Source organism: Rasamsonia emersonii, assembly GCF_000968595.1.
Source record: "Rasamsonia emersonii CBS 393.64 chromosome Unknown ctg1118621760009, whole genome shotgun sequence".
Classification (NCBI taxonomy): Eukaryota; Fungi; Ascomycota; class Eurotiomycetes; order Eurotiales; family Trichocomaceae; genus Rasamsonia; species Rasamsonia emersonii.
Window position 1 is genome coordinate 1 of NW_013563278.1, and position 118,345 is coordinate 118,345.

At 49.5% G+C, this 118,345-nt stretch overlaps 41 protein-coding genes across 41 annotated transcripts; 17 read left to right on the plus strand and 24 right to left on the minus strand.

Annotated features, from left to right (window-relative positions):
- Positions 1-18: 18 nt before the first annotated feature.
- On the plus strand, positions 19-588 carry T310_1955 (uncharacterized protein; the record flags this gene model as incomplete). The annotated part of the gene is made up of 1 exon (XM_013475131.1): positions 19-588. A coding segment is annotated over one exon (570 nt), but the record flags the coding sequence as incomplete, so codon positions are not given.
- A 144-nt stretch (positions 589-732) lies between these two features.
- On the minus strand, positions 733-1,686 carry T310_1956 (3-oxoacyl-[acyl-carrier-protein] reductase; the record flags this gene model as incomplete). The annotated part of the gene is made up of 2 exons (XM_013475132.1): positions 733-1,571; positions 1,623-1,686. The coding sequence occupies 2 exons, from the start codon at positions 1,684-1,686 to the stop codon at positions 733-735; spliced, it is 903 nt and encodes a 300-aa protein (XP_013330586.1).
- A 1,132-nt stretch (positions 1,687-2,818) lies between these two features.
- Positions 2,819-3,594, plus strand: T310_1957 (uncharacterized protein; the record flags this gene model as incomplete). The annotated part of the gene is made up of 2 exons (XM_013475133.1): positions 2,819-2,857; positions 3,019-3,594. 2 exons carry the CDS (start codon positions 2,819-2,821, stop codon positions 3,592-3,594), a joined length of 615 nt encoding a protein of 204 aa, XP_013330587.1.
- Positions 3,595-3,872: 278 nt separating this feature from the next.
- On the minus strand, positions 3,873-5,612 carry T310_1958 (Multicopper oxidase, type 3; the record flags this gene model as incomplete). Its single annotated transcript, XM_013475134.1, has 1 exon — positions 3,873-5,612. One exon carries the CDS (start codon positions 5,610-5,612, stop codon positions 3,873-3,875), a length of 1,740 nt encoding a protein of 579 aa, XP_013330588.1.
- A 1,171-nt stretch (positions 5,613-6,783) lies between these two features.
- Positions 6,784-8,219, plus strand: T310_1959 (uncharacterized protein; the record flags this gene model as incomplete). Its single annotated transcript, XM_013475135.1, has 7 exons — positions 6,784-6,934; positions 6,986-7,042; positions 7,107-7,467; positions 7,711-7,758; positions 7,961-7,998; positions 8,081-8,103; positions 8,169-8,219. The coding sequence occupies 7 exons, from the start codon at positions 6,784-6,786 to the stop codon at positions 8,217-8,219; spliced, it is 729 nt and encodes a 242-aa protein (XP_013330589.1).
- A 783-nt stretch (positions 8,220-9,002) lies between these two features.
- T310_1960 (uncharacterized protein) lies at positions 9,003-9,434 on the minus strand (the record flags this gene model as incomplete). The annotated part of the gene is made up of 2 exons (XM_013475136.1): positions 9,003-9,164; positions 9,225-9,434. The coding sequence occupies 2 exons, from the start codon at positions 9,432-9,434 to the stop codon at positions 9,003-9,005; spliced, it is 372 nt and encodes a 123-aa protein (XP_013330590.1).
- Positions 9,435-10,851: 1,417 nt separating this feature from the next.
- On the plus strand, positions 10,852-12,737 carry T310_1961 (C2H2 transcription factor; the record flags this gene model as incomplete). The annotated part of the gene is made up of 5 exons (XM_013475137.1): positions 10,852-12,070; positions 12,131-12,387; positions 12,436-12,463; positions 12,512-12,574; positions 12,631-12,737. The coding sequence occupies 5 exons, from the start codon at positions 10,852-10,854 to the stop codon at positions 12,735-12,737; spliced, it is 1,674 nt and encodes a 557-aa protein (XP_013330591.1).
- A 522-nt stretch (positions 12,738-13,259) lies between these two features.
- On the minus strand, positions 13,260-17,075 carry T310_1962 (RNA helicase; the record flags this gene model as incomplete). The annotated part of the gene is made up of 3 exons (XM_013475138.1): positions 13,260-13,534; positions 13,596-15,291; positions 15,363-17,075. The coding sequence occupies 3 exons, from the start codon at positions 17,073-17,075 to the stop codon at positions 13,260-13,262; spliced, it is 3,684 nt and encodes a 1,227-aa protein (XP_013330592.1).
- A 781-nt stretch (positions 17,076-17,856) lies between these two features.
- Positions 17,857-19,861, minus strand: T310_1963 (Alpha-N-arabinofuranosidase; the record flags this gene model as incomplete). Its single annotated transcript, XM_013475139.1, has 7 exons — positions 17,857-18,758; positions 18,811-18,910; positions 18,970-19,058; positions 19,120-19,134; positions 19,199-19,311; positions 19,484-19,678; positions 19,755-19,861. 7 exons carry the CDS (start codon positions 19,859-19,861, stop codon positions 17,857-17,859), a joined length of 1,521 nt encoding a protein of 506 aa, XP_013330593.1.
- A 789-nt stretch (positions 19,862-20,650) lies between these two features.
- Positions 20,651-22,695, plus strand: T310_1964 (MFS sugar transporter; the record flags this gene model as incomplete). Its single annotated transcript, XM_013475140.1, has 7 exons — positions 20,651-20,677; positions 20,753-20,937; positions 21,002-21,193; positions 21,257-21,301; positions 21,382-21,580; positions 21,670-21,926; positions 22,032-22,695. The coding sequence occupies 7 exons, from the start codon at positions 20,651-20,653 to the stop codon at positions 22,693-22,695; spliced, it is 1,569 nt and encodes a 522-aa protein (XP_013330594.1).
- Positions 22,696-23,149: 454 nt separating this feature from the next.
- Positions 23,150-24,084, minus strand: T310_1965 (uncharacterized protein; the record flags this gene model as incomplete). Its single annotated transcript, XM_013475141.1, has 2 exons — positions 23,150-23,799; positions 23,919-24,084. 2 exons carry the CDS (start codon positions 24,082-24,084, stop codon positions 23,150-23,152), a joined length of 816 nt encoding a protein of 271 aa, XP_013330595.1.
- Positions 24,085-25,020: 936 nt separating this feature from the next.
- On the plus strand, positions 25,021-27,961 carry T310_1966 (uncharacterized protein; the record flags this gene model as incomplete). The annotated part of the gene is made up of 5 exons (XM_013475142.1): positions 25,021-25,043; positions 25,110-25,238; positions 25,295-25,543; positions 25,611-26,052; positions 26,396-27,961. The coding sequence occupies 5 exons, from the start codon at positions 25,021-25,023 to the stop codon at positions 27,959-27,961; spliced, it is 2,409 nt and encodes an 802-aa protein (XP_013330596.1).
- Positions 27,962-28,668: 707 nt separating this feature from the next.
- On the plus strand, positions 28,669-29,993 carry T310_1967 (Casein kinase 2 beta' regulatory subunit Ckb2; the record flags this gene model as incomplete). The annotated part of the gene is made up of 3 exons (XM_013475143.1): positions 28,669-28,725; positions 28,998-29,420; positions 29,496-29,993. 3 exons carry the CDS (start codon positions 28,669-28,671, stop codon positions 29,991-29,993), a joined length of 978 nt encoding a protein of 325 aa, XP_013330597.1.
- A 554-nt stretch (positions 29,994-30,547) lies between these two features.
- T310_1968 (uncharacterized protein) lies at positions 30,548-31,550 on the minus strand (the record flags this gene model as incomplete). Its single annotated transcript, XM_013475144.1, has 2 exons — positions 30,548-31,346; positions 31,414-31,550. 2 exons carry the CDS (start codon positions 31,548-31,550, stop codon positions 30,548-30,550), a joined length of 936 nt encoding a protein of 311 aa, XP_013330598.1.
- Positions 31,551-32,340: 790 nt separating this feature from the next.
- On the plus strand, positions 32,341-35,493 carry T310_1969 (Eukaryotic translation initiation factor 3 subunit EifCh; the record flags this gene model as incomplete). The annotated part of the gene is made up of 8 exons (XM_013475145.1): positions 32,341-32,348; positions 32,401-32,440; positions 32,523-32,992; positions 33,052-33,627; positions 33,736-33,820; positions 33,966-34,265; positions 34,415-34,604; positions 34,667-35,493. The coding sequence occupies 8 exons, from the start codon at positions 32,341-32,343 to the stop codon at positions 35,491-35,493; spliced, it is 2,496 nt and encodes an 831-aa protein (XP_013330599.1).
- Positions 35,494-36,034: 541 nt separating this feature from the next.
- On the minus strand, positions 36,035-37,845 carry T310_1970 (BTB/POZ domain-containing protein; the record flags this gene model as incomplete). The annotated part of the gene is made up of 11 exons (XM_013475146.1): positions 36,035-36,062; positions 36,097-36,135; positions 36,175-36,186; positions 36,229-36,266; positions 36,394-36,852; positions 36,927-37,056; positions 37,155-37,203; positions 37,273-37,501; positions 37,591-37,619; positions 37,681-37,722; positions 37,752-37,845. The coding sequence occupies 11 exons, from the start codon at positions 37,843-37,845 to the stop codon at positions 36,035-36,037; spliced, it is 1,149 nt and encodes a 382-aa protein (XP_013330600.1).
- A 547-nt stretch (positions 37,846-38,392) lies between these two features.
- On the minus strand, positions 38,393-44,290 carry T310_1971 (uncharacterized protein; the record flags this gene model as incomplete). Its single annotated transcript, XM_013475147.1, has 3 exons — positions 38,393-43,027; positions 43,083-43,871; positions 44,090-44,290. 3 exons carry the CDS (start codon positions 44,288-44,290, stop codon positions 38,393-38,395), a joined length of 5,625 nt encoding a protein of 1,874 aa, XP_013330601.1.
- Positions 44,291-47,613: 3,323 nt separating this feature from the next.
- Positions 47,614-49,092, plus strand: T310_1972 (uncharacterized protein; the record flags this gene model as incomplete). Its single annotated transcript, XM_013475148.1, has 4 exons — positions 47,614-47,765; positions 48,114-48,354; positions 48,404-48,507; positions 48,870-49,092. 4 exons carry the CDS (start codon positions 47,614-47,616, stop codon positions 49,090-49,092), a joined length of 720 nt encoding a protein of 239 aa, XP_013330602.1.
- Positions 49,093-51,120: 2,028 nt separating this feature from the next.
- Positions 51,121-52,794, minus strand: T310_1973 (uncharacterized protein; the record flags this gene model as incomplete). The annotated part of the gene is made up of 7 exons (XM_013475149.1): positions 51,121-51,154; positions 51,223-51,253; positions 51,322-51,502; positions 51,690-51,729; positions 51,999-52,549; positions 52,616-52,656; positions 52,767-52,794. The coding sequence occupies 7 exons, from the start codon at positions 52,792-52,794 to the stop codon at positions 51,121-51,123; spliced, it is 906 nt and encodes a 301-aa protein (XP_013330603.1).
- Positions 52,795-53,903: 1,109 nt separating this feature from the next.
- On the minus strand, positions 53,904-54,700 carry T310_1974 (uncharacterized protein; the record flags this gene model as incomplete). The annotated part of the gene is made up of 2 exons (XM_013475150.1): positions 53,904-54,412; positions 54,484-54,700. The coding sequence occupies 2 exons, from the start codon at positions 54,698-54,700 to the stop codon at positions 53,904-53,906; spliced, it is 726 nt and encodes a 241-aa protein (XP_013330604.1).
- A 1,346-nt stretch (positions 54,701-56,046) lies between these two features.
- Positions 56,047-57,626, minus strand: T310_1975 (uncharacterized protein; the record flags this gene model as incomplete). Its single annotated transcript, XM_013475151.1, has 5 exons — positions 56,047-56,748; positions 56,781-56,907; positions 56,961-57,077; positions 57,408-57,491; positions 57,544-57,626. The coding sequence occupies 5 exons, from the start codon at positions 57,624-57,626 to the stop codon at positions 56,047-56,049; spliced, it is 1,113 nt and encodes a 370-aa protein (XP_013330605.1).
- A 922-nt stretch (positions 57,627-58,548) lies between these two features.
- Positions 58,549-59,912, minus strand: T310_1976 (uncharacterized protein; the record flags this gene model as incomplete). Its single annotated transcript, XM_013475152.1, has 7 exons — positions 58,549-58,987; positions 59,062-59,182; positions 59,222-59,286; positions 59,334-59,437; positions 59,514-59,584; positions 59,647-59,683; positions 59,745-59,912. 7 exons carry the CDS (start codon positions 59,910-59,912, stop codon positions 58,549-58,551), a joined length of 1,005 nt encoding a protein of 334 aa, XP_013330606.1.
- Positions 59,913-61,125: 1,213 nt separating this feature from the next.
- Positions 61,126-63,060, plus strand: T310_1977 (Aryl-alcohol dehydrogenase; the record flags this gene model as incomplete). The annotated part of the gene is made up of 2 exons (XM_013475153.1): positions 61,126-61,377; positions 61,441-63,060. The coding sequence occupies 2 exons, from the start codon at positions 61,126-61,128 to the stop codon at positions 63,058-63,060; spliced, it is 1,872 nt and encodes a 623-aa protein (XP_013330607.1).
- Positions 63,061-64,350: 1,290 nt separating this feature from the next.
- Positions 64,351-64,834, plus strand: T310_1978 (uncharacterized protein; the record flags this gene model as incomplete). Its single annotated transcript, XM_013475154.1, has 2 exons — positions 64,351-64,397; positions 64,561-64,834. The coding sequence occupies 2 exons, from the start codon at positions 64,351-64,353 to the stop codon at positions 64,832-64,834; spliced, it is 321 nt and encodes a 106-aa protein (XP_013330608.1).
- Positions 64,835-68,665: 3,831 nt separating this feature from the next.
- Positions 68,666-69,058, plus strand: T310_1979 (uncharacterized protein; the record flags this gene model as incomplete). Its single annotated transcript, XM_013475155.1, has 2 exons — positions 68,666-68,952; positions 69,010-69,058. The coding sequence occupies 2 exons, from the start codon at positions 68,666-68,668 to the stop codon at positions 69,056-69,058; spliced, it is 336 nt and encodes a 111-aa protein (XP_013330609.1).
- Positions 69,059-69,749: 691 nt separating this feature from the next.
- Positions 69,750-70,810, minus strand: T310_1980 (uncharacterized protein; the record flags this gene model as incomplete). Its single annotated transcript, XM_013475156.1, has 3 exons — positions 69,750-70,201; positions 70,270-70,507; positions 70,592-70,810. 3 exons carry the CDS (start codon positions 70,808-70,810, stop codon positions 69,750-69,752), a joined length of 909 nt encoding a protein of 302 aa, XP_013330610.1.
- Positions 70,811-71,207: 397 nt separating this feature from the next.
- Positions 71,208-73,002, minus strand: T310_1981 (uncharacterized protein; the record flags this gene model as incomplete). Its single annotated transcript, XM_013475157.1, has 5 exons — positions 71,208-71,366; positions 71,427-71,710; positions 71,885-72,493; positions 72,549-72,769; positions 72,827-73,002. The coding sequence occupies 5 exons, from the start codon at positions 73,000-73,002 to the stop codon at positions 71,208-71,210; spliced, it is 1,449 nt and encodes a 482-aa protein (XP_013330611.1).
- Positions 73,003-74,523: 1,521 nt separating this feature from the next.
- On the minus strand, positions 74,524-76,133 carry T310_1982 (HMG box protein; the record flags this gene model as incomplete). The annotated part of the gene is made up of 5 exons (XM_013475158.1): positions 74,524-74,570; positions 74,625-74,697; positions 74,860-74,920; positions 75,134-75,549; positions 75,600-76,133. The coding sequence occupies 5 exons, from the start codon at positions 76,131-76,133 to the stop codon at positions 74,524-74,526; spliced, it is 1,131 nt and encodes a 376-aa protein (XP_013330612.1).
- Positions 76,134-77,074: 941 nt separating this feature from the next.
- Positions 77,075-78,375, minus strand: T310_1983 (uncharacterized protein; the record flags this gene model as incomplete). Its single annotated transcript, XM_013475159.1, has 5 exons — positions 77,075-77,623; positions 77,694-77,963; positions 78,028-78,070; positions 78,141-78,199; positions 78,268-78,375. The coding sequence occupies 5 exons, from the start codon at positions 78,373-78,375 to the stop codon at positions 77,075-77,077; spliced, it is 1,029 nt and encodes a 342-aa protein (XP_013330613.1).
- A 1,360-nt stretch (positions 78,376-79,735) lies between these two features.
- On the minus strand, positions 79,736-81,022 carry T310_1984 (Phytanoyl-CoA dioxygenase family protein; the record flags this gene model as incomplete). The annotated part of the gene is made up of 3 exons (XM_013475160.1): positions 79,736-79,858; positions 79,904-80,037; positions 80,215-81,022. The coding sequence occupies 3 exons, from the start codon at positions 81,020-81,022 to the stop codon at positions 79,736-79,738; spliced, it is 1,065 nt and encodes a 354-aa protein (XP_013330614.1).
- Positions 81,023-85,315: 4,293 nt separating this feature from the next.
- On the minus strand, positions 85,316-87,866 carry T310_1985 (uncharacterized protein; the record flags this gene model as incomplete). The annotated part of the gene is made up of 9 exons (XM_013475161.1): positions 85,316-86,079; positions 86,172-86,356; positions 86,569-86,789; positions 86,881-86,908; positions 87,010-87,129; positions 87,188-87,270; positions 87,366-87,490; positions 87,642-87,740; positions 87,803-87,866. 9 exons carry the CDS (start codon positions 87,864-87,866, stop codon positions 85,316-85,318), a joined length of 1,689 nt encoding a protein of 562 aa, XP_013330615.1.
- Positions 87,867-88,694: 828 nt separating this feature from the next.
- T310_1986 (NADH-ubiquinone oxidoreductase subunit B) lies at positions 88,695-89,122 on the plus strand (the record flags this gene model as incomplete). Its single annotated transcript, XM_013475162.1, has 3 exons — positions 88,695-88,701; positions 88,738-88,947; positions 89,001-89,122. The coding sequence occupies 3 exons, from the start codon at positions 88,695-88,697 to the stop codon at positions 89,120-89,122; spliced, it is 339 nt and encodes a 112-aa protein (XP_013330616.1).
- A 1,793-nt stretch (positions 89,123-90,915) lies between these two features.
- T310_1987 (uncharacterized protein) lies at positions 90,916-91,683 on the plus strand (the record flags this gene model as incomplete). Its single annotated transcript, XM_013475163.1, has 1 exon — positions 90,916-91,683. One exon carries the CDS (start codon positions 90,916-90,918, stop codon positions 91,681-91,683), a length of 768 nt encoding a protein of 255 aa, XP_013330617.1.
- A 682-nt stretch (positions 91,684-92,365) lies between these two features.
- Positions 92,366-96,293, minus strand: T310_1988 (VPS9 domain protein; the record flags this gene model as incomplete). The annotated part of the gene is made up of 3 exons (XM_013475164.1): positions 92,366-95,919; positions 95,980-96,229; positions 96,270-96,293. 3 exons carry the CDS (start codon positions 96,291-96,293, stop codon positions 92,366-92,368), a joined length of 3,828 nt encoding a protein of 1,275 aa, XP_013330618.1.
- A 691-nt stretch (positions 96,294-96,984) lies between these two features.
- Positions 96,985-97,698, minus strand: T310_1989 (37S ribosomal protein S11; the record flags this gene model as incomplete). The annotated part of the gene is made up of 1 exon (XM_013475165.1): positions 96,985-97,698. The coding sequence occupies one exon, from the start codon at positions 97,696-97,698 to the stop codon at positions 96,985-96,987; it is 714 nt and encodes a 237-aa protein (XP_013330619.1).
- A 532-nt stretch (positions 97,699-98,230) lies between these two features.
- On the plus strand, positions 98,231-99,716 carry T310_1990 (uncharacterized protein; the record flags this gene model as incomplete). Its single annotated transcript, XM_013475166.1, has 2 exons — positions 98,231-98,988; positions 99,041-99,716. 2 exons carry the CDS (start codon positions 98,231-98,233, stop codon positions 99,714-99,716), a joined length of 1,434 nt encoding a protein of 477 aa, XP_013330620.1.
- Positions 99,717-100,679: 963 nt separating this feature from the next.
- T310_1991 (Hsc70 cochaperone (SGT)) lies at positions 100,680-101,644 on the minus strand (the record flags this gene model as incomplete). The annotated part of the gene is made up of 2 exons (XM_013475167.1): positions 100,680-100,722; positions 100,794-101,644. 2 exons carry the CDS (start codon positions 101,642-101,644, stop codon positions 100,680-100,682), a joined length of 894 nt encoding a protein of 297 aa, XP_013330621.1.
- Positions 101,645-102,257: 613 nt separating this feature from the next.
- T310_1992 (DUF1339 domain protein) lies at positions 102,258-105,755 on the plus strand (the record flags this gene model as incomplete). The annotated part of the gene is made up of 5 exons (XM_013475168.1): positions 102,258-102,521; positions 102,575-103,900; positions 104,033-104,300; positions 104,351-104,820; positions 104,886-105,755. The coding sequence occupies 5 exons, from the start codon at positions 102,258-102,260 to the stop codon at positions 105,753-105,755; spliced, it is 3,198 nt and encodes a 1,065-aa protein (XP_013330622.1).
- Positions 105,756-108,628: 2,873 nt separating this feature from the next.
- T310_1993 (uncharacterized protein) lies at positions 108,629-109,228 on the plus strand (the record flags this gene model as incomplete). The annotated part of the gene is made up of 1 exon (XM_013475169.1): positions 108,629-109,228. One exon carries the CDS (start codon positions 108,629-108,631, stop codon positions 109,226-109,228), a length of 600 nt encoding a protein of 199 aa, XP_013330623.1.
- A 1,166-nt stretch (positions 109,229-110,394) lies between these two features.
- T310_1994 (Glycerol uptake facilitator) lies at positions 110,395-113,337 on the minus strand (the record flags this gene model as incomplete). Its single annotated transcript, XM_013475170.1, has 10 exons — positions 110,395-110,654; positions 110,717-110,924; positions 110,983-111,023; positions 111,501-111,552; positions 112,019-112,399; positions 112,461-112,488; positions 112,543-112,729; positions 112,782-112,813; positions 112,875-113,063; positions 113,141-113,337. 10 exons carry the CDS (start codon positions 113,335-113,337, stop codon positions 110,395-110,397), a joined length of 1,575 nt encoding a protein of 524 aa, XP_013330624.1.
- Positions 113,338-115,810: 2,473 nt separating this feature from the next.
- T310_1995 (uncharacterized protein) lies at positions 115,811-116,438 on the minus strand (the record flags this gene model as incomplete). The annotated part of the gene is made up of 2 exons (XM_013475171.1): positions 115,811-116,231; positions 116,290-116,438. The coding sequence occupies 2 exons, from the start codon at positions 116,436-116,438 to the stop codon at positions 115,811-115,813; spliced, it is 570 nt and encodes a 189-aa protein (XP_013330625.1).
- Positions 116,439-118,345: the final 1,907 nt, after the last annotated feature.

The following is a 118,345-nucleotide window of genomic DNA, read 5'->3' on the forward strand; positions in this document are numbered from 1 at the left end:
TCTTCAATTCGTACAGCAGCCCTGAGTGAAAGAAACATCCAGAGTGGGTTCAGAGCTACTGGATTAGTTCCATATGATCCAGAGCAGGTTCTTTCACGTCTCAACACCCAGATGTGTACACCAACCCCCCCAGGAACCTCTCATAGTTCCCAATCCTCTTGGGTCACGGCCACACCACATAATATACGCCAAGTGGAGCTCCAGGCTGAGAAGGTCAAGGGATATATGCAGCAGTGCATGCAGGGTCCATCCAGTCCGACCAATCGAGCTCTGAATCAGTTGATCAAGGGATGTTGTATGGCCATGCACAGTGCTGCCATTCTGGCAGCAGAAAACAGGGCACTGAAGGCTGCAAATGAGAAGCAAAAGAGAAAGCAAGAGAGGCGCCGTACATATATAGGACAGGAAGATGCTTTAACTATTGAAGAAGGGATAGATCGTGTACGAAGAGCTAATGAAGAGGAGAGTAGGGTGGTTGAGGTTACTGAGGAAAGACCACAAAAACGTGCTGCACGTCAGTGCAGTATATGTGGAACAGTTGGGCATACTGCCCGTACATGCTCCCAGCGTACAAGAAATAGTTCTTAATGTAATTAGATGATTTCTCTATATAGTTGTGGTGAAATTTGACTGTGAAGCTGTATGATGGTGGGGAAGTGTCCGACTAGGCCATTTGTCCGACTAGGTTATAGATCACGTTATTACTAACAAAATAAACAAAATTCATGCAGTCTATACAGTGAACTTCATCCCCCCGTTGGCATTAACCACGCTCCCCGTACACCACGCCGCATCGGGCGTGCACAGCATTGCCACGACGCCAGCAATCTCGCTGGTAAACGCTGGTCGACGACCACCCATCTTCTCGTAAATCAGGCGAACCTTCTCCTCGTCCACGCCGGCCAGGTCCTTGCCCTCCGGGTCGACCTTGCTCAGCGGCGTGTTGTCCTGCCAGCCCTGCATGTCTTTCCAGAACTGCTCGCCGGTCAAGAAGTACATGTCGCCGATGACGGGGCCCGGGTTGACGGCGTTGACGGTGGCGCGGTCGGCCAGCTCGCGCGACCAGGTGCGCGTCATGGCCTCGATGGCAGCCTTGGTGCCGCCGTACACGGACTGGCCGACGAAGCCCAGGCTGGACGACACGCTGGAGATGTTGACGATGCGGCCGGAGCGGTCGGTGGGCAGGTAGGGCACACAGGCCTGGGTGAGCAGCAGCGGGGCGAGCACGTTGATGTTGTAGTGCCAGTGGAAGTAGTCGGGCGTGATGGGGCCCTTGACGGGGTCGTTGAGCCGGCGGTCCTGCGAGACGCCGGCGTTGTTGATCAGGATGTCGATGCGGAGGGTGTGCGTGTCAGGGTTCGTGAAGTGCTCTTTGGCCGCAGACAGGATGGTGGCGGTGCCGCGCTCGGGGTCGGCCAGGTCAGCCTGGACGACTGCACATCGAACCGAGTGTTCTGTCGACAGCGAGGCAGCGAGCTCTTCGGTGCGGGCACGCGACGAGTCGGACGTGTAGTTGAGCAGCAACGAGCAGCCTTTGCTGGCCAGGTTGCGGGCGATGGCCTCGCCGATGCCTGAGCAGTTAGCACAGTACCTAGATACTGACGGGAGAGCAGACAGCATACCCCGTGATGCTCCCGTGACGATGCCAAACTTGCCCTCCAGGGGGCGAGCCTGCGAAGACGCCATGATCTAGTAATGCAGAAACGAAATAATACTGAAAGAAAGGGAAAGAAAATCAATCAATCAATCGTTGAACCTGGCAGTTGTCAACAATCGAGTTATATAAAAGGCAGAGAGAGAAATACCCCGCACAAGAAATTTATCTCCTTATAAATTGAATCTACTCAATACAGGAAAAGAATCTGTCTGACAAGAATGAACAGTCGGCTAATAAACAACATCAAAGAAAAACAAACAAACTTTTCGTCTTTTTTAACTCAACAACGATCAATCAATCCATTTCAATACGACCCCTCACGTGGCCAGACTCTGGTAATAATGCCGGAGAGTTCCCCGACGCGGGGCATCAACTAAACAATTAACCTAGAATTATCTGCCATTGAATCTACCTATCTAGATAAAGTATTTAACCGACATGGAGATTGGCTAAAAATTGCAAAGTTCCGGCGGGGTGGAAGATGCGTAGCCTTTCTGGGTTAGTGCGGGGATTTACAGATATAAATAAATAGGCACACGTGATGGTTCACGTGATGCTTTATTGTATTGCCTAATACGGAATACTCTATGGTTTTTGGCAATGACCTCTTGCAAGGCAGATGTTTAGTATGTATATCAGCTTATTGTTATAGATTATAATATACGAGTTTCTTACTGAGCAGTAAAATCAATTAGGTGATAGTTAGTCCAGTCCAATGCTGTACCAGAACATTTGGGGAGGAATATACGCGCCTGTTCAATATCTTACGAGCATATTCTATTTCTATATAGCATCTCCGTGAGAATCTCCTCTTCCTTCATTCTTACTCTGATTACTACAATTTAATTGATCGATCAATCTTACTGAGCTGTAATAGAGTCTTTCAGCATTGGCGTATATCCTTCTCGTTTATTGCATCATGTGTCAGTCAGTGTTCGATATATCATTCCATACCATACTCAGGTACATACATGCCATCTTTCCTTCTATGCCCTATAATATGCATACAGTAATTAACTAACTACATCGTATGCGGCTCCTGGAGATTGACACAAAATTCGACATGAATCAATCAATGACTCTTCAAACTCAATATGACTGCAAATATGACTAACAAAGTGCATTATAAGAAGCTGTCCAGCAAGAAGGGATTCATTCGCAATGCTTTATTTCTTCCTTCATCTACATAACCCTGAAAAGGTCAGACAAAGATCAAGCAAGTCTGAAAATACTTGTTCTTGTGCGCTGCTCTCTACATAATATAATCTGCAAGTGGGATATAAATCAGTTATCCAACTGTCGCCTTCTATTGTTGACCTATTTATCATTCAACCACCTACCTTTCTTATATCTGCCCTTAGTCACATCAAGCAAACTACCTAGTTCACAAGATGCCGGGCCCGAACGAGGATAATGACACCAATAATGAAAGAACTCTCCGGAGCGTTTGGATGACCGTCGAGTTTTATAACAATAGACCGATAACTTTGCGAGGAAACCAATTGATCATTGAGCTCTGGGTCAGGCCACGGGGCAAGTATAACTATGCAATCGAACGACAAACAGTGGCAGTTATTCTTAGAGCGAGGGACACCGCTGACCCTGCAGTCCGATTGGAAGCCGCTCGCAATAGTCCTGCGATTCTGGAATCAAGTGGATACTGCCGCGTTGTCTGCAATGGCACTGGTTTTGTCCCGGGGAGAACATATTCATTTACTGGTCAGGTGAACCAGCGGCTTGGTAACCCATCTGTATACTGGTCGTCGGATTTTGGCATACCCCTGGGGGATCGCATGGTCCAGGAGAGAGGCAGTGCAAACGAAGAGTCTGATGGTACCAGCGATGAAGAAGAACAGGGCGCGTCTTCCAATGGCAATGCTACCGGATGGACTAATGGTGTCAGCAATGGAAGTGGCAATGCGGACAGTGATGCTTAACCATTCCAGCGGGATGGTGAGCTACCCTATCCTAGCTATCATTGCATAGGTAGGACAGGTATGTCGGCGTATATGTCTGTTTTTTTCCTTCTGGCCTTGAGTGACCTTCTTCAATTCATGTATGAGTATGTCTGGCATCCGTATACCTTCTTTCTTTCTTGGATTGAGTGCTTTTCATTATCGTGTTGGAGTATACAAAAGTTGTGTGCTATATGATTTTAATATACGCTAGGGTTTAGCCTTCCTCGATAATACACCCTTGTAGGCTGCTTAGGCCGCTAGATACCATCATCATACTCGTTTTGCACCGTGCCCTCCACCTTCGCATACGACTCCCACGCCGCGCAGTTTTCCTGCAGAAAGTCATAGTCGATCAGACTTCGCGCCACATCGTACTGCTCGATGAACTGGATGGCCAGCCCCATCTCCGTATGCCATCCGATATGGCAATGCATCAGCCACGCCCCAGGGTTGTCCGTCTTGAAGGCGACCACCAAGTAACCCGATGCAGGGAGCACGGCAGTGTCTCGTCGCGGCGGATTCGTTAGGCTGACCAGATCCGTCGCCGGGTCGTAGGTGCCCGTGCCCTGGGCCAGGATGTAGAAATCGTGGCCGTGCAGATGCACCGGGTGCGGCACCGCGATGGTCGTCGTGATCACCACGTACGCCCACTCGCCCGCCGTCGGCAGCTGGATCACGCCGCTCGTGTTGGAGAAGGACGTCGCGTTGTTGTAGATCTGCAGCAGCGTCGGGTTGGCCCAGTCCACCGACATCGACGTGTCGTTCATGTACCACAGGAACACGTTCGCCGCCGCCTGCTGGATCGTCACCGGCTCGCTCTCGTTCCAGTAGTAGTCCCCCGCGTCCAGCGCCAGGTACGGCACCAGATTGCTCAGGTCCTCGTCGTCGCAGCTGTCCGTGTACGCGTATCCGGTCGTTGTCGGCGTCGAGGGCGAGTCGCCGTAGTACACGATGCCCTTGATGTTGTCCGTGCTGTCGTTCTCCGAACAGGCAGCCTGGGGGATGGCGCGCATCCAGAAATTCTCCGCCACAGATTCCTTGTCTGCCGTGACGATGATGTCGTAGCGTTGACCTGGCGTCGTTAGCAAGAGAACTGATTGACGGTAATAAAGCTGCTTACCCATCGCAATGTTAAGAACGGTCGTATTATACGGCTCAATTGGAACAAAGTCATTGGCAATGACCGTGAGAGTGTGATTGTCAATGGAGAACTTGAAATGCGTGTCAATAGCGCCATTGACCAGTCTGAAGCGATACGAGGTGCCCGCCGTGAAGGAGGTGTTGAAGCGATGTCCCGTCTGGGCGGTGGAATTGTCCTCGCCGTAGACATTGGTGCCATTGATGAGGCCATTGTCCAGGGTGGCCGGGCCGTTGGCCAGGACCGAGTCGTACAGCTCGTCGACCGTGGCATGGCTCCAGTCGGTGAGGAACAGGACGCCCTTGTCCTCGTCGTAGTTGGCCGTCGCGGGCCCGTTGATGATGATCCCTCCCATGACGCCCTCCCAGGCCTGCAGGCCGATGTGCGAGTGATACCACGACGAGCCGTACTGCGTCGCTCGCCACGTGTAGGTGATGGTCTCGCCCGGGGCGGTGGGACACTGCGTGATAGACGTCACGCCGTCCATCTGGTTAGTATAGTTCTGGCGGATGCCGTGGAAATGGATGCTGGTGCCGTTCCCAGCCGCGGTGAGATTGTTCGTGACATGCACGACGACCGTGTCGCCCCAGTCGGCCTCGATGGTCGGGCCTGGAATGGTCCCGTTCACCGTGTAGGCGATTCGCTCGAAGCCATCGGGGGCAATGGTCACCTCTTGCAGGGTGAAGTAGTATTCTCGCGTGACGCCCGTGTCGGGCACGACGTCGTAGTAGTTGGTGCTGATGCTGTAGTCGCACCAGGTTGATCTGTCGCTGGCAGTATTTCCTGAACAGGCCTGTCTGGTCGACAGAGGGCTGCCTGTGGCGAGGATGGCGAGGCCGAGTCCAGACAAGAGTTTCATAGTAATATATCAACGAAAGTAGTGTATATAAAGAGAGTGTTTAAAGCAGTCTCCTATAGGTATGAACGAGCGTAAGGTCAATGACATGAAATGAATGTCTTGCTTAATCGAGCATCTCAATCAAGGACCATCACTCTTATATACAAGCCATAAGCAGTATTTACGATGATACCGTGCCTGCTAGAATACTCCATGGGAGTCGATATCTCCGCATGGTGATAGCCACGCAATCAACGTACGTCGACAAAACTCTTGGCTTAACATCCTTATTATTAAATGGTCAGCCATTAAATCTTAATCTATAGTATTATCGCAAGGGTCGACAATAGAAACGCGTATACTATCTATAAGAAACGCCGTGATAATACGATCAGGGGTAGAAAACCATTTACTTTCCGCACAGCTAAGAGAGACGATGATATATCCCAGCTTTTTTGTATCTGAAGAAACGAAACAAATCAACACGAAACAGGAACGACAAGGGAGATTTCCTTGGCTGAAACGTTTCTTATCCTCCGACCCGGAGGAACTGGTATATTCAACTGCTATATTCGCCGAGGTAGATCGTTTCTCCGATCTAAGTGGATGTACTGTACCTGTCAAAGTAAGAACTTTCTTACGCCGCCTGCATGAATGCTGGAATGAATGTATCTATCGAACAGGGTCTGCGTGTCGAAGGCTGAGCATCTTCGTCAGCTTATAGATCCGAAAAATATAGCGGTGTCAACGTCAGCAAAGCGTCAGCCATGGGCGCATGAACAAGAAAGGTCTAGATCTGGGAAGAGGAAAAACTTCTAATATTGGCATGTTTCTGTCAAGTGATCTATCAAGTGATCTATGCGAGATGCGTTCTAGGGCTCGGGAGAATGTTTCACAGTCCCGCTCTCCTGCAGGAACAGAACGAAATCTGCCACGCGTTCCTGATGATAACCTTGCAGAAAAGGTCGTGGAGTGACGTGTCGTCAAAGAAAGGCATTAAAATAACGTTAATGCTCTTCTGCGTTGCAAGGAGTTAAAGGATAACGTTTCCTGCGGAGAGTCAATCCAAGTCCTGGATAGATAAGGACCAACATTCGCTTGTCGACGAAACCAGCATTGTCATTGCCATTGCCATTGCCATTCATTCATTCATTCATTTAATTCATTACAACAGTCATTTTCGTTTGACAAAATGCCTTCAAGACTGGAGTTTCTCTTCTTTCTCTCTGCAGGGGTTTTCATCGCCCTCTTCCCTGCCCTTCCTCACGCAGCGTCGAGCACCTTCAACATCTATGCTTACGGTGGTTCTGCCATGGGAGGCTTGCCTCTTCTCTACTACGAGGGTAAGTATTAGAGAACTTTTCTCGCTCCGTATCCAGCTGACTGAAGACCAGGATACGCCTATGTGAACAATGCGACATCTGCCAACTCGTCTTTCACGAGCATCTACTGTAAGATCTATCCCCCCGTTCGCAAAAAAAATCACCAAACTAAGTCAGAAATAAAAAAATATAGTCACTGAAAGCCCAGATTCCCCCACCACATGGATCGCCCACCCCAACACGACTGCCTCGTCCAATGCGAATGCGAATTTCACAAACCAAGCACTGGCCATCCCCCGCGCGGGATCCTCCACCAAACAAATAGGCTTCGTGTCCGGAAATTCGTCAGCAGCAAACAACGAGACCGTTCCCGAGTTCCATCTCTACGGCGAGACCGTATTCGTGGTGAACAGCACGTCTGGCGAGTGGGAGACGCGCTTCTATGCGGGGGAGACGGATAGCGAGGGGGTGTGGATGTTGTTGTGGGGTGCTGATGAGGAGGAGGAAGAGGGCGTGTTCCCGGTGTCGTTGAGGACGATGCCGCCGTCGAACTAGTAGGTAACTGACCTGCGGCTGTTGCTGTTTCAGAAAATCTAGGTAGCCTCCACTGCTAAGGAGGAGATGGAGATGTCTGTGTTTTAGCTGTCAAGCAATTGAATAGTCTCCAAATTCGCATAAATGTTACACCAAGGCATTCAAAGTCTGGACATGTTAATACAGGGTATATACATGTAGTCAGCATTAAAGTAGAATAATACTAGTTCTTAATTAAAGCACTTAATGATATCTAATATTAGCACCGTGAGCCTCATCCAGAAATCCTCCCGTCAGACTACGTCCTACTAGTGAGTATTAACCCTAAAAAAGAGAGGGAGAGCCCTGCCCGCCAAGCCTTGCCACGCGTCATTATCTTATCTGCATTTATCTATTTCTTCTTCTGGCAATGCAAGACTGGTCTAGAACGTATTCCGCATGGGGTACCAATCATTACTGTCGAAAAAAATTCGAGACAGTAAGATAGTATGTGTGTTTTTGATTGAAGGATAGCCCCTCCTCCCCTGGTAAGGCTAATGTACTGTGCATAGGTGAGAATGAAATCTATACTATATCCTGGGGCAGAAGAACTGTCTGACCAACCGACTACCTGACTCGCTGACAGGATATTAGAAAAGATTGAATCTAAAGTTATTGTATGTACCGTTCTCTACATACAAAGTGGCAGTGGTGGCAGTGGATAAAGTGCTATAATTCGTAGGTACCTACCTACCAAGGTGACAATGACCAATTCTTCTGTAAAATAGTGTGAATTACATCTATCTCAGCTCCAACTATACAGTATCCGCTTGAGTACAGTACGGCGTACATTCCCCCCGTTTATGCAGTGACATGCGTAAGCAGTGCGGTTAAGTAGGTTTGTTCTGTTTCAGACTGGGACATACAAACTAAGCCACCATTGTTTTCTTTTCTTTTCTTTTTTTTTCCTTCGTTTTTTTCGGTTCCCTTTTTTTTTTATTTTGGTCTTGCAGGTTCCTGCCTATCTACCTGGCCAGAAAAAAAAAAGCAACGAGTATTACCCCTTAGGTGCCGGGTTAGATTTATTCCACTTGCTGTGCTTGAGAAAAAGAAAAAAAAACGATGATAGAATTATTAAATGATATGACACACTTGGACCTGTTGGATAAGATAATGACCTCTGGATAATGGCAGGCACCATGTCTACTTCAGGCACCTAGGTGGCAAAAATGTATCCTTAAAAGGTCAATCATTTCAGTTCATGTCAGTGTATGTACAACTGATGGCAATTCAAGAATCATCTCATATCATAATTTTTAGCACGCGTAGGTATATTGTCAGTTCTTGGTAGTGCAATTCAAGCCGTAAGTGCAGTAGCAATAGGATAGACCAGCAATGTCAATCTCATAACCAACTCCAACCATGCAATGAAAAGAAAGAAAACGTCAAAGTGTAATCGTAGAATTCCATCGTAAGTTCATCAAGACCAAGGTATGTGTTTTCCTGTCTGCATCAGGCAGAATATTCGATATCCTGCCCTATCTCATCAGACAGCTCGATCTAGACAGTGCTGCCGTCAATCCCACCGTCTGGCTTGTTCCGCGCGGTCAGCATCCCGCGCCGCCCTCTCCGCCTTGCTGGCCTCGTTCAAGGTCTGCGCGTGGGTCTGCGCCTTCTGCGCGGCCAGCTGGCTGCTCAACTTGCCGCGATTCGAGGCTTGCAAGGCTTCCGCTCGTTTCTGCATAGCAAGACATGTCAGACCCGGATCGAGCGCGATATTCTTTCACTGTCGACTTACCTGTGCAGCCTCTGCGGCTTTGGTGCGGGCATCGCTGCCATCGCCCGAGGGCGCGCCACCGCCGAGCGTCCTCCCGGGGCCTTTGGCGGCGACGTTTTTGGGGACGGGGGCACGAGCAGGACCCTGCTCAGTCGGCGCGGACGATCCGAGGACGCGACCAGGCTGGGAGAAGGGGTCTTGGTTGGCCGATTTCGAGCAGATGTTTCCCATTGTCGGACGTTATATGCGGAGTGTGTGATGGAGAATCAAGCCATGTGCGGGGAACAAGACAAGAGACGTGCCAGCACGGGTAGTATGGGTCGTAGAAATGCAGTGGCAAGTAGATCTGCCGACTCCCCCACACCCGGTGTCGTCCACAGCTTGCTGCCTGGTACTTCTGCCTGGTAGGCTGGTGCTTGGATGCAGGGAACGGGGTCGGTCGATGGTTGGGGTTGATGGCACAGCCGCGGAGTCGGCACGTGGCGTGGTCCGGAGACGCTGCCAACGCCCCGCCACGGCTGCAAGAGGATAATAATGTCGACGACCCGCCAGATTGTGAATTTACGAGACAACAATGGGATTCTGAATACTTGTGAACAGGCTCAATGGGCCTGTCTGCCACTTTTGTTCATTTTTCTCTCAGTCCGATGTGGATTGACCGTGCAGGACGTCTGTTGCATACAGTGCTTCCCACCTAACAGACATCAACGCGGAGTATGGTATGTGCTGTTGTTGCAGCTATTCTCTCGACTCAGCCATTGCTAATAGCCATGCTAATAAGACTTCTATTCAGCAAACATCGTCGATGACCTAGGCCAACTGCTTGTCTCGTTCACGCCTACAACAATTGCGTTGGTACCTATGGCTGCCGGCACAATTGCTGCAATTCGAGGCATCTAACCCGACTAGGAAAGCCAACAGATGTCTACAGGCTACTGGAGCAACTGGCCATAGGCTGAGGCGGTGGGAGACCCCTCATATGGATCGTCGAGCATCGAGCTAGCCGGCGATCCGGAGCGAGCTAATCGATAGCATCCGCCAGGGGAGCGTGCGGGCCAGCTCGCCCTTGCCGCGCCCGCCACACCGCCGGGCAGATCCAGCGCGAGATCGTGCGAAGAAATTACTATGTCTTCGAAGTCTGCAGACGAGCGAGGCAGAGCCCTGGCAGGCGCTGGGCGATGACCGGGCTGTGACGCTCCTGCTGACGATGGAATCCCGGCGCGCCTGCCTGTTGCGGGCTTACGATTGGGCGAGCGGCCATTCGCCGCCGAGGGAAGGTGCAGATGACGGCTAACCACCAAGGTCCCCATCCTGATCGTGCCTGCCCTCTGCGCTCCTCCTCCACGCCGCGCCTGCCTCGCGGGCAGGATCCCCCTCTGCTGCTGTGCGTTTTATCTGCTGCCTCCATGTCTGTGCCCGTCGACTGCTTCTGGCTGCCGCTGTCGATCCTTCCGTTCTCCCGCCTGGCGCACGTCCGTCGGTGACGCCTGCGCCTGGTAAGCGTACCTTGTGGCCATCACTGCGTGCTGCCGGGCTGACGTCGTCGTTTCTCGTAGAAATCCGCCTCGTCCGTGTCCGTCGTATCGTCCCGCCGAAGGAATCATACTGGGAACCACGGCGTTCCCACCAGAGGGCGTTCTTGCCCTTCATGTCTCTGCCAGAGCTGGGCGAGTTCTGCCTGGACTGCCATTGGGAGGCCTTGGATGCTACTCCAGCGAGAATGTCGATGCTCCCGCCGGGTGCCGTCGCCCCCGACCAATGGGCCTGCCATCGTGACGAGCACAGCACCAGCTGTGGCATCGACGACTCCTGCTGCAAGGTCGACAATTGCTCGCTGAACTGCTCCTCCGTCTGCGATGGCTTCGTCGACTGCGACAACTCCACCGTCTGCTCCGAGTCGCACTGCGACGACGTCAACTGCGGGAACACGGGGCCCATCTGCTTCGACAAGAACTGCTTCGGCGACTCCCAGAGCGTCGACCACAGCATTGCCGATTTTCTGGCCCAGGATGCCTCCCTGACGTGGGACCCCTCGGCATTCCTGCCGCCCACATCGGGGGAACAAAGCCAGAATCCTCAGTCCAGTGAAGCCGAGACGCAATTGCCCAAGGGTTCCGGGGACGAACAAACCCCCGACGCACAGCTGGCCTTTTCTCAGCCTTCTCACAGTCACGCATGTCATGGTTTCTCTAAAGACAACGTCGGGCTCTGGAGCCCTGCCTACTCCAGCCAGACGGATCTGACTAACGTGGATATGTATGACATGCTTGGAGCCTCCTCCGGTGTGCCTAATGTTCAACAGGGACAGCCGAATGGCGGCAACTTTGAGAAGCTGCCTTGCTTCGTAGGCAACGGTGCCCCCTCGTGCTCGGATGCTGGGTATCAGCATCTCGGCTGCTATCTCAGAAACTCGGGCGATACCGGCCTGCAGCAATTCTCTCGTGCGCAGTCGCAAGCCCGGGTCCACCGTCATCTCCACAGCCACTCTCATCACCGAGTCTCCCACTACGCACGGCATTCCCGGTGCAGCGACAGTTCTCATCTCCTGTCGAGTCCTGTCGAAACTCCCCCGCCGCTAGATGGCGGGACATCTTCGATTTTGACGAGCCCCACGACAGCGTTGGCCGACGACGATGAGTCGCACGTGTGCCGATGGACGTTGGATCGGGCTGGGACGAAATCGGTCTGTGGGGCTTTCTTTGCGGATGCCAGTGCTCTGCAACAACACCTGGTCACGGAGCACATCGATCCTGTTGATGGAGCGAAGGGTTACGGGTATTACTGTCGGTGGGAAGGCTGTCACCGGCCGGACGAGCCGTTCTCTCAAAAGTCCAAGCTGCAGGGACACTTTTTAACCCACAGTAACTGTATGCCTTTATTGTCTGAGTGTGGGCCAGCCATCGCTGACTGTTTCTGACAGACAAAAGCTTTAAATGCTCCGTGTGCGGGAAGTTGTTTGCAAGACAGGCGACTCTCGAGCGACATGAGCGAAGCCATCGCGGCGAAAAGCCCTACAAATGCCAAGAGTGTGGGAAAGCGTTTACCGACAGCAGCGAGCTCAGTATGTGTACTGTCGATTGTGGTGTTGGCCAGGCTAACAGCAGCAGAAACGCATACCCGTACCCATACGGGTGAGAAGCCGTTCAAATGTACCTTTCCGGGGTGCAACTTTCAGACGGGTGATGTAAGTGCTGCTCTTGATTCTTATTATCATCTACTAACACTATGATAGTCATCCAATATGTCGAGTCACAAATTAAGTATGTATCTCTGGTCTGGTATTTCTTTCTCTCTACTGACCGGAATAGCACATGGCGAACGCAAGCACAAATGTAATTTTCCTGGTTGTTCCAAAAGTTTTACTCGTCCTGGTAAGTCAGACTCTCTTCCATCAATCGCTTCGCGCCTGTAGTAACTGTACTTTTAGACCAGCTCAAACGCCACCAAAAGACCACCCACAAACTCGACACCCCGGCAGTGTCAACCCCAGCCATCGATCGATCTCCTTTTCCATCCGTAGCAGCTACATCGTAATCACAGCGGTGGCAGGCGCAACAGGGAAATAGGCAGGCGTGAAGGCGAATTGCTTGCTCTTTTTTTTTTTTCTATCTACCTATCTACACGAGCCATCGTTCACCATTCGTCTCTTGCTATTGCCCACGAGAACGAGCAGGAAACACGACATATACCCGGATTGATTGGTATAGCGATTGGGTTTTTCTTTTCTTTTCCTTTTCAATCTGGATGTCTAGAGGAATGTAATATAGAGGAAATAAATAAATGAATGGATAAGAGGAAGAAAGAGCTACAAAGCAAAAAAAAACTTTCCTATCTGAAAACGTTCTAATTAGCCAACATATACAAAAGAAATCTCAAATATATATACATGCACTGTCCTTGCTAAAGCAAACTAAAGCTGAATATTCGAACTACGAATAGAACAGAGAACAGAGACAAAAATTCTCATCTCATCTCATCTCATCTCATCTCATCTTGCATGAGCTATTTATTTATTTATTTATTCATTATTCAAGAGATTAATTATTTTAATAATGATTAGACAACATTGTATCTCCCGCTTGCAGGCAGGCGGGCCTCGCTATCCGCCGCCGCGAGGGTGGCCTCCTTCAACAGCCGCATGAGCTCCTGCATTGCCTTGGTGACCACCAGCTCCGTGTCGCCTTCAACAAGAATGTACAGCTTGGGGTTGTCGCCTGGGCCAGGCTCCTTGCCAGGAGGATAGTAGCTGCCTTTTGTTGTGATCGATGTACCCGTGGCTTCCAGGATCTTGGCCACATTTGTGCGGTTGGTGACGGCCCAACGTGCTTTTTCTGTATGACAACACTGTTAGTAAATGCGTAATAATAGAAATGGACAAAGAAGGAAACTTACGAGGAAAGTCGTTGATTTCCAACGTCGCATGGAATGCTCCCGCATCTGGTCCCTTGTTGTCGATGGGAGCTCCCGACCTCATCACGCCGGCTCGGTTCAACCGTGCATGGATATCCGCCACCGCTGAACCGACCTTGTCCAGAGGATCGTTCGAGTTCGACGGCCGCGGTCCCGGTCTCTCCGTCTTGTGCACCGTGATCTTGCCATCCAGGTTCGGCACGTTGGGTACCCCAGATGGCTGCACGGCAGAGGCCGCCTTGGCGAAGATGTCTTCTCCCTTGTTGTCGACCTTCTCTTGCTCCTCCTCATCGCCTTCCTCGCCCGTCCGGTACGTCTTGCGCTCCCGGTTCCGTGCAGCGTCACGCTCCTGATCCAGCCGCTCCAGTCCTTTGCCGCCAAAGCCTGATCCGCCCGCCTTCTCTTTACCGGCCTTCACCTTCTCCATGAAGGAGTCGACCATTTTCTGCACGGGCTCCGGAACCGGCTGGCCGCTCTGCTTGAGCGCCTTAGCAATATCAACTGAATATCGCTCCTGCTCCTCCGTCAAGAACGTAACCGCCGTGCCCTTATTTCCAGCACGTCCGGTTCGTCCTGCGCGATGGACGTAATCCTCCAGATGGTTGGGAGCGTCATAGTTCACAACGAGCTTGAGCTGTTTCACATCGAGTCCACGAGCGGCGACCGAAGTTGCAATCAAGACCGGGAAGACACCTGCCTTGAAATCATCGATAGTCGAGTCTCGATCGACTTGGTCCTTGCCTCCGTGGATCGACATGCAAGGATAGCCCTTGCGCATCAGCTCACGAAGAAGACTGTCAGCGGCTTCTTGGCGGTCAACAAAGATCAGAGTCCGCGCGTCCTCATTCGCTTCATCCGAGTAGAAATTGCCCAGCAATTCCAGCAGGCGCACGAACTTGGTGTCTTCGTTTCTCACCTCGACAATCTGCGTGATCTCGGGCGCGACCACACTCTTACCGCCGACGATGATTTCCACGGGTTTGGTCAGGGTCTTGCGCGCCAGAGCTTCCATGTTGCGAGGAAACGTCGCTGAGAAGAGGACTGTCTGGCGCGTCGGTCGGATGTTCGCCATGATCTTCATGACTTGGGGCTCAAATCCCATGTCAAACATCCGATCTGCCTCATCAAGTACCACATAGGTCACTCTCCGCAGGTTTGTCACTCTGCCTGCATTTGCAGCCAGGAGATCGATCATCCGTCCGGGCGTGCAGACGATGATCTCTGCTCCGCGTTTCAACTCGGCAATCTGATCCTTGATTGGAGCACCGCCATACGCACACACGGCTCGAAGACCCAGCGCCTTCAGGAATGGCTTGCAGTCCTTGTGGATCTGCGTCGCCAGTTCTCGAGTCGGCGTCATGATCAAGCCGATAGGACCTTCCATGTTCTCCAAAGGCCTCTGGTCTTTGATATGTCGGAACATGGGAAGAAGGAAGGCAATGGTCTTTCCGGACCCAGTTTTGGCGACGCCTATCACGTCTCTGCCAGACATGATTGCAGGAAGCGCCTGGGACTGGATGGCGGTTGGTTTTTCATAACCAAGTTTGCGGATTACATCCATTATTTGCACACCTAATCCGCACTGCGACCACTTGAGAATCGGTTTGGGGACATCGAGTCCACGGACTTTGATGCCGTCGAGCTCGAGTCTCAGATTCGCGACCTCTTCCTCTGTCATCTCAGCAAGATCAGCAGGCTCGGTATAGAAGTTTTGCGGAAGGGTTCATAATCTATCTTGGAGTGATCAACGGTGGGGATATCCTTCTTCTTCTTCTTATTCGCAAGCGCGAGGAAGTCCTCGGCGTCGCCCTCGCCAACGGCACTCATGTCCATGTCATCTTCATCACCAAAGATAGCCTCGGGCTGCTGCTGTTTGGATTTCGAGAACTTCGTGCCATTGGTCCTCTGGGCGGAAGCAGTGTCCGTTAATCCGGACATAAAAGCATCAAGAGGGTCGATCTCCTCTTCGCCTGCTTGTTGCCCAGCAGCAGCACTGTCCTGTTGCGGTGCTTCGGCCATGGCAACGTCGCCATTGGCTTCGGCACTTAGCGCGGCCTGTTGGCTTTGCAGGCGTTCTTCTCGCTTCTCCGCCGCCGCACGAGCAGCAGCAGCATTTTCTTCCTCTGTGCCGCCATCCTGCATGTCGATGTCCGATTCTTCGTCTTCAACCGTCCCGTCAGCCGCGGCGTCTTTCGCATCGTCAAGTGGAGGCGTCGGAAGTCGTTCAAGCTTCCTTTGCGTAGACTCTTCCTCGCCAAAGCCCAAGGTCCGCTGCGTAGAAGGTTTATCGGTATCGGCAGCAGCCTTGGAACCTAATCCAAAGCTGCCGACATTACCGCGCGCTTTCAACGGAGCAGCTGGATCATAAGCGTTAGCCAACGAACTGGCTAGAAAGTCTGCAGGGCCTATTGACTCACCAAAAGACTTGCTCTCCACGGCTGAGACATTGTTAGCATTTGGTGCTCCATTGGATTTAGCAGAATCAGGGACCGCAACGTCCTTGCCCAGTGGAGACGGCCCTGTCGAGGTGGCAGTGGCCTTCTTCGCAATTGCTTTCGGGTCGAATTTCCCAGCATTTTCAGCCGGAGTAGCTTCCTGTGAAGGAGGAGCCGTGGCTTTGGTCGAAGCAACAGCGGGCGACAGCCTAGATCTCTTGTCTATTTCCTCCAAGATGTTCCGTGCGCCGCCGGACGCAGCGAGTTCACGTTGTTTGCGTTCCCGCTCCGCTGCCTGTTTCTGCTTCCAGGCCTCCAATTTGGCCAGTCGTTCCGCCTTCTTCTCTTCGTCTGTCTGGGCCGCAGGCGTTGGCGCTGATACCTTCGAAGCCTGCGCAGCAACGTCAGTCATGGTGTGAGAGGCAAAATCGGTCAAACCCCTGTTACGCACCTCTCGGGACCTGGAGTCCGACTCTCTTGGGGAAGCACGGTCTCTGCTGTCATCCCGTCTATACTTGTGCCTCGAGTCAGTAGAATCGTCTCTCCGCCTCCGAGCCCGGTCGCGGGAGTCATCTCGCCTGCTTCGATAGTCTCTGTCACGACTCCTGTCTCTAGAGCGACTTCTCCGTCGATAGTCATCCCGGTCTCTGGAGCGGGAGCGGCGACGATCCCGAGAACGGTCCCGCCTGCTCGGTCTGTAGATGTCGTCGTCACGGTAGTCATCGCGATCGCGCCTGTCTAGCGATCGATCGCGTCTCCTGTAAGAATCCCGGTCTCGGTCACGATCTCGGTCGCGATCACGGTATCGCCTCTGCAGCAGCGAGGGTTTTGTGAGCGATAATGCGTCGTGGATCATCGGCCCACGGCGTTGTGCACCTACCTCTGCCGGACTGCGTGATCGACGGTAACTCCTCCCATCATCATGCCTGCTCCTCTCGTAGCGGTCTTCATCTCTCCGGCTCCGTTTGGACGAAGAATAGGTGCTGCCTACAGGTGATGGTGAGCGAGTATCCCCGTGGCGAGCCATTGTTGCAGGCCAACTAGGTAGTGAGATGTGAGTATTACTTCCGGAGAGAGTCCAGCAGTGAGCACGCGAGATGGAATGGTATATCTAGCGCAAGCTAATTCATGTCCATCGAGGCGTCAGAGGAAACCTGATCAAGCCAGTTCCCTCAACTGTGTCTGTCTGTAATACTGGCAGCGAAGAGTCGATAGTGACGGCGGTAGTGGTGGTGTCGGCACATAAAGTGCTTCGATGCTCGTCGGGTGGCGAACGATAGAAAGCCGGGTCGAAACTTCCAATGCCCGATGTCATGTCACGTGACAAAATTCAGACGCTAAACCTAAACTGGAAATACTATTTCACAGTTCTATTTCGCTTCCTATACGGCCTCTCATTTTTGCCATAGCATACTTGTGTAACATCTTCTCGTTTTTCTAAGGACTGGACTATTAAGAAGATAGGAATGAATGCAGGTTGGCAATATGTATTTTATGCATAATTGGAGAGTAGTGAGAACATGTGATTCCTTGTGTTGTAGTGCATGTTTGTCTTTTTCGTTGCATTCTTTGTTTCTTTTAGTTTCTTTTTACTAGGTACCTACTTCACAGGTAGATGTTACTTCTTGAGGAAAAAAAAATCATCGACTTCTAGGCCTAGCAATATATGACCTGGTTGAAAAGAGAATATAATTCTATGTTTGACCCCTGTATGCCGGTCTGCAGCATTCTATCCATCATAACCCCTCAATATAGACATATCTATCAGATAAAAAGTCTCAAAAATCTAATCTCTAAACATGCAGTTCTCACTCTGCCTTCCATCTCAGCAGCGTCAGAGAATGCTTCGGGAACACATAACTGCCTTTGCCGTCCCATGTACTCTCCTGAACTCCCACCTCTTGCTTCCCCTTCATGTTAGTAGCAGACACATCGGCTCCGGTGACCGTGTAGACAGTGACAGGACCTCCACTGACGCCCTTGACGTTGGTCTTAAAGTCCTTAGTTTCATGGATGTTGACGACAACTACGTTGACAAAGCCATCGTCACCCAAGGCCGCGCTGACGTCCAGCCAGGGAGTGTCCTTGACGCCGCGCAGCCACGCGGGTGAGGTTTCGCCCTCGTAGGCGCCACAGGAAACATGCGCACCGATGGTCCAGCCCCGCATGAATCGGGAGAAAAGCCACAGCGGCCACCACGTCGTTTGCTTCACAATGCCGTCTCTGGTCGTCATGAGCGGCGAAATGACATTGACGCTTTGCGCGATGCACGCCATTCCCAGGTCCTTGCTCTTCCGGACGAACACGTTGAGGAAAACTCCCACCGCCAACGCGTCGGACAGGGTGTAGCTCTCCTCGGCTCCCTTGCTGCCCTCGGCACGCACGGGATCCCAGACGTTCCACTCGTCAAAGCAGATCGTCGGGCGCGGCTCATCCGGGGATATCCCGTTTTCGATCCGAGCCAGGTCGATCAGGGAGGATGTAATCTCAATCGCACGCTCCGCAGCCAAGGGTGCGGTGGCGTTTGGCAAATGCTTGGACGACGCCGTGTACATGTGAATGCTGTGCATGTCAATAAGGGGAACCGGGTTGCTGTTTAGAGTAGCCTTTGTTGGCTGCAGACAGTGTTTGAGGGTGTAGTAGTCCCACGATGCAGTGCCGTCCTGACCGCAAAGAATGAGAATTATATTCGGATCGAGCAGCTTGAGAGCTGTACGTATGTTAGAGGTATAGATAAATAGATATATAAATTGTCAACGTACCTTTGGCCCATTGATACGCCTTGTGAGCATAGGCTTCCTTGGTCATTTGTTCAATTTGCCACGGACCCCATGTCTCGTTACCCAGAGCCCAGTATTTAACCTGAAACTCTGGTATTAGTATTTAAAAAACAGAATGTCCAATCAGTGACTGGATCGTACATTGTAGGGCTTCTCCCGACCATTCTTCCTCCGCAGGTTGGCATAGTAGGTATTTCCCGTCCCATTGCAGTACTCGACCCATGCCATTGCTGAGAAGTGTCAACATCATCTTGTGCTGGCATTATAGGACAGGAATTGAAGGATGCTCACCTTCATCAAGAGTGCCTAAATCAATCCAATTAGTTTGTTTGTTCTCAGGTACAAGGGTCAGGATATCGGCACGCCGCACCTGTTCCAAAGTTCAAGCAGAGGTACGGCTCCGCGCCGAGCATCTCACACCATTTTAAGAACTCATCAGTGCCGAACTGATTGGTCTCAGTCCCCAGCCAGGCGAGCTCCGGTCTGTTCAAATTGTTTCCCTTTGTTAGCATGACAGGTGCCGCGTATGGTAAAAAAATTATATGGAAACCAGCTAAAGTCTCTCAAATAGTTCATGGTATTAAAACAGAACCATGGTAAAACACAGACAGTCAAACGAAAGAAATGAAATCCAAGAGAAGAAGTCATTGAATACCTCGCGGGTCGTTGATCCTTCGGGCCAACACCGTCTAACCAGTGATACGTGGCGGTAAAGTTTCCGCCGGGATAGCGAACCACAGGGATATTGAGCTCCTTCAGAGCCTCCAGAACATCCTTTCGAAAGCCATTCTCGTCCGACAGAGGATTTCCGGGATCATATATGCCTCCGTAGATGCATCGTCCCATATGCCTGGTAACGAAAGCTATCAGTCAGCAGGGTCTCACTAGCGAACTAAAACCGGTAGACACGTCTGTCGGCTCCCTACTCTGTGAACCCCGAGTAGATGTTGGGGTTGATTTTGGACAGACGCCTGGACGCATGGACAGAGATGGTGGGCGTCTCCTCGTCGCTGAGCTTGGTGAATGTCGTCATCTTTGCCGAACAGGACGTTTGCCGATTAGAGCACTCAAAGATCTTGTTACATCATCCAGAAAAGAACCGCTGCGCGCTTGGAGAATGGATTGATATATGATCGCAACTCGGTATTTTTCCCAAAACGTCAGCGAAGCACGAGACTGAGGCGTCTCTTCTTAGAGCTCTGTTGTCGGCCCCATGGCGGTCAGAACTTTGGTTGCAGTTTAGAATTAAACTCATGGAGAAGCGCAGCCGAGTGAAGTGACCGCTCCGCAGGACAATTTCCTGGATTCAATTGGCGGCATTTCTCGAGACAGGGGCGATTATTCCATGAATCAGGACAGTCTGGGGTATCGCTGGGGCCAACGCATTGGCTCTCCACATCGTCCGCAATCTGCCCCGCCTCCGGAGTTCTGTTTACTGCATGCGTCAATCCGGTAAATCTCCGGCGGACAAGTCGCACCGCGACGATCAATTGCTGCAGTTGTGTGGACTATCTATCCGTTATCTGCAGAATACGGAGAATTCTGGGGTACGGAGTAGTATGAACGCCAAACCCGACCGGGGCTTTGGGGAAAAAGAACGTGCCACGCGATTTCCCCACACAGTTAGGGAGAGGTCTAGAAAGGACCTTGAATTGCAAGATGGACCGGAGAAGGACTCTTCCTGTCTTATATAGTAGGAACTCAAATAGTCTCTTCCACGCCCCTTCGTGAAGGGCTTGGTACAGTCGTCTCTCACGCTGAGTGGTACGGTTGGTGGCTTCAATTTACAGTCGCAAGATCGCAGGTCTCATTAGTTCGAACCATGCCTCTCCCTCCAAAGTGGTACCAGGTAAGTTGTCTGAAGATAGCTTCTAGTCCCAACAAAGAGTATGAACTGACAGAACGCTGGAACAGTTTCTGATAGGCACCTTTGCCTCCCTCGGGTCATTCCTCTTTGGATGTACGTTATTTTCTGTCCCTGTACATGCGCAAAACCGGATTTTGGACATGTACTAATGCGAAGACTTGGGTAGATGATTTGGGTGTCATTGCAGAAGTGATTGCCTGTCAGTCCTTTTCGGCCAAATTCGCCGCAAATGATACACAAAGGTAGGTGGCACGAGAAACCAAGAATTGTTCCATGCAACGAGTTGGCTGATCATCTCGATTCTAGTGGACTTGTGGTGTCGATGTTCACCACAGGTGCCTTTTTTGGAGCCGCCTTAGCTGGACCGGCTGGTGACTATCTGGGCCGACGACGGACGATCTCCCTCGGGTGCCTTATATTCTGTCTGGGAGGAGGCCTGCAGACCGGAGCACAGACCCTTGCGTATCTGTATAGTGGTAGATTCTTTGCCGGATTTGCGTGAGTTACCACGTGAGAAGGGCGAGAACTGAAGGCACAGAGTCTAACCAACTGATATCGCAGTGCTGGAATTCTCACAATGATTATCCCGCCCTACCAAGCCGAATTGTAAGTACCGAGCTTCCAAAATAAGCAGTCACATTTCTAGGTATGTCATAAAAGGCAGCGTCCCGCTGACTTTGATTCAGGTGCCACCCCAGCATCCGAGGACGGGTGACTGCGCTGCAGCAGTTTATGCTAGGAGTTGGCTCGCTGTGTGCCGCCTGGATCAGCTACGGCACCTACATTGGCTTCGACCCGACCAACAGCGCTCAGTGGCGGGTATCGCTGGGGATTCAGATCATTCCAGCAGTTTTCCTGGGTCTCCTGATTTTGTTGTTCCCCGAGGTAAAGCATGTCCCCAGGACCAAGCTTAGCTTCGGTCGAGATGAGGTGAAATCTTTCAAACAGTTCGGGTACTGACAGTGGATATCCAGTCTCCCCGTTGGCTGATCGATCATGGCCGTGAAGCAGAGGGCCTCCGGGTTCTTGCGAAGCTGCACACTCATGGAGACGAAAATGATCCTTGGGTTCGAGCCGAATTCAATCAGATCCAAGAAAGTATCACGTACGAGCATGAGCACGAGGCCAAGTCCTACACCGAATTGTTCACTTCTTGGCCGGCATTCCGGCGGCTTTTCCTATGCTGCGCCCTGCAGGCATCAGTCCAGCTGACCGGCGTGTCTGCTATCCAGTAAGAGCCCGACTCCCAGAAGCTCTTTAGAACGGAGCGAAAGAGAGGGCACACGATGCCGCGTTCGGAGAATCAACGAAGCTAATTCTTCCACCCATCGCACAGGTATTACTCTGTCGAGATCTTTAATCAAATTGGCATCAAGGGCGACGACACGCTTCGATATCAGGCCATCAACACCGTGATTGCCTTAGTGGGAGAGTTCTGCTGCATGATGCTCATCGATCGTTTCGGCCGCCGGTGGCCTCTCATCATCGGCAATCTGGGTAACATGGTCACCTTCATCATCGCATGTATCCTGTTGGCGCTGTTCCCGCCAGAGGCCAACAATACTGGAGCCCACTGGGGTTTTATTATCATGACTTGGCTGTACAACTTCTCCTTCTCCGCCACGTGCGGACCTCTTTCATGGATCATTCCTGCCGAAGTGTTTGACACGCGGACTCGCGCCAAGGGCGTCTCCATCGCCACCATGACTTCATTTGCGTTCAACACCATGATCGGCCAGGTGACACCGATCGCCATGACCAATGTCCGGTATCGATATTACTTCCTATTCATCATCTGTAATTTCACCAACGCATTGTTTTTCTGGCTGTTCCTCCCGGAGACGTCCAAATTGCCCCTCGAGGAGATGAACTACCTCTTTTCCAACGCGCCATGGGTGGTCGTCGGACTCAAGAAGGAGGACTACAGTTCTCGGGACCTGGAGCGTAGACTGGCTGCAGAGGAAGGGAAGCGCGAAGGAGTGGCCGTTCACTATGAATGAGAGCCTACCTATGCGTTGATCGTGTGAAAGCATGACGTGGCAGAGGAAGAATTGGAGAAGGATGTCGATGTGAGCCACAAATGGTGATGACAAAATTGGAGAATGCGCCTTTCAAGTTTTGGTATATCCTGTCAAGCGATTAACAGGATTTGATCATATCTCCATCTTCAAGGGCCCCATGCACAAAAGGATAATGCAAACTTCTGTGAAATCTGCAGATTTCCAAAAATTCTCGATTATATATACTGCCCCTGTACTGTACACCAGACTCCGGAAGGATGGTCAGATATCCTGGATTTGACGAACCTGAATTTATGACACCCATTATGCCACTGGGCGAGAGTTATATTTTGGACTGTCCCTGTAGAGAAATACATAGATGTTGCGGCAAACTGAATGACCTGCTGTTAACAGGAAACCCTAGCGTCTAGGTGATAAGGAAGGATTGGTCCTGTCACTCTTCATCGGAACTATAGGCAACCAGCCCAAGTGATGGCGCAGGATGTGCGGCTTTTACTTCCGATTCCTTGCTGTCTGCTGGGTTTTTACCTTGTTCAGGTGACACGGGATGATCCTCTTCACGCTTTGGAGGGGCTGGTGAAGTGTCTCCCAAAGGCTTGGGATCCGTACGAATCTTCGATGGCGGGGAAGTAGATGTTGGAGGATGTGCAAGCTTTTCCTCCTGTTCGCCAGCCCTTGCTGGAGGGCTCGTGGCATCCGAGCTCACCTTCCGTTCCGATGAAGGGTTTGCCGCATCGGTAGCGGAAGACCTGCTCACCTTGGCGGGAAATAACAGGTCTTTCTTGTTGCGCTTCCTCTTCCGTCCTGAGATGGTCCACTGCTCTTCTTCGACCATGGATCTGGAGGGCCCGCCAGAGGAATTTGGATGCTCACCGGTCGTGGAGCTTTCCAGCAGGGCGCGGTCTGCCTCCTCGCGCTGACGACGAAACGCGGCCAGCTGCTCGGCAGTCTCCTTCTTGAGAGCGGCTTCCTTCGCTCTGGTGGACTCAAGCAAAGAGTCGAGGAACTCGACTTCATCCTCGTCCAGGGCTCGGAACTGGTTCTTCAGGCGCATCTTCTCCTCAAAGGCCTCCTGCTTGGCCACTGCACCCCCAGAAAGGTTTCACCCTGACACGTTAGCCAACAGGTTACCGAGACATGCCATTGTGTCTTGCCCTCAGTTCATCCGTCCGGTATGGGCAGGGGCGTCGAGACACACTCACTCTTGTTCTGCTGCAGAACTTCGTACAGACTCTTTCCGCCCTCCTGCCTGCCCATCTCCGCCTTCCGCCTCCGCTCCTCCTCGAGCTCCTGCTGGACCCGGCGCCACTCATCGTCACGCTCCACCGGCTCGTCGATGGTCCCTCCCGAGACAAAGCCGGACGACATGGCTGCAGGTGGAAGCGATAGTCCGTACCTGCGAGATATTTCCAGGAGCAGGAAACTTGGGTCTAGCAGACACGCATGGAGCCAATGCGAAGTACGGAAGAGGTAGGCCACTCGTAGGGACGCAATTTAGCCGAGTGGAGATGGGAAGGATGCGATGCAGTTTGGTGTTGATCGCTGGTCACTTTGTTGCCTGTGCCGCGAGGTTTGCCAGTTCGCGATGGCCCCGTGAGCGGCAGAATCAGGCGGTGACGTCAGCCGTAGCATCGCCCATAAACGGCAAGCGCCGGGAAGGAAGGTCAACCCGCGGACAGAGTTGGACTTAACATGTTGATTAATAATGCAAATAATGCAAGTTTAAGCGTTCTATGCATTGATTCGTGAAATTAAACGGCAAAACACGCCTGCCAGGGGACATGCAAGCCTTATCAGATAATGGCTGCTTACCCACTCTTGATCCATCTTGTCCCGCTGCACGCAAAACTGCTAACAAAGAATAGCGCCGGCAGATGCAAGACTGTGCTCTAAGGTGGGTGATGCGCTTGCTTAGCCTCTGATCAGCTAAGTCGCCATGGCTTTTCAAGATTCCAATGCGAGCGATCAACTACATGCAGCATTCGAAATGATGCAAGCAGCGCTTGTACTCGTTCCTTCTTACTGTTAGAGGCCGAGAATCCGCAGCAGTCTGGCCCAAGTGGACGAATGATATAACTTTGTTGTTCACTGCAGTCGAAAACTAATCTGGTGCGCAGTCTATCCACCTGTCGCCTCTAGGTATCTCTTGTCCCCGCCATGCGGAATCTCGCGCGGGTAAGAATCCCCTCATTTATAGGGGGTCCCCCTTCTGCCTTTCGCATCTCTCAGTCTGCAGCTTGCATTGTCCCTTCTGTCTACTTGCGATCTCCCACGACTGTCCTTCCTGCAGTTCAATTTCGCAAGATGTCGAACCTGCAATACACCAAGTATGTTCACCTGTTGCGTGACACCCGTTCCTTCAGTTACATAGGAGTCTGACAGTGGTCTCGTAGGAAGACGTTCACTCTCAACACCGGGGACAAGATCCCTGCGGTCGGTCTGGGAACCTGGCAATCCAAGCCCAATGAGGTCCGGGAGGCCGTCAAGAATGCACTGCTCGCGGGCTACCGCCACATCGATACGTGAGTGCTTCCTGAAGCGGTGTTTGGCCTCAGGTGAGCTGACGGAGAGTCCACAGTGCTCTTGCGTACGGCAACGAGGCGGAGGTAGGCCAGGGTATTCGGGACTCGGGTATTCCGCGCGAGGAGATCTGGATCACCACCAAGCTCGACAACACCTGGCATCACCGCGTCCAGGAGGGAATCGACGCCTCTCTCAAGGCCCTGGGTGTAGACTATGTCGACCTCTACCTGATGCACTGGCCCAGCTCCACTGACCCCAATGACAAGAAGAAGCACCTTCCGGATTGGGATTTCATCAAGACTTGGTAAGCCAACTCCTTTTTCTCGTACTTTGAGGCCACCGACAGCAGCTGATTTAAAATAAAATGAAAGGCAAGAGATGCAGAAGCTGCCAGCCACCGGCAAGGTGCGAAACATTGGGGTGTCCAATTTTGGCATTAGGAACTTGGAACGCCTCCTCAATGATCCTAGCACCAAGATTGTGCCCGCCGTCAACCAGATCGAACTGCACCCGTGCAATCCATCGCCCAAGCTGGTCGCCTATAACACTTCTAAGGGCATTCACAGCACGGGTTACTCGTGCTTGGGTTCCACCAACTCGCCTCTCTACAAGAACCCTACCCTTCTCCAGATCGCTGAGAAGAAGGGCAAAACTCCTCAGCAGGTTCTCCTGATGTGGGGGCTGCAGAAGGGCTGGAGTGTCATTCCCAAGTCCGTCAACAAGGACCGCATCGAGAAGAACTTCCAACTCGATGGCTGGGAGCTTACACCGGAGGAGGTCGATCAGCTGAGCAACTTGAAGGAACGCTTCAAGGTTTGCGGTGATAGTTGGCTGCCCATCAAGGTCTTCTTTGGCGATGACGAATAAAAAGCGATGATGGTACAAAGTAAACCTATGCGGAGTAAAGCAAGCTGGAAATGTGTCGGACGCATCGATTAAAGGCTCCCGGATATGGACATTGAACTTGTAGATTCCCACGCATCAATATAGACAATATTAAATATGTTAAGATATGTTAAGATATGGTTTTTATTTATTTTATTCCCCTTGTCTCCTCAAACATGAGGAATTCTGTACCTACTAATCGGCTGATGGGATGAAAGCGTTAAGGCTGGATACATGTGGTTGGTTGGATTGGGCGGATACCTCAGGCCAGCACAGCCACCACCGTCCGCCGACCGAGACCCCTCATAGATCAGGCATCCCCATTCTGCTCATCTCTACTTCTCTTCATCACCTTCCATCATCACCAACTACATCGAGAACTGAAGGCCTATCGGGTCTTTCGCAGCAATGGCTCCATCAAGTGGGCATCTGCTGCTCCCGAAACTCTGGCGGGCAGCCAGGTAAGGAATCCCTCCGCTCTCTGCTAGGTACGGCGTTTCTGACCTTGGTTCCAAGGTTCGCCTATGAGAAGACAGCCAAGGCCATCAAGGCCAGATTACCGGAATCCTCGCAACCGCTACAACTACGACTTCAGCCCGCATACGCTCGTATAACCCCTCGCCAGCCCATCAGTCGCGCCGCGGCCATCCGACAAGCCCGAAGCCGCCATTTCACGACACGTGCTAGCGGCACTGTTGGCTCCTACATCCGGTCCGGATCGCGGTCGTCTGCGTCATTTCAGACTTCTCGCATCGGCTCTGCTGTCGCGCGCTTCACCTCACATTCCCCCTTTGCGTCGACTCTCCGTCCCAACCTGACGGGAGGTACCCTGGGCCGCACGGCAGGCGGCTATGCCATCGGCGCTGGACGTATTGGGGGCGTGAGATATTTCTCTCACGCTCCAGCTGCCCCTGCGGAGGTCATCAATAATGTTTCTGCAGCGCTGCGCGGATTCCTGCTCTCAGGGAAGAGAGCTCGTTTCGATGGCATTGATCCCCTCACAGGCGAGAAACGCTTCAAGACGGTGACGGCTCTGCAGGACAAGGTGGAGCGCCGAATGGCAGAAGTTCCCCGTACCGCTCCTGGTTCCTACATCGATTTCCAGCTCTCTCCCACCATCACAGCTTTTGGTGCTCTTAAGGGGTTTGGAAAGAACGAGAGTGGCGAGGCTCCCCAGCCTGTCACCCTCAACTCGGACGGTCTCATGGAGATGCTGTCGATGGACTTTGCACGCGCTCTAAAAGACTTTGCGGCGGTGATGAACGACTTGAAACGCCTTGCAACGCTGGGTGATCTGCCAGTATCGCTGCATGACAAGTCCACGATCAGAGTCCGATTTCCAGGCTGTGACGCCGAGCAGGTGGAGCGGCTTTGCGATGAGGTCGGAGTAGAACGGGGACGGATCTTCCAAGATGAAGAGTTTGACGCCCGAAATGGCACCGAACTCGCTCTTCTCTTCCCGTTTGCCCCGAGCATGGCGCCGTCACCGGAGACAGAGTTGTTTACTATCCACGAACAACCGCGGACTGACCATCACCACGATCTCGATTGGCGTATGATGATGTCTGGTGAAGATAACATGCAAACGTCGCCGGGACTGTCCAAGGAAACCAATGAGATCAGTTTTGAGGACATTGAGATTTTTGGGAAGAACCCCTGGACCTCGTCTCCGTCGGGGTATTCCAGCTTGGAAATCAGCGAGCTCGGTGATCGAGTATTCTTCCCAGAGCTATCAGAACTAGGCAGTCCGCAGTCGGTTTCAGACTATGAAGGAGTACAGGGGATCTATAAATTCCTGGAGCAGTGTGATAGGGCGGCGGAACATCGTCAGCATTGATACCGGCTTCGACAGCCATTCCATTCCTTTTCTTTTCCTATGTGTCTGTCCTGTGTCTTGTCTATTCTCTATGTATACTTTTGATATCCTTTAAACAATTTCAGACCAGTCAATGTTGGTACTTGTCTCCAGGGTCCATTAGCGTATCGAACCCTGGACATCTCTTGACGCAGTCTCCACTCTAATGAACTAAGGTTGGAATTGTGATTCACACATACCTACAGTAGAATGTCTCATCTTCAGCAGAAGAAAAAAATAAATTAGGAATTGTAGACAATGACATTCTAGGCGGAGGGAAGAAAAAGTTTTGTCTAGACTTAGCGGGGTTCTGTGATTGCCGTATCAGCTAGCGCTCGCTGCAAACATGTGGAGAGTCTTTCACCGCCTTGCCCCGCTAGACTATATTCACCATAGGGGACGCGCTCGATATCAGTTACTTCACTCTCATCGCGAACTCTTTGTTGACAGCCATCGATCCCCTCCTCTTAGACCGTTTGCCTCCTAAGTGGGATCATCACATTTTTACTCTTGATATCTGTGCTGTTAACAGAGAAAAACATCTGGAAGCTCGCTCAGCAGTGCTCTACGCCTTTCTCCGCCCAGTCGCACAACGTCGTCTGGAGAAGTCGACAGCGACATAGGAGGCATAGGAGTAAGGGAGTGAGCAAGTCTCTTCGCTGAAGAAGTTTTCCTTTCAGCCAGAGAAGATGGAGGACTTCAACAGTGAGACTGATAGCGACTACACGAGCTACTGGCGGGATTGGGTGAGTTCCTCTTATCTTGTCCTTTTGCTTGCTCTTGTCTCCCTATTTCTTCTCGGCAATTATGATGCGTTTGATGCGTTGTCAAAGATGCCCTTGCGGTCATGGAGTTAGTCAGCGAGGTGAAATGGCGTCCTGCAGGCATGAAGAGGAGCAGGCGGGGTGATGAGATGCCTGGGTGCAAAAATTCCTACGTCTTGCATGAGTCCCGACGTTACACTGTCACGCTACGAGCATTCCTCTTCCTCTGAGACTCTGTTTCTAGAGTTATCAAGCTCAGGAATCCATCATGGACTTTACAGCTGCTCCTCGAAGCATCTTCGACGCTTTTTACCAGGCTCCGTCTGGAAACACCCCTGACTGCTTTGCTGGAAAACTCCAAGAGGCATCTTTGGCTTTTCATTCCTCATAAAGTGAACAAGAGTGGTGCTAATCTTTCTTTCTTTCAACAGTTCATTTCCTCTAGGGGAAACGAATACTTCTGTGAGATCGACGAAGATTATCTCACTGATCGCTTCAACCTGACTGGTCTCAATACCGAGGTGCAGTATTATCAGTATGCGCTGGACCTCATCACCGATGTCTTCGATCTCGACGCGGATGACGAGCTGCGCGAGCAGATCGAGAAATCGGCTCGTCATCTCTATGGCCTAGTGCATGCGCGTTATATTGTTACCACTCGTGGATTGGCGAAAATGGTAAATAGTTTTCCCTTCTCTCTCTTTCTTTTGATTTAAGATTTCTAAAACCATGTTCCTTTGTCTTTTAAACAGGTCGAGAAGTACAAGAAAGCAGACTTCGGCAGATGCCCTCGCGTATTGTGTGACTCGCACCCACTGCTCCCCATGGGACTGTCCGATGTTCCCAACCAAAAGACCGTCAAACTCTACTGTGCCAAATGCGAGGATATATACAATCCCAAATCGTCGCGTCATGCCTCGATCGATGGAGCCTACTTTGGCACCTCTTTCCACAACATCCTTTTCCAAGTTTATCCTTCGCTTGTTCCGGAAAAGAGCATTCGTCGCTACGAGCCTAAAATTTACGGCTTCAAAGTGCATGCTTGCGCCGCCCTTGCTCGCTGGCAGGATGCCCGTCGCGAAGAGATGAAGGAGCGCCTTCGCGCCGCCAACGTCGATCCTGGCTTCGTCGAGGACAGCGAAGGTGAAGATGACGAGTTTGAAGACGATGACGACGATAAGGAATCCGTCTCCAAGGAAGCCGCGGCCACCGGTGACGCTGCCTCTGGCCGCATGGACTTGGGCGCCTGATCTCGCAGCCTGTTAGCGCGAAGATGAATTGGAATCCCGGTCCTGGCTACAGTAAATCTCCCCATTATCTCATCATCCTTTCCACTTTGTTGCATTATATGATGGCGATTACGGAGAATGGGCGTTGAGGACGGACTGGGAATTAAATCTTCTTTTTTTTTTCTTTTCTGACATTCGGTGTTGGTTTTAACTTCTGGAGAACAAAAAAAACTTTCCATTTCCCATTTCCTCGATTTTTTGTCTTTGCTCCTTTTTTTTTTCAAGTTGAACGCTGTATGCAATGCATTGGCAACGGAAATGGAAAGAAAATGGATTTAGATCGAATATTCCTCAGGGAAGCAACAAAAAAAATTGCAAAAAAAAATAGTTTTCCTTCATTTCGTACTTTCCAGTGGAGAATTCATGAGTAGTGCCAGAATTGAGTACATAAAATAATTACTGTGTCGTATTTGGATACATTACAACGAAAAGGTATGCCGTAGGTAGTAGATATATAAGACAACGATTTCCCCATTATCACTCCGTTCGCATTCATCCATCATCATCTTTCGTTTCTATGAATCTATTTTCGCTAGTTCTCGTATTGCAGTCACAATGACCGCGGCAAGCTCCTCGCCATTGCTCCAGACGTCGTCGTGCGGCTGTTGCAGATCCTGCAGGAGAACAACCTGCCTGGTCGACCTGTCATCCTTAGCGGTGGCTGCCTCTTTCCACGGCACAAGCGCATCCTTCATGGCCAGGAACTGGCGCAGGTTCACGAGCTCGTCGCCCGCCGAGTGGGCTAGCAGAGCCAGTTTGCCGTTGAGCCATCCGGCCTCGATACCGTCCTTGGCCGGGGAGACCCGATCCCACAGGTCTTCATCGGGACCGAAAGCGCCCTCCAGGAACTGGTGGTAGATCGGCTCCTGCTTGAAGTCGTCTCGAAGGAGCCTGAGATCGTATATCCCGCAGACCCCGGCCACGGCTCTCGGCTTCGTGATCGTCGTCGTCGTCTCAGCGCCTGCAACCTTGCCCATCACGGTCTGGAAGGCCAGCGTCGCCCCGCAGCTGTGGCCAACGAGGATGTATCGATCCCCGAAGCCATATCTCTCCTGCAGGAAGGCGATCGCAGCCAGCACGTCGTGCAGGTGGTCCGGATGTTTCGCATCACGCAGCTGAGTCGCCGCATCCGTGGTGCTGCGGTCCTGCGGGAAATTTGGATGCGCGCTCAAGCGGTAGTCGATGGATGCAAAGGCGACGACATGTTCGCGTGTTATTATTTCGGCGTACCGGCTGCTCTGCAGCAAAGTTTCGGTTGGGCCGAAAGACTCTGCCAGGACCCTGGGATCGCGCCAGGCTCCGCCGTGGATGTAGCTACAGTCATCAGTATAATAATTAATAATAATTTTAAAAGGCTTATTGATGATCGAGAAGATCGCACATCACCCAGTAACCTTGATTGGGGCTCTTCGACGAGAGGTCTGCCTGCTTCTGCACGTTGTATACGTGCACTTTCTGCAGATCATGGGGCCCGTAGGAATATGTCTCCGGTGTTGTTGCTCGCGTAGTCGAAGCCATGACTCAAACAAGAATCGATCGATCAAGAAAAGAGATGTAATAATCCTGGTATTGTCGTTTGAATAATGGTATGCGGTTCAATGTTGTATGACTGGTCTTTCGTTGCGAAGGGCCAGTGCAGGTAGTAAGTAGCTGGTATCACTGCATAGGATCCGGTCCTGTCTAAGCACAATACCCGTACTTTTGCAACAAACGGCAGGCCTGCAAGAGGTTTGGGAAGAGAAAGTAATCAATGAGATGTTTCAAGAGACCGTGCTGATGTGAGACAGAGTACTCAGACCATCCGCGGAATTAGGTTGGCTATTCCCGTCAGGCCCATGCAGAGTGCATACACAGAAATGAAATTCAGGAACGTGCCGCAAAAACTGGATAAATTGCTGCCATTATCTTTTCGACTCGATTTTATACACGTACGAAGATCCATGTTCTGGGTGGTTGACTCGATTTCTACTAGGTAGCTTTTATATGAGTGGTAACCGGACTGCCACAACAACCCCTTCAGGCAAACTTGAATCAAGCCCTGCATGCATCTGTCTTTTTCTGACGCTCCAAAAACTCTGCCTCAAAAATCTGCAACGTATTATTCCATTTATTGACGACTGTTCTTCCAAAATCCTGAGTGCATGACATGCCTCATCTCTTGGCACGCTAGTCCCGATCGGGCACTAGGCGGTGGGAAATTGTTCGCGATGCCCACACAAAACGGAGCAGACGGCCTTCAAGGCGACAGAGACTCACCAACCCGCGATTCTTTGCCCCCCCAGACACGCCCTGGCCTGCTGTATCCAAAATGGCCGAGTAAGTATTGTTTCAGATTTCTGCAGGACTGTCGCGCTGATCATGATTACAGGAAAGAAACGCCCCTCACGGCCGTCCAGGTCGAGGCCCTGGTATGACCTCCGAAATTTCCTTTGCCCCTCATCGTCTCATGTCAAGTCGCGCCTGTATAGACTGACAAGATGCGGCGAACAGGTGGTCATGAAGATTATCAAGCACTGCTCTCAGAGCTTCCCTACGACCGCGACCGGATCCCTCGTCGGTATGGACGTCGGAAGCACCCTGGAGGTCACCAATTGCTTCCCTTTCCCCGTCGTTGAAATGCCTCCGGAATCCCACTTTGACACCTCGCCTCAAAATGCGGCCGCGGCGGCTCCTCGGGCCAAGGCCAACACGGTCTATCAGGCGGAGATGATTCGCATGCTGCGGGAGGTCAACATCGATGCTCAGAACGTCGGGTGGTACACGAGCGCGAACATGGGCAACTTTGTCAACATCAACGTGATCGAGAACCAGTACTTCTACCAGAAGGAGATGAACGAGCGCACTGTCACCCTCGTCCACGACGTCAGTCGCAGCTCCCAGGGTAGCCTGAGTCTGCGCGCGTTCCGCCTGTCGCCGCAGTTCATGGCCGCTTTCAAGGAGAACAAATTCACCTCGGAGCAGTACGCCTTCCTTCCTGGTGTCCGTCGCAGGAGAGTACATGCTGACTTGTTATAAATAGACTGCAGAAATCGGGTCTGCGATACCAGGATATTTTCGTTGAACTGCCCGTTAAGATTCACAACTCCCACCTCCTCACGTCCTTCCTTCACCAGCTGCCGTCGCCACTTCCATCGACGCCATTGGATTTCCCTCAATCTCTCTCCGCGCTGAAGAACGGGCCTCTTGCGAAGTCGTCGGTTCTGACGCCCAACTTTGACAACCTGTCGTTGAGCATCGATCCGTTCCTGGAAAAGAACTGCGACCTGCTCCTCGACGCCATCGAAACGCACCACACGGAGAACAACAACTTCCAGTACTACCAGCGCTCGCTGGCGCGTGAACAGGCCAAGATCGCGCAATGGCAGGCGAAGCGCAAGGCTGAGAACATCAGCCGGGCGGCGCTCAAGCAGCCTCTGCTGCCTGAGGATGAGTGGCAGCGACTGTTCAAGCTTCCTCAGGAGCCGAGTCGGCTGGAGAGCATGCTGAACAGCAGACAAGTGGAGCAGTACTCGCGCCAGATCGACGGCTTCGTGTCTGCGACCACCGGCAAGATGTTTGCGGTCAAGGGCAACTTGCTTCCTGGCGAGACGGCCCAGTAGTCCGCATGTGTTTATACTTTTTTCTTTCTTTCTTTCTTTTATTTCTACGTTTTATTGTCGATCTGATGATTCTTGTGGGCATTGCATGACTCTATACGGCGTAGGGAGGGAAAAATGTGTCTCTTGGCTGTTCATACCTCGATAGCCATTTCTCCTGTTTTTATTCCAGTGACGAATAGAGTTAACGGGGTACGATGAGATTGAAGCAATCCATCCATTGCACCGAATAATTCCCGGAAAAACCTTCTGTAGATAGGTAGTCATTATTATTATTATTCATGACGTCTACACCCGTTGGTCTGGATCGATTTAGGCAGTTCTATCGCAGCCCTAGACCTACCGTTTGCGGCCTAGAACGCTAGGGCACAGCCATCAGGTGACTTCACTCTTCCGACAATCGGCCTCTCTTCTAGATCGTTGGCCACCGTCGGCGACTGCTCGGAGGCCCACCGCCTCTTTTTTATCAGATCCGCATCAGATAAGATTTGCCTCTTCTCCCCGCCATAGCCCATCTCAACTGCAACCTGATTCTGACGCTTCACAACTGCTTATTTACTACCGTTCGCTGGCAACAGGGACATTGCCAGGCCAGGAGTCTTTTCCGATGTATAACAGCAACACTGATATCTGGATTGTATGTTTGTTCCTTTTAATTTATAGCTCTGATTTTTGCGGGGTGGATGGAGCTCGTGCCAACCGGTGACGTCGGCATGATGAACAGTGGCATCCTCACCAGCTCACACCTCACAGCTATGAGGCCATTGCTAACGTCTGCGATGCCAGGCTGGAGCTGTAGCCGCGTTCACGGTCGACTTTGTCGTCTATCCCCTCGATACCCTAAAAACCCGGATTCAATCGCCGCACTATGCCAAGCTCTACACCAATCTGGCCACCGGCCGGGTGAACCGCGCGCTGCTGTTCCGGGGCTTGTACCAGGGGATCTGGAGTGTGGTGTTGGCTACGATACCGTCATGTAAGTGAGAGCGAGCCAACGGCTGAGGAGTCATTGGCAGTAGCTAATGATCTATCCAACAGCCGGAGCCTTCTTCACGACATATGAAGGGATCAAATACGCCCTCAATTCCGCCTCCTCGTCGTCTCCGAACCCGGAGAACAATCTCCTGCCATTCACGCATTCGCTACCAGCCCCCGTCGTCCACGCCATTGCGTCCTCAGCCGCAGAGTCGGTGTCGTGCTTCATCCTCACGCCAGCCGAGGTCCTGAAGCAGAATGCGCAGATGCTCACGGCACGAACGCCCGGCATGCGGGGACACAATGCCACATTGCAGGTCCTCGCGCAGTTCCGCCACCATCCGACACGCCTCTGGAGGGGGTACACTGCCCTGGTAGCGCGGAATCTGCCCTTTACAGGGCTCCAATTCCCTCTTTTCGAGCACCTACGGACACGGATAGTCGAGTGGAGGAAGAAAAGAAAGGCTGGTGTTGATTCTACGCAGAAGACAGAGGACATATTCGAGCGAGCGGGGATCACGGCCATCAGCGCAGGACTCGCAGGGAGCGTCGCTGCCGTCGTCACGACCCCCGTCGACGTGGTGAAGACGAGAATCATGCTCGCCGCAGGTCGCGGGGGCGATGAATCATCATCCTCACCAACTGCCCAAAGAAGAAGACGACCAGGCGCGCTGGCCGTCGGTCGCGACATCTACCTCCAGGAAGGGCTCAAGGGTCTCTTCCGCGGCGGTGCTCTTCGCGCGGGGTGGACCGCTCTGGGACTGGGTTTGTATCTCAGCGCGTATGAGAGCGGACGCCTCTACCTCGAAAACAGACGGAAGAGCCAGAGCCAGACCCAGAGCGAGCTGAGCTTCAAGAGGAAGACCGAGGAAGGCGAAGTAGTCATTTAAACTGCATTCCTCTGTCGTCAGCCTTCTGTTTTCTCTCTATATACATAATTTTTATTGACGGGTCGGCGATGTGCGTTGTATACCGTTTTTTTTTTTCGATTTCTTTCCGGGGATACAAAAGTCTGGCTTTCTCGGGGGAATATTTCCGGTTGTATCGGATCTAATAATCATTTTTATAGATAGATAGAAAGGGCGGGTGGCTTGTGTCTTTTTTTTTCAAGATCAGTTTCATTTATTTACTTGCCTGTACCTGTGACGGTGACAGTGACGGTGACAAATGCATGCATGTACTGTATGTACTGTACGATGTATTTGGTGTACGACGGAAAAGAAGGTCTTTCCTGGTGAAAGAAAAAAAAGTCAACGTTGCATTTTTCTCTTTCTCTCTCTTCTTTGCTCTCCTCTCCATTTCTGTACTCCTTTCAAGTTTTTTTTTTTTTGAGAGAAAAGCGCATACGATTTGCTGCTAGCAAGCTTCCCTTTAGCTAAATCCCCGACGCAACGCACGCACAACGTCAAGTACTACATACATACAATCCTCTCAGGTCTCGCTTTGCGCCTTTGCGCGACTGATTTGAAGAAAAGATATTATTACCTACTTACATACCCACCTGGTCTATGCCAAGGCTACTAAGTACATACCTATGGACTTTTATTTTAAAGGTAAGTGTATGTACATACTTTCTAGGTGGGCTGCGCAACCATATTCTATGTCATTTATTCTTTTGATCTTACCCCCCTCCCCGTCTCCCCCGGCCGGCCCTACCACTATTCTAGATTTCACCTTTTGCAAGTCCCCTCTTCATGAGGGATAAATTTCCTACAAGCAGGACAGAAACACTTCAACTCTCGAGTAAACACCGTCCTGAAGCGGAACCTGCACCGGTGACACTCACGCACCGTCGTCCCCCCAACCAGCGCGTGGATGAGATCGGCTCCAAACCCGCCGACGTCTTCCAGGGCGTTGACGAACTCGTCCATCTCCATCAGGGACTCGATGTGCTCCTTGGCGACCTCGACGATCACTTTGCGCAGTATGCTCTTTTTATCGGTCGCGGCGCTCGTTTTGGTGTATGCTTCGACGATGGCGTGCGCGAACTCGTCCTGCTTCCAGCCCGTCCGGATGGCGGCAGCGAACTTCTCCTGCGCGCGCAGCTGTAATGTCTCGATGCCGTATTTGTCCGCGATTCCGTACACCTTCACGTTGAACAGTGGGGACGATTGGCTGCTGTCCTCGCTGCTGCTGCTGTTGCTGCTGCTGCCGCTGTCGTCGTAGTCGATGCCGTATAGGAAGTGGATCATCGCTTCGACCACACGGGGATCATCGTCGTGTAGTTTGATCGTGTTGGTGGTTGATTCCTAATAATAATATATGAGATCAACTATGTACCTTCTTTTTATTTTTTTTTATTTGGACACGTATGCGACCTTACCTTCCACTCACGATTGAACATCCCCGCAAAAACCTCCGACTGACCGCATATCACGAGCTTGTGCACTTTGAACACCTGGTTATCGCTGGTCTCGATAACGAGATCGGAATACTCGGACGAATGAAAGAAGCTGGTACTCGCTCAGATTGATTCAATTAGCACTGTACTGCACTGTACTGTGGTAATATATATACTGTTTGTATGACTGAATGCAGTGGTCATACATACTCCTTCAGACGGACAGAAAATTCCTTCATTTGTCTGCTCAGTATCATATCTATCGTATTATCATTATCATCATTATCGTTGCTTCTTTCTCACTTGTCTGGATTCATTCTTTTCTTACCTTCAGCTTTCCCGTTGTCTGTCTCGTCGATTTCCCATTTGTTCGCCATCTCCGCTTTCGCTCTGTTGCTGTTGTCGCTTCTCTGACCAGGAGTCTTCTTCTCTTTCACTCTTGATTCAATGTCAATGAGGAATGAGGCAAAGATCTGGAGGGAGGAAGAAGAATCTACATAGGGAGAGAAGGAAGGAGGGTGGGAAGGAATGACGCCTGACTGTTGCTTATTTCCAACCTAGTACCCAAGGTATCTCCAGTACTGGAATCTGCCGGTTTAGAAATACCGTAGATCAACTTTTATACTGGCAGATTCCTGCAGCTTACACGTATGTAGCTTAGCTGCATCGATCTACCTGGCAGTGAAAGAATAAACAAATAAAAAAAAAATGATAAGTTGATGGGCTTGGACATTACTTGATTTATTAGCTGCGTGAGTCTCTTCCATGTCTTGACATTCTGTTATCATTCATAGAGTACACAAGTACGTTGAACATCGACTAACAGCATCGCGTATTTCTTACATCTCATTTCTTCCTTTTCCATATCCTGTAAACTCAGGGAATAAATAGTTGTGTTCATTCTGTAGATGACGGCCCCAGCCAGCCAGCCAGCCCACCGAACCAATGCCCTTCATCCTCATATCATCTCATCTCATATCATATGCAAAAAAAAAAAAATCAAATAAAACAAGGCGATGAAGTTGCGAACATATTTTGTGCCATAAATAAGAGCCTGGAAATCCACCACCCGCCTCGTCATGCAAACAAACAGTACAGAAAAGGGGAGAAACGTAAAATCAAGAAATACATAATCGGGGTATTGGTCGTAAAGTCGTATCCAAGGAAGTTGAGGAAAGGAAAAAGAAGAGGAACAAGCTCCATGCTGAGCGTCTTGTTCGTCACCAGTTTTGTCAGATCCCAGCATGTTATCCCCGGTTGATAAGAAATCAAAGCAATGGAGATACCATCATATCGTCGTACCCTCATAAAAATCGTCATCTCATCTCATCGTTGAAGAATGCCAAACCATCATATCAAAGTAACACATAAAACAAGAAAGAACAAAACTTCAACAACTTGAACGGCAATCTTTTGCTGATATCCGTCGCGACAGACTGCATTCCAGCTCAATCAATGATTGCTTGTAGATTGGTCAGCTTTTTGAACCAGCTCGTTTTCTTTGAGCTGGTTGGGCGGGACGCGTACAGATCTCCGCGAGTTCTGCTGCTGCGGTCTCGTTCGTAATCGCCACTGCCCGAGCTGCTCTTGACCCCATCACGCTCAGCCCTGCGAGCCTCGCGACGCCTAGCACGGAGCTCCGCTATTTCTTCGTCAGTGAGGCCAGGATATTTCGCCCGCCTTCGCGCCAGACGACGCATTCTGCGTCTCGCTTCCTCATCCGAAGACAAAGAGTGCGAATTTGCAGCTTCCGGACCCCCTGGAATGTCAACTACAGTTGGCACAATCGGTGGCGCTTCAGGAGGATCAGTTATTTGTGAGTTGATCCACGAAGAAGTTTTGTCTTTTTCACCATTTGCATAGAGTGAAGGTACTTCTGCCACCTCCGGGGCGACTGACTTCCGGCGAGAGGACCGACGCTCCTCTCCGGAACGGTGAGAACGACGATGCCTTCGTTCTGCAGCGTAGTCCTCATCAGAACGCCTTTCGGAACTCTTTGCATGGTGCGAACGGCGCCGTTCTGATCTAGAAGCATGCCTGGAAACACCATTCATTTCTTCCGCCTCTCTGGTCCGTCGTCTTTCGCGCCGCTCGGCAGCTCGAGCCTCGGCCTCCCCGGCCTCCCTGGCCTCCTGCTCTACCCTGGCACGTCGCTCCTCTCGCGCAGCCCGACGCGCTCTCTTCTCTGCGCGTCGCCGCTCTTCTCTTTCTTCGTCTTCTCGACTCCGCTTCTCGCGAGTCCTTTCTCTCCTAGCCCGTCTTTCTTCGGTATCTCGGAGTTCAGCAGCCTCACGAGCCCTCTCTTCGGCAGCACGCCGACGCGCCCTGCGTTCTGCTCTGCGAGCTTCGGCCTCCTCTGCTTCAGTGGAGGCTCCCCCAACAGGACCAGCATCGGTAGTGAAGCCCTCAGCATCTGTCTCCGCTCTGTGTGACCGCCGTCTTCTCTCTTCACGTCTTGCACGTCTCTCCTCCCTTTCTGCCTCGGTCAACTCGTCACGATGGGAGCGAGATCTGCGACGCTCTAGACGCTCTGAACGCTCTGGAACTTCCGGTCGAGTCTGTTTCCGCAAAGAGCCAAACAAACTCATCAAACCACCACCTTCTGACTTCTTCGGTGGCTCCTTTGATTTCCTCGATCGACGCTCCCGACGAGGTGCTTCAACGACGAAAGCTGGGTCGTCCGGACCTGAAACAACCTCCGCATCTGGAGGGGACTCTTCATCGTCAAGTGCATACGGATCAGGAGCACCTATAGGAGCCTTGTTAGCATAAACAATTCCAACTTCTTTCAGTTCTACCGTCATACTGGAACGTCTCCTTCTAGCCCTGGAGCTTTCCCTCTTAGGTTTCGAAGCCGCGATGCCCATCAGCTTGGCCGCCTTGTCAGCTACCTCGGGCTTGTCATCCGGCGGCGGTGAGATAAGTCCGGAGTCGTCAATATCAACGGATTGACGTCTCGAGCCTGGCCGCGAGGAAGAAACCCCAGATTTTCGGACCGACTTGGTTCTGGCAGGAGGTGGTGCACCAAGGATGAAGTTCGAGAAGCTCATGCCACGACTGTGTCGTGACGATTTACCTTCCGTTTGCTTTTCCTTATCCGATGATGATTTCTCACCCTCGTTCTCAGACTCTCGATGTTTCGGACGTCTCGTTGCTGCCGATTTAGACCTCGACAATTCCGCACGAGAGCTCTCCTCCTGAGGGGCGTCGCTCTCTTCCTTAGATTTAGTCGCCTTCTTGACAGATTTCTTGGGTGGTGTGGCGCCCCAGAAGCCCCACGACGAAGCACCTGCCGTGCGTTCAACCTTTGCGCGCTCCTTCTTGACTGATTTCGGGGCGGAAGGCTCTGGCGGTGGAGTCGGAGGAGCGCCAGCCTCTGCTTCGACTTCTTCCGGTGCGGCAGCGGGTGGTTCTGGTACGGCTGGCGGTGGTTCCGGTACCGCGGGGGGAGGTTCCGGTACGGCAGGTGGCGGCTCAGGCGCGGGAGGGGGATTCTTGGTCGCAGAGTTCTTCTTCGAAGAGGAACTCTTCTTCATAGTCTTGGATGGCTTCGTGGCAGGGGGAGCTGGCTCGGCAGGAGGAGGAGGCGGCGGAGCAGCAGCAGCAGCTTCCTCCTCCTCTTCGACCGGCTCCGGGAAGCTCCCAGGGATGGAGTCCTGAGAGACCTTCTCCTGGACCGGCTCAGGTTCAGGTTCAGGTTGAGGTTCAGGTTGAGGCTCTGGCTCTGGATCTTTAGCGACCTCTTTCTTGGCACCCTCTTTCTTGGTCGAAGTCTTAGTTAGCTTCGACTTGGATGCACTGGTTGTCTTTTTGGGTGCTGGAGGATCCTCTTTCACAGGCTCAGCTGGTGGCTCGGGCGCCGGGGGCGGTGGCGGCGGGACGGGGTCGGCAGGAGGCTCTTCGGGTTTCTCCTCTTTTTCTTTTTCTTTTTCTTTTTCTTTCTCTTTCTCTCTCAGCTTCTCCTTTTCTCTCTCCTTTTTCTTCTCTTCGAGCAGCTTTATGCGCTCTGCAACAGACAGCTTGGTGGCCGGCTTCGTTGTCTTCGACGTGGCTTTCGGCGGGGGCGCGGCTGCGGCGGCTGTTTCAGCCACAGGCGTCGCGGCTGGCGCTTCCGCGGAGGCGCCCACGTCAATAAGCATGTCCTCGACAACTGGCGCAGCCTCTTTGGGTTTCTCGTCTTTAGCAGCTGTAGTCTTGGAGGTTGTCTTGGTAGTGCCGAAGCTAGCCCAGAATCCTCTGACCGTCTTGGCTGGAGTCTCCTCAACCACAGGCTCATCCTTCGGAGCTTCAACTGCGTCAGCCGGAGCCTGGTCTTTGTCTTTGCTCGTCGTCTTGGACAATTTACTATCTTCGGTTTTGGACGACTTAGACACAGACGCCTTCTTGGTTGTTTTGGAGCCCTTCGTAGTGAATCCAGCCCATGTATCGTCCTCTACCGGCTCGGGCTCCGGCGTCAGACCTTGAGCCGGGGGAGTGGGAGCTGGCGGAGGGGGTTCATCCTCAACCACAGGCTCGATTACAGGAACTGGGGCGGGGACTGAGCCACGGGGAGGTATGCCTTTCTTTTTGCCTCCTTTCCTTTTCTTGCGCTCCTTGGCTGACAGGTTCTCCCAACCAGCCCAGAAGTCATCCTTGGGCTCCTCCACCACAGGCTCAGGTCCAGGTTGAGGTTCTGGCTCTTGCTTGGGCTCAGGCTCAGGCTCAGGCTGCGGTTCCGGAGGAGGTTGTGGAGGTTCTTCGACAACAGGCGCAACCGCGGAGCCCTTCTTCTTTTTCTTGTCTTTCTTCGATACGCCCCAAAGGCCGCCCGTGTCTTCTGCCTTGGTCTCGACGGGTGCTGGAGGCTCCGGCTCTGGCTCCGGAGGTGGTGGTGCAGGAGTCGGCTCATCCAGGAGAGATCCTTTCGTAGCCTTTTTGTCTTTCTTCTTGGAGGTGGCCCAGCCCCATCCGTCATCATCGGCAGCCGCATCTTTCTCAGCATCTTTTGTGTCTTTCGTCTCGAATGCAGCCCAAGTGTCATCAGTCTTGGGCTTCTCCGGCTCAGGTGCGGGCGCAGGTTCCGGTTCCGTCTTTAAGAGACCCTTCTTTGCCTTTTTCTTGTCTTTCTTGGACATTGGCACAGCCCAGACATTGTCGATGACGGGCTCGGGCTCTGCAGCAGGAGCCGGAGCCGGGGCAGGCTCAGGCTCAGGTTCAGGCTCAGGAGCAGGAGCAGGCTCTGGCTCAGGCTGGGCTGGCGGTTCCTCCGCCGCTGGAGGTTCCTCAGCGCCCTTTTTGCCTTTCTTCTTCTTATCCTTTTTGGTCGAGAACCCGGCCCAGACATCATCCTCCGCAGGCTTCGGCTCAGGATCAGCGGGCGGAGGATCGGGTTCTTTGGGCGGATCTGGTGGAGGAGGCTCCTCTACCGCCGCGCCCTTCTTCTTCTTGTCTTTTTTGTTGAACGCGGCCCAGATATCATCCGCGGGGTCGGGTTGGGAAGGCGGAACTGGCGCCGGAGCAGGCTCAGCATCTGCTTGTCCCTTCTTTTTCTTGTCCTTTTTTCCCCAGATGCCCCAGTCATCGACTGGTTCTGGCTCTTGCGCGGCAGGTGCAGGTTCCGGCTCTTTGGGGGGTTCCTCGACGGCTCCCTTCTTCTTCTTTTTATCCTTTTTGCCGACGGAAGCGAATCCGGCCCAGGGATCATCTTCCTCTTTCTCCTCAGCGGCCGCGTTATTGTTACCAGGGCCAGCATCCGCAGGGGCAGAGTTTGCAAAGTTCCCAAAATCGAATCCATTCGTCAGGTTCTTCTTGTTCTTCTTTCCGGTGCCCCAAGACCACGGGTTGTCATCCTTGTTCTCATCTTCTGCGTTCTTTGTGGCGTGATTATTTGCATCCAGAGAGTCGAAGCCCCATTTGCTTCCAGTATTCCAATCCTTTCCCCACCCGCCAAAGCTAAATCCGGTCCCTGCGGTCTTTGTGGCTGGGGCATCAAAGCTCAAGTCAAGCTGAGTAGCACCGCCACCACCACCACCACCATCATTGAGGTTGATCTCCTGGAAGGTGTTTGCGGGCGGGTCTGCTGCGGGAGCCGGGGTCGGGTCGGCCTGTTGAAATCAGCAAACTCTTGCTCAATATACATAGCTGCAAACAGCCTCTCACCTTTCCTTTCTTGTTTTTCTTCTTCTTGCCTGCTGTCGTAAATCCAGCCCATTCATCATCCGGATTTGCGTCATTCACTTCGTCGGCCCAACTAAGGTTGTTGTTTGTGGTGGCCGCCGCCGCTGCCGCCGCCGCTTCCTCCGCAGCTTTCTTTTCCTCCTCTTCCTTTTGTTTTCTCTCCTCCTCCTCCTCCTCCTCCTGTCTCCTCTTCTCCTCCTCTTCTTCCTCCTTCTTTTTCTTCTTCTTGTTCTTTTTCTTATTGCCGCCCGTGGGCCAATCGTCCCAGTCATCGCCGCCACCATCACCCCCTCCGTCCCCTGCACCGTCTCCTCCTCCATTTCCCCCATCAGCCCCGCCGTCGCCGGCACCACCGTCACCATTTTGACCTTCCTCAGTCCCCTTCTTTTCGCCGTCGTCATCATTAGCCGATTTGTCTTGAGCAGCAGCTTTTTTGGCGGCGTTCTTCTTCTTTTTGCCCGCGTGCTGCCGGATCCCAGACGTGCTTTCGAAGTCGATTAAGACGTCGGGCGAACTTTTCTCAAGGGAATTTGGCTGGTCTTGGTGGACTTTGGGCGCCGATTTTGACGGAGCTGAATCATGGAGCGAGATTTTCGCCTTGGCCAGGGCCGGGGCAACAGAGTAGTCGGGCGGAAGATCATTGACCGCCTCATCATAGGACGGGGGCGGTGCGCCGTAAGCAGCGGGCTCGGCGCATTGCAGAATCAATTCGGTAATCAAAGCCATAGCTTTGAAGTAGGGTAGTCGAGGCGATGTAGAAGGAAACGGCGACTACACCAGTTAGTACCACCATCAGATGGGGAATGAGAGGAAAGAAGGGTCATGAAGCGACGTCATGATAACCAAGACCACGATGCAGAATCGCCGTAAACCGCAGCCGGAGCTGGCCAGTCAATGGCGACCTCGGGGGCAGCCTCGAGATGGTGCATGGCAACGCACATGACCGCAGTAATTTGCACAGAAAACAATTCGACAGGACAGCGGCGTACCATGCTTGACGTCTTCGATTTTCGTCTGTCCGCAAGCATTCCTTCACTTGTCGGCAGCCGAGCGTCCGTCTCGTTCCACAGCATGCTTCCGCATGTCGCATCACTCGCATTGTACTGCTCTGCGCATCGGGTCCAGCCCGCATTCGTAGCCGATCGGATAGAATTGGAGCTCAAGAGGTGGGTAGGGCATACAGCCTCCATGTCGGCGGGGAATACCAGCATCCGGAAACTCGCTTGCCAGAAACGAGGCCACGGTCATGGATGGCGGCGGTGCGTGGCGTGCGCCGATGTAATCTGCCTGGGATTCGGTAGAGGGGAATTTAAGCATGCATCAAACTCGACGTAGATTCAGTGAACCAACTCGACACATGAGATTGCGACAAGGCGACCAAGCGCTGGTAGGAGAGAACTGCATCAAAAATAAGCACGAGCAAGAGCGGATGTGACGAGGATGGAGGGCGGAAGTCGACGAGATCGAGTCTGGGACAATGTCAATAAAGGGCCGCGGCTAGCGATCTGTAGGCCGTCAACTGGAATGTGAGCAACCCGTACGGGGATCACAGGGATGAAGATTTCTCAATTGGATTTTTTTTCCCTTTTGTCTGGTCGCACTGCAGTGCTGAGGCGATTAGCTTGTAGGGAGAGCAGGTAAGGGGTGGCTGGGAAGCGGCGGCCAACCACAAAGACGGCAAGGGCGATGGAGGGCGGGCAGCGCGATGGGTGGTCCGCGCGAGGAAGCAGCGATCACGCAGGCACACGCCACCAGCGGGATTCGCGAATAGCCTCACGGAATCTGGCTTTGTTTGTGTATCGCCTCTATCGGGTGGGTTGGCTGTATCGACAGCACGGTATCCTGCCACCTGCTGGGCCTTCGGCACGCGATCTTGGCGGAAAAACAATCCTTGGAAAAACCCAGCACTGGGCAGACACTCGATATCCAGATCTCTGGTGAGAATCAATAAATCAGATTACCTTTGATCGCTCGCCTCGCAGAATTGCAATGCAATCAATCCAGCACAGCCGGGAAGCGTCAGTGTTGCGGGAGGTGGGGTGATCTGCGATAGATGGAGCTAGGATTAGCCGTCGGGAGAGAGGAAAAGAAAGAGGCTCCCTCTTCCGTTGCTGAGCGTAGTAGACAGTAGAAAGAGAGACAAAAAGAGTAGTAGTTTAAAAAAAAAATCGATCGTAAATTCAAGCAAAACTCGTTGATGTAGGGGAGATAAGGGAAGGAGCCCAGCATAAAACCGGAAACCGGTCAAATAGCCCCCAGACCGAATTGATAGACGCTGTTTGCTCACGCCCGCATCGGAATAATAATGGACAGACAGACACTAGAGTGATCAGCAACACGCACTCCAACTCCCTCTCGAGATGAATCCCTCTGAGATCATGGTTGACGATGACTCTAGTAAACAGACGACGGAGCAACGCGTTTATTTACACCGGAATTTTTTTTCGCTTCACCGCATCGAGGCAACACGGCCTATTGCGCGACGTCCTGGGATGCTCAGATTCCCGTACCGGGCGAACGGCCACTCACGACGTCCGTCCATGGTGCTCGCGCGCGATTCGCAACCGGCTGGGCACACTTTCTCCAGGGCGAGCGACCGGAGGGGGGTGGTACGACTGCAAGACACTCCATTCGTGGGGCTGCATCGACTTGTTTTGCTGCTCCGCTGGCCCACCTTGCAAAGCCCGTCGTGCTCGTCGCTCAGCCTGGGGGCCGTCGAGGTCTGACGGGCATGTCGCGTGAAGTGAGACAGTCCAGGATAGGCAAATCAGGATATGGACGATCGTCCAGATGCGTCAGACGCGTTGGGATCGTCATTGGGCATGACGAACCACGGAACAGCCGTCTCTGCGGGGCTTCAGCCAACCTCTGTGTTGTTCCTGAGAGACAGCGCAGCGAGAGGCCATACAGAGAGAGCTTCTGCGGATGACTGCTGCACCGCCAGTCCATTGTTCAATCGCGATTGTTTAATTACTGATGCAGGTCTCTCTACAGCATGGAATTCTCGAATGACAGTCACCAGTATCCAGAGCTGTTCAGCAAGGCTGCCTACCACGAGCTTCGTTCAAGCCACGCCGTTTGCTGTCCAGCGCTTGCCATGCATTTCATTTCGCGTCTGCAGTGCATACGCCATGTGGAGTCAACAGACAGTGCTCATTTACTTCTTGCAGCATTCACCCGGCCAGAATCTTTTTCTCTCTCTTTCTTCGAGGCGACGGAATATTCCGTAGCTATGACCGTGACAACTCAGCAGACATCTCGTAAGTGGGGACAGCAGCAGCGGCACTCAAGAAGGTAAGCAGAAAACAAATGAAAGTATCTACAGTGCAATTAAAATAAAGGGATTAGCAGCATATTTCTCAGTGAAAGACAGACATCACGATACCCACTATAATCAACTTGCAAGTTGGACAAAAGAACAATTTCAAATAATCGATTGCTATTTACCCCGCCTGGGCACGGGAAAGCAGTACATGCAGTACTCCAGAGGACCCGCAGACAACAAACCACTGCAACCTCGGAACCTGATTTTCTTTCCAAATCGAGTACAGGGTACAGAGGCGTATATCCACTGTTCCACCGCTAGCTAAGTACCTTTCCGATGAAGGTACAGCTAAGCATGTACTTACTGTACCTAGTACAAAAAGAAACAAACCCGAACAAACCCCCAGAAAAGGCAAAAATAATATTATTAATGTTATTGTATTTCATGCAGGCATCAATGCATACTCCAGAGTACATATCTGCCTAAATTAATTCCTCTATTACCAATCATTTGACCTGTTCCTGTACCTAGGAATGGAGTCCCTTGGTATGTATGTACAGTACATACAGAACCTGGGTACATAACCTTCGATCGATCATTGTATCATCACCCAAGACAAACAAAAAAGTTACATAATTGCAAACAAATAAGAAAGCAGGCAAAGAAACAAGCAGAATCCATGACCATAATCCCCAAGAAAAATACAAAAAAAAAAAAAAAAGTAGGGTCAATTGGTTGGTTTGGAATAGAGGAATATATAACCTTCTCCTCTTTCTCCTCCTATTATGAGTCATAGATCATGAATCATGAATCACAATTTATCTATTAATAATATGTATGTCTAACCTAGGTTAAATAATTAAGTAAATAATTAATTACTTAATTACTCTATAGGTATATATACCTCTATTATAGATCTTCATGTTTAAACTCTCTTCTTTAACTGCTGCTTTACTTAACCTTCATCAAGGATCCAACCAACATGGGTATTAAGGTTGATTGATTGATGGACTCCTACTCGGATCTGTCACCAGTATTGGTCGATTGCCGGGTTTCTCCTCTGTTCTTTGCAGCCTTTCGTTTCCTCTCCCTTTCCTCCCTTTCTGTACTTGTTAATGATCCTGCAGAAATCTTTCTGTATTTCTATGCCTATATCTATAGATTTCCTTTGCTTCTTTTCTCATTTTTTTCTTCTCTTCTCTTTACTTCTTTTTTTCTGCCGCAGATTAGTGGTTGGAATTTTCCAAAATGCTGAAGACAAAGGTGGATAGACTTGCTCATGCCAAAGCAAATGGCTATAAGAGAGGGGCACATCGAGAGAAGGACAATGTAAGAGCGGAAAACAAATATTCAGAGGACTCAATCCAACCTCAGAACAGGGTTTTGGAAGATTATAAGATGTATGCATACTGTGATCCACTGTCTTTTTTGATGGTAACTAATTATGTTGAAGATGGGCATCACAGGATAGTGATATAAACAAAGAAGATTGTCTTCACGAAGGCCAACCTGCACCAGACTTGGCCACTATTAAGGACTTCATTCGTTATTACATATTCTCCACCCAAGGATGCTCTCTGTCGGCCAACCATGTCTTCTGTGTTGTACCTTGCTGAACGATTTTTTTGCCAGGTTTACTTGTGTTATGAAGACCACTTTTGACAAGAAGGATACAGAAGATGTTTGCTATATAGGTTGTTGTGGTTGAGGTGTTTCATGCTATATTCTGATAACAAAAAGTGGATTAGGAAGACCCTCATTAAGGAGGATATTATTGAGAACAAGAAACGCGCCAAGCACATGTTTACACATTGTGATTTAACCAATATCATTGTTTCCATGTGGACTGACGATGACCTGGTCTTTATTCATGAGCGACACAGGATTCAAATGACCTTTGCTATCCTAATATACTGCTACTCCAGAGCAAGAATTGGGGCCTTTATTCCTGATACATCAAAAGCAGATGATTGGGGACTCCAATATGAGGTATAGATTATTATCCTATGTTATTGGACATGTCTCTGAATGGCTTTAGGACATTGAATTATACCTATATCATAGGCCTGATGGAGAAAAGGAAATTTTCTTCTGTCTTAGTCAAAAATGGGTCAAAAACAATCATGACCCCAAAAATACAGTGTAAGACATGCTCTTTCTTGACCCCAAGCCAACATCCCAACTGGCCTTTCTAGGTTCTGTGTGGCAATGAGAGAACATGGGAAGCTTCGCTTCAATCTGGTCCCTTATCTACTGATGCTAGCATTTGCAGATAACGCGCTTTTTGGCTTAGATAACATTGAGGTGCTGGACAACATGGAACCTGATGGAACTGAGCCCATTTGGCTGCTGTGGAAGCCATGTGTTTGAGGTGAACCAGTTTTTTGAATGGTCACTAGAGCCAGTGGTGTTTCAAGACGTGCTTTAACTCGTGAGACATTCTGTTGACTTTTCAGAGCAATAGTCTGCAATGCTGGATACTATAAGATTATTACAATCCATAGTTTACAGTGCAGTCTTGCAAATAAAATTGACAGTATGGATATGCAAACTTCGCATATGGCCATATGCGAGACTGAGACTGAACCCTATTCAGAGATTGCCACTGAAGCCAAAAGAGGCCAGCTGCTGAACCAAACTGATCCTCATATCTATGGGTGCAGCTATATTGCAAACACTTTAGCTCTGAGTAGTATGGACGCCTTTCTTGAAGAACAGATGCATTAGGACCATATCAAATATCTCCAAGGGGTTGGGAAATATTATAAGAAAGGGTATCCAACACGCCTTCCAGCAGAAAGGCAGGATATTATTCTATATGACCCAGTCCTTCTTAATCTTGAGCAGCAGCTGCAGAAATTGACCCTAGAGAAGGCAGATCCTTTTGAGGTTTCTATGACCAAGAAAAGGATATAAATGCAGAAGCACCAACTCCACATGCAGGCACTTAAAGATTATTGGGATGTCTGGGTTCAGAAGCAATTGGAAAGAAAAATTCTATCTGGTGGAAAGTCCGTGCCAGATAATATCATACAGAAAGATATCATCTGTGGCATCTTCCTGGTTTTGCCAGAACGCCAGCGACTGCCTTAGATGATATCCTCAGATAAACTTCTCACTCATTCTGAAATGCTCTCAGCGGTCAAGGACTTGCTTACTCTATGTACTTGGGACTATGATGTTGTATCTTGTCCTGGGGAAGAGCTGTTATGTGGTATATGTCCTGCAAGAGGCTGCAATTTCTCATTACAAACATGAGTCAACTTATGTGCTTGGGCTTATGACAAATACTCATCAATGACTTTAGACTCCCTTGTCTGCAACAAAATAACCACACTCATTTATGCAGACGGCAAGAATTGTCACTTGTTCTTGGATGCTGGCCACAGGACCTAGAGTACTGCTATGAATGCATCCAGTTTGTTACTAAAGATAAGTAGGAAGAGTATTGTAAAGGACATCTTGAGTCTATCAGCTCCCAACAGTGTGAGATCATCACTTACTGCCATACCCTTATCCGACCAGGGTTCTGCCTTTTTTGCCTTGGAGATAGTACCAAGTTACCTTTCAGGCACATGGAACCCTGGACGTGCAGTAATGAGTTGAGGGATCATATAAAAAGGGATCATCTGATGGATGCACATTGGCCACAGCAGTGCCAACATCTAATATGTAATTAGCAAGACCTGGATGACATGGCCCTCTGTTATCATCTTAGTAATATATATGACCTAACTATATAGTGCTATTTAGAATAAGACCAACAGACCTGCATTTAAAGTTGAGGACACAAATTCAGAGGTTGATGCAGAGCTGAAAAAACCCAGAAATAAGAGACAGTCTGGCAAAACCAACATGAGGGAGGTGGAAAAAAAAGCAACCAAGAGGACAGAAAAGAGCACGAACAAGAGATCTTGGTTAAGATAAAGGGCTCTGCATCATTGAGTGGCAACATCTAAGCATAGACCATTATTTAAGCAAAGAGAAGCAGGACGACTCCTGTGTTGAAAATGTCAAAATATAGTGGAGCCCTCGTCTTGCTAACTGGACACCATCCGAGAATCAGTATATTAATATCAACAAAAACAATAGTCATGACCCTCCTAGCCTTATATCCTTCCAGTCTACAACTCCTTCAGAACCATCACTAGATGGACTTATCGATCCATGCTTAGTGAATGATACCCCAATAATAGAGATTGTCGACTGACATCTCAATGCGAGCCATCACTTTTATGTTTATTTCTGCTAACTGCAGCTTGCAAAGTTGAGACTTATGCCATATAAGATCGTTGTTTAATTTTTTCTGATTGGAGAAGGAGGTGGATGTGGCTACATGGGCTTATAGACATTATACATCAAATAAAGTATTTGCATTGGTATAAGTAAGCAAATGCATTTTAGTTTATTTAGTCTTATAATGTATTTCTTAGCCTCTGAGCAGATACATCCAGGTGAATTCAGCAAATTAACTATCCTGTCCTTAGAAACTGCTTCCTTTCATCTTTGACCGCCACAAGTCCATGGTTGCCTTTGATATGCTGGCCTCCTTTTCAGTGTCTATAATGCCGCTATTGGTCCCTCTGATTCTGTTGAGAGATGTTTCGCTCAAGGTTACTTTCAAGAACTTTTAATCCCGACAGTCTCTTGCTAGGATTCAATTTAAAACTCTCCGACCCAATTCGACTACTGAGCGCCGACGACCATTATCGAGAGTGGTATTCTTTCCCCTTGTAGAGGAGCTAGAGTCGGAATTCAGGCAGCAATGACGATGGTGTTTGATTCAACGCTAGGGTGGTGTCAGTTGTTTGAACCATGACAACTGCAACTTTCTCTACTTGCAGATTGTTAACTCACTTGGTCCAGATGACAAGGTCGGCAGTACTGTCTATAACACAGTTTGGTCAACATGGTCTTAAGAAGCAAAAAAAAAACTCAAATATAAAAGAGCCTTACAGGTAAAATTAGACTGGTCGGCAAGGCCTGGCAGGCGTGTGCAGTTATAAATGGCGACAATGCAGGCGCTGTAGACCACAACTATGTCATTAGCCAATTTTGCGACAATAGAACCCGTTATGCGGAAGGTTGGATCTCCTACACACAACCAAGGCTCAGTAATCAGACCCAATTTCTTCTTCTACAGTACTGTACAATACATCAGATCTCGAAACAGAGGTAATCAGGACATTCATGATGCGTTTACATGGGATCTATAATTGCCCCATTTTTATCTCTCTTGGCTCTCTCTGCTTATTCCTTCATTTCCTTCTGGCTAGGCATAGTGCAGAAGCTGTGCCTATAGGATCCTAAAATCCTCCATGTACCTTCGAACGATGTGTTCGAGCTCTTTGAACTGACCCAAAACTGGTATTACAATCTGTGCACTACCAGTGAGCATCTGTATCATGCTGACGAAGAGCAGATCTGTCAACAAAGGATCTTTTACAGACGCCACAATAATTTTTTCGAGTAGGCCGACTGCGACTCTTATGACTCGAAGCTAATGGGGAAAGGAATATGCCCGTTGTAGCTATAACTGTCACCTGATTGGCAGCTTGTTCGTCACTAAAGTGAATTCGACTCAGGTTGATGCTCAAATTGGACATTGAAAAAAAGGACCTGTCTTTACTTACCATCGTTGTTGAAACCAAAGCACTTTCTCCATAGTCAGCACCAAGAAATCGTATGCAAAATCCGGATAAGCCTTTAATACAGTATGAAATTGCTGCTGAGCTTTGAGAACAGGAATGTGTTGAAGGGCGAATTTGGTTACTACACCCCGTAGGTCTGAATTTGTAGGGCTGGTAGGACCATAAACAAATTCAATCACTGAAATGAATGTCAAATCCTGCCAATCACTTTCAAGAGCTAGTTCGAACTTTTCCTTTGCGAGTTCCTTCAGTCCCGGTATGCCATATTTGTCGGCAATGACATACATCTGGGCATTTATATGTGCGCGGTTCCCCTGCTCAAATGTGTTCGAGTCTTTTTGGATGGAGGAGGTGCGACACTCTGTCGTGCTTTCTTCTTGCCTCAAAATCTCATCTTGATTGTCTTCGCAGGTGATCTCAAAAGGGCTCAACGCTGAGTCATCTTTATAGTTTGCTTCATATAGGTGATGCAACATCTTCTCGACAATTGACAGATCGTCATCGTGAAGAGTGATTGTTTGCGAAGCGGCTTCCTATCAATGATAAGCGGGAAACTCAGATCCATAATAAAACATACAATGGTCCATCTAGGGCCTTACAAAAGAACTTCGACTGAGGACAGATAATACAGCAATGGACCCTGAAGATCTTTGGCCCGCAAATTAACGTGGGATCAAAGAATGAACCGCTTTCGAGAATACTGGAACGTATATTAGCACTTGAAAGGGGTGGGAACCTATCCAAACATACTTAGAAAGCACTTTTTGAGTGAGTCCATGTTGGATATCATTTTCCCCAACGCTGGTAGATGGGCCACATACCTGTGTCGTTTACGATGCAGATGGAGCTAATGAGACATCAAATCCAGAACCTATCCATGACTAGATCTCCTGCTTATTGCATCCACCCGAGGTCGAGTGAACTTATGTAATGTCTTGTGATTGATCCGCTACATTCTGCTGTCTGACTTTAGACTCCAATGTTTTGTCTCAAGGAAACACCGTCTGTTGATCGCCCCGGCTCTGTCACCAATCCACTTATCAAGGATGGCTTCCACAAAGGTTCTGAGCGGGTTATACTGCTTCCATCCATTATCTTCTGATGTTCTCTCTCATCCTTGAGTTTCTCCTGTCCTGGGAATGCTATCCACGTGTCGCTTGCTGTTATGCACCTCAACTGACGTGGCACCAGCGGTTTCTTCATGCGGGTTTTGTTATCCTTATGCAGCTTTCCAGCACCGGTATACAATCATGTCCCCTACTGCATATTCCCTCCACACCTTACAAAGATGCATACCGGATAGGCCTAAATGCCCTGCATTGACTCTTCATGGATTCTTGAGGGCTAGACTTAAAGGCTGCAATGTTGATTTTTACTCTTTTATTTCCGCCCAACTGTCACTCCCTATCATGAATGCTCCCCCGACGTCCGGGAGAACCCACCGCCAGTGCATGGGCCGTCATGCTTGTTCAATTCCCAGCGCGCCTCTCGCAGATTCACCAATTGCTTAATCAATTAGCGAACTTGCCCAGTGTTCTTCGTCTCTGCTTAAATATGACGTCAGAACCGGATAGTCTACGGGAAAGACTCCAGCAGGCGGAGCAACGAGCTGAAGAGGAGCAACGACTACACCAAAGTGCTGAAGCGCGTATCGAACAAGCTGAAAAGATAATGCAAAAAACTTAATTACTTGATGGTCTTCATGTCCATTTATTCCTTGGTCTGGCAGTCTAGGAGGACACAATACAGACAACGCAAGGTGACATAGCCAATGCAAATGACAAGGTCCGACCTAATAAGCTTTGATTATGGGCAACCTACCCATTTCTCCTGCGACACCATCGCTTTGCAGATCCATAGACGCCAGCCGGGATTCTCTTCCAGTTGTCATACATCACTGTCGTCGCCTTCTGTCTTGGGTTTTCGGGAACCCTCTATCTTGACCACTGTATCTGGGAACCCCATTAATACGATAGAGTAAGCTTCGGTATTTGAAACGATTGCCATGGGATTGCTCCTCTTCGTATCACCAAAGCGCTCGCGATCCCACTCCTCCACAGCATCGGTGTAGGCCAATCCAAGAATCTTGAGCTGGTCGTCGGTAGGATCATCATACCCATACTCACGCCCAATATCGTCCTCAATACTGCTCCAGTGCAGGTTGAGGTTAAGGATCAACCGGTGTAGGTCATTGTGATCCTTCTCCAGCTCCTCCTTGAGCTCCCGGATCATGTTGGCCACCCCATCGTTCATGTTCGCAACCCTGTCCAGCTTCTTCAGCAGCTTGGCCTTCAGATCCTCCGCTTTCTTCGCTACAGCGCGCTGACGGCGTTTGCCCTTGTAGATGGGGTCGATGAGGCCACGGGGGTCCCACTGGCGCATGGGCTCCGCAGGCTCTAGGTCTCGGTCAGCAGAATGCCCTTATAAAGAGGGGAGGGTGAAAGGAGGGATGGGAAAGTTGGCCTACCTCCGGCTCGCCCGTCGGCTTGAAGCACGAACACACCATGGTCTGGCGTCCTGGGTGGGTGCTGCTCCATCAGTCGACGCAGGCGGCACTCCTCGGCAGCGGTCTTGTTGAGCTGCTGCTCGCGCTGCTGGTCAATGGCGGCCTGCTGCTCACAGCGACGCGCCAAGGAGGAGGAGCCGGCAGCAACAGCACCGCGGGAACCAGTGGGGGTAGACATGTTCCTGCCAGCCCGAGAAATTCAGCAATGACACGGTCCTGCCGAGGGGATGAGAAGAGAGGGTTCGTCATGGAGTTAGGTGGAAGATTGCTAGATTGTTGCGCATGGACACTATGTGGGGCGACAGTGACAGAAGAGGGAAGGATCACTTACCACGAGGTCGCTGTAAGGTGGAGAGAGAAGAGGCGAGAAGAAGGCTGGAGCGAGAAATCACCCCTGATCAGTAACCAGACTGGGTGGAAGCACAGAGGATGGCCAAGGAAGGGGGGGAGGGGGACCTACCAGTTCAAGCCAGAGAGAGTGATAAGAGAGGGTGAGAGATGGAGCGTTTTCTGTTAAACCACGAGGGGCAGCGCACGCGACAGGACGATATGAGGAACAATGTCAAGAGCACCCAATTCTCATGCAGTTGATGGCCATGGAGCCTCCATATCAGCAGAGAGACTTGAGAAAAGCGTCAGGGACAGCTAGGAAAGGGAAGAGACCTACCAGTTCTGCAGTGAAGCGTGGTTGAAGGGAGAAGAGAAAGAAGAAATGGAGGAAGAAGAGGAGGTGGAGGTGGTCAAGTCGTCGAGGTCATGCCCACACGCGCTAGTGCAGCGGTGATGGGTGAATATAGAAGACCTCACACGCGGTGGTGAAGGTGAACTGGGCAAAAAAAAGGCGATGAAGCGCGAGATAAGAGAGATCACCACCTACTTTGCCAGGCCTCCGGGAGCTTGATTCCAACTAGGATTGGTTATTGCGATGGCAAACTAATCATGTGGGACAACATCTGTTCCACGTTCTGCATTGATATAGGAGAACCATCTGCAGAGACGTGCTATCTTGCATTTGATCTGTTTAACCAAAGAGTCGCTTAAGACCTGAATTCAAGGAACACCTGGTCAAAAGAAGGTCAGGTGTTTGGGTGCAGAATTCGATCAGTTCTGATCAAAGAAATACAGATTATGACAAGAAAGCGAGTAATCATCATGACCATTGAGATCAGTCGGGTCACCAGCGTCCACATCAAGCTGGTCGGAGTTTTGCCATTTTTCTGCTTATATTTCTCTTCCTGGTCCTCCCACTATGGAAGAGGAACCACCTGTCGATATTGATAGAATCTGCTGGATATAGCTTGCCATCTTCTTCATAGGAAATACTATAAGGACCCTTCTTTGCTCAGGGTCATTGTGCTTTTTTTATTCCCTTAAGACTTAGACTTGGAACTCTTTCTATTTCAACAAGGTAAGCAAGGACCAATTATGAGGTAATGAGCTAAACTCCATAGCTAGTACTCACTTGGCTAGGACTATGTACATGAGGCCCAGAAACTGCTGAGAAAGATGTGAGAATATGCAATGCTAAAACTTGAAGCTTGATTGAAGGGGTTGACCCCAGGCACCCGATAGTGGCGGAACGGTTTTGTTTATTATTGCGATGCAAAGATCACATGCAAAGTCAGGTATCCGATTCAAGAGATCATCAGATAGGGCTCCTGAGTTTCTCAGTGTTGTCAAGTGATCCAGGGTGATGTTGACCACCAAGTCCCGCAGTCCCCGTTCATGAGGCGGTGTTGAACAATATACTTCTTCGACTGCACGGCAGAAAGAACCATAGTCCAGCTGATGTAGAAATGTCTCATGAAAGTATCTCTTTGCAAGGACTTTTAGCCCGTCAATGAGGAGGCGGTCAGCAAGGGCATACATCCATATATGAAAGAAAAGAGGATCGGAGACCGGGGCCTCAGCCTGATTTTCGGCTACCTGATTGAGGGGCACTTCTGAACTTTCAGCAATGTTTCCATCTTCTGGAAAATCTGCTATGTTCTGAAGTGTATCCTCGGCATTCCTCTCAGCTGCTTCATCCACAGTACCGTCCATAGGTATCTCATCATCCTTTGCATCGGCAGCCGTGCTCTTGGTGTCCAATTCATCTGTCACAGAATAGTCAAGAGTGTACAGGTATTGTATCATCTTCTTAACGACAATTGGATTGTCATCAGGCAGCTGAATCTCTCTGGAGGATGTCTCCTTTCCGGGTGCAAACTCAACATCAGCTTGTATCTGTGGTTTTATTGTTTGATGGAAGATCATACCTGAAATCCACCATCGCATGCTTTGGCAAAGAATACTGAACGAGGGCAGATTATACATCGATGAACTGCAAATGTCTTGGTGCCACAAACGATTGTCAAATCACTGTACTTTGGATCGCGGTAAAGGCTGCTTCCACGTAAGTATGTAGAGAGAGCAAACATATAGACATTGATAAGTACCTTGCCAGCGACCTAAGGAGCACCTTTGTGTCTTCATTTCGCGTGTCTGATTGAAGAGGTTGCTCTTCTATATCTGACAACTCCCTCACCACCTTCTTGCAATTTTTTTTTGGCATACTACCGAAATTCAGTTGATACATGAGATCCTATAGAGTAAGCAAAGCTGTAAAATGGTAAAGAGAGACAAGAACTTCAGGTGCTGTGGAATTGTGGTTGATCCTGGTGCTGCATCTGTAAACAGGCAGGTGACGTGGCAGTTGTCATGTGCTAGGGTCCGACCAGTCAAGGAACTAGGCTAGCGAGTAGAGGGTTTCTAGATAGCAAGATTCACTTGGACAAGATAACATAACTCAATGAACAAGACAAGATAACAGAACGACTGGTAGGAAGCAGCGCCAACTGAAGCAATAGCTACAAGACAGCAGCTGCAGGGTCTTGCTGACCAACCAAGAAGACTCAGTAACAAAGGTTGTGATGTTGGATTGAGCACAGGGAACTAGGACGTGATGGCGATCAAGCCAGCATACTTGACTATGTAAATATGACTGCCGTAGAACATGCTTATCATATCAGTATATCTAACCTCCCAGTAACACACTTCACCTTGTATACTGGTTGATCTGCACTTCTCAGTATCTTAGCATCCTCCCTTTCATCACGTGACATATTCCTTCGTGATTGGTTGTCAATTCTTCCCAGTTTTTCAGCTGAGATAGTATGTTGCTTCAGTGGCCTCGGGTAGGGTTGTTGGAGAGGATGAGGAGGGCAAGTCTGGTAGATTCAGGACATGCCAGCTTCTATATATAGTTAACCATAAGCAGCAGGTTCTCGATCCTTGGAAAGTTGCGGGCTTTTACTCCGTACTCCCTGTCATATCATTGCTTTTTTTTGGCTATCACGTATATCAAAAAAGCTCCATGCAATCAGTTATGAGCGGCTACGTACAAACTTCTTGCACTAGGGAGGAAAGAAGCAAGGAACAACCAGCGAATCGAGTAGACAAAACAAACATGCTAAACTAGTTATCTATCCACAAGCCATGGCCACTCTCAACCGCTTCTAATAGGTGAAATTCTTCCGGAGAATTTGAAGAAGCTACAGAGATGAGGTTTTTCTCCCCACTCAAGTCATCCTGTTTTCCCCTTCTGAACTGATTTTCCGGCCTAGTTTCTCAATCTCTCTCCGTAGATTTTTATTTTCAACAGCCATGCTTCGGTTGTTGTCTTCCAAAACGTCAAGTTTTCTCGCTATGTATTGAAGGTGGATGAGGCGACTTTTTGCCTTTTGAAGAGGCAACCATCTCCAATAGATCAGCCCCCAAGGGGAAGGAAGGTGAGTTTCTATTTGATATACATAGAGAGAACAAGACACTGACAGAGATTGAATTTACTTTTTATCTCCTAGACTGATCTCTAAAGAGAAGAAACTGATCTGTAGAAATTTGCTGTCAAAAGGAATACCCTCCTTCTCCATATCCTGAGTTAACTGATTGCTTGCAGTTATCCTTGGGTGATGGACGCCGCCGAAACAGATATCAACGAACATTTCACAAATATAACGGATATCGTAAAGTATGCAAGATATATATTTAATGATATTGTACATTGAAGTCGTGCGTAACGTTAATACCGTCCGGAGGCAATGCATGATCCCGAAGCTGCGGGTTCAATTCCCTTGATTCTTCGTCAATACTCACGGATTCATTCTTTCCCAGGGAGCGGCCGCCTGAGACTTCCGTTTTCAGGGGATCATTGCCCATTCGGTTGAGAGGATAGATGGCATGCTCTGGGAGACGTTCGAAAGCGTACGGGTCGGAGACGCCATAGGATTTGTTGCGACTCGAACTAGGGAACAATTTGGGAAACATGCGGGACAACATTGGTTTCAATGGCGGCATGTTAGCACAAATGATGGCAAGTTCCGGTTCCAGGACAGTCCATAGCACTCCCATCTGGACTGAATAGGTGATGTCCGTGAAATCGATCGCCATCAGGGAGTTTAAACGGATGATGCTGATAATTGAGACTCTACATAGCACCGAAGTATAGCCCAGTCAGTATGAAGACTGAGAGTCGGAAGGGGATGAATGGAAATCACTCACAGAAGACCCATGGAGAAAACGAGGCACAGGGCCAATTTCTTCGCGACATTGAGTTGCAGCTTCCAGATATGCGGAATCGGTAGCGCCATGACCATCAAGTCGGTGACCAGATTCAGGGTCCCTGCGACGACGTAAGTCGCGTTTCTCTGACCACACGTACCCTTGATCGAAGTGTCCCAGTTATATGCTAGCGGACGGCAGAGCAGCAAGGTTTCCAAGACGATACTGATAGCCCACAGCCAAACGATAGTCATCACAACCGTCACGCTCACTCGAAACGATCGCTTGCTCCCGAAGATTCGGGAAAAAAAAGCATGATCGAGGTTTTAATGAGTGACATGACAATTCCATACAGGGCCTCAAGCGGCAGGATTGTCTGCTCATTAAGAAGCAGTTAGTCCCGATCTGGGACCAGAACGCAATTGCAGTGTACACGCAGGCCAGCAACCAACCTTTAGGGTAATAACCACGGACGCAGGATCCACGTCGGAAACATGTCGGCCACAACCACCCAGAATAGATACTAGACGAACAACGTCAGTTGGTTTTTAAGGAGTAGCAAGCCAGAAGCGATCAGCGCCATACAGATGTATTGAATCGCAATGTCAATATACACGATGAACTGTGAAAGAGCTCAGCATACTGTATCTGGAAGACGTCGATGCTTCCCCACCGAGACTTACCAAGGCGCCAATAATCATATACTCCGGAAGCCCGGGCTTCAATTTTCTCATTCTCAATGCCCACAATCTGAGAAAGGTTGTGAGAGTGGCCAGGGCCCCAAACACGGTGACCGCAATGACCGGATTCCGAGCCAGCGGAACACTCAGGTCGTACGTTCTCGGCGGCATCGCTACAGTACGGGTTGAGTATTGAACCGAAAGCAAGAAAGAGAGTAACAAATTAAAGACGGCATGCATAAAGTGAACTTATAGCCTGCCCTGTAAGACGGACACTCAACAAATGAACGGGACAATCCAGGGGCGTACCCGAGAGTCCATTTCGTCTGAGGGGTTGGTTATGGGAAACTTGCGCCGGTGTTTCTGGCAAGCGACTAAGAGTACTAGGGTGACCGGATGATCAGTTCCCGGTTGTTAGGAGTTTGTCCGGCTTTCATGTCGATCTTTACTCTGAGCTAATCAGTTTATAAAAGAATATACTCCGTAGTAGGTCCCTCTGCAAAAAAAACTATAAATATATAGACTAATTACGGTCACGGCTCGGCCAAAATGAATCAACACATTAAGGCTTGTAAGTTCACGCCACCCTGGGCTAACGTGCCTTAGTGAGGCCTGAAGGATGGCTAAGTGATGCGGGCCGTCGGCCCGGAAAACGGCTTGGCCCGGTCTCTCAACGGCTCTGTTATACCTACGGATCAACACTTCACTCCTGAGAAACAAGGATATCGTCTCCCCCCCCGCCCCGGCCGACAAGCATCTCTGGTTTAGCCTTGCCGGCCTTGAGAAACAGAATGTGTTTACCTAACAGCTTGGTTGCCTGGCAGTCTACACTCTCTCCAGGATTATTATGACAATTTCCGCTCACTATTCTCTGCAAGAGTGGAAGAGATGCTGGTCTCAAGTTAGGGTGCAAAGTGGATCATGTCCATACGACGGAGTATCCCCACTGATACCACCAAGTGTCTTAGTCTACTACCGGTACTGTTGTGCCGCTCCCTCGCGCTTCCCGTCTTCTCCCTTATCCACGCTTTGGCTTGTCTGGAGCCTGCAGACAGCTAATCACGGTCTAAGCATGTTGTCTGTCTTGCATTTTAGCCCGCTCCTGGACCGGAATCTAGGCCTAGCCGACCAGCATGAGTTTTCCACATGGTGGGCCCACTGCAGTCACTGCCATGCATGGCAATTCAATGGGTCTTCACTATCAACGACGCAGGATCCGCGCTAAGAGCGGTTCAGTCTAGAAGAAATATGAGAGCGATCCCTCCGAAGTGCGGCGGAATATTAATGAACTGAATCTCCAGATAGCCGGGAGGTTATTCATCGTTGCCCACCATCAGTGACGGAAAGCTACCCCTCAGACTCCTGACAGCTACCGTAGTCAATCATGGCTTCTTCCCCAGTAGACACATCCTCGACTGTTGGCCTGGAGTTGCAGTCCTTCGATTTCGTGGTAGTTGGGGGTGGAACGGCAGGATTGGTTGTCGCCAGTCGTCTGACAGAAGACCCGAATGTCAAAGTTCTCGTCCTCGAAGCTGGTAGCAACCGCGTTGATGACCCTCGAATTGCGGTGCCGGGCCTTGCTGCCAGCACTTACTTTGACCCTGATTTCGACTGGTGCATCACCAGCCCACCTCAGGTAGGCCGCCTTCAACTTGACCATTCATGGAACGATTGATCTCTAAGTAGCGCGGCATTGAAGGAACATCTCAACGGACGTCAAATTGCGGAACCCAGAGGCCGTACACTGGGAGGCTCATCAGCCATTAACCTGGGCATGGTCATCTATCCCAGCAAGAAAGACATTGACGCTTGGGAACAATTAGGGAACCCTGGCTGGAACTGGGACTCCATATCACACTATCTTCGGAAATCTCAGAAATTCACACCCCCGACTCCTGCAATCCGCGAACAACTCTCTCTGGATTACCTAGATGAGACACTCCAGGGGACTAGTGGCCCCATTCAGGTCTCATTCGGAGAAGGCCCGTTTCCTGCCTTCAATGCTGCCTGGCCAAAGGTCTTCGAGAATCTTAACCACAAGATCACCAGTGACCCAATCTCCGGAATAGCCAAGGGAGCATTCTGCAACCCAGGAACGATCGATCCAAAGACCAGGTCACGAAGCCATGCTGGCGTTACCTACTATAACCCCGAAGTCGCAAAACGTCCCAATCTTCGCGTGGTTACCGATGCAACAGTCGAGAAGATAATCCTGAAGGAAGCTGATGGAACAGTCATCGCCACAGGCGTCCAATTCAAAGCAAATGATGGAGTCCAAAGGATTGTTTCTGCTGGAGAGGAGGTTATCCTTGCTGCAGGAGCTATCAAGACGCCTCAACTGCTGGAACTATCCGGGATTGGAGGATCGGAATTGCTCAAGTCACATGGCATTGAAGTTGTGATTGATAACCCCAATGTGGGAGAAAATCTTCAAGAACACGGCTTCGTGCCATTTAGCTGGGAGATCGCCGATGGCCAGCAGTCTGGTGATGCCCTCCGCATCCCTGAAGTAGCACAAGCCGCAATGGCTGCCTGGCAGGAACATTCTGGCGCTGGACCACTTGGTCTCTGTGCCATTGCATCTGCCTTCATGCCACTCCCCGAGCTCCAGGACGGCGAGCTCAAAGGACTGATCAAGAAATATCTTGAGGACTACAAGTACCCCAGCTTCCCCGGACAGGAGGCTCAATATCGCATCTTACGCCAGATTTTGGAGGACGAATCCGAACCCACCGGTCAATACACTCTGGCACCCTTCCAAATCACCCCCGAAAAGGGCCCCAGCCCAAAGGGCATATATGGAATGTCAGAGCCAGAGAGCTTCATTAGTATCGTTTCAGTGCTTAACCGCCCCTTCTCTCGCGGCAATGTCCACCTGGCTTCCAATGACCCCTATGCCTCTCCTGTGTTTGATCCGAAGTTCTTCTCACACCCTCTCGATCTTGAACTCCACGCTCGACACACGAAATGGTTAGAGACGCTGGCTTTCACAGAGCCAATGGGCTCCTTACTCAAGAAGAATGGCCGTCGTCTTCACAGCGACAAGCCTGTCAATGATCTGGACAGAGCACGGGAGCTCACCAGGGATCGTATCATTGCTCATTACCACGTCTGCGGAACAGCCGCCATGATGCCCCGTGAGCAGGGAGGTGTCGTCGATGACCGATTGAAAGTCTACGGCACGAGCAACGTTAGAGTTGTCGACGCCAGTGTCATGCCGCTGATTCCCAGAGGCAACATCCAGGCCATCGTTTACGCCGTCGCTGAGAAAGCAGCCGATATCATCAAGGAACAACTGCAGAAGAGGAAGTCTGGTTGATGCTTGTACTGTCGTCCGCGCGAAAGAAGCCCGTGAACTTGTTCGGCGTTGCCATAACCTCTTCACCACTCAACCAGAGGACATGAAACGACGTATGAAGGGATGGCGTCGCGACCGTCTATAGGTTATAAGTTTTTAGAGTACTTACCTACCTTTGGTTGCAGTGGAGGTCAACTTTGTTCAATAGAAGTGAGCTTGGTGTTGTTGAGAGGTGGCAGGTGTAGTGGAGGTGAGATGGAGATCAGAGAGAGAGAGATATATATATATCCTTCCACTTCGTGCTTTAGAGAGCCTTTAGGAAGTGAAAACCTTTTCTGCCTATTGTACTCCAAGCGCTTTGGGGCCGTTTCAAGAGCTCAAACCACTGTAGTACGCCCGGTGTTCTGAAGTCGGTCAATCCACTTCACTCAGGTTGGTTCTTCCAATCAAACTGCAACGTCACTTCAGCAGCGTAGCCAGAATCTACGACGATCAAATTACCTCTTTTCTTCCTGCCACAAATTCTCTCCGACTATGAGCCGTCTCCACACGCTCAGGGATGGTGATCGCAGGGGATCGAGATCGGAATTCTGGACGACCCAGCCGCAGGAAAAAAATTAGCAACAACGGGCGCCCCGTTCCGCCTATCAGGCCGACCTCGTCGACCATGAGGACAGTCCATCCGACGATTCCTCAATGGAAGATGATGTCCAGTTGGACGATCCATCGTCTAACGGAGAAAGCGACGAGGAGGACGGAGTCGAGGCGAACGCCATTGAATCGTTGAACTCCAACGCTCAAGTTGACACAGGCTCAGGTCGCGACTATTCGGCGTCGCCATAACCTCTTCACCACATGAAACGACGTATGAAGGAGTGGCGTCGCCACCGTCGACAGTGTTCGAGAGTTTGAACTCGGGAAGCTCCACATTTTCGTCGCGGCTTTTGTCGTGAAGACGTCGAGGATGCGGAGAAGCAAATCCTGCGCGATCAGGAGGCAGAAGAACAAGATCGTTTCTCCGTGTGATATATTGGACGGCCTCCCCGAGTCGAGGATAATGAGGATAGAAACATCAGTCTGAGTTGGTATATAAGATCTGATTACGTTACCATTCCGATTTCAAACAAGACCAGTATTCAAGCTTATAATCACAAGGCCAATAATAAGCGAGGGGAAAAAAAGGTATCTATCATCCGAATATATGAACAGAAAATACACTTCATAGGTGCTGCACTGCCTTATGGCTGGAGACTGCTATTTCGCAGATTATCAAGCCAATTTTCTATGTTAGACATAGGTGTATTCTGCTTTATGCTGCCCAGCTCATCAAACTGGCACTCGACAGAATTGAAAAAGTTGTAAGGATTTCTGTGTTGATACAGTCCTGCAGTAATTAGAGCACCGGATCTTGGGCATCGTAGATTGACACCAACCACCAAGATATCTCTCTTAGATTGAGAAACAACCCGGATAACACAGCGATAGTATCTGTAAAATAATACATCTTCAACCCTTATGCAGGTCATTCAGTTCAGATATCAAGAAGGCAAGCGCAGCAGTTGACTGTAAAGCTGGATTATTTATTGCAGGAGGGGTAGCCAGTGGATTCAATTTGCAGACCATTGTTACCCTTTACAAATCTTCAAGAATAAGATTTAGTACACCGATAAAACTTGATCTGGTGGAACTAACAGGCAAACAGATCACTAGATCAACCAGTTTGATCTTACCATTTAAGACTCAAACCTGCGAGCCTGATGTCAAATGCAAATACCTCGGTCGCCTAGAGCATTAAAAGAGTTAAGATATAAAGTTTACTACTCTATCAGAGACCTGGAGTAACAACTGAGTAAATGAACATAAAGAAGGGTACGAATAAAAATCAACCAGCAAAAGCATACTGGGGTTTCCAAGTGTCAGTAAAGCCCCAAAGGTTGAGGCCAATAATGGCTTTAGACTCGCATCAATAGCTCCAGACGCTTCTAGATTAGATACCACGCCCAGGGTGTCCTAGGCCAGACAAGTTTATTACATTGTACCTCTCCTTAGTTTCATCTAATGCTTATTTGCTATCCCTAACAGCATATTTTTGACAATTAGCTTCTATATTATAGTTTTAGCTTGCATAAAGCACACTGTGCTTTTGCTAGTACTAGATTATTTCATCAGAAGATTGGACAAGGAGTTCATCTCTGCTGGAAAGACTTGCGACATAGACAATTGGCTGCAATTATTCTATGTCCACCCTGCTTAACCTTCTATTGCCAGATACAGCAGGATTGATGAATAGACAGTCTCCCTCAATGTTTTAGGCGAGTTTACAATCAGTCGTCATCTTGACGGCGCTATCTTGGTGCGCTCATGAGAGATGAAGAAGCTTGATTCTCTAGACCTGAGAGGCGCTGGGACTGACTAACTACTAGGCTCGCTAAGCGGCTGACCCACTAGGCGGCTGACTCATGTTGGTGACGGCCTTAGACCACCACCAACACGTCATTTTGGCTTCTTAGATGCAGGTCACGATATTGAGAATATGTTGAAAGGATTGAATGAGGAATGGGACTACAGTGCGACTGTGAGCCCCACCAGTAGCCGTGGAGAGATTGTAGCTCATCCATCAAGTCGGCAATGCACCATGGTTAGACCGAAAGAACCCAATACGCTTGTAGCTTACAAGCCCAACGCACGAGTTTGTGACTCAATCGCAAAAGCTACTACAAGCCCAGACGAGGGAAGAAATACCTTTCCACAAGCCTGACTTTGTCGACCGCTTTCTCGAGGACTCAAAAAGCACACCCGGATGTTGTGTCTGATGAGATTCTTTCCGTTTATGTTTCCTCAAACATCCTTGCTGGTTCTGACACCACAGCCGTAGTTCTCCGGGCCATCGTTTACTACATCACCAAAACTGATGGAGTCCTCGCTCGCCTTGTCAGAGAGCTGGACGAAAGTCGGGTTGAATACCCGGTCTCTTACAAAGCTGCGAAATCCCTCGGCTACCTAGACGCTGTTATCAGAGAAGCCATGTGCATTCATTGTTGCAAATATCGTCCACGAGCGTGTTGTACCTGAAGGTGGTCTTCGATTTTCTAGTGAACAAATTATACCCTGTGGCACATTGTCTCCTCGTCACCATGGGTGGTTCACTTCGATGAAGATATCTTTGGTCGTGACATAGATAAATATATTCCAGAACAATGGCTTCAGCGGGCAGAGGAGACAGTGGAAGATGCTTGAGAATGCTTTAACACAAATACAGTGCAATGAATTCTCCTTCAGCTAGGATCCAGGAATGTGCATCGGCAAAAACATTGCGATCATAGAGATCTGCGTGGCGATTCCAATATTGTTTGGACAACTGGATGTGAGTGTTCAGCAATGCACTCAAAGGACCGTCACTATTGCTGACATCATTACTGATCTACTTGGCGCACCCAAAAGGGATTGGACTGCAAAGGGCTCTTTCTTTTCAAGACAGCACGATATGGATATCAAAGTTTCATGGAGGATTAAGGTACCCAAGCAGAAAGATGCTTAATGTCTTGAGTCAAAACCTCAAGATTAACTTAGGACACCACAACAGATGGTGCAATGAAAATCTGATTTATTTGTCTGGCCTGTTATTTTCCAAGCATACCGTCTTATATACCACGCCGGAATGCTAATACCTTATCATTCTTCACGGTAACTTTAATCTCACAGAAAGTTTCTATACATTCTGGGTCCTCGAGACCTTGATAGAGTTAACGGGGTCTATATTTATGACAAATAGACACTGCCTCATTTGAGTGTTGGAGCTTTGCTGTGCAATGTTGCTATCCGATTTAAGTTCTGTTCCTAGAATATATCATGCGATTTCCAAGAATTAAAAATGTCTTCTGCAGACACCGAAAATTAAATGCTCTCCCTATCCACCAAACAATTTGTTCGTATCCCTAGAAGATAGCAATGGTCATTCCATCGGTCACTTGCTCGCTCCCGGAGACCAGAATAACTACATAATGTAGAAATTAAAAAAGCTTTTAAGCTAACATTATACACAATGGTCCTAACAGGTAGTCTCATAAATCGACATGCCTCTACTAACTCATACATTACAAAGCAGTCTTGCAGGAGCTTCATGTCGAATTGAGTTTACGATATCTTGAGAACAGGATCCCATGACCTGCTAACATTTCCAACAGGATCAATCGAGTGCTCGTTATCACCACAAGCGCTTGTCTCCGCACACTGAGTTCTATTACCTATGATACAATGGGCAAAATGGCCAAACAGCCAAACAAACTGCAACTGATGTGACACTATCTCGTAATATTTTGCTAATATTTTGGCAGGACGGCTGGAACGTGAATTCTCGGAGATTGCCGGTTGCCAGGCCTGACCCTGACCATATAGGGTTTAGGGCCTAGGGCTAAGTAAGGCTTGGTGACCAGCAGGTAACCTCGGTGAACTCATCCACAGATCTTAGATAGTTCCTAGTATGAAGAACGCATTACTACAAGTCCCTAAAGCTCTATGAGGTCTTTTCCCGAATGGATTGCGAAAGCGCGATGTAAATATGAATTTTCTCCAGTTTTTCATTTCGAGGTGTGCAACCATGGTTCTACGGCGAGATATAATGTGTCGACAGCCGTTTCGTACCGAAGTCCCGATTCACAGCAAACTGCACTTGTGGCTAAATATGTCATCCAGAACAATGAACGATAAGGCCGATGTTCTATCTGGTTAAAGAACATGATTTATACGGGTATCAAGAACACGGCACCTCGAAGACAGCTGGGAAAATTCCTCTAACGGCCTCGATTGTCACTTATTCCACGGAAGACAAACTATCCCTAACCGCGAAAGTGCAGAAGTCTCAACACGATCAACAGATTGCTAATTAGATTCACCGTTCTACCAGGCTGTTAAGACTGCCGTGGCATAGCCTGGGATGTTGAACCTTGACCCGATGACGGGTACGGTACGCCAGTGACCGCCTCCTGATATGGAATGGCATAGATGCATAGACCAATGGTCAGGAAGTATGGATAACATGTGCGTTCAGGACTAACTGTTGAGTACTGTGGTGAAGTTTGGCTGAGGGAGGATTAGTCCGTCTGAAATACCTGTGATTTTTCTCTTTTTGTTTTATTTAGAGATCCCTTTCATATTCTATCCGTATCGAAATGCCAGTTATTAGCTTAGTAATTTCACTATTCTTTCGTTACTATCTAACTAGGATCCAGAGTCAAGGGAGAAAAGAGACTCGTCGGTGATGTATTGGGAAATTCTGCCGGCAGACTATAACAGGTTCCTGTTTTATCTAAGATAATGCCGCTTGAAAATGGTTGGCTAAGGAGCCTTCCCAGGCAAAAGAGAAGCCTGCTGGCCACAGCAAAGGCGGTTATCTAAAACAGTCATCTGCAAGAAAAGTACGCCTTTGCTGGCAGGCAGCGGGCCTTTCTATGCTTGCGCTCGAGGGCAATCATTCCCTCGTAATCGTTCTCAATCCTCAGGGACAGACAGACGGAACGGCATCGTCTCCGCACATACCTCTTCTTACTTTTATATCCTGATATTCCTCCCATTCGAGATTAATCTTTCTCGTCTCCTGCTCCTGCAAAACCCCTAAAAGAAGCTCACCATGGCTGAGACATACGACCTCCGCGACTACGACTCCCAGGAGGATGCACAAGACGTTCCGTACTCTAACTTGGTGTCTGCTGCTTGTCTCATTGCTGATCTCTTTGAGAAGGCTGGTATTCTATACGCTGTGATGGGGGGCTTCGCGCTCAAGTTGATGGGATCTACACGTGATACCAACGATGTTGATATCGCCTTTCAGGCGCCGGGAAAAATGAGGGAATTGTGGAGCATTGTGGAAAAGGAGCCTCGGTTGGTGGTTGCAAATGGTCTTAGACGCATTTATTTGTATGTACATACTTACAGGAATCTTGGTTTGATTATTCCTAATACTCGGCTAATCAGCGGTATCATGAGAGTATTTGTCAAGACTGGTACTGGTTATGTGAATTAATTGATGTGGAGGTCGACCTCATTCAAAATGGTATGCAAATCCCATATATTCTCGCTTCTTAAATCCAAATAACTCGATGACGCGACCAGGCTTTCAGAACAGTCCACTGGATCTTGAGTCTCGTCGCCGAAGGCTTGTCATCACCGCCAACGGAACGACGAGGCCAATCTATATACATTGGACATCCACGCTCTGGCACGAGGCAAACTGTCTGCCTTCCTGGGTCGCAGGACTGATTCTGATTTTAAGGATATCCAGTTTCTAGTGGAGAATCTTCCAGACGAGGTCCATGCAGTCCATGACCGCCTTGACCCGGAAGCCGTTGACTGCTTCTCGAGGCTGCTATGATGGAATACGAGCAGGACTATTCGCATGTCTTTGGCCGCTGATTTCGGTCAGGAGACGATATATCTTCAATCTCCTGCTAGTTGCCTGTTTGAACAATGTCAAGATCTATATCGTTTCTATTAACTGCTTTCCTGGCGGACTTCCTACCTATATTTCTCGCCATGAGCTTTATAGTACTGTTTACAAATGTGTTCTATCTACTGAGTCCTTATTTAATAAAATTGATAAACTAAATAGACAGGACACCTTGTTGCGTCCTACCTACTATATCGCGTGGCTAGACTGCCTGCCCGCAGTCGCATGAAAACTGCCACTTCTGCATCTATCTCAGTAGACGTAGCCATTAGCAATTTCCCAAGTCGCCACCATCTTGTTGACATTCCTGCTGCGTGCACTCAGCTTTAGCAGCAAGATCCTTCTTCATTCCACGCAACCTCGGGTCTTTCGAGCCATGCCTACGAAACCTCGTCGCATAGATCTCGGGGGAATATTTCCACCCCAGACGCCTCCGTTTGCTCCCAATGCTCGCCCGTTCTTGCCAAAACTCCCGCCGAGGAAAAGGCTTGGGATCAAGGAAGGTAGCCCTCTGTTCAGGCGTAGGAGCGGCTGCTCGGAGAGCCTCGACCCGTTTCTGGGCCCATTGTAAGTCGCAGTCACCTTCCAGATCGAGACTCTCTTCTCCCCATTCCTCAGAAAGGTCCATCCCGTCGATGAGATCTGATAGATCGACCCCATTTCGGGTGTCAATCATACTCTGAGCGTAAACATTGAGCTTCGGATATGGCAATGAAGCGCCTGGAAATAAACAATCAGTGCGAATTTATTTTTATTTCTTTAACACTCATAGGGGGTTTGTTTCCTACTTTTCCCCCATTGCCCCCACTCGATGTTCTCCGGTTTACAGTCAATATGACAGTAACTCGCCGGCAGGATCAACAAGAAATCCGTCCTGCCGATAGCCTTGAATCGAGGATACAGGTGATGCAGGGAATGCACGCCTTTAACAGGTGAAGGGCCGACTGGTTCGAAAATAGTATTGTGTGAGGCAAAGCATTTTGTTGCCTGTTCATGCTGTTCATCGGGGACACAGAGGACATAATCCTATTAATAATAAGTAAGACATTATGTGCAGCACTCTTCGAAGGCCTAAATAAAGAAAATAGAGAGAGATAAGGTAGCACATACATTACGGACCCGTTTTGCCCCATAATAATTCAGAGCAACCTCATCAACAAAACAACAGCATATACCAGCATCCTTCAAGATGTTTATAACTGCGACAATATCTTCATGAGATGGGGGCTTGTCGCCTGGGTTCCCAATTGCCAGAGGATGGAAAGCCGGAGAGAGAATCGGCTGCTCATCATCATTATTATTACCAGATGTAGCTGCTGCTTCTGCCATTTTCCCATGTATGTATGTACATGGAACTCCCGAGAAGGGGTTAATCCCCCCTCCCAACGGAATTCAGGAGTTTCAAATCAGCAAAACGATAGCAGCAAGATGGTACCTTTTTTCAGCTTGGAACATGAGGCTTGTCGCGGGGTAGTTAATGTAAACCCCTCTGTTTTTTCCATAAATATAGTACAGAGTACGGAATCGAGTCTTCACACCGCCTTTTTCGCCGCCATATTTATGCATTATGCCATACAATCACGCTTTGCTTAATCAAATACAAGTTATAAAAACCAAACGAATCAAAAAAGAGCTGTAGAAATTGGATATCATTACAGTAAAATCTTTAACGTTAATCTAGGATTGGATGTAGTGAGAATCCACTTATCTCCACCTATCACGCTGCTTATTTCTCAGACGTCTGGGACAATCCACCCTGCTCACTCTCAGAAGATTCTTCGAAATCGACATCCAGCAAATAATGCTTGATCAACGCCAGTTCTTCTGGACCCGGTGGCCAGCATGCTTTACCGGTGATGTAGAACCCGGGCTGACCGTCTGCAAGCTGTGTAACACAAATAAGCAATCACTTCCGTGATAATGACGATAATGATTGATAACCTACCTCTGGAAAGACGATCCAGCCCAATTTCATGAACATATGCATGTCCTTGTAGAATATTTTCTTTGCTTCATCCGTTCGCGATTCGTGCATGTACTCCATGAAACCCTGTCCAAAGCGGTGACGAGAACACAAGCGGTAATATGCTGACAACCCGGAACATGCAAACGCGAGGAAAGGTTTCTCTGCAACTTCCAACACCAGATTTCCCAGAGTAGATTCGACAATGTTGCCGTAATTGTCTTGGAGGAGAGCCTCAAAGCTCGAGGCTTCAAGCAAAGCTTTTGCTGTCTTGTCATCAAGTGCTTGCTTCAAGACTCGTTCGAGAAGTGCCGCCCCATCATCCAGCCTTCTTAGGACCTCCTATCTTGAGAGCACTTTCCTTTTGCTTTCTGGGACAATAACCTCTGGAATAAAATGGCATATAGCTGCGAAAGTATTCATATTCAGGAAAAGCTTACTTTCAGGGCCGAGCATCTGCTCAAACTGAGCAAGGCGTGTGCGCCAGAACTCTAGAATCTCAGTTTCCGACAAGTCTGGATACTGTAACCGTATCGAGTGTCCAAATATTGTCCAGTCGAAATTGTTCCACATCCCCGTCTTTTTGCAGAGATCCGAAAAGATCTGCATCCCCGCGTCTTTGAGTCCAAGCTGGTGGCACTTGCCTATGAGATCTAAGCGAGTTCGAATGTCCTCATCAGAGACCGGTGAGCGTTGAGGCTGTCTGCCATGAGAAGAATACACTTCACCTCTTAATAAACCAACGACTGCAGCTACAATATCATGCAGTAACCATTCTTCGAGTGTTGAGTTTTCCTTTGTCGCATGCAGACTCGGATCAGGCGCACTTTCGCGAGCTCTGGAGCTGTCTGGCATAGGCAGGGGTGGTGGGAAAGGGTCTGGAATAGACTCAGGACTCGGCACACCCTCATTGTTCAAGGCCGCGAAGAGTCGTTCAAACTCGGAGGAGCTCGGACTCGGAGCCTGGAACAGCGCTGCAAAGTCGAGAGAGCCGACTTCAGACGGAAGGGTGCTTGCTGGTGTTGTAGCAATGATGGATAATGCCGAGGCTGTTTAGGCCAATTAGAAACAGGTGCAGACTCTCCCCAGTTATACAACACTCACCTTGAGTTGTAGATGCACTGCTGTCGCCTTCGGGTCTATGTATTCGAGCCTTTCTCCTGTTCCAACGTGCCGGGTCCACGTTCCTGCCATGCAAACTAAATGTTGTGCGCTTGCCAGCCTTCCTCCTTTCCTCCTCAATCCTTACCATCAGGGTTGCATCTTCATTTCGAATATTCTTTTTGAATCCCCATTTGGCGATCTGGTTCATAAATGTTCTTCTACTACAACAAAAGAAAGTCAGGGCCCACCTCTCTGGATCTTAGTGCTGTCACGCTTACCTCGCATGGATCCCATAGACCTTCAAACTTTCCATGACGTCCTTGATCGGCATGCCTTGGTCGACATATAGCTGACGGATCACCTCTTTGAATTGTTCCCAATCGATTCGCTTCCTGTGAGAAACAGGCGGAACCTCTGACGGAACATCCGTGGTTAGCGGCGAAGCTGGATTCATTGTGACAGGTGACTGCGGTAAGTGAACAGCAATATAGTGGGATGTCTGGCAGGGAGAGGGAATAAGAGCTTTAGCATCAATCTCTTTTAGCGTAGCTCATTTAACGTAAAAGGACTGGAGAAACAGATGAGCTGAATTGAAGTCTTTAAGTAGCTTTGAACTAATGATAGTCTCATCGCCAGAGCTGAGCCTCACTTGCCAAAGTTAGAGAAGCTTGCCGCAAAGCAACGTTATGCAGCGCCCTACTCATGATCAGCCTAAAGTGCAATTGCCAAAGGTGCAATTACCGAAAGTGCAGTTACGAAAGTGCAATTACAAAAATGCAAACTACCCAAAGTGCAAACCCAGAGCCATGTTTAAATAGCCCTGAGAAGACGTCGATTGGGCTATAAGCTGTGGATATTGGGATAAGTCGCAGCCAGCTTTTATTCCCTAATTAACTCAATGTAAAGGAGATCTTTTAACCTTCTACCACAATACAATCCAAATTGTTGTAGCAAGGTAGGTCACTGAATGAGTTGAATTTCAGTTCTTCATTTAGACCTCTTCAGAATTTCCTGGAGTAAGAGGAGGGCGATATCTGAAAATTATTGCAAGATATTGCGTTGATTGCTAACTGCGTACCGGATAATGGAATAGGAACCCAGCAGACGCAACTTCAGCAATGGCATCTTTTATCTCTGACTTTCCTGTGTCAACTAGCAGTGCTGGAACCTCAGCACACTCGTTGAGCAAAAGAACATTTTCGGTTCCAGGAGGCGTCAGCCGAAACCTCGACCTGCTTGGCACGCTTTGTCCTCCGAGTACGATGACCGTGTATGCGAGTCCTTTGGATGTGACACACGAGCATCCTACGAGTCCCGCAGCATTCCGGCACGAAATGGGCAATGGCTATGCGCTCGATGACCAAGCCCTGCAAGACTGTGCAATAGGTTCTGTGCGTGACGGAGGCTGCTTCGAGCAGCAAAAAATGGCCCCTGATATAAACGCCAGTTTTGGAACGCATAGCTAAGATGCTGGTCTGATCACCGTTGCTCCAGCTGGCGATCAAACCAGGGCAACTTCTTCTGAAACCCAGCCATCAAGAAGAAGCCCCGTCCAAGGTGTTGTTTTGAAGTGCAAATGGGAAGGTTGCAAATCTTCCGGCTCCTTTGGTCAGGCGCCTGACTTGGTGAGACATGTGAAAAGTGCCCACATTGCTCCGGGTTCATATCTGTGTCCAGCAGCAAGATGCTAGAAATCATTCAACAGGAAAGATAACCTAGAGGCTCACTTCCAGCGGCGGCATAAAGTGGTCGAAGATGGGCGCAAGAGGGGTGTGGGGAACAGGAGAGGAAGAAGAGGAAAGGAAGGAGTGCTACATCAGCGTATGTTTTGATGATGATGAGAAAGGATGGCTCAGAGAGTATCTTGCAGTCAAGATAGATTAGTTTCATGGTCGCCAATAAACCTTCCATCCCAGCATGTATGACGGATTGGGAACTGAGGCCCCTGGATAGGAGATTTCCAGTATGATGTATTTCAGGGCCAAAATCTTGCTGCATTATTATCAATGTTGGCAATACTTCCTGTTGTTCGTTAAAATATAGTATAGATTACAATGCCTAAGATAAGAAACTCACTAACACTGCTTATATTAGGCTCTTGGATTTGAGATGATATTCTGCTATTCATAGCCAGGTAGAGCAGACTAGGCTATAAAAAGGAACAATCATAGTACTACTGCTTTTATAAAGGCCCTTCTTCTTTTGGTTCTAAGGCAGAATCTCCTTACTCCTTATTAGGGTACTCTCGTTACTCCTGGTATTCTTGTCGTAGGTGTAATATAAATAAATCTGCAGACTAAAGCGCACACACATCACAGTACATTATCAATGTCAGTAAGAAATACATTAACGAGTACCAACCCGAGCCTAGACTATAAATAAGTACAGTACACGAGTAATCCCTGCAAGGACGTAGACAGGCCCCCAGACAAACCCGATCAAACAGACATGGATATCACGGATATCGACCCCAAACTAACATTCGTCACGGTGATATTGTTCGACCTCTTCAGACGGAGGCTTGGCTGGATTCCTTCACCACGTCGGGATCCTCGCCGTACGCCGACCGATATTCTTGCACGTACCGCTCGCTATCCGCTTCCTGGAGTCTCTTGTATTTCTGTGTTGTCCGCTCGTCAGTTTCAGCCCCGGACCAGGAAAATTGATAGATGGACAATCTCACCTCTTTCTCTTGCTCGGTCAGACCCCTCCACTCGTCGGCAATGCGCTTGGTAGCTTCGCGGATCGACATGTGCTTCAGATCGCCGCTCTTGAATCGCTCTTCGACGAAGAAGAGGAACGACGATTGCACCCCCTTGACCTGTCGGTCGTCTCGGATCGGGTTCATCCTGATGGGATGTTTGAAGGACTCGGTGAGCTTGGCCAATCGTCTCCGGGCAAGATTGGCCTGTCGAATCTCGAGAGGCGTGTGAGACTTCACCCAGGACTCGTACGCCGCGGCATTAGCCGCCTTATTCGACTCTGCCTGGCGCTTATAGGGCTGCAACGGACACATGTGAGTTAGACAAGCACGAACTCCCGGGAACGAACTGTGCTGCTACAAACCTCCAGTTCCTCAGGCGACAGAGTCTTGTACGCAGAGGTCAGCTCGCGGAATCCCTCCAGCCCGCCTTTGGTCTCCTTCATCTTTTCCTGAATCCAGAGGACATAGCCCGATGTCGGGAGACCCTTGGGCTCCTTCAATGCGACCTTCTTAAGCGCTCGGATCTCTGCTGCCCGTTTCCGGGCCTCCAATCTCTCCACCTGCTCTGGCGTCAACTCCTTCTTCGCTTTGGCAGTCTTGGCCTTGCTGGCGGTCCTCTTCTTGGCCGATTTCGCCTTCGCCCTTCCTGTCTTCTTCTTGGGACGACCGACAGTCGCGTAGGAATTGGCCAATGCCCGGGTGGGCGTCCTCTTTGGCAAGCCCGCAGCTGCGATCAGGTGCGAGGGGCGGGTGCTTGCGGTTTGGGCGACGCGTCGAACATGGCTAGGGGCGAGAGAGATACGAGTAGAGACGGGCAGGGTCTCGCGCAGGTTGAGCTGGCGGAAGATGCACCGCGCCCGGCGGGCTAGGATCAACGGCATGGTGAGCCCTCAAGCTGCGATGGACGTTGCAAGAATTGGAGGGGTTGATTCAGGGTTGAAGCACGGTCGTATATATCAACGCGGAGCTTGATGAAACAGGAGGCTGGGTTACCAAGGTTCGCTTCGTTTGGAATCTGCCGAATCGGGCTAGTCTGCACGTGACAGGAATGCTGTGGTCCACTTCCCGTTTTCGATGACGTAATTGCTTAGTCATGGGATAACTGAAGTACAGCACGTACTACCATTTTGACCAAAATTATTATGATTATTATTCTTCTTATTGTCATTTTAATAGAGTGGAAGGGGAGTAGGTGGTAAAAAGAACAATAGAATAAGAAGTATCGTGTTAGGGGGTTCTACCTGAAGAGTACGGTGCAATCCTACTAAGCATCTAGCATTGTACCCATCTTCCACAACGCACAGAAGAAAAACTGACTGACAGTGCTCGACTATTCATGGCTGACTGTTAATATGACTTTCTTCAGTTTCAAGGAATTTCGATCAAAGAGGTGTATGTTAGAGTGAAAGATTGATTTCTCTCTTTACAGTTGTATATATAGTTAGGGTTATTCAGCACACAGTATGATTTAGCTAAGAACTCCTCAACTACTGCACCAGAGGGCCCGTTAAATCGATATCAATTGCTGGGTCGACTGATTTATACTGTTCTTTCATAAGTAGTTCGTATCTGTTTACATTTTGAATGTTTTCTATGACTAGAACTGATATTTTTAGCTTCACAAAGCTGAAAACAAAGGAAAAGAAGATAATAAAAAAGAAGTAAAAGGAAAAGAAGTATCGACTTCGTATCCCCATACTCATCCTCGTGGTATCTACCAACGCCAGGCTAAAAGTCTTGCAAGCATTGAACCAGTTCGATCCTTAGGTACAGTACCTATATAGTCAGACAGTCAACAGTCATTACCGGTCAGTAAACGCGTCTAGTCAGCATGCTGTGAAGAGAAATGGTAGTATGAGCTCGGAATTGCCTGGCTCGCTGGTTGGTTATCGCTGGTCGTCACGTTGAACTGCGTGCTGACCATGATATCACCATTCTTGCACAGTTCCTCCTCGGAGCCGTGATCGCCACCCTGCGACCCCAGGATCACGCTGCCCTTGCCGGGCTTGCGACCCGTCCGCACCTGCGACACGGTCCCCAGCTCGTACCGCGACGGTTTCCCTTTACCGCTGGTCTCCGCCGTGTCCGAGATGTGTGTCTTCCAGACGGACCGAAGGGACGGCGCGTTGGCCGTCAGGATGGCGGTGCACAGCTCCATCGTCGTCACGATGTCGACCGATCCGTAGACGTAGGTTGTGCGCGAGCCGCTGCCGAGTTGCACGAGCACGATGAACCGGAGTAGAGACACCACGATGGTACTCCCGCCGAGGGTGAAGCAGAACATTAAGCCGATCCGACGCCTGACGGTCGTGTGGAGAACCCACAGAGGATAGATAGGGAGGATATAGATCAACAGGTCCGTCAGGACGTTCTACTTCGTCTCTTACGTTAGTGGACGACTGCTGCGTATATGAGTGCGAGCTGGAGCAGAGACGACTTACAAGACTCGCGGGAATGTACAATGTGATTGGGGTCGGGATGCATTTCGCATTAGGGTACGCGCTGGGGTTGAAGAAGGCACCCAAGGGGATACACTGCAGCCCGTAGAATAACCAGACTGCAACGGTCTGGCAGGTGGTGAAGGCCATGACGGCAAACACCATCGTCCGGTACAAGGGGGTGCTGCTCAAGACGCGGAGATAGAAGGTCAAGAACGACATCTTGATCAGCCACTGGCACAGGATGTAAACGAATTCGATGATGAAGAGTAACTGTATTTGTCCTCTATTAATAAAAAAAAAGCATTTACGCCTGCGCGGGGATGATACGACGAACCAAGGTGATTTTCGCGATGTTTTCTTGTGGAACACCATATAGTCTAGAAATCAGTCATGTCAGTTCATCGTCTTGTCAGTCGCTCGAGTCTGCTTCCAGACGTGGCAACTTACTTTCCTCCCCCATCGACGATCATCTGTCCCAGGATGCCTTGCGTGACGAGCCATGCGATCTAGATAACGAACACACAAAATCAGAGGCCTTATGAGATCTGGAAATGATAGGAACAGGTGCACCCACAGACGCAGCGACCATAAACCAGTCATCCATTCCAAAGGACTTGGAGATGTAGAGACGCGAGTAGAACCGGAGCAGACATGACAGTCCCGTGATCACGACAAAGGGCATCGTGATGCCCCATGCTGCGGGCTGCAAATTGTCTGTGATGGCCATTACGCTATCGAGGCATTGATGTCGCCGACTCTGGGGTTGAAGGGGGGAAAAAAGGCCCGAGCACAGCAGGAATCGTTGTGTTGCTGTACAAACAGAACTATATATGGCCTCTGCCCAAGAGGGTGGAGGCGGACGTTGAAGAACATGAAACATGAAGCACGGAGATCGTCTCAGGAGGACGCTGGTTGAGGTGTAGTTCGACATGTCAGTCGAATTTAGCTACCTAGGTACTACCTATGGCGCCTGTTCGGCACATCAGGCCAATTCCGATGGTAGGGTCGAGAGTCGAGACCCTTGTTCCTCAGTCTTCAACGGCAGACTAACGTTAATTGCAGAATTCCTCAGGTGACGATGCTAATTATCATAGATTTATGACCGGGAAGTGTGCTTACTGCCGGAGAGATGCTAATCTGACTTGGCAGCTGGCGTACCTAGGGCATCTCTAGCTGTTCGGCTTGGTCTTAGATTCCTTCCAAACACAAGAATTGGAAGCAAGGACAGGATTTCTACTCTGAGACTCTCGAGTCAACGAGAGAACAAGTTGTGGCCAGGCAAAGAGTAGGTCGGAGTCTAGAGTCTAGGACCCTGGCAATGACTTGCGCCTCCCTACCAGGTCACTAGTGATTGTTGGCGTCTCCCGACGGGGCGTTCCATCAAGCGCGGCGATCCAAGGCGAATTGATTATCTTAGGTAGATAATAAAGCCCTCCTAATTCTTCCCCAGAAGAGTGAGAGCTACAGAAGACTCAGGATCTGAGGGACTAGAAAACTGGTCTCTGGCATCAATTCCACAGATGCAGCAGCTGGAATGATTTCGCAGACAAGAAAAATAAATATATCTCTTTGCGATGCCGATCTGCTGTCATCGCCCAAGCAGGCCGCGTAGGCGATACTGCGTACTGTTTGCTGTTTGCTGTTTCGGTACAAGGCCGGTGGATCAATTAGGTAACCTGCTAGACGGCCGTCTATAATGGGAGATCTTATGCCTTTGGTGGAGCATTCTGCATTTTTTTTTGTCAGAATGACTCGAATGAGACCGTCTGCGGGAGGATCAATAAAAATGAGTACTCTGTAAACTGCAAGGCAAGCTGCTAGCTCGTCGATTTCTGCAGTCGGGACCGTCGTAGATCATCAACGGCGACGTCCGGATTAGGGCAACGCCGTTCCGATATTATTATTAACGGCTGCTGCGAGGAAAATCTCCACGAGCCCAAGTGGATCCAGCGCTGCAATGGCAAAGGGGGATTTCCGGAGTTATTCTTTGCCCTACGGAACCCTGCCGCGGGTGACAGCTGTCAAAAGACGCCTTCTTCCCTTCATCCGGCCCTTAACAGCGCCGTGTTAAGATTTAAAATTGTAGACGATCTTCCCGCCCCGTTTAGCTGCCGCGCCAGCTCACCAGGCCAACCCCACTGCAGCGAAGCAGCCAACGACAGAGGCTGGTAAGGACCCTTCTTTGATGCTAAAAGATGCTAATAACGCACAATAGGAATTGGCGTGAATGTTACGGAGTCCATCCGTTGTCCAGACTTCACCCACAACGTTGAGCCGTCTGCCGGCACTGCACGGAGGACTGATCCCTCCTCTTGATTTCCAACCGGCATGCAGTAGTTTGGATCTATGCAGAGAATTGACAGGGATGTTTTATCAGGATCCAGGAGTCATATTATCAATCATGAGGTTGAGGTAGTCGGATATATTTCAAGGAAGCAACCATCTTCGACATATCATTTCTTCCAACGTTCACCGTCGAACCATCCCATTCCCATCCATCAAGCTTTCACAGGAGTCATACCTTCGACAAACACATCGTTTACACCCGTTACCACTCCAAGGTTGCCGTCCCGGTTGACCCCCAGCCACTCCCGCAGCTGCGGGCTCAACGTGGCTTTCGTCTCCTCCGACAGACCCACGGCCCAATTGACCTGGCCGCGCAGGAAAGGCGCGTTGTATGCCCCGAACAGGAGCGCTCGATCGACGTCCTTGGTGATGTTGCACCCGGAGGTGTGCCAGAGGCGGCCGTCCATCACCACGATGGAACCGGCCTTGGCCTCGAACGGCACCAGCATCTTCTTCGCTTCTTCGTCCGGCGGGACGTCCGCCCTGGTTTTCCAGTGATGGCTGCCTGGGATGTACAGCGTCGCTCCGTTCTCGTAGTAGATGTCCGTCAGGCACCAGATGACATTCAGACCCCACGTCGACAGCCACGGGTCGGGGCACTGCAGCGAGAGATCCGAGTGCAGGCCCATGGACTTGGACCCGGGGCGCGCAATGTTGGCGGTGAAGTTGGAGACGAGGAAGTTCTTTCCCAGCGCCGACTGCACCATCTCAATGGCCACCGGATGCTGGATCAATTCCCGGAAGATGGGGTCCAGTTCCATCAGGTAGAAAACACGGACGTTGCTCTCGTTGGGGTCGAGCCATTCCAGGCGCGTAGGGTCGCCTCGACGCTCACTCTCCTCCTTGGCCTTCCAGAGGCGATCCAGCACCTCCTTGGTCTTCTCCGCGTCAATCACGTTGGGGATTACCGCCCATCCATCCTCCTTGAACTTGGCTTTTGCCTCTTCGAGCTGTTGGGGGGTGACAGTCCCGTTGGCAGCCATGATGACTGGTTGATATCTGCGAGGAGACTGTAAAGAGTAGAATTTCTGGGATTCTTGGTTTGGGAGGAAAGGAAGAAGGGACGGGAGTGCGGTCTGGGGTGTACACCGTAGAAATACTTGTCCAACTCTATCAGATCAGTTCAGATGATAGACAGGCCGGGTAATTCCCGGTTTCGCTGGTCGGGATAGTCATGCAACTCAGTTGGAGGGTCCCACGACGATTCATTTCTTCACGGCATTACTCCGTAAAGAGTCTGACTAGTGGACTATTAGTTAGCTGCTTGAGGTGGTCTACTCCGTATGGAGCAAGGTGCGGTCCGCTGCGTCCGCAAGGGTTCAGCTGCAGAAGCCAGAACCTTATTGCGATTCTGCAGCCAGGATGTCCTGCTGGGTTGATATTAGCTGTTTTGATGGTCCCTACTACGCGTAAGATGGATGTGATAGGCTGGTTGGCAGAAGGAAAATGGCCGACAAGAGGAATCGTGTACGGAGTATTTGCAGTCTAACCACGTATCTCTGCCTGCCGAGAGAATGCCGTAGGCCTAGGCCGTGTCTTGCTGACAACGTGCTCCATACGGAGTATCTCCTGTCGTTTTCTCGTGTCTGATGCTCAGACAACCTGGAGGCCTTCCATCCACCCGTAATGTGTGGAGCCTTAACTGGTCCTTAATAACGACGGTCTTTCAAAATCCCTTCATAGCACGAAGACCATTGCAAAGCGCAATAGAGTTTGCGACAGGACATCAAAGCTACCTGTATTGGCCTTATTGTTGCTGAAGACTGCTGGCAATGATTGAGGTCAGCTCTGTGGTATACGAAGTAGACACGCTATAAAAAAAAAGAGTAAACAAACCGCATCATCTGAGCCAACCTAGGACGGCATTTTTGATGCAGCTAGGAAGTAGCTACAGAGCGTGTCTGCAGACTCAAAACTTAAAATCGCAAACCTTGCGGTATTAGCAATGGTATTTAACCATCCCGCAGTTGTCGAAGCAGATGAGTTAAGTGGGGAGAAGCTTTTCTACGACGGAAAGGCACCATTGAGAGCCAATGCGTAAAGAACAGACAGATCTATCTAAATAATACATGTTGTGTTGTGAGTACAAATGAAAATACACCATCATATGTTTATTTATTTATGCTCTATGACAACAATACTGCCAAATATGTGATTTCGAGTATGTGTAGATACTATTATTCAGTGAAGAAAATTGTTGACATGGTTAGGAGACATAAAAATGAAGATCCTCAGAAGATAAAGAAAGCAACAGCAGTTATATGCAGATTTCTCATTTTGGAAGTACATAGCAAGACCAAAATACTGCTCACTGTAGCATTTCATTCGATGATCATATGCAGCAAAGATACAATTGGTATCGCGTGCAGCGACATCAACGAAGTTGGATCCTCACCCATCACGTGTTGAATGTCCATCTTCGATCACGTGGACTGTCCTTTCATACACTAAGGACAGTCTGTAGCTAGATTAGGTAGGTAATTTAGAAAGATTATTGCTCTTTACATACACTTGCATGACTGCGTAACGCATCAATTGGGTTGCTGAGGATGCTGAGATATGACATATCACACAGCATAACACACAGCTTACACAATAACTTTTTGCAAGCCTGCACACAGAGACGTGCGTCTTACGGAGTATTTCAGAGTCAATAATACAGCCTCGGCATAAGTTGCGTTCTGGGTTTACTTTAATCCTCGTCTCTTTGCCCCGCCGTACTGTATATTCACCCTTCCACTAGTTGATTCTCTCAACGCAATAGACCTACCACAGTCCAGGCGAGACTATGTCTAAAGGTAGGAAAGACGAACTTAAACTTGTGGCTAGCTAGCAGCCGTGACGAAACCAGTCTGTGTAGGTAAGGGAAGGGATGGAAGACCTGCATATCAAAAGGAAGAGTAGTGGCTGTAAAAGAGCCCACAAAAAACTAACTGCTCCAGCTTCTTTCACTCCCTGAGTTCTCAGACTTGATCCTTCAGAGGGAAGAAGAGGAATTAAAGGTCCATAAGTTGGTAATGTGGACAGTCAGAGTTCTTTTCTCGCATGTTCAATGGTGAGTGGAAGGTACGTGTGAAGAAGAGGCTCATGTAGGATGAGATAGTTACAGAATGCAGACGGCTGACAATGTCATACGTGGAAGCAATGGTCCACTTCATGTACGGATATGATTATGACAGCAGTGGGAGTAATTGCAGTCGTGGTTTGCCCTTACTCTTTAATATCGAGGTGTATCGAGTCGAAGACACTAAAGCAGCGAGCAAAAGAGAAATTCGAACACGCTGCCAAGACTATTGGGGAATGGATGACCTTTTGCCATTTTGGATGCTTACGCAAGCCCGGGAGCCTGAGGCCCCTAATCATGTCATATTTGGGCCTTGCGGCCTCAGGCAGAAACATCACATGACCTCGCTTACAGACCTCTCGAGGCGTCTTCCTAGAGACAAAACCGATCCATCATGGCTCCTCTTCTCCTAGCCCTTGGCACATTATGGCAGTTGATTGGAGCTTTGTAATAATATAACCCTGATTCGCCTGTTATCAGAGCGCTCTACTCCGTATATGTACGGAGTAGCCTGTAGCCGTGCTTAATCTAAGCTCGCTGCTCGTGGAGACTGGAGACCAAGCACGCTAACCCCCACACATGATCCCATCCCCAGATACCGGGGTAAGTGGAGACATGGGAAACCTAAGACTCCACCCTCGACATGACACCTCAGGTCCCGGCATCACGCTCCAGGAAACTGTGCTCGTGGGCATGGCACATTCCCATGATAAAGGTACATAATGCATGGGTCTCGTTATCTGGTGTCTCTCGAGCATAAATGGTCCTTTCCGAAGGCCATTACCCTAGTATACCCTAGTAACAGGCGAATCGTCCAGCAGGAAGCCTTTCAATCTGAAACCCCTATTTCTGTCTCGCGAGTCTATTGATCAACCCGGTCCACACAGAGTTCATGGACCGTCACAATGCAAGCACGGACCACCAATCAGAAGCGGAGAGCAGGCGAGACAAAGAAGAACCAAATTCGACTGCCATGGGTTCCTTGTCTTTAGCAAAGCAATAATAATCTCTGTGACTTGTGAAGACAGTGCCCTTTTCAGGTTCAGTCGAGGGAGTGAGATACGGCCAAGTAAACAAATATGTCTCCCACCATACTATTTGATAGAAGAAATCGACGATATCGAGCGCCACGACACCAAGGTCGTACTATCATGCCACTCGGCGCAATCAGAAATCCTACGGGACGAAACCTTGGCTGTGATTGCCTGACAACACGGCATCAGCGCTTGCCACCCTGCAGGGATGCCCAGACGTCACCCCCCGCCCTCCCCCAGTCAGGGCCATCCACATCTGCTGCTCGCAGCCTTGGCCCGAGTGACTATTTACCCCGCTTCAAGTACGACGTAATTAGCCAAGGTTGGCGCTATTATTCCCTCCCAAACCGCAGGTAGAAGTCGTATGTATATATAAGCAGCAGCAACAGCAGCACGGGACTCGGGTTCCTGAACTCGTGGGACTATGTGAGTCTGTGACCATCCACACAGACAAGACATAGACACAGACACAGCCAGAAACCCGCAGACTATTTATTCATTTATTGAAAAGAAGCAGATCCACCATCGAACATGTCATCGAGTCAGATCCTGCAAAACTTGCTATCCCTTCCTGCGCGTTCCAGACAGCAAGTCGGCACTTGGAGGAACAGGCTTTGGTCAACAGGTAACAGAACCACCTCTTCTAATATAACCCCAACAAACGCCGATAATCAGTCTACTAAAGGCAAACGGAATACTAGATAAACCGAAAAAGGAGGGACAACACTTCCTGCGAACATCACTCAATATCCATCGACCAGTCTGGATTACGGCAGGAGGCGCTACCTACACGACGCTGGCTGCTGTCTACCTCGCTCGACGCTACCTGCGCCTTGTCAGGTAGTTTACCACTGCCCCATCGAATCGAAATTTCATTAGTTTCGCCCTCCACCGTTCCTTACCGTCTGTCTCCTTTATCTATCAACATCCGACCTGCTCCTTTACGGATAGATTTCTTCACGATTCCTTCTCTGAAGGACTCCTAAGGTGATTGAGATATCTATCGATTTGGAGGATTTGCGTTTAGGCAGGGTCTTTTTTGTTGTTTTGATTTGATTATTTCGGGTGGTCTGGTTATTTTAGCCATAACATGGCAAGAAATGGAGTTTTCAAATGGTTTAGTTACAGTTGACACATGTATATATCACGATTTTCATTATGGAAATCAATCAGAATCATTATTGCCAGCCAGTTAGGAGAACATGCTGACATACTAGTGTGGTGTTAAGTTGCCTGGCAAGGCGCAATGGGGAGATGAAGCCTTCGTTGACGTCGGCGCCGTGCTGGACAAGTAGATTCACCACGTCCAGACCATCATCACCTGCATAGACCGCATACAGTAGGATTGGAATAGCTTGGCGTGAATCCTTTTCGTCCTTCGCAAGTCCTACCATTCTCCTGGTATGATGCACGTCTGCACCATGATCGAGTAATGCCTTCACCACGGTGGTAAGCTTGCCCATTTCATAACATTGACGCTTAGAAGCAGACTTCACAACTTCGAATAATGCGGAAGAGGGTAGTCCCGGACAGTTAGGGTCTACGCCATGATCAAGCAATGCTTTGACCACAGTAGTAGGTTCGAGAATTTTACGAGTTAGACTCGAAAAGGGTAGAAACGGACCATCGGGGTCTGCGCCGTCTTGGGTTAAGAAACGGATGCTGTCTACGTACGGTACTTGGCAAGCCTGCTGTAGTAGGTTGGTATTTCTTGTTGCGCCATGGTCGACAGGATAAATGCGATTGACATTGAATCCAGGTGGTTGGACAATAACGCGGAGTATTTCGAGCTTATTCTCCCTGATCACATCGAGTGCTATGCGGCTGAAATCACCCATCTGCCATCCGTACTTTGTGAGGAGATACTCGAAGAGCGCGACATTGTCCTTGCTGATGGCGTGTTCCTGCAATAGACCAATGTCCAAGCAATCTTCATTGTTCTCTGCAAGGGTCTTGATGATCTCCAGATGATTGCAATGAAGGACCTTGGGTTCAAATCACGACGAAGAAGACGCCGCACCAAGTCGCCATTACCCTCCTTGATAGCAGCATCCAGTACCATCACGCCATCTTCCTCGGCAGCTCCGGCTTCCACAAGCAATCCACACACAGCTAGGGACTTGTTCCGGTTCCAGTCGCGGGACGCCTCCCCCTCAAGTGGCACTCCTTCAACCACTGTTCCCACCGGTGTCAGGCATTTTATCCCACCAGCATCAGGTCTGATCTCCCTTTTTAATCGTGGATCAGCACCATGCTTGAGGAGGAATGCAACAACTTCCTTCTGGCCCCCGAGAATTCACTGCATCTAGTCCTTCCCTAGGATAGGATTATTATATTGCCACTCTTACGGAGACAAAGTACCTTTTTTTTCTTTGCTTATGCCGTCATTTCACGTGTAAGCTTATTGTGTGCTGATATTTGTTGCCCATACACTGATGGTGTTGACCTTGATGCTTTGAGACCACGGTCCCCTGCTCGAGCTGAGACGTGAGTTACGTTTGGCAGATTACTTGTTGAGAGGGAAGAAGGGGGAAATAAGGTAAAACTTTTCTTCCTTTGTACACACAGTTCTATATTGACCAGCTTGACTAATTTGATTCTATACCGGAGATGGTAAAATTGTCGGCCTTGATGATCGGGACTACCAGATATCTAAGCTTCGAGACGTATAAGCCTCGACAAAAATTATCACGATGGGTCAAATATATAGAATACAAGATCATAAATGAATCCATTCTCATACATAACAAGAACGATACATCCCTTCTCGACTTTCACAATATAGTCATACAGCACCACTCTGGAAATAACACTATTGCATGTTCATCACAACAAACAAGACCATCATTTTTGTCCTTCTTATCATCCTTACCGATGATTGTCCAATTCATCCATACCTAACATCCCAAATCCTCCCATCATCATCGATATGGATGGTGAGTCTAGAACAGAAAAAGAAGTTAGCTTAGTACTCAAACAAAACCGAATCACTCTGCAATAACATAAATCTACCCAAGTATATAAAGAGCAAAGAGAGAAGGACGACATACCGATCAGGCTGATAATCCAACGTCGTGACATCACCGCGTCTGAGAACGCGATGGAGAGGCGGAAGATCTCTCATGGCGAAGGACTAGCGAGCCATCACATCACATTATCAAGTCAGTCCATCATTCAGGATTTCTCCTTACGAGGTTGCTTTGGGGGGCAAGCGGAGTGGTTTGATACATTCGCATCCGTCGTCGACTCAGTCAGTTTCTTGCCCACGAGCTTGGTGATCCATTCCGACTGCTCGCTTAGGCTGGTGTTGATGCCGGGGACGAGGAGGGGCATAGTGGCGTCGTGGCGGAAACCTATCTAATAATTGCAGTGTGTTTTTGTAATTGGTAGTCTGCCAAGAGAAGATTCCAGTCAATAATCCTGTCAAGAGAAGACTGAAATCAATAATCCTGTGATAGATGGATGAAGAGGAAGCAAGGCAGCACGATTATTTCGTACTCGTACTGCATGACGTCAGTGGGGACGATGGATCCATCGGATGGATCATGGATCCACAGCACGCTATTCCGCTTCGGGCCATACTTAGGGCTCGACGAGTATACCCTATACAGTCCATTTAGGTATACAGAGACTCACTTCTATAAATGAATAACGTAGAGACTTACTGAGATAACGTATAATATACCACATTCCGTTCTTATTCATCTGATCTTCTGTATTCATCTCCATTGCGCAGTATGCAAGATACAGTACATACGTGTATGCGCGGTACAGGATAGAATTCCTCCTCCGAAATACTCTGTAAATATTGTGTACCAGAGTACTCGTGCCAGCTTCATAGTATGGAAATACCTAGTCATCGCAGGTAATATTACTGGTCGTCTAGTAGACGTCTGAAATATGTACTGTTCAGGTACCTTAGGTACCTGCTATCAATACTGCAGGCATCATCACCAACTAGTAAAATCAGGCAGACATCATGACTCCCAACCTGCGAAGCAGTCAGTCGGTTAGTAGTATGGAGTCAAAAACAGAAATCTCCATGCGTCTCCCAAGGAGGAAACAAAGAAACAACAGCAAGAAGATAATTTAAAAAAAAATACGGGGTGCCCCCCCTCCCGGAGCACCCCCTGGGATTTGTATGTAGTTAGGTAAGAAATGGGTCTTACTGGCAACCAGAGGGGTTCGAACCCGCGCCGGGGGCAATTGGTGGAGACCTAACCACTCCACCATACACGGCATCGGGTCGTAGGGGGGATGGGGGTTATGACCGCACATCTGTCTGTTTGTTCTTGGCCTTGGCTTGTCAGGGCAGTCAGGAGTTAGGTAGGTAGTTATGTTGCCTGATTTGCGGGCGGAGGGTGGTTTGTTGGTGCCTGTTTAGCATGTTGCATCGCAAGAAATAGATAAATCGATCCATGGAAAGCAGGCCGAAGCGGTTGTGATCTCTCAAATATATTCATACAGAAATACTCGAAGAGGAAAGTAGTTAGTAGAGTCTAGGGCTACGAGAGGTCCCATTTTCCAGCAAAGAAACCAAAGACAGCGCGATCGAACATGTCCTGTAAGCAGAGCTGAGGCAATAATGAAATTCTAACAGGCGAAATGGATAATAATAGCACAAACCTTAAGCCGATCACCAACTGGGCGCGACAGGCATCCACGTGGCCGCTTAGTTTCAGGCTTTCCTGCAGTGTAATCGAGATTATGCACGTCTCGACGCCTCTCTACGACCAAAACCGTCTTGAAATCATGTTCTGGACCAGGGCCTCGGCAGGTCTACGACCAGATGCCCGACCCTCAATAGGAGGTGAGCATGGGCAGCTGTGCCGATGGGGGCGGATACTACGATTACAGCTACAGCGTGGTGCGCGGCATTGATCGCTGTGGACATCTATGTGCCTGGCTGCCCACCAGCCGCAAAGGCACTGCTTTATGGCATCTTTCAGTTGCAAAGGAAGATGAGACGCACCAAGATCATTTAGGTGTGGTATCGGAAATAGATACAGGTCGAGTCAGTTACGAAGCATTTATCCGCATAAAAAGGCTTATTAAATTTACATTTAATCATTTTTATAATTAAAATATGTAAAATTTATAGAAATCTTAAAACGAAGTACTCTTAGAATATGGAAAAGTAGTTGTAATCTTTAAGGAATATTTGCTCTAGTTAGAGAGTAAACATTGGTTAAATATTATTATTCTATAAAAAAGAGTTAACGCGACATGTCATGTTAGAGTAACAATGTTCGAAAACTAGGTGATATAAATATAGAAGAATGCTAGATCTTACATGATTGTCAGCGTTTGATATCAAACAACGTGATATATCTAGAATACTTCTGTCTGTCGTTGATGGAGATATCCTGGGACAGTAAGCCATGACATCGATCTAACAGCGGAGAAGGCTGAACGCAATTTTTTTTTCTGGGCGATATTTTTAGACATCTGCCAGCCCTGTAATCTTGCGCCAGTCGCATAACTCATGTCGAGCATCTGGATAGCCAGAGATATCTTAGTGGTGGATTGCTTGACAACTCGAATTCAAAGGTATGCCAATCCCATCCTGAACCGATATCCTCGAGTACCATGAGGAGGCTGAGCAGAGGACAGCCTTGCGAAGCGTCCCAACTGATGATACTGTTTAATTAAAGTTGCAGTAACTCCCACCAGCAGCAGCCGCGTGTAATAATAGCTTGTTGGCGCAGACGTTTCCATCCAATGTTGTGCCTGTGTAAAGGCCCAGCTGTTGGTTACAAGGGTTATGAACGCTAATCGCGAACGGGGATTCTATTATTAGATATGCCGATCAACCAACGATAATTAATCCGCGTCGATACAAGGTTAGCCAAAGTAACAATATTAGCGCTGATCTCCAACTCATTTCGAGTCAATCATTCTGTCTAAAAGACAGGGTGGTTTGTTCTGCGTAAGAGTGGCATGCTCGACTGACAACAGATCGGCACTTTCGAATCGCGTCGAAGACGAGCACACGGCAAGATGAGAAGAAGTGGTTATCGAGAAGGAATTGTTGCAAGTTGGAATGAGGACGGTCACGTTGGCAGTGCACGAGACGGGCCCGAAATGGCCTAGTCTGGCATCCGTCGCTCCTACGCCATCTCAAAGTATGTACAGCAACACAATGCACATTATGTACTGCATTCCTCGCTATCCAACAAATAAGCAGCACGCCAAACCAAGCCCCGGACCCATCATGCCATGTGGGTTTGCAGAGCCTCTTGCGCCATCGCCTCTATTCACCGCGTCGGCCGTGTCAGTCAATCATTGCCCAGCTCGATGCTCTCAGCCTCACGCAGCCGCACTAGACCAAGTCTAGGGACCGAAAGCCTCATGAAGCCAGCATCGTGAATCTCATCGACATAGTCAACTAGAGGGGATGGAGGCTGTGCCTCGATCGCGCAGCCATGCTGCGGTTGATATAATGCAGACTGACCCATGCTGCTTTCCAGCAGGGAGGCTCACTCTATTGAATGCCTTGCATCAAGGACCATTCTCCATCTTCATCTCTGCATTGGGGTGGTTGGCCCCTCTGATCAACCCTTTGGATCGCGTCCGCATTCCAGTTGACGTGCCACGCATTCTCAACAGTCGTGTCTACCCCGCATGCTTTGCGGTGGTGGTGGCGTCTGTCAAAAAGGCTACAAGAGGATAATTGTGACCTATTTCCTCTATTCTTATCCTGCGCCAGGCTGTTTTGCTGGCTGTCGAACAGTTGGACGGTGAACCTTCTGCGTGTTCAGCTGCTGTACAACTCGCCATGATGATCATTGTTTCTCTTCTCACCTGGGCATGGACTGCACAGGCAGCGCCAATGTCAACAGATCGAGCAGAAAACCCCGCCAGAACGACTACTACAACATCATCCAAGAGGCTCTTAGCCATCCGATCTGAAAACGATGGAGAATCACAGGGAAGCATCATTGCTGCAGGTGTTATTTTCTCTCTCGTGGTCGTCGCTACCATAGTCGGTCTTGCCATCGTGTACTTCAGAGATCCGCAAAACTTCCTGAAGCGTCGCCAGAAGAAAAAGACGGGTCGCGATTCTACAAGCTCGACGGAGCCCTTGTCCGAAGACTATCTGAAGCGGTCGTCATCACTAATCTCGGACCGCGAGTCCATTATGTTCAGCAGAAGCCGCTCGTCGTCGTTGCAGTTTGCCGTGGTGGAGTCTGAGAAGCCACCACCACTGCCAAAAGTCTTGTACGCCCCTCTGGAGCAGATCGACACGTCGTATAACGCGGGGAATATTGTCATGACCGACCCGCACCAGCATGACCCCCACGTCTCCGAGAAAGGCACAAACACGTCGACAATCCCTGTGGTCATTACGCCTCCTCCCGACACTCCCACCTCGCAGCCGCAGACGACAGTAGCCCGTCCTGCGGATCTCAAAGCCTCAGCGCCGAGTCAGAATCCACCTACAGAGAAGCAGCAAAGCTCCAGTCGGGAAGAAGTGAGCACCCAAAGCACCACATCCGCATCCCACGCCGATGACGAGTCATCAGCCTTGCTCCCACGGTCATGACAATGACACCTCGATCAGTTTAGTGATTTCAAGTCTATTCAGTCAGCCGTTACGATTTTTGGAATGAATCTTTAGTGTCCTAGTTTTGTTCCTTTTTTTTTCCCCCTCCAAGCCGATGGAGAAAAAGGTTCGCCCTCGGACGGAGGAAGCTACAAAAAGATACCCATATCAATACTCATGCTTGTGCCCCTGATGAATGAGATTCTACCTCTTCCTCTTCTTCTTCCTCTTATCCTCTTGTAAATAGATTGATAAAAGAAAAGACTCCAAATTAGATAAACAGGAAGAGAAAAGAGAAGCAACCCCTTTTTCTTTTCGTACGAATTTACGAATCGTCCTAGTTTTTTGACTCGTTCTGACTGTAGTCTTATATACCATCCTGAATGCAAATAAGTACGTAAATAAAGTAGATAAATAAATACCTATTGACCACTAATACAAACCCAGGACTTTGTCTGCCCGGAGGATACGAATCATCTCTATCTATGATCGAGGTGAAAAAAAAGTGGGTGTGTGGTGTGTGGTTTCTTGTGTCTGGTGTCAATCAAGATGGAAAAGAAAGAAGGGGGAAAAATAAATGCGTGCATGCATAGGGACATGTCCGGCATGAATACATAGCGTAATTTTCGAAAAATCCCCAGCTTTACCCAGCTTTATTTTCTTCTTCCTTTTTTTTATTTTATTAATACGGTTTCGGCGCCTGGGTCGATAGCTCTTTGATGCTTCTCAGACACCGTTCTAGCCGCCGACCACGTTCTCGTTCTGCCACCAGGGTCGCCTTCGCGAATGACCGGATCGCGTCTCTCCCCACTTTCTCCCGCCACGACGTCCATCCGGCCAGCTCGCCGACTACGACGTCCTTGTTCCATGAGATCTCCCGCGACAGTCGCGCGGCTTGGGCTTCGGTCTCCTTGATTTTCTGCTCCAGCTCACGCACCGTCTTCTGTCTGGACTCTTCAAGCACGGGAAGGTTCAGGTTGAATTTTCGAGGCATGGACGAGGAGATCAGCGAGGATCGTGAGCGTGAAAGGTTGCGGTTGGTAGATCCCAGAGTGTAGATGAGTCTTGTGGGACGCGCGAGCGAATCCAGAATCGCCGCCGTCGTACTCTGCACCGCGTTCATAGTCGAGAGGAATTGGATGAGCGGGGACGAGTCCGAGGAAGACGTGGATAGTGCGGCCGCATAGCGAGAGAATGCATCAACATATGCTGCCGGAAGGGCATCTGTGGGCTCCTGCAGTGTCGAGACCACCGACGCGCAGAGCATCGCGGCATCCCCCAAATCCGATGCTGCATGTTGCAAGGCATGCCCCCGCCGGATCACACTTCGCGTATTGGCGTGAACGGCACGAACCATGTCTTGAGCATGCGAAACAAATTGCTCCGTATCTTTGATTCCTTCCGGAGTCACTGGTTCATAGTCGTCGTAGATGGACTCGTAAAGAACCGATGCCTTCCGACGAGATCGATCCGCCATCATCTCCGGTTGCAGTTCCGGTACGAGGAAAAATTCCCAGAGCATCTCGTGCGTCGCAAACGTCGGGTGTGCCAGGAGGATCTTCAGAAACTGGTCAAGGTTTTCTTGCATGTCATGCAGGACGGCACGCGATGGTTTCGAATGGATCTGAAACGGGTTTCGAGCCTCAGATATACTGGGCATATAAGAAGCAGGATGCTCAACTGACAGCCATTTCGCTAGATTCTCAAAGTCTTCAAAGGTACGTCGACAAGTGGTAACTGCGTAGGTGCCGTCGGACGCTGCATTTGCATCCGTAGGTGGTACGGGAGCCCCGGATTTCAATATGAAACGCACTGTGGCGTCCTCCACGAAGAAGGAACGGACAACAGTCGTAATGCGACCTGAGTGGTCATTGGGTGTTGAAGGAGGTTTCAAGAAGAGGATCAGATCGTCGATCCGGTTGCGGACTTCATCGTCTTTAGCAAGCTCGACCGCAGTCAGACCGCGGGACTCCTTGAGATGAATGTCGACCCTGGGATCGGCAAAGAGTGTTCGCATCTGATCCACACGGCCATATTTGCTTGCCATCATCAACGGCGTGAATTTCTTATCATTAGTCGCATTTGGATCGCAATCACACTCTTGGAGAATCCTGAGTGTAATCTGCGGATCACTGACAATATGAAGAAGAGTGTTGCCCTTTGCATCAACATGATCATCTAAGCGAAGAGGCTTGCCATCACCCTGGGCCTTCTGAGCTGACGTGAGAGCTTCGTTCACCATGCACTGATAGTCTGGATGATCATAAGATCTGCAAAGCGCAAAAAGAGGTGTCTGGCCGTGCTTGTCCTTTTGCCGCCAGGGTAGTAGATTGCCGAGTCTAGACATTAAGTAAGGCGCACTAAAGAGATAATGTGCCACTGTCCGTCCTCGAATGTCGGGTTTGGAAAGGTAGGCAGCAATGGTGGGTTCATCTGTTTCTCGAAAGAGAAAATCAACGATGATATCCACTATTTCAGAGTGTGCGTGCTGGACAGCAGCACTGAGTAGTGTAGTGCCATCACGGTTAGTATCTTCGATGATAGCCTCTAGTGGATAATATTCTCGGAGGCTGAGGAGATACTTTAGGGCCTCTGGTTGACGGCTTTCCACAGCCATCATAGGTACGGAATCGCCAGCAGGATCCTGCGTTTTCGTCAGAGTCTCAATTGAGCTATCACCTTCTAGCCCGCTCAAGGTTGATCCGATCGTCGTCCGAGAAAGTTGAGAAATCGCGGAGGATCCTGACAAGCTGCTAACGTCCATAGACACCTTCTTTGGCGGCCGCGGTGCAGGTTCTTGAGGCGAATTTTCTGTCCAAATTTGGAAAGGAAACACATGGGCCAAGGAAGGAGTCTCTGAAGATGGCTCGTCTGAGGCTTGTTCTGCATGCGTCTCCGGCGAATTCCCATTAACTGATGCAAATCTAAGGGACAGAGACTCAGATTCGGGCCCCTCGCTCGTATGCGGCATTGTGGCTGCTCTTTCGAGTTCGGGGGCCCCATCGTCCAGCGACTCTTCATCCCCATCCGGTTCCAAAACGGCCTTCATTTCCGAGATTTTACCGCTCTTTGTCGCGTTCCATAAACGCTTGTTACGCGCGCTGGCTTTCCTGAGTCCGGCCGAATTTCTCGCCAAATAGGTAAGAACTGCTTCGAACGTACTTAAAGCGTAGCCCATCTCGCCACTCTCGACATCGTCAACATAAATAAAATGTTGCATGTATAGGAGCCTCGCTTGAAGGTGGCGTATCTGCGATCTGATGACTACAATAAGGAGGAGTGACACCAACATATCCGCATTGACAGTCAGATTTGAGGCTTGCTTCTCAGATGTCGATGCATTCACATCATCGTTGGATTCTGGAACCGTGATAACCTTAATGGTGGCCAGCAGGACTTCCAACATATCTTGCGGGCAATTCGCGTCATTCATTTTTCGAAATTCTTCTACGCCCTTCCCAAGTCGCTGAAGAAGTTCCTGTTTGCCTTTACGGCCTCCTTCAATGGTGATGCCAACCTGGGAAACATCGACGTTCTCCATCTGCCGAATCCGCGCATCCAGTTCGGCATCTTCCGCTCGGCGAAAGTTACACAATCGTGGGAATAATAGCGACTCATGCACCTGCTCCGCGACATAGCGTTCGATAAGCCGCTCCACCACAGGACCAGTCAGGTCCGTGGTAGCACCCAGGAGAGAGAGTTGCTGTTTGTCCACTTGACGGAAGAGATCAATTGCAGCGGTAACTGCTGTCTCCAGACTTCGTCGCATGAGATCCTCATCGTCCTCAAAGTATTCCTCAGAATTAAAAGGAAGCCGTTCTTGTTGGGCAACGTCGTCTTTGAATTGCGGGTCCTCATATTTGTCTGGTGAAAACGGGAACTGAGAGGGAGGCGGCGGCAATGGTTTGCCGAGTTCTTTGCCAAACTCCCGAAAGAGTCTATCCAGACCCGGTTGCATCTGTCTCGCAATCATGGGAAAGTTGGACAGCAGCTCTCCGAACGTCTTGATGTCCCTTTTGCGAGGCGCGGTTGTCTCTCCATCAGCCTGGGTGTTGGTTTTCGACGCATTTTGGGGCGGGATTTTCCCGGGAACCGCAGCGGGCGTGATCTTTGCAGGATCGAAGGAACCCACCAGGGGCTTGGAAATATAGTAGATGAGCCATGGTTGTGATTCATTATTTGGTGTGTAATAGAGAACATCGGAGAGGAGCTGGGCTTGGCTCAGCGACTTAAAGCCTACAGACAAGATGATACGTTAGCATCAGTAAGGTCGACGTCCTCCTGGCCGCGGTCTACCTTTGTTGCTGTACACCGAATTCTCCTTGATTATGACGGTTCGCCCATTGGCAGTGGTAACCTGCTTGGCCTTCCCCCGGGTGTCGCGAACATTTGAGGTGTCCTTCTTGTTCGCAGGGCCCGTAGTATTCGGTATTCGCAGCACATGGCTCCCCAGGAACTCTTCGGAAGAGACGAGGTCGGTATAGTAAAGGTTGGACTCGCGATCGCGGGATCCGATCAGCGACTCGGTGGTGGGGACCAGCAGAACCTAGCAGCAGACAGTCAAAAAGATGGATTCGTGCTCATACGATGAGGGAATACAGCGCATACATGATTCTCGACGGGCAGGCACTGCCCCGGGACAGTGCTTCGGAAGAAGGCACGGAGAAAAGGATTTAATGGGTGCATCCACACAGCATTGGACGGCCCGGCGCAAAAGCACAAGACTCATCAAGCCGCGCCTAGCCAGGGAGAAAGAGATTCGCGCTGCTCCTTGCTGCCCGCAAGCTGGGAGAGCAGCTCCGCCGCATACACGGTCGGTACAAGCCGGATGAGCGTAAAGCAGATCGGAACCAGCGGCGATGGCAATCGGAAAGGAATTCAGACACCGAGCGGTAAAGAGCGCATGGGTCTAAGAGGCCGCCGAGGGTCCAAAAAAGAAATACCGTGAGCCGCAGAGCGATGATGGAGAGCAGAACGATGCAATAATAATTAATATCGATCGCTGCTCTCTGCAGGCAGCCCTTGAGCTCACATGTCGCGCTAGTCCGCATTAGGAAGGGCCCTCACCCTCAGAGCCATCGCCAGAACGATCAATACAGCGAATCTACAGATGCACGCACCAGTTTTCTGCATATCCTTGGAATTGAAACCGCATCTATTCAATCAACCGGTATATTACAGGAAAAGGAGCTAATTGACACAGGCATAGAAGTAGACTGCACAGGGAGGCTGTTGATGCTTTCCATCCCGAGATATCCCATAGCCATCACGAGAAAATAAATCACAGGTCTCAGATCCCGATTAACCAAGTCTGCGGACCTTCCTGCTCCGTGTGCCACCAAACTTGATCCTTGTCGAGTCTGTCACTCGCGTAACCAAGGGCCGGATTCTCTGGCCTTCATTGCCCAACAAGACCTTGATGAACGCATCCCGGCCCGGCCCAAAGCCACGAAAGACCAGCTCTAGTTTCTGAATATCCATGAGGAGGCCCCTTTCTTGTATCTGTGCGAACACATGGGACGATAGTTGATATGCGGGATCGTAACCGCCCCGGTGGGATTTGCGAAATCCCAGGACGCCGCACCCCATGGAGAGAATAGGATTCCCGTTCGGTCTCGTAAGAGTGATGATGGTATTGTGCTTGTGGGCGTAGATGTGCAGATGATGAGGAGGAGATCGGTCGGCATACGGTGTTTTGATCATCTCTGCTTCGAGGCTCTCGGCTATCTGGGAATAGTCACGACTGACTGACGGGGTCGTCTGGGTCTTTTCGCCCTGCATCATTCGCGTGATGGCAGACAGAGGAGAATTCTCGTCCGATGACTCCTTCTTCCCCGTCTCCAAGATCTGCCGCTCGATCTCGAGACCCTTGTCTCGCGACGACGGGTTTGATGCGTTGAGCTGCCGGAAGGATGAGAATGTTCGTCCGACCTGAAAGGGAGAGAGGCGCTGCTGGCATCCACGGCAAGGCGATGGAATCGCCATTGCCAGCGCGCTCCATAGTCGAGCCTTCATCCTGCGTAGAGGATGTTGTCGGTGGTCGACAGCGAAACGAGGATCGATTCCGGGCGAAGGGAGGTGCGAAAACTCAAGATGAGAAACAGCGGCTGAATCGAGCGAAGCAATTGCTTCTCATAGAACCCAGACAGCACACGACAAGAAACAGTGTCGTGTGAAGCCCGCCTGGATAAGACAAGACGGCGTTTAAGTCTTGTACTCTGTAAGTCTTGACGGACCCCGGACCGGAAAGGCGAGGCCGACTTTTTGGTCTTGGCGCCGCCGGCCCTGCAGGACGAACATTTTCTCCGCCACCACTCCTTCGCTCGACACGCCTGACGCCCTCACCTCCAGCTCGCTTCTTTTCTCTCTTTGACGGGTAGGGCCCGCTTGCAAAGGCTTTCCAGAGGGTCTGACTGTCTGGCACTTGTGTTCTTTCCATCCCCAGGCATCCACTCGACCGAGCATGATTTCCGCAGTAAAAATCGCTCCGTCCGGTGCGGTTCGGACAGCTGCTCTTCTCCGCAGTCAGGCCTTTGGCCCACGAACAATGTACGGCAATGCTGCTGTGCTTCAGCGATTACTGATTGAGGCTCAATCATGTTCGCCGCAAGAGGGCGTCTACCCTTCAACTGCTCTGGCGTCGACACGGCATGTCCTTTCTTTTAGGAGACCTTTCCATTCCGCGACCATTCGCCTGCAACAACAGAAACAACAGTCGCAGACCGAAGACGCGGGAAAGTCTAGTTCCTCTGGTTCGGAGTCGGATGAGGCTTCGGAGTCGCGGGAGGAACGCAGAGATGCTCCTCCCCCTCCACCCCATGGTGACAAGACGCCGTGGCAGGTCTTCACAGAGACTCTACAATCCGAATTCAAAAAGTCGAAGGAGTGGAATGAGTCGACCAAGGCCCTCGCGTCCTCTGCACATCAGTTTGCCGAGAGCGAATCAGTGAAGCGAGCCCGCGCCGCCTACGAAGCTGCTTCTGGCGTTGCTTCATCGAAGACGTCCTCCGTCTTGAAGTCAACTGGAAGAGCAATCGGTCAGGGAGCAGCCTGGACATGGGAAACTCCTGTAGTGAAGGGGATTCGAAAGGGAGTCACAGCAACTGGCAGGGGGATCGAGAGGATCACTCGGCCAGTCAGAGAGACTGAGGCTTACAAGAGCGTTAAAGAGACGATTGATGACGGCAGCAGCTACCGTTATGGCGGATGGATAGAGAAGGAGGAGCGTCGCCGACAGAGACAGCTCCGTGAACAGAATCAACTGAAGGCAGGGGTCAAGGTTGAAAAGATGGAGGCAGACCCAAAGTAAGCGTTTATTTCTCCTCAATACCAAGCTATCTACTGACTCGTTTTGTAGCGCCGGCACAAGTCTTACAGTTCACAAGGACTCAGCATGGAAGGAGTCGTGGCGCCAATTTCGGGATAACAATCCCTTGATGCAAAGGCTCTTCTCTCTGAAGGAGACATACAATGAGTCCGACAACCCCTTGATTTTAACCGCTCGCAGCATCTCAGACAAGATCGCTGGGTTCTTCGCCGAGAACGAAACCGCCAGGGTCATTAAGAAGTTCCGTGAAATGGACCCCAGCTTCCAGCTCGAGCCGTTCCTACGAGAGATGCGCGAATATATCCTCCCGGAAGTATTAGACGCTTATGTCAAGGGCGACATTGAGACCCTCAAACTCTGGCTGTCGGACGCGCAGTTCCACGTGTACTCGGCTCTGATGCAGCAATACATCAATGCCGGACTCAAGTCAGACGGCCGTATCCTGGATATTAGAAACGTTGACATTGCTCACGCTCGCATGCTGGAACCGGGTGAAATTCCCGTTTTCGTTGTCACTTGCCGTACTCAAGAGGTTCACGTCTACAGAAATGCGAAGACAAACGAGCTCGCTGCCGGAATGGAAGACAGGGTGCAGCAAGTCACCTACGCAATTGGCGTCACCAGAATCCCAGAGGATGTCAACAACCCTGAGACTAGGGGATGGAGAATGATTGAGCTCCAAAAATCCGGAAGAGACTATATTTAAAGGGCCACAGAGCAGCTTCGTCTGCCGTGTCGCCGGTGGTGTGTGTCGTGATTCACCAGCGCCTTTTTTTCTCTTCTATCTGATTGTTTTAATTATACGGTTGTACAATATCCGATATGCATATTAGACCTAGGTGGGACGGAGTATCTTGTCACAGCTGTTCCTATATTTTTTAGTCTCTTATCTTGTTTTCCTGGTTAGTCGGATATTCCCTTCTCATGTATGTTATGGCCCACTATTGTTGTTGTGATGGCAATGCCAGCGCCTTTCCTCGTGGGAAGAGATCATGACAGCCTTATTTAAACTCGAAACGCTTGCTTGCGGCATTGGCTGAGGGCAGCAGGATCTCTTACGTGGACACTCAAATATGACGTGCCACACCTGTACATTTCCTTGTCCGGTATATTCCGGGGTTTGCGCTGTCAGGAGGACGGCTCATGGGATTTTCAAGGGTTTATCATTATCATTTTTTTCGCCGTTTGTTGGTCTACGCTAATCTCCCCTCATGTTTTTGGAATTGTAGCGGGCGTTCTAAGAATATCACCCATGTGTATGTTGGGGGATAAAACCTGCCAGCAAATTTTTTTCTGTCAAACAGCCAGCCACGGGATGGCCTGTTTTCCTGTCTTGGAAAGGTGGCAGCTGTAAATAATAATGATCGTTGCAATGAAACGGGCAAAAAAAATACATTCAACGACCGCAGGATCTTTCTAAAGCTTTAGTAGGTAACGTGTACCACTCGTGTTCGCTGGAATATATATAAAAACACTTCCCCGAATTGTGCTTTACGTAGTAATAATCTTCATCAATTTTAGTTTCTATTTCTGACTATTATTAAAGCTGAAGTCTGACATAACATCGACATAGTAAAATAAAAAAAAGAAGTTTCTCCTAAAGCTTCAAAAATTCATAGGAGATACGTTGTATTCTTCTTCGTCCAGAATGATAGCCAAAGATCGAAAATCACCGTCCTCGGCCGGCGCCACCGCCCATCATGTTGCGAGCCCTGTTTGCGATTTTCAGTTAGTCACGACGAACTGGATTTTCCCTGGCAAGAAAAAAGGGATCAAAACTCACATCTCAGCAATCGAGGGGTCACTCATGAGGGTCGACATGTCTGGCAAACCACCCCCCTTGCTAAAGTTCTCTGCCATTTCCCGCAAGCGAGGGTTGCTCATGAGGTTGTTGAGCATCTCCGGGTTCTTCATCAGGTTTTGGGCCATGCTCGCAAACATGGGGTTGTTCATGAGCGAGCTCAGATCTGGCATACCACCGCCGCCGCCGCCGCGTCCGCCACCCAACATACTGGCCAGAGAAGACAGGTCGGGCATGCCACCCGCACCGCCTCGAGACGATCCAGAAGCGTTACCAACCTCTTCCACAGGCGATCCGGACTCTGCACGCTTCATCTCTTCCACCTTTCTCCGGGCCGTCTCAAGACCTCTCTTCATGGCGTCGCTACCGCCATTGCCTTCGGCCTCGATACCCCTTTCATACGCCTCGACAGCTCCCTTGGCATCTCCCAGTTCATACCTGGCAAGACCCAGTCGGCTCCACGCCCTCGCATATTTCGGATCCACGGACACGGCCTGCTCTGCATCTGCGGCAGCCTTGGCATGTTGACCCGAAGCGGAGTACGCAGCGGCGCGGTTGGAGAGGTAGATAGGATTCGAAGGAGCGATTTCGAGTGCCTGCGTGTATAGCTTGATAGCGGCGGCATAGTCCTTGCGGCCCATGGCTGCGTTGCCTTCTGACTTCAGTCTGTCCGACTCCGGAGTGGCGTTCGACTTGGGCGACTTCGTCTCTTCGCCTGCCTTGGAGGCAGATGTTTCAGCTGCCGCACCAGCAGCGCCGCCTGTCTTGCCCTTGAGTTTCTCGTACACGCTGTAGATATTGGCAAGAGACTGTCCGCCGAGGGCATCCTGCATGGCGGCACTGTCGGATGGGTCGACCTTGAAAGTCTCCGCGATGCAGTTCTGCGCAATCTCGATGGATTCCGCATCATCAGCTGTCAAGGTGCCATCCTTCAGACTGGAGCCCAAAAAGTCTATGATAGCAAGCGCCAAGCGCTTCTTCGACTCTGATGGCGCCTAACAGTACAAGAACAATTAGCCTGTAGAAGCGTAAAAAAAGGAGCGAAATAAAATCAACGAACAAATAACATACCATGAGAGCTCACAAATGTACCAGTATACTGTTTCCGACGATTACCGTGCCAGGCCGGATTCACAATTGCTGTAACTTGTCCTCTCAGCGAAACAATGCGGGGAGCGGAGAACTTTCAGGCGGGAGACCATCTAGACGCTTCGGCGGGCGGTATCAACACGTGATTCCTGCAGCGGCCTCGCGTCCCTCAGCTGCAGCTCCTCGACCACCAACACGACGTCAACGTTGGCGCCTCTCCTCAAGTGTCTATGAGCATGGCAGGCTGCCGGATTGTGCCTGCCTCATGTTCCACCCGATAACGTCTCCCGCCCCATGGAGATGACCCAATGTGAGCTTCGTGCCTGATCTCAGTGACATCCACAGCTGCGTCGAGCCATGTACTGGCCCAATGGGGTACCCCGGGTCTACGCGGTCAATGGTCCTGGAATTCCGTTCTCCTCATCCGGCGAGGATGAAGCGTTCGAAGATGAGGTCTCTCAAGGCAGAGAGCCCCCTTCAGATGAGCCCGCGCAGAGACCACGTGTAGACAACAGGCCCACGGCGTGGGCGGACGAGGCCATCAATGGCCTCTGCGTTTCGCGCAGTGGTCATCTATTTGCGACAATGACAGAGTCCTCTATAGCGGTTTGGCAGACTAAAGTAAATGCCCTTGTGCCGTTGACGATCTTCTTTATATTGACTGATTGTTATAGCCTACAGCTGTCGTGGCCGCCGTCGCTCGCTCGCCAACATCCCTTAGAACCTATGGCCCCAATACGTCTCTTCTCATGCACCCCGACTCCACCATCCTTGTCGCCCAGACCCTTCACGGATATCTTCTTACATACACTGTCGCTTCAGACCCAAATTCCCGAGTCTACCAGCAGCGCTTTGATCACTCGAACCCTCATCGCCGTCAGCAGATGGCTCGTCATTTTGGTGGCGAGGAGTACAATGGCATCCGGGATGTTAGCATACGATTCAGGATGGCCATCAAGGTGGAGTCTGGTATTGGGAAGGCTTTGGCTCTGGATAATGAGCTCATTGTGGCCACCGTGAAACCAGCTGCTCTGCAGTGTATACGGTGGACCCCTGATAAGAATGGGACCCAAACAACGTCAGAGCTATTGAATCGTATCTTGGATGTGTCAAAGAAGACGACTGTTGTCGAGATGGTCTACGATCGTGCGATGAGCCTTTTGATTTGGGTGACTAGTGACGGATATGCGTACTCTGTGCAGAGAGTTCCCGAAGGCGCTCGCGAACCGGAGGATTCGGGGAAATTGTTTAAAGGTTATTGCTTTCACACTCCTGCAAACGACGATCAGAAAGCGATTAAGGCTGCAGTCAACGCGCGGTTTTCTCTGCTTGCCGTCAGCTGTGCTAACGGCGATATTCTTGTCTACACAGCCAAGGACTATGCGGGGAACGTTGTCCTTTCGCATAAAGTCCAGCCACCGGCTTCTACTGCTGCTACCGGTCATTTGACATTCATAAGTTATTCGCCGGATGGATATTGCCTTTTCGCGGGTTATGAGCGGGGTTGGGCGAACTGGAGTGTTTTCGGCAAGCCCGGAGGCAGCAGCTTTTCCGTAGACCGTTCTCTCGCTGTATCCAATGCGGAGAATTGGTTGACAGGGGTCTCAATGGGCTGCTGGATAGGAGGGGGATCCGACATCATCCTCGCTCGTCAGAACGATCGCCGTTTATGGGTTTTGGAAACAGCACGCACTGCATTGACGGGCTGCTACTCATCTGCCAACCTCGCAAGGGCTCTCTTGCAGACTGGTACAGAAATTATCCTGTATCGCGGGCATGACTTGCCTGATCTTATGACGATTTCAGGCAAGGACTCCCTATGGCATCATGCGCAGTATCCACCTGCATACCTCCATGCACAGTGGCCAATCCGGTCTTGTGTTGTCTCTCAGGATGGACGATATGTCGCCATTGCGGGACGACGTGGCCTTGCGCATTACAGCGTCAGCAGCGGACGTTGGAAGACATTTGAAGATCCGAAGGCGGAAAATTCATTCACTGTACGTGGTGGCATGTGCTGGTATGGGCATATTTTGATTGCAGCTATTGATAGCAACGGATCCTATGAGGTATTCCCCACACCCTTTTCTCTGATTTTCCGGTTTGATTGACAATACTGACGACCGCTGCAGCTCCGTTTATACTCCCGAGAATTGCCTCTCAACAACAACAGCATCCTCCATATTGAATATCTTCCTTCCCCTGCGGTTTTCGTTGGCCCTTCTGGCGAAGATTCCCTGCTTGTCTATACCTACGATAATATACTATATCACTATGTTATCAACTCTACGCAGTCCAAAGTGTACCTGGTACCGGTTGGTCAGATAGCTTTCCATGGCATTGTCCGTGCACCTACCAGGGTCCGCGCCATCAGTTGGATTCTGCCGGAAGAACAGCTACGTAAGTAAGGTATTCCCCTGTGCCCACTGCATGCTTTTAACATATTACAGGAAATGGAGACCCGTCACAGGACGTGAAGGTGGCTTCTGTACTTCTCTTAGTCGATGGAAACCTTGTCCTGCTGCAACCGACAGTGTCTGACAGCGGCGAGTTGAGATATGATATGCGCATAATCGCGCAGGATGTCGAGTACTATATTCTGATGCGAGACCAGCTTGCATTCAATTTTGCGCCACCGGCCGATGAACCTGCGAGTCCATCGGCCGACGTCGCCTTGAGTGCATCACAAAATAACTTATCCCTGAGAGATTCGCTCTGGATGTTTTGCGGAAAGGACCTCCTCGCATGGAGCGATGTGCAGGATATTCTGCAGCGAGAGGAGGTCCCGAAACCTCTTCCTGTTCCGGTTGACTTTTATCCCTTGTCGGTCCTCCTCAATAAGGGGATAATCCTTGGAGTCGAGTCAGAGATGATCCAGCGACGTGATGTTACGTTTACTATCCTGAAATTCGCCATTAGGGTGAGTCGACCGCAACCGGGAGTTTTGACATGCAGGCTGACATGAAACTCTTTTTCGTCCTGCAGACACATCTCTTCCTGCCATATTTCCTCCGACATAGTCTTGCTAATCTTGACATGCCGTCTGCTCTTTCCCTCTCGCATCATTATTCACATCTCTCATACTTTGCCCATGCTCTGGAGATCCTCCTTCATCATGTTTTAGATGATGCAGTAGACGGCCAAAACGAGCCACCGGTCGATTCATCAGAAGCGCCGCCATCACTTCTCCCATCCGTGATCTCATTTCTGCAGGCTTGCCTGCCAGCTGACGTGTTTCTCGATATTGTTGTTCAATGCACGCGGAAGAACGAGATCCGGTCATGGCGGACCTTGTTCGCCCATCTCCCACCTCCCAAAGACCTCTTCGAGCAGGCATTGCGGCTCAAGTCCCTCAAGACTGCGGCTGGCTACCTCCTCGTTCTTCAAGCACTGGAGGAAGAGGAGGAAGGCAGCGAGAGCAGAATTGAGGACTACGCCGTACGCCTGCTTGGGATGGCATCACAGAAGGGGGATTGGGATCTTTGCGCGGAACTGGCGCGGTTCTTGATCGCTCTCGATAGTTCCGGAGACTTGCTACGGCGGACGATTGAACGAGTCGGCGTCCGACGTACTGCCCAGAATAGTGAAACAGGTGACGTCAAGGGGCTGGGTCTGTCTCTGCCCATACCGCCCTCTTCGACCCCGTCGTCGCTTTCTCCGCACCGCATTCACCATCGACGGCGGAAGGGCAGCGATATTTCTTCATATGCCACAAGCGGGGGCAATACCGGGGGAACATCACCGGTCAGGTCCAGGACAGACGACGAAGCTGCCACGACTTCAGAAGGACTGAGTCCTGGTGGAAGCAGCGGAGCTGAGGAGTACTCTTCTGCAACATTTTCTCCAGCGCCTTAAATTAAACCAGTGGGGACGTATGACTCTTGCCTTGTTCTGTACTGTACTGTACATAGACAGTTATTTGCGTGTTTGTTTGTGTGATCGTGGTCGGGATATATAGTAACAGTACGTTATTTGCTAGTTGAATCTAAAGGGGTCATGAGCGGGATAATCTCATCTATCTTAAGGTATTGGATCCTGTTACCAGTGGTCTAATTGCAAGTCATGTCGGTATCCGTTCTGTTTTTGTTTGTTTGCCTGCAGTTATAAAGTCTGTCACTCGATTTCTCCTGTCCCAAGTCCTCATTCTCTGGTGTATTACACTTATAACAATTTCCTCTGCAGTCTACGCCATATCTTGATATGTTTGTCTATTACTCTGTCTCGAGCATCTACCTCCACTCATCATCCATTTAAGCACTTTGCTGAAGAGATCTAGTACATGCGGCCATAGGGTATGGAAAACAGGGCTTCCCGTCCGCTCAGCCGTACTTAAGCCACATAATAAGCGCGATCAATTATCGATACCGCCCTGAATTCATCGCTGCTTCAAGTGTAGCAGTCGCGCGAGCAATGGGTGAGTGTAGGCAAGCACAGGTGAGCAAGGTGATGCCTTAGAAACATGAGGGTAAGCAGGGTGAGTTAGGGTGTGAGCAAGGTGATTTAGGGGCAGGGCTGAAGGCACTATGACTAAGAACACAGGGCCTCAAATAGGATAAAAGGGCATGCAATTGCTTGACCGTTCCTTTTCTTGATCCTTTTCTCCTGTGTTTATAGAGGGTACGATCTTGATTGACTTCTATACTGAAATCATGTGCTTACTCACATGACTATGTCTGACAAGGAGGAGCAGAGACGGCGGAAAGTTAAGGAGCAACAAAAACTTGCTGAATCCTGTGGCTTTACTGCAGCCTATCAACAAGAATAAGAGAACTGTGAGAATGTGGTGTCCCGGCCAAAACGGGCTCCAGCAACTGATGTCACCTATGCTAGGGCTGTTGAAAATTGGTACTTGTAAGTGATGATGTCATATGATTTAGAGTGATCGCCCTGCTAACATGTTGAAGATGGAGAATTTTAAGGGGGGAGCCCGAGGAAAAGAACTTTGCCAAGGAGGAGCCAGACCCATCTGCCCAGACTCTCAAGTTATTTGCAGAGGACTACATAGTAACTTACAAGGAGTACCCTTCTCAGAGATTGGTGCTACATACCCTTTCATGTTTCATTGCCAAGTGGGAAGTGAAGACCTGCAGAAAGCTTCCAGATAACCTAAAGAAAGATGTATACAGTGTCTGTCATCCTCCCTGAGAATGCATATCAAACCTGCTGACTGCCTGCAAGAAACAGTATATTAGGAATGAGTTGACCAAAAAATATGGGCTCAGAACAGAACACAGAGAGGGATATCTGGTCATGAAAAAGGATCTTGATTTCTATTATATCGACTTTTTGGTGCTGATGATCATGATTATCCTCATGAACAGAGCAGGTGTCAAAATGGTTTTGCACTTTCTCTTTTCTCTGGTTCCGCGGCTAGAGCTGGAGCTATTGTAGAGGTGAGCAGTTACCCAGGCTCAAATAAGGCTCTCTATTATGAGGTTTGTCCTTCTGTTTCTGAGGTGTTCAGGTTGACTAATTTTTATAAGCACCTTGTACTCAATATGAAATGGACCTCTAAAGGGCGCATTAAATACTGGGTCACAATAGATCAAAAGTTCTTAAAGGGTCGGCAGTATACTGATGATGGGAACAGGGAAATTCTTTACTACTTCCTTTTTCCTGACCTTTATAACTAAGGTATCTATAGTCCAAAAAATTGGATTTGTGAACATCCAGTACTTGGGAAAAACTTCATCTTTTATTTGATTGTCCTTAGCATTACAGATAAAGCATTCAAGGGGATCTATACAGTCAATGAACTACTGGACATGAGACCGCCTGCTGGGCGGGAGTCATGGTCACTTGAATAGGAAGACCATGCCAAGAAATTACCAGTGCTTTGCATAGTAACATGTAATGGGCCAGATGAAAAGTGGGCATTGATATTTTTATCTCTCTGGCATCAGTTACTTGGGTTGTCTCAGTAGGAGGGTGCCACAAAGTCTACGGCAAGAAGTGATCAAAATGCATCATGATCTACCAGCTCATGGGCACATGGGAACTGAGAAAATAACAGAGCAAATCTGGAGGAATTACTACTTTCCAAACATGAGGCGAGCAGTGGAGCGATATATCAAAAATTGCGACAGTTGCCAGAGAAACAAGCCAGCACGACATTAATCATATGGAAAGCTTCAACCACTGGAAGCGCTAAAAAGACCATGGGAATGGATCACCATCGACTTCATCACGCAGTTACCAAAATCGCCTGACATAGCGACCAGGAAGTACTATGATGCCATCATGGTGATTGTTGACAGATTGACAAAATATACATATTTCAAACTGGTGGAATCGACAGCGAACACAACACAAATTGCAGCAGTGTTACTACAGATGGTCACAGCAAATCATGGAATGCCACAATTTATCACAACCGATAGAGACAAGATATTCATTTCGAAATTATGGCGTTCATGGATGGATTTGATAGGGGTAGAGCATAGACTCAGCACCTCATACCATCCTCAAACCGATGGACAAACTGAACGAACCAACCAGACAATCAAACAATACCTCCGACATTATCTTGATTATGACCAGGATAATTGGGTTGATATTCTACCAATTGCGTAATTTGCATATAATAATGTGATCAGCTCAACAACCAGAGAAACACCTTTCTATGTGAATTACGGATATCATCCTCAACTGGCCTGTGAACCTCTGAATCAACAAGAAGAAGCGCTCTGGCAAGAAAATGGACAGACAACCTACAGCATATGCACACAATGATGCAACGAGATATCGAATTCGTGAACCTCAGAATGGCAACATACTATGATAAGAAGAGATCTGAGGGACCAGATCTCAAGGAGGGGGAGAAAGTTTACCTTCTACAACGAAACATCAAAACTAAACAACCGAGTGCAAAATTGGATCACATTCGACTGGGACCATTTACTATTGAGAAGAAAACTGGACCAGTGAACTACAAACTCAAACTGCCAGAAAGCATGAAGATACATCCAGTTTTCCATATTTCATTGTTGGAACAAGCACCAGAAAATGCCAAAGAACCTGGAAACATCGAACTTGACGACACTACAGAAGAGGAATACAAGGTTGAAAAGATCCTAGCAAGAAGAAAAGTCAACGGCCAAACCTACTACTTGGTTAAATGGAAAGGATACGATACCTCAGAAAACACTTGGGAACCAATCAAGAACTTGACAAATTGCCATGAGAAGATTCGAGAATTTCATCAACGGCGACAAGCTCAGATGGACCCGGAGACCAGCGAAGAATCTCACTCATCTGACTCTCAGATAAATCAGGGGATTCAGAAGAGACAGTCAAAGAAACAGAATGCTCAGAAGCGGAGCTCTTGATAACCGACGAATCGTGGAGCAACATCTGGCGACTGCACTCTTTCAAGAACTAATGATGCTTCTGCAATTAAGCATGTTCCGCTAGTGAAAGAGATAATTCTCGCTACAAAGAGGACAATCGACTTTGAAGAGCATTAATTTCTTGGGAAAGGATACTGATTCGATAGTCGACAGCGACTAAGGAAGATGAAATCTTTTGCTCATTCTTTTGTTGTTCATTCCACTCTCGGGAACTGAAGACACGACCGTTGCACCTTTGATCATGACGAACACATTTGGAGCAACAACAATTAGAAGAATCCATGATACACAAGGACGAACAGAGGAAACAAGGGTCACAAGGAAATTCAACTGGAAAACCATATCGGACAATCAAGTCAGCTAGACGAAGATGCTCCTTATGACGATTTTGAGAAAAGGAAGGAAGCAGATTCTGTTTGCGCGGCATGATGAGGAGACTTACTGAGGAAAGTTCAACACTTAAGGAATGAGAGAATGACAGGGTTAAAATACTTTCGAGGACGAAAGTCTTGAAGAGGGGGAGTGATGTTACGAACCAACAGAACAGAGCGCTATCCAACACAGCGACACAGGATGAAACATTACCCCGCAAGGCTGGCAGAATTAGGCATGCAAGGTCACGTGATTTAGGAAGGTCCATTGATAAGATAAGCAGAGGAGTCCAACAAGGACCGTGGAAGAAAAGTCCAATATGGACCACAGGGAAAGGTCCAACAGGGACCGACAGGAGGAAGGAGATAAAGGACTGAAACAGAAGATATAAAAGAGAGCTCAACCTCATGTATCTAGTCTTTCTCTACTCGCGCTTAATTTCACTCAATACCAAGCAGTTACTAAGATACTTACTTTGGGGGTCAGTAAGACTTCTTACTACTAGTGGTATACCTTGGTATAGCTCTAGTAGGCGTTGCCTCTGACCTAGTTGTTGTTATTCTTGTTTACCTGAAACACCCCTACTTGCATGTGTTCCCTGCGAGACCCCATTATATTGTGAGAGGTCGTTCGAGGAAGAGCCCTTCGCCAGTTAGGCTGTTGTCTCAAGGAGAGGAGACCCGGGTCAGCTAGACTGTCGCGTGCTCGTGAACGACATAGAGTCAGGAAGACTCCTTGATCCTTCCCTAACCACCACTGTTAAGTATCGACGACTACGGTTGGACCCAGCGCGTAACATCTTCTTCTTTGTTGTTGTTTTCACCACTTTGCTCCTTAATGTCAATTGCAATGACCAGCCCAGTGATGTTTTCGGTTCCATACAACCAGGCCTTTGCATCTTCGAGCAGATCTTTCCTGGTAGATGAGAAAGCAACTTCAAGAGCTATCAATGGAAGAAAGGATTCCTTCTCCTGGATAGAACTGTCGGGCGCCTTAAAACTGCCTCGATATTTGCCGCTGGTAAGACAGAATGCTAGTTAAATGTATTAGTAACTAGGTTAGATTAATCATATTATCATAGCATCTGCTACTTACTTTTGTCCTGATAGGTCTTTAGATTCACACTATCTTCCTCTTGAACCTTGCCTACTGCCTCTTTAAACCAGTCACTTATGACATTAACTGTCTCTCCATGCACAGGGCCTTGTCGTGCCTCAATAATGATGCTTTCAATGTGGGCATCATATTCAATGCCGCCCAGGTCGTTCTTGTTGCTCCAAGTCGTAAATTCCTCAAATTTAACCTTAAGAGTTCTATTTAGTCTGAAATTTTCCCTTGACCTGAGATTATTTGTCACATACCTTGAATTTGTCAATTACTGTAAGGAAGCTCAATTCAAAAGCTATGAACGGCTATGTACAGGAATCCAAGCATGAGAAGAAGAGGAAGAAAGCAGAAGGAGGCGTGGTGCAAGAAGATGCAAGAGGCTCCGCGCTAATCCCAATTCGTCAGTCGTCACGTGATTTCTGTTAGGGTGAGGTCCCTGACAGTTCCATACGAGGATAGCTATGTTAGGTATGTATATAGATAGCTATAGCTCCGCCGTATGTCCGACCTTATCTCCGAAACTCCCCCATTTTTGTTTCCTGAACCGGATAATCCTATACTCCGTACTCCATATTAAGACCGGGGGAGGGGGTGGGGTTCCTAAAAAAAGTCCTGGTTAGTTAATTTCTTTCATACGAGGTAGTTAAATGTAAGTAGCCAAGTTATTATTACACATTATGTACGGAGTATGGATTTCACATAGATAGTTGGGCCGGAGATAAGCTAGATGAGCGATACTTAGAAGGTACATAATGTACGGAGTACTTCGTACATACGGAGATAGATGGGAGGATACGTAGGATAGGGTATCGTACCTGGATAACCTACATAGCATAAAGTCAGGCCATTCATTCATTCCATTTCTTTTCTTTTTTTTCTTTTCTTGACTGAAGACTTGGATTCAGTATTCCTAGCAAATAATTATACATAACAAGACGGAATTAGGGTTAGGGTCTCCTTGGGCAGGCGATGGAAGACATAATGACGTAGCTATGTACTGTACATAAGCTTGTGATAACGATGCTAGATCCTACATGCTTATGGATGGAATGTTGCAGGAAAATGTCATAGTCGTAGTCATAGTCATATTTCCGTTACCTATATCATATATATATATATGATATCGGCCAGCCATTATTCGGTATAATGGTAGCTAGCCATAACTTCACTATCAACGTCGCATCACGTCTACATTCATCTCAAAATGCCGTAATATAATAATATCCTCTCCGACCTGGGGCTATATCTGACCATCAACTGGTCTCGAATTCGAGCTTATTTTTCACTTACCGTCCGGATCTTCTCCACCATGCCCGTCTCGGTCAGATACCTCTTCAGACCTTCCTCCCCATGCTGATAGGCGGCCTTGCCGCTGTGGATCTTGGCGAGCGAATCCCGCAAGAACACCTCGTAGATGGTCGTGCCAAAAATTGTGGCGGGCACGTTGACCAGGATCGCGATCCAGCAGTAGTGCCGGTACGTGAAGGCCTCGCCGCCAAAGAAGATGGCCGCCACGATCCGGCAGCCCAGGTCCCTGGCCAGGTTGGTCGAGATGGTGATGGGCGCGAAGCCCCAGACCATGACGCCGTAGGCCAGTCCGATCACGGCGGGGGCGGATCGCGGGGAGATGAAGGGGTTGGCGGGATCAAGGCAGGACCAGATGACCAAGGCCTGTTGAGTTTCAGTCGCATTGCTCAATTCTAGGAATAAATCGACGGGAAAAGGCACTTACGATGAAAGAGTCAACGAAGAATTCGATGCTGTACACAGTCGTCAGTATCGATGGACATGACATGACATGAAAGTCATCTTACAAAAAGAGGTAGCCCAGACTCTGCTTGGGACCGGGGAACGCGACGAAAATTCCCGCAGGGCCCGTGGCCGAGACCAATGGCTGGTGCGCAGCAAGAGCTGCGGCCTTTGCCTGGGTGATCTGCTCCCAGTACATCCCTGCCACCAACAGTCCCGCGATCATGGACCCGATAATCTGGGAAAAGATATCTGTGATGGCGGTTAGACAAGAATACAAAGAAAGAAAGGTCTGAATCCATACAGTGAGGAACCTTCTTCCAAGGGAACCCTTGCCTGCAACGAAAAGTCAGTAGAATCCTATTCCTTAGATTGTACTCAGCTGCAGGAAACTCACCAGATGGCAAAGCAGATTGTCACGGCAGGATTGAAGTGTCCTCCAGAGGTGGGTGCAGCCACGATGATGGCGAACATGATTCCCAGCGCAAAAGCCATTCCAATCTGGAAGAAGCTACTAAACGCTGCCGCTCCAACTGGGCTCTCGGCATTGACGATGAAGTTGGCTACGGAGGCAACTCCGGAAAACCTTTTGAAAAAAAAAGTTTATGTCAGGAGGAGACCTTTCTCTGGATTCTTGTGTCGACGCTTGGTCGAGAGACATACACGTAAAAGAATACCCCCATCGCTTCGGCGACACATTCGCGAAGGATCGTTGGGCGGTACCGCTCGAAGGTCAACCGCCGCTGAGAGACATGCTTTGATGGGAGGTGTCTGCTGACATGCTGCCGTAAAACTTCGGATAGACCGATCTCAATATCCGGTTGGGTTTTCGACTGGGTGAGCTGGTCCTGAGACGCCATTGCTCACGAGGAAGGAGAAAAGAAACCCAACAAAAAAGTCTTCAACAGTCTTCAACAAAGAAAGGTAAACAATGTGATGATGGATGGTGACGTGCAGCAAGGTCTTCAACCACGTGGAGAACAAGCAAGGGGAAAAAAGAGATGACGAGAGCCCCTATTTAAATCCAATTGGATTGACCCCCTTAGGACGGACTTAAATCGTCCTGCCGTTTTGGCTCGGGGAGGAGCAGTTGCTTAGCCTTCTCGTGGCCAAATCGGCTTTCTGCAGCTACAGTATTACGGAGTACATTGCGCTGGGAACAACCTTGGGAATTAGAACCCCGCGGTGGCGCTTTAGTTGATGCCAGCCAGAAGCGGGTTGCACAGATCTAAGCACGGTTTGTTTGACAAAAATAACAGCCGCCTAGGCAATTCTTTCTACCAAGTAAGACAAGAACGAGTCTATCATTGCCATTTCTGGCCTGACAATTTCTCTGCCGCAAGCTGTGTGTCACTTCGACCTGAAAAGGTCTCGAACGAGGTCGACCCATCTTCCTGCGAATACGGAGTCCTCCGTCCAGGAATAGGGATGACATGGGCCACGAGGTCCAATGCGTGGGTCATAGAATATTTCAACCGCTCAACAATGGCTGCGATAGGCTCTCGATTTCTTTCCCCGGATTCATAATTCATAAAGTTTTGTGGGGGTCAGCCCGCCGCGCAGAATTGCCGCTGGCTTCGGGGGTTTATGTGGTTTTCGGGTGGCAGACAGAGCCGTCCTGTCGACGTGCACCATTGCGCGTTCTGTACGGAGGTGGGCCTCAAAAGAAACGGCGCGCGCTAGTGGACGCTAGTAATTTTCGCTGTTTCAACTAGTACCTCCCTCCCCACCTATTTTACTATACTAACCAGGGTATCTCCAAAACTTCTCACTGCTCCAATGTACTCACCGCTCCAATATCTATTTTACTGACCTACCTACGAACCTACCAACTTTTTGAAGCTATTCGCAATAAGTATTAACCCTATCTTCTATGAAATTAGACATACTAATGGGAGAGTTTCTTAGGCCTGCCTACCTGCCTGCCAAGCTCCAATAATATGCCTTATTATCCAGTCTCTATTTGCATCCAAGCACTGGCTCTGGCTTCAAACGCAAAAATGCCTTTGGATAACATATCTTCTATTACTAGCATTTCAAAACAGCGCTTGTAAGCCATTATAAAGCAAGCTAAGGATCATGGATTTGACCCTAATATCAATCCACAAATCCTATCTAAATATATAGAAGATGCTCCTTGTTTAGGTCAACTAAGAATATCAAAGGAGACTGAGTAGTCTATAATCGACTCCATTACTAAGGATTGCTCTGGCCATGAGAAGTCTGCTGAATTTCTAGCTTACAAAGCTAATATATCTCATGCCTCTTGCGAATTTTGAAGCATTCTGGACTTAGTGCTATTAAGCCTACTTGGAAGCCTGGCCTGACTGATGCTGCAAAGAGACAGAGATATGAGTTTTGCAAAACCCATAAAGACTGGACCCTAGAGGATTGGAAGAATATAATTTAGACTGATGAGACCTCTGTTATGCTTGGGCATAGGTGGGGAGCCATTCGAGTATAGAGAATACCTGGAGATGCTTCAAATCCAACTTGTATATACTATCATTAGAAAGGTGCCTCAGAATTCATGTTTTGGGGATGCTTTTCATATGATAAAAAAGACCCCTATCATATATGGGAACCAGAGACAAAGCAGGCCAGGAAGAATGCTGAGAAAGAGCTTAAAATTATCAATCAGGAACATGAAGCTAAATGCAAGGAAGAATGGGAGCTGACTACGGGCATAAATTGCATGGGTCTTCGCAATCCAGGTGGGAGAAAGCCTCAGTGGTGATTTACTGAGAAGAGCTCTCAAGGCGGAAGATCTGGGTAGACATCGAGGGAAGACATCAAGGAAGACATCAAGGATGCAGAGACTTTTGGAAATACCTAGGTTAGTATAGTAAAATAGGTGGGGAGGGAGGTACCAGTCGAAACAGCGAAAATTACTAGCGTCCACTAGCGCGCGCCGTTTCTTTTGAGGCCCACCTCCGTATTGGTTGTCGTTGTCGTTTGTGGTCCAACCGTGGTTATCGTCGGCGGATGTCCGGCTTATGGTCTGCGGGGTTTGGGGAACCCCCGCGCAATTCCAGTCTGGGGACCCCGGAATATACGGTTCTCCGCCTATTTTAGCTCCACCCAACGGACGGTCTTGTCGAAACCTTGACAAGAACAATTCCACCTAGGATATGCAAGATATATATGCAGGACATATATGAGTGCAGCGCGGTAATAAGTAGGATTCTGAGGACTCCTCGTACTTAAAGGACCACAGCACAACTTGTCTTGGTTCGTGTTATTTTGCCTCCCACAAAGTCCGGAGTAAATATTAGCATCTGCATCTCTCCCAAGACGCCAGAGCCAACCAATCCTCTTCGGACACACTCGTAATTACCCCGTCCTCCATACGGAGTACATTTTAATTAGGTAGGGTCCGCAGATCAATCCCAAAGGTAAATGCCGTCCGAGGCTGAGTACATGCCCCGTATTGTCGTACTTGAAATGCAACCTCCTTCTCTTCGACCTGATTGGGGCAACAGAGATTCGTTTCCCTTCTAGCCTCTGAAATTGAGTTTCGTACTCTAATAGTAGTTTCTTTTGAAGGTTTCGGGGAGGCAGCAATGGACTTTGAGCCAAGTCCGAGCCACATGGAAGATCCCTGACAATTCCTGGCAATCCTGCCCAGCCCAGCTCTCTTCCCCCGCCCTTGGCAAGCCGGCAACATGCTTCCAAGCTCCAAGGGAGGTCCCTTCCCTTGCCTAACTGTGGAATACTTCCTCGGCAAGTATCGAGTTGTCGGCAACCTGTCTTACTTAACGTTCAAAGCAGCGCGGGACAAGACACTCCTCGGATCTGGCCGATGAACATACGTAGGTGCCACTGTGCCACTTGTGCAAGCCTTGAAGGCTAAGCAAATCATCTCTAACCTAATGCCTAATAAGGACCTGTCAAGGTTCGCAGCCATCTCATCTCGTAAGGCCTGAACTGAAGGAGTGTGGAGCCGCGAGGAGGTGGTCATTATTGTTGTTCGTTCACTCAGTGCAGCTTCATCAACTCTTGCCTTGCCACCGCGAAAGGGCCAGAAGAATGAAATAAAAGTAATGTCAGAGATGATGATGAAGAGAAGTCTGATTTGGGTAGAAGATGCCAGGTGGCAGGTCTATATAGGCGCCGGAACTGACTAAGCCGGAAAGGGGCAAACCGGAATTATTATTATTACTATTCTTCTTCCATTTTAGAGAGCGTTTTTCAGTCAGAGACTATGCACGCTCTGCCTACTGCCTAGGCAGTAGGGCTTAGTGGCTAATATCTATATACAGGTGGGTTATGCTATAGTCCAGTCAACAGTGGGAACCTTCTATGAGGGACAGAAATAGGAAATAAAAAATAGGTAGGCAGTGGTATAATGTAAAGAAATAAAAAGTCAAGGAATGGTGGGTATGCATGGGTTTGAGAAGGAAAAAGGAAGGGGGAGTCAGAAAATAACTAACTATGCAGGTAGCCTGACTAAGTATGACCTAAAGTACCCATGGCCTAGCTTCAATTGGATAATAGATGACTGTTATGGACCAACAAGAGAGGGCGCTGTCCAACACAGCAATGCAGGATGAAACGCTACCCCGCGGAACAATCAGGATCACCTGAAAAGAACATCACTGGAAGTCACGTGAATCGGTATACCAGTGACATTTGGTATACGACATACCAGTGGTATACGAGGACCGTCTGGTATACAATATACCAAAGGTATACGAGTACCAGGAAAGGATAATATTCCAAGGGTAGAAGAAGGTTATATAAGGATGGAAGTGGTCATGTATCTAGCTCTTTACTCACTCGCGCTCAATTCACCCAATACACTGTCAGTTACTAAGATACTTACTTTGGGGGTCAGTAAGACTTCTTACTACTAGTGGTATACCTTGGTATAGCTCTAGTAGGCGCTGCCTCTGACCTAGTCGTTGTTATTCTTCTCTGTTATCGAAGTACCCCTACTTGTGTGTGCATCTAATACTCCAGAGAGAAATCGTCCGAGGAAGAGCCCTTCGCCAGTTAGGCCGTTGTCTCTAGGAGAAGAGACCCGGGTCAGTTAGACCGTCGCGTGCTCGTGAACGACATAGAGTCAAGAAGACTCCTTGATCCTTCCCTAACCACCACTGTTAAGTATCGACGACTACGGTTGGACCCAGCGCGTAACAACCAGCCCCATTATAGCCCCTATCAGACTGGGAGCCATCTGAATAGATGATTATCTTATCATCTATAGGGTCATGTGATTGGGCCCATCTAGAGACTAGTCCTTTATGGTCTAGGGCAGCTTCTTCCTTAGACTTTTCTGATATAGTGATTTTAACTATATCGTTTAGAGTCTCTTGCCATGGGGCTTCTATATAGCTATTATCTTTTATATTTCCCTGCCATTTTTGGAAGGAAAATACAGATAATAGCCTATAGAGCTGACTAGGGAAACTTCTTTCAAGTTTAACGTCCACACCGAGCCTTTCGGCTATGACAGACTCCGAATAATGGGCGATGCCCCTATCTAGTCTCTAACTCCCATCCTTGACCATTCTGGACCTTTTCCTCGCCCCAAACCGCCTTATTGCGCAGGGCCTTCGGGCATTACATACGCCCTCCTTGGTATTAACACTGTATGGGTGTCACCTGCCTGCTGCAGGCCACCCTCCCCTATTATCCCTCCCCCTCTCGTTCTGCCTCTTCCAGGGCCTCCAGCCCCCATTCATCATCCCTATGAGCCCTATCCACTGCCCGTGCCTGGTCCCCCCGGGGGTAACCTATGGCAGTATCTGCTAGGAACTGCAGCAGGGCTCGTGAGGCTTTAGGGTTCCCAAACAGCCTTCCTTCCGGATACTCCTCTGCCATTGTTGGTCTGATGATCCCAGTCTTAGTGAGACCTTGAGATAA